Source organism: Uloborus diversus, chromosome 4, assembly GCF_026930045.1.
Source record: "Uloborus diversus isolate 005 chromosome 4, Udiv.v.3.1, whole genome shotgun sequence".
Taxonomy (NCBI): Eukaryota; Metazoa; Arthropoda; class Arachnida; order Araneae; family Uloboridae; genus Uloborus; species Uloborus diversus.
Window position 1 is genome coordinate 98,363,132 of NC_072734.1, and position 144,179 is coordinate 98,507,310.

Here is a 144,179-nt window from a genome sequence, read left to right on the forward strand (position 1 = left end):
AAGGAAACGGAATAATGAAACCATTGTTTGCTAAAATATACTTTTCAAAAGTCTTTCATATTTTGTACAAAGTCCCGTAAATTACCTGAAATATTTGATTGAAAATAGTTGTACTGGAGAAAAATCCCGTCATCCTAACAATCAAATGCGCTTTTCTCAATTTAGCTTTTTTGGCTGATGAGGTTTCCCCTTGTTCTCTTTTGTACTTGTAAGAACGTTTTCGAAACCCTCTCTCCCACCACGTCCTAGGAGAAAATTCTGGTTATACCACTGTAAAAACTTTAATGGTTGAAAGTAAGCCCGGTTTTCCATCAGTTAAACACAGCAACTCATTTCATTTAAAGGACTTGAAAATATCATGTTTTAAAAAAGATCACTATAGATTTCATTGGAGTTTACAGCCTACCATGGACGGATAGTTGTTCATTTATGAATGGAAAAATAAATAAATAAAATAATGTCTTAAATAAATACTAGATGCTTCTACGTTCCTAGAAAACTATTGTTATCTTTGTCGTCATTATTCATTCATTGTTTTTTTTTTCCTTCTAAATTTTAACTTCGGGAAAAATAGACTTACAAGGAGTTAACTCCAGAAACCTTTTTCTTCGGCTTCTAGATAGAAAAAAAAAACAATTCTTTCTTATTAACGTTTCCACAACCGCTACTGACGCTGTAGGTAGTTTTTCGGTTGGAAAAAATACTTGGGGGAACTCGCCTTTGGGTTTGAAGGAACTTACCAACAGAAAAAAGGGTTGGAAACTGATTCACGTTATATTTACATTTTTCTACAAAATAAATAAAGAAAGAAAGAAAATATTTTCGGGGACGTCGTTTCTGGCGTCCCCCCCCCCTCCTCCCCAATACAGCTCTGCTGTAGGTAAAAAACTAACAGAACCTCAACTTTGTGCGGAAAATGATTAGGGCCCTTCTCAACTTTACTACAAGCGAGAAATTGAATCAATTTTCATCATTCTTTTACCTATTTTCTTTCATTTAAGTGATTTCTTAAAGCCCTTATTTATCTTTATATGTATTAGTAGCTATAGTTATATTCAGTATTAGTATCCTTCATTTTTATAACAATGAAAATAATTTCAAAAAAAAAAAAAAAAAAAAATTAATTCCTACTTCATTGTTCAATTGCAACAAAATATGATGAAGATGATACCATGTTAAACCACAGCATCTGTAGAAATGAAGTTCTGAGATATTGGAAGAATTGTGTTTTGGATTCTATACTAGCTCATGAAAAAGAAAAAAATCTAGTTATTTAAGTTATGCATTATTTTGGCACTTTTCAGCCCGATGTTTTACTTCTTTTTTTTAACATTAATTTTATTTTATTGTATTTATTTTTTTATTTATTTTGCTTCAAGTACAGTTTAGGGTAGTGTTGCAGAATTCATTAAAAACCATACTGCATTTTCACCCCGAATCTGAAATCATATTTGGGAAAACATGTCTTATACCGAAGCTTTGTCAAAAAAAAAAAAAAAAAACCTAAATATTATGTAGCAGACCACTGTGTCATATCCAAAATTCGTAATCTTAGATTTACAATAATTGTCACTTGATTGAGAAGCTCTCGTTGAAATAAATTATCTTGATTCAGAACATCTCTTGAGACTACTCAGCAGAATTCTATCTAGCACCAACTAACAGTCAAACAAAAGCTTCTGAAGTTCAAAACTATAGTTGAACAGTAATTTCAAAAAATATTAACTTTCCTTTAACAAACAACCCAATAAATGCATTTGATCACAGGTGTAGTACAAATTAGTTTGAACAAGTTTGCTGTGTGAGAAGGGTTAATTTGCAAGGGAGCTCACGGCTGCTCAAATTTACATTTATTTGCTCTTTGCAATAATTCTGACAAATCAGATGCATTCAGAAAACTTACGCATAAATTAAAATTCTGATAGGGCTCCTTTTATTTATTATTATTATTATTATTATTATTATTATTATTATTATTATTATTATTATATTTTTTTTGTCAAAAATTAAGCCCTACCACCTGGAGAAGTTTAGGAATATATGTTCGTGTTAGAGTTGATTAATGGCGAATCCAGGGGAGGGGGATGAGGATTTATTCCTCTTAGAAACTCAGATGTGTTCCTTGAGTGAGCGTGGAAAAGAACTAAAACTAACTAATATCGTCATCTGAAATTTTATCTTATTCCCCTTCGATTTTTTTCCTGGCTACTCCGCTGTAAGTTAGTAATAGTTGTTGTAGAAAACACTATTATGCTTTAGCTATTCATTCTTTTAAAAAATTAAAGAATGTTAAGGAATTCTCTTTTAAATACTTTGAGCAATACCATAATTTATTTAGACAACAGCATTGATGCAACTTATTTTGGAGCCTTTTTTTCTCTAATGTTTAATTTTAAAGTTTTATCTTTAGTAGGAAAATAGTTGCAATTAGATTGGCTAAACTTAAATTTTTCATCAATGTATTGTATGCTTTAGTTTGAATCGTTTTCTAGTAAATACAAAAATGATGTTAACAAAGCAATATATTAGTTCGATCTAACAGATAACGCACGCGTGTTGAATTGAAAACGTTTATTAAATGAACAATAATATTTTTTTTTTAATGTCTCAAACTTAATTTTTTTAATGTGAAAATCAGGCCTCAATTTTTGAAAATATAATTTATTTATTAGTCAATCTTTCTAATTCTAAATTATTGTTAAACAAAAGAAGAGATTTTTATTAATATAGTACACAAATTCTCTTATTTTTTGAGAGTGATATTCGATTGTACATAAGTATAATTTTAAATTGCTTGAAAAAAAAAATACTACGAGCGCCATTTGCAACATTAATATTGCTGAAACAGTGCCCTAAACTTTTAAGAGTGTGTAAGAATATCATATTCATTTCGTTTTATTGATTTTTCTTTTTAGATAAGTGCATTTAATAGGTTAAAAACAATAATCCTAATTGTGAAAAGTTGATAATGCACAAATAAAATGATCTATGCTTTAAGAATATTACGAAATATTTTAACTAGTACGAAGTAGCTAAAAAAAACTGTAGCAATGCAAAAAATTCATAAGAGTATAACATTTCACTATCATACTAACATGGTTTTACTTTTGTCGCAAAGTAAAATATCTATTTGACTACAATTATTGCTCTAAATAGAGAAAATGAATTAACACATGCTGGAAACGAATAAATATATTTAAAGTGTCTGGAGAAAGTTCTGGCTGCGGTAGTGGGCGTATGCATTATAGTTATGCAAAATTAGAGTCTAAGAATAGTGGGGGAAAATTAAAAGATTATAAATATTTTTAACTAATTAGAAATGCAAAATATGCCTTTGAGAAGTTTCAAAACGTTTAAAAATGTGGTTATAAATTATTCAAAGTTTTAAAAATAAATTTAAAGATAAATGTGATTCTAAAACATAAGTTAAATGCAGTACATTAAATGTTTCAGTGTGAAATTGTTGTACTAATATATTAAAGCAAAAATAAATAAATAAATAAATATTAAAATGAAAAATAAATAAGATTTAAAAAATAAAAAAAAAAAGATTTCTTTTTTTCAGTTTCTTTAAATTTTGTTCCAGTATGAAGCCCAGTATGTTGTTATAAAAGTCAAATATACACATTTTGAACTTTATAACCACATTGCTGTATGCTTATGAAACTCGATCCAAGTTCATATTTTTTTAATTAAAAACTGAATAACTATTCAATTTTTCGATTTTTTTGGTTAATTATTCAGTATGTTTGTATTACGTATCGCGTTTTTCCTAAATAATTAAAACCTCTTGAAAAAAAAATATTTTGGTTGAATCTAGATAAAGGATACCTATCTCCAATTGGTAATATATTTTTTTCTTTCAGATTTGAAAACTTTGCAGTCTGATGGACTACAAGACGACATTGAGTGTCGCATTTGTGATGCTGGCATTCATTTTGTAATCCAACAATTTCAGACCAGATAGTCCAAAAGAGAGAAAGAGAGAGAGAGGAGAATAGAGAGAGAAGAGAAGAGGGGGTGAGAATCATCCTCCCAGCATCCTTGGTGTGGAAGCGAGGCGCCTGCCGCTTCCAAAGCGTCCAGTTCCCCCGCGCTGAAGATCGCGCCGGAATGAACTGTGATTGGCCCGCCTCGCCCAAATAGCCAATCAAGAGCGGCACTGTCCTCGGAGTGCCAAAGTCCACAGCGGCGCTGCGCCACTTTCACACGCCGCTCGTGCCAAAGCCGTCGCGGGTGTGCGCCGCTAGTTCTGGTTCCCTCACACGCCGTTCTTCCGTCGGACGCGATCGCCACGGTGTTCGACCGGCACTTTCGAATCTTTGTTGGTAGAGGAATGGTGTTCTCGAAGGAGAGAATTGTGCAATTCGCATGAAGATGGCTGTTGATTGTGTTAATCCCATATGCTGTTAGCCGATGGCTGCAATAGTTTGAGACTCGTCAAGGACAAGAAAAAACACTTTACCTATAATTGACAGCAACAAAACCTAATTATTATTACATAGATTAGACTCCTAATATCTAAAATCATTCCGGTGGACACTTCAGCTAGAAAAAAGAGTATTTAAATTGCGCAGGTGGCAATTTAAGATGTGAAAAATCTATGTTGAAAAACAATGGTCACAACTCAGAATATGAAAACCACGTGCTTGCTCTGCTTTCCTTAAACAACGTATGTCACCAAGAATTAAAATCAGACTCTGTTAATTTATTTATTTTTTTTTTTAATTGAAAGCGTGGGGAAAATATTAAACACATGCAACTTGTACAAATATGTCACTGTTACTGCAAAAGTCAGCAAGCGATGTTAACTTTATGACATCCTCTCTGAAAGAAACCAGATGAATTGCAAGAACCATAATCCAAATCTCCGGCTTAACTGCTGACACTTATTCAGAACTTCTCCAAATTGTTGGTAATCAAGACTGAAGCTGAAGATAAGTTCTTTACGGGACTTCAACAGCCAAAAAGCATAAAGTGAAAAGCGCTTGAAGCAAATCGACCCTTGCCGCCGATTCTTTTCGAAGCTGTCTACCCCCCGACGTTGACCGACTCTAGAATCCCCCCCATGCGCTTCGAATCGGCGGACTTCGGACCGGGGATGGCCTACCACCCGTTTCTGCTGCCCCCGGCCGCCGCGGCCCGCCATCCGCATCAGACCGACTTCAGTATGAACTCCATTCTCACTCAACCCCACTACCTGACGGCGCTTCAGGGGTTCAACCCGGCACTGGCGGCTGCGGCCGCCGCAGCCGCCTGCTACCCTGCACCGCCGGGTTCCCTCTTTGCCAAGCCGCCGCCACCGCCGGGCCCCCATCACCCCATCACGGCGGAAGATGTGCTGGCGGCTCACGGGGCCCCACATCTAAGGCCGCTCAGGACGCTCGAACCCGAAGATGATGGGGTGCAGGACGATCCCAAAGTGACCCTCGAAGCGAAGGACCTCTGGGATAAGTTCCACGCGTTGGGGACAGAGATGGTGATCACTAAGTCAGGAAGGTAAGTGTTTATGGTTATTTATCCTCTTTTTCTTACCCTTAACTGGTGAGGTGGGGTGTGTTACACCTCACAAGAATTAGAATTTGCATTCACACGTTTTGTAATGTTTACACAGTTTTATGTGCTGTACTCTTTTACTTACGGCACTGTTTCAGTTGTATTTATATAAGTAAATACACAAAAATCATTGGAAATATTCCTACGAAAGTTTGCTAAATTTTGTAAAGTGCATAAGAAGTATAATGTTGGGGTTGTAAACACCCTACCTCACCATTTACGTTGCAGATCTGAAAGGGTTAACCCTTCCAGAACTGCGAACTATTTTATTCATATAACATGTTGATGTGTGTCTCTGTATTGATCGTTTCGCAAGTCAATTTGGTTGCCGCTTTTAGCATTATGGTGCTGTCTGCTATTGAACGCTCCCTGACTTAAATTGCCCGATAGTTCAGCTCCCTTGCTTTTTTTCTTCCAATTTCGTGAGAACTGTTAACACAATAGATGCCGTTAAAGCTATTTACGTATAAATATGAGTTCTGATGATTATTTTGCTCCCGCACTTCCTATGCTGGAAATTATAGTCGAGTCCACATAGAATGCTCAAAGAAGGTCTATCTAAAGTTGGATACTCTATGCTAAGCGATGTTCAAGGTACAATGCCCGTTTCGATATTTTGAAAAAAAGAAAAGAAAACCTATAAAGTGTTATAAAAATATTTTATGAAATGTATATCATTCCGTGCTGACGTAAATCAAAACGCAACGTTTTCTGTTATTCAGACCGTTTTTCCTCTCTTATGTGTTAATAGTTTTCACTCATACTAGAAGAGAAAACTGTAACCCCTTACACTGTTGCAATCGGTGCTACCACGTAATATTATAGCAATTTTGTGTTCTCATATAAAATAACTTTGAATTTACTTGTTATCCACTATACTGACCTAACCAAGGATGCAAAAGTCCAAGAATGTAGAGACTAAGGATTGTGATACAGCAAAAGACCGGAATTTCGGGAAATAATGGAAACTTTGACGGAATATCGGAAATAACTTTACAATGTTTACATTTTTTTCACCGCAATGCTTGTCTAAAAACGCATAAACACTAAAAGTCCCATCATGTTTGAGTTTTAGAAATGCTGCATTATATAATTTACTAAAAAACGCTACGTGTAAGAAGAAATAATTAGAAACTTAGTTGGAATACAGATAATTTTTTTCAAATATATTTCTTATCGTAGTAGCTAGAGAGGGAGAGGGGGTAGTTTTAAAAGTCAACCAGCGAGAAAAAATTCGACATTGGTTATAGTTTTCAAATTTTGCATGTTTTTTACTTAACTAATAAAGTAGCTAATGAAGTGTACTTAACTAATCAAGTGTGTTATTGCTTGCGCTATTGAATTTTAAAATATGATGTTCTTCAAACTATTCATTTCCAACTTCTGTTGAAGAGTGTTGCAACATGCTTTAAGAATTCCCCAATTAATAAACATATATTTCAACTTTTCCCATACCGTTATTGTAGATAGCTTTTATGAGCAGGATGAGGACGTGATCACTTCCCTATGTGCATATTGCCATTCCCAAATTAATGTAAGTGCAAAGTACGCGTTTACACTAGTTTGGCCTAATACACTCAGTCTACCTTCTCAATGAATTCACATAAGCATTTGCAGATTACTCCTTACAGGGTCGGATTTGGAAGTGTGGAGGCCCTGGGGCAACGAAGGAGTGGAGGCCCCTAATTAGGGTTCGAAAAGATCATCATATTTTCGAAAATATCCAATATTTTGATATATATCCGAATATTATGATATACATATGTATATATCCGATATTTTTGAACCGTGAAAGTTAGGATAGTTTGTAAAAATTTTATTGTGGGGGCCCCTTTAATGTGGAGACCCCGGGGCAGTTAGCCTCGCCTGTCCTCCCCTAAATCCGGCCCTGACTCTTCACCTCACTCATGATTGCAACCAAATTTGTTGTGGGTCTATAACTGTCAGCAGCTCTTACTTATGGATGTCGTTCAAAAAAATAAAAAATAATAAATAAATAAATAAATGCAAAATTGTTGTGTGCCGATAGCGAAAAATTCCTTAGAATTTCTAATTGCAATTTACAATTGATTAAAAGTTGGTTATAAATTGGAATATTTTAAAAGTTGCCATGCTTTGGAAATTTTCAAAAGTTCCTTCATTGAATGACTTGTTCAAAATTGGGATTTCCCCTCTTTATAGCTCTACTTAAAACTCATATTAAATCCAATATCGTGTGATGTATGTGCAGAAATGGAAAGTAGTGAATTGCTAAAACAGTTTAAATTACAGTGATTAGCTGTTAAAAACTTAAAATGTATTAACAAAATTTTTAAAATATTTCGAAACCACTTCTGGAGAAAGGCTTCATACTTCTCAATGCTTCTGAAACGGAGGATTAAATAATGCAAATTGCATATCATACTGCGAAACATTCTATTTTTTTAGACTTCGTTCAATTCTTCTCCAACATTTGAAGAACAAATGCCCCAGTTTTAAAATTTTTACCGAAATCTCTAAGTATTATATTCCAGATTTCGGATGCATTTATTGGCTTCATTGCGGATTACATTACTTTTTTTTTAATCAGTCAATATAATTTTTTTTATGTATATGTGTCTTCTACAAATAAAAAGCAAAAATTTTTGAAATTATTTGAGGAATTTATAGTCAATTGATCGAAATCCGAAATGGTTTTTGTTAGGTTCTCACGTAGTGCTGGAATGAGGTTTTATACGCTTTCAAAGAGTTGGTGAAAGATTGGAAAAATGGAAACAGTTAAAACTGTTGGAGCTCCAAATTACTCTCAATCTCCGACTTGTAAACGTTTTTCAATGACTTTTAATTTTACACTATAAGTTCTGTCAGAAAGAATACAAATTTTTAATGAACGAAGAAGATAGCATCTGTATCCATGGATTTATCAACTAAAGTAAAATTGTTAAAACTTGGACAAAATTTTAGACTAAATCTGTTTTAATTATTGATTTGATTGTTTTTATAACAAATCAACGTAACAATAAAGCATTTTAAAATCATAAAAGATCGTCAGTAAACTGGTAGGAATAAATCTCTGAAGTTTCTGTTACAGAATCCTACTTAATTTACTGTTAAAAGAGCAATTAGCATACGAGAACTGTCTTTTAAGTAGTAACCATTAAGATAAGTTTGAGGCATACGGTTACAGCGAAAAATACATACACGCACAGGAAGATTTCAACCCCATAATGCGTTAATTCAAAAAGTCCAAAACACTGATTTCAAAATCGTAGTTCAATTTCATTTCATTTGCTGATAAGCAACCTAGGTAATGGAACAAATGTTTTAATATTTAGTTATTCGTTACTTCATAAATAATTATCTTTTAATGCTGCTTAGAAAAGTATTTAAGACTATAAGTTCACCAAAACTCTAATCATTCAATAGAGAAGTAAAATGGAATAATGTTCAAAAATGTTAGCTGTTAATCATTCTCGCTGGTTATTGAATGTTCTCACACTCTAACTTACATATTTTGCATTTTAATCTTTCAGAAATACATAAGCACTCAACAGATACTCTCAATCTATAGTGTGCCCTGGTAAAGTTTAAGTTTCAATTTAAATGACATATTTTAATTTTACCTTAAAGAGTTTTCATTATGTGCACAACATCAAGTCAATTGAAATAGCTAGTTTTTGTTGGAGAATCTGATTTCGATTTCTCACAAATCGCACACTACGTAAAAATCTTGAATCAGGCCAAGTATTTTTATTATCTGATGTGATCTAACTATCATTTGAGTTAGTGAGAAGCAAAGGGATGTAAGTGACAAAATTAAAAATTTGGAAATGGATCGAAGATCCTCTCCTCTGCTTGGGGGCAAAAAATAGTACTAGTATCCCCAGTAGGTGCTGCTGTACAGTATGATATAGATTTTTTTTTCATTGAAACTCTACCTAGGATTTGATTTACAGGCCACGTATTTTTATTATCTGATGTGATCCAACTATCATATGAGTCAGTGAGAAGCAAAGGGTTGTAAGTGACAAAATTAAAAATTTGGAAATGGATCGGAGCTCCTCTCCTCTGCTTTGGGGGCAAGAAATAGTACTAGTAGCCTTAGTAGGTGCTGCTGTACAGTATGATATAGATTTTTTTTTTCACTGAAACTCTACCTAAAGTCTGATTTACAGGCCAAGTATTTTTATTATCTGATGTGATCCAATTATCATTTGAGTCAGTGAGAAGCAAAGGGATGTAAGTGACAAAATTAAAAATTTGGAAATGGATCGGAGATTCTCTCCTCTGCTTTGAGGGCAAGAAGTAGTACTAGTAGCCATACGTGCTGCTGTACAGTATGATATAGATTTCTTTTTCATTAAAACTCAACCTAGGATGTGATTTACTCGAAATTTCAAGCAGCCCACTTACATCCCTTTGCTTCTCACTGCCTCATTTTTGCGAAAATCAGCTTTAATGACGAGCAAACATTGGAGTTTGAGAAAAGGATATTTGATATCACTTATAAGATATAGTGTTGGAAACATCAGATGCAGATTTCAGACGGAAAATTGTCAGAACAAGTGGTGTGACTCCAACCGTTTTTTAATCTCTGAACTTTATTATTATTATACGTTAAATCGGAAGACCCTATGAATAAGAGTCACCCCAATCTACTGAAAATACGTACGAACATTCATTTTTTATTCAGAAGTTATCCTCGTAGAAATAAAACTTTGTGAAGTTTCTGTTACAGAATCCTACTCAATTTACTGTCAAAAGAGCAGTTAACATACAAGAACTGTCTTTTAATTAGAAATCATTAAGATGAGTTTGAGGCATACGGTTACAGCGAAAAACTTATCTTTTCTCTGCATTACAATTGCGATCAATTTTGTAATCAATCAACAAAGTTGCAATTTACAATGCAAACGGTTCAGCACTGCATAAAACGCAGATTTAAATAGTTAAATGAGGTATTTTAAAGTAATGAAGTAATCCAATATTTTAATTTGTGGTAGCATTCCATAAGAGCATGTCATATATTAGAATTAAAGAACCCTGCTCCCCTCTCCCAACTAGACCCGTTTTTTGCATAATTAAGTAAAAATTTACAAAGCATAGTATTACGTTCATTTTAAGAACATTGCTGACGCAATTGATGTGCACTGATTTCTGTGAGAAACAAATATAACATGTCCTAATGACATTCAAGTCCCAGCGTTTTGTCCCTAATTACTTCTGTTGCGAAGGACGAAATAAATCTGTATTTATCAGTAATATCAAGTCCTAAACATATTTGATTTCTGTGTGAAGACTGACTTCAAAGATAATCCCTTTCAATTCAACAGCTGAAAGCGAACAGTATAGTTGCTTTAACTATTTTTATTGGTTGGTTTAACAAAGAACCTTATTTATTAATGGTTTTGTTTTAAAAGACAACCATCGAATGCCACTCAATTCGAGTTGATTTTTTAACTGAAGCATCTTAACTTCTTTGGAGTCGTTCGTTTCATTTTGAAATGTTTTTTCTCTAGCAGTACTAAACTCGAACCATTTACAATTATGAAGAAAAAAAAATCAATGACTTATGCAGTAAAATACTAGACGTTAAAACAAAGAACTATTTCGTATTTTTAAACTGGATTCTATCTGAATGGAGAATGCACAAAAATTTGATGATGATTTGGAGTGACTGGAGATTTCAATTTAAATGAAGAGATATTTAAAATAATAATGAACGAAAATGATAATTTTGAGTCATTCTTTTGCATTGAAATCTTATGTGCACAGTTACTGTAACAACTGTGTTACTGTTTTTCATTTTCTTAATTTTTTTTTATTAATTTTCCATCTTTTTGCTTATGTGAGATGTTTTTTTGAAAAGTAACTTAGGTAACTGAAATCGGGTTTTTCTTGGCACAAGTATTCGTATATTCTCATTAACCAAGAAATATATCTTTTCTTAAAAATTGAAGAAAAATAATCTAAGAATACATATTTCTTTATAGCGTTCTTATTCTTTAGTAATGACTGCGTTGCATTAATAAGGTGCAGATGGAATAATTGCAAGTGTTTGAAGTTCATGTTTCATCCAAGTTTTTGTCATTATTGTCTGTTTCAAAATTTATTTCAAAACGAAAACACCACATTAGTAACACCATATAACTTATCTCGGAAACCATAAAGAAACACCATAGTAGTAAAACACCATATACTTATCTCGGAAACATTATTAAAAATGCATTTAATGTTCCAAAAATGCTTAGTATGTAGATATAGATTAGTTTGCTGTAGTTTATGTATCCACACTTTATAAATTATAATTTGTGATTTAAAACTACAACAAATTTACTTTGAAAGTTTGACACTGAAAACTTAGGTTCATAAAAGTATTCAATAATCCATTGGAGCCAGAAAGAAATAGAAGATAAAAGCAAACGTATTTAACTCGTTTAATTTATGAAACTTACTTGCTTTTTAAGTTATAAAAGTAGTTTAAAAAAAATGGAATATCTATAATTTTCTGCGCAATTAAAAGAGTGAGTTTTAATTTTTAAATTAAGCCGAATACATTAATAAACTGCCGTAAGAGGTTGAAAACTCAGATAAAGCATCGCATTTAAAAGAGTATACAAAAATCAAAAGTTTAGTCGATAACATCATTTTTTAAAGTAGACATATTTCTTTCACTAAACTCAAAGAGTTTTACTGAATGAGCTCGAATTTGAAACTAAGAAAAATGCGATAAACTTTGTTTATAATGTTTACTAAAACTATCGTAAAATGTATGTACCACAAAAGGTGTTTGATGATTCGGATAGATTGATAAAATTGCAATCGTCTTTTGGAAACAGTTGCATGCAAATTGTTTATCTGCATATCTGCTGTAAACTTTGTTAAGAATAGATATGCTAATGATTAGAATACTCTCTGAGAGTTGTTGCTTATTTCCTTTCAAAACGCAAATGGAAATTATAAAATCAAGTCTAGCTTTTCACTTCTATTAGAGACAGTTAATGGTGGTTGAAATGTTATAGTAAATGAGAAGCTACCATTAAAATCGCAACATTTTTTTTTTCTTCTTTCAGTGAATACCTAAAAGCAAGTTGACTCAAAAAGAAAAAAAATCACTCAATTTACGAAATAAAAAGTCATGGAAAATGCTTTATTTGATGAAAATATAAGCTAAAACTTTGATGTTTTTTTGCATTTATAGTTTGAAATCGAAAATAATTATTCACTCAATAGTAATTTGTCACAATACACATAATTATTTAGTAATGAAAAATATTGTTAAGTGTTATACTGCTTAAAGTGTTATTATGCACATCTTGATGTGGCATAGCACACATGAAATATTTTTAATGTTTCATTATCTTAACGTACTCGTTGAACTGTACATACAGAATCGAAATTAATTTTTATGTGTCAAATTAACTATTTCCATTAATCAATTAAGAGCAGTTGTACATCTTATGGTACGAAAAGAGTTAAAATTGATCTTTGAGCTTCTTAATATATTTAAATATTCAACATTTATAAATGTCTAATTCGTTCCATACACATTTTTAATATTTGTAAATGTGTGTGCGTTTATTACGACAGGTTATGTTTTATAAAAAACGCAATTTTAACTTGTAATTAGAGAGAAATATCAGATTTCTAGGAATTTGCATCAAATGTAATAAAATCCTTGCTTTTTCAACTCCCACTATTAGTTCTTTATAAGTATTTATACAATAATTGTTCAATTTTCTAATCGTTAATAAAATACTTTTTATTCATCCACTAAAGTTCAAATACATTTTTAAAAAGGTTTAGTAGATGAAATCTGATGTTAATACAGTTTTTTAAATAATAAGTCATAAATTAAATTTATTAATTAATTTTTTATGAAAATAAAAAGTAACTAAATAAAATTTTCCTTTGTTGACCTAAGCATAAATTGACTTTAATTTTTTTATATTTTTATATCACTTGTTCATTCATTCAATCATTAATCAGATAGTAACAATATATACGATTCACAAATTTTTCCTTTTTTTTTCCCCTCCACTTAAATTTCTTTCGCTTATTTCCACGTTTTTTGGTAAAATGTGGCAAAATATATTTAAAAAAGAATCTAGAGTAATCACTACTATTAAACTGATTTTGATATGTAAACAAAAAACAAGTACAAAACATTGTTATTATTGGAGAATTGATATTCCTACAATGGAAACAGCTGTGAAGGTGGTGTAAAGGGGAAGAAAAAGTACTATTGAACATTTGAATGACTCACACTTTTGGAGTTTAACTTAAGGTTTTTTTTTTTTTTTTTTTTGTAGTAAATAGTTTTGAGGTTTTTGGAGACACAGAATGAATTGGAAAAAAATCTATAACCATAGTATTTTCATAGTTAGAATTTTCATAGCAAATCGATTCGTATTCTGGAAGCTATCTATAGAGACATTCAATATACGATGTGGTGAAGATTAACACTAAAAAAATATTTTTATTTCTTCCGTTCTTTCTTTCTTTCTTTCTTTCTTTTTTTTTTTTTTTTTGCTGCAGTGTGTTTCAAGAAATACTTATAAATTCTATATTCAATCTAACAATCCAGATTATCCTCATGTTTCAGAAACAATGACCATTTTCCTTAGAATAACCCACTCTTAAATATTTAATGATGTGCAATGTCCTTATAAATCTATCGTTTTTGCAATGGTATATAGGCTAAAGCTTTTTTTCTGTATACCGGAAAAACGCTAACCTCGAAACATGAAATATAGCTTAAAGGCGTAAATTTATGAAATGATATTTTGTGATTTACCTATTTTAAATTTGATGGGAAAACTTTTTTTTTAAATGAAGCAATTTTAAGATATTTTATGAATTCAGAAGGAAAAAAAAGTTAAAACATGATTTTATGATATTCTAAAACTATTTTCTGCCAAATTTGGCGAAATATCTCCCAATTATTCTGCAGTGTCATTAAAAGCCTACTAAATGCCAAGTGGCCGTCAAAGGCACGTCTAGCATGCCCATCTGAACCTGTGTACATGTATCTAATGAAAATAATCAAAATTCTAAATGAAATATTTTTCTTGAAACTATCAAAACTGAAGCACACATTCATTATGAAATAAATTTTTAGCTAAGAGATTACATTAAAGTGTGCACAATTGATGTCGATTCCTTTTGGTGAATAATGTTTAATCGATGAATAATGTTTAATCGATAACAGTTATATGAAAACGTGATGTGAATAGATTGGTTTCTGATCCGATGTGAAAGATTGGACAACAGAGTTCTGCATCACGGCCTTGTGATATTAATCTTGGAGGAAAAAATATCCATGCCCAAACCACCTGACAAAAAATAATGACTTTTTTTGCGGGAAAGCCGATAAAACATCTCACTTTCGCATGATATATTTTCAATAAGATAGAGTCTTTGGGGCAAGCTGCACAAAAGATTCTCATTATGTCATATTTTAGCATACAATGGATTTATCATAGTACTCATAATTTTATGACTTTCCTACAATTTTCTTGCCTTATTATCCCATTAAAGCGTTACATAATAATAGTCTGTAAGTGTTATTGGTGTTTATATTATGTTACATATTGGTGAAATGCGTTCGATTTTTTCAAAAGTTATAAGGATTTGGTCAAAAGGATTAAAGCTCATTGCTTTCAACTTTTTCAATATTTTCGACCCCCTATTCCCCCACAAAGTGTCCCACCTCACCAACCCTTTGTCACATGTCACGCTACTTTTTCTAAACATATTCTTGTAAAAAAATGGGCGATGTCACACTTCTTACTTCCCTCACCCCCCTTGTCACAAACTGTCACAATTTCACGAGCCCCCCCCCCTCCCCTCAAAGCGTGACGACATTTATGGACAGCCCCTTACGATGTATGGTAAATGTACTAAACACAATAGTTTCAACCATTTTTGTTAACAAATGAGAGTGAAATACTATTTGTTGTATATTTTCCTTCTAAAGTACAAGTTTATTCAAAAATGAAAAATTCATGTGCATCTATAAATTACTTGCAGTCTTTAAGAATATCATGTACTTTAAAAACATTTAATTTATAAAAACAGATATTTTCTCCTCTGGGAAGTGAAATTGCTAAATTTATTTCTTAAAAATATCTCATTAATACCTTTAAGCACATATTTAATGCAACTATCTGTGCTTAAGTTAGCAAGATTAAACACTAGGAATAATAGAAAATGCAATATTTCCTATTTTCCAACTATTCAAAAGGCTAGGTTCTATGAACATTTTAAAATGTAGCTCTTGAAAATTTTGTTAAAAACTAGTTTTCTTTGATCAATTTATTTGTTCAAACTTTTTTATCAATGTACATTATTACACTTTTTCAAAACACAATGAACGTCGAAGTTACATGTTCTTCAATAGCACTGGTCTACACTTACAGTGCGCTACACTTGCAGCACCATCTGATAAAATTTTTTTTATTATTTTTTAAAAACTTTTTTCGTTATTTTTTTTATTTTCTTGAGGGTTTGACTCCTATAAAATGCTTACATTAGAAATTGTGGATTGTATTAGAATATTTTAATAGGTAAAATGATAATGTTTGAAATAACGATTTTTTGGTTCCACGAAGCGCTTTTTTTTTTTTTGTTTTTTTCAAATACGTTTACCATCATGTAGCATTTGAGGGAAATCATAAAACGTATAAGTAACCTTAAGGAGAATTTGGAGAAGAGATTTCTATCTCCCAGCATCTTTGGTCTCGATATATGATTGTTGATTGAAGTTTTTTCACTGTCACATAATAATTGCAACGACTCCATCCCAGAAAAAAATTTGGTTACTTATTTGCAATAAATACTTACCATTAACGAGCATTTTCACTTTCATTTGATCTCGTACATTGCCATCAGGAAAGACTTTTCTTCATTAAATTGAATTATAAACTGAGAAAAAAAAAAGAAAGAAAAGAAAAGGAACGATTTTACTCTTCCAATTACATATTCCTGATTTATCCAGAGAAAAATCGTAAACAACCATCATTTTAATATATCAAAACGCCACAGTTAAAATAATAAATTTTGCTCTCTTTAAATGACTCTGTTTGCGTAAAGCGCAACACCAACTTAAGCAGCTTAGACTATTCATTTACGAAATCTGGTTAATTTGTAATAATGTTTTGTTTTTTTAAATTTTTCTGGTAGAAGCTATTTAAAAAATAATAAATTTAAATAACTATTTGTCATCCTTACATGATTTGATTGATTTGTAATGAGCTAAGTGACTAAATTTGAACTAAGTTACTTTTAGTTTATGGATGTTTGGGGAATTTAGTCAATCCTAGTGGGTAACTTATTATTGAGCAATCACGATTGCTTATTGTTCTCATTTGATCGTTTTTGATGTTCCGTGCCTTGGACCAGGAGCCTCTGCAGCACCACCGCCCACCGTCCTCTGCAGGCGGCTCGGCGCGGCTGCTCCGGTCCTGAGCTATCCGCTTCACCTGGTCGGAGGCGTCCATGTCCTACACATACGCACGCTCACACACTCCCACACATACACACACGCGCGCCTACGTGCATACACACAGGTCTACGCACACACACTAGCATACACACTTACACACACAACTATGCACACGTAACCGCCCAGGAGGAGAGGCAGGCTTGGGGGGGGGGGCAGGAGCTGTTTCTAGGAACAATAACTCCAATGAGTAGGATCCTGTCTCAGTTCGTGATTGCGAAAAACATAATTTGAATTCAAAATTTCAGAATTCAATTTTTTTTTTTTTTTTTCGTTTTTTCACTTGTTCTAATAAACCACGTTACTCATAATGTATTACTAATGGACTATTTTTTTTCTTCTAACCAATTTGATAGTTCAAAATTCTGAACTTGAATTAATGCGTAGTTTTTGTTTCCTTTACGCGATATGATTGCTACCTAATAAATACATTTTTCCCCAGATTCCTTGCTTATCCGAAACAGATTTACATCAACTATTTACTTGTACTCATGATTCACCTTTAAAAACTTGCTATTTGTAAAGTTCGACAATCACTCAAACGAAAGCATCATCAAGATCATTTATCAGTCTATTTGCTGATAGATTATCCAGCTAATTCTCTAAACCTTTTTATCACACAACATTTTCACACACATACACAATCTGTATTCCACCCAAGAGAGAAAATGGGAGATAAAATTCAAAAACTTTTTTGTTAATCTTGTCGAAACTGGGCCAGGAATCGCTCACGACAACCAGTAGTCTTCTCAACACCAATCTTCCGTACCCCATTACACCAAACTTCGTTAAGCAACCAATCATTAGTAACTGTCGTTGCTTTGAAGAAACCCTTAGGGATGAATCCAAATGACAATAAATAAACAAGAATGAAAAATAGAAAAGCAGCAACAGATCAAGCCTATGTAAACTGCCGGCAATTTCTTGCGCACAGTAATTATTTCAGCTAACTCTGCCCGTGGACTCAACCATGCGTTCCTTTTATGTTGCTCTGGTTGATAAGAATCAAAATGATGTTCGTTTTAATAAGTGCCGGGTTAAAGAGTATCATTCGGTTAACTGGTTTGAGGCTTGAAGCTAAATCGTTCGAGTTCGATGTGTTGCATGGCAGGTTATTGCTGGCTAGTACCATTGAAGTTTTGACCGAGATAGAGCAATTTGATGATGGTGTGATTGTTTGTGCTAGCTAGCTTTAATTAAAATAGTAATTTTTCAAAATGATTATACAAAAATGATATCTTTTAAACGAGTTATTACATTTTAAAAATATAAGAAGTTAATTCAAATATTTAACGTAAGTGTTGACAAGATTTCTGTACATTATGGGCTGTCTTTTGTCTTGAAATTTTCAATTGTTATCCCAATTTGGGCACATTGTTTTGCGTCAGAAATGTTTCTGAAGAAATTTGAGGTTTCGATCTCATACAGCAATTTGATGATGGTATGGTTGTGATTGTTTGTGCTAGCCAAATTTAATTAAAATAGTAATTTTTCAAAATGATAATACAAAATTGATATATTTTAAACAAGTTACAATCAATAACAACTTAAAAAGTGTACTAAGTTAACTTAAATATTAAATATAGTTGTTATCAAGTTTTCTAAAAATTATGGCAGGCCTTTTGTTCTGAAATTTTCAACTTTAATTCCAATTTGGACGCGACATATTGTTTTACCATAAAAGGGTGCAATTATCGAAGAAAATAAACATCGTATTTAAAACTTAAAATTAAAATCCCAGGCAAAGGAAAAAAAACATTAAATTACATTTACTATAAAATTACGTTTACTGCTATTACTCAAAGAATTTAAAAATAGTTTATCTTCAGATTTTTCTGTGCCATGCCTGAAAACAAGGTTTTCAGGCATGTGTTATATGTATTAAACCGGTAGCACATGGTTTTATACTTCTAAGTCTTTCCTATTCTTCAAAAGTATTGCTCAACAATATGATATTCAGTACAAATATCTTCTTGTATAGCATTTAAAATTAAATATTTTGAAATAAAAATCTCCATGATGCTTCAAATTATTTCTAATTTGGAGCGCTTTAAAAAAATAAATAAATAAAAATAAAGTTAAATTTCAAAAAAGAAGATTGTTTGACAATTTCCTGCAAACAAGTCTTAATGAAATGAAAATGGATGCCAGTTCAGTTATCCGTTAATGCAACATAATAGATAATGTAAATTTAAACACACGCTGCATTTTCGTTGAAATTAATAGAGCTCATATCTCAAGAAACATTTAACTTGGAAGCTTGATTTTTGTTGCAAACGTGTCCATTTAGTGCAACAAAACCTCTCATAGCCGTATTAAGCATTTCGCCGTTCAGATTTTTTTTTTTTTTTTTATATCAAACCGCAATTAAAATCCTCATTTTGCCTTTTGCTGCATTTTTGTTGAATACAACTGAGCTCATATGTCGAGAACCATTTAACTTGGACGCTTGATTTTTGTTGCAAACGTGTCCGTTTAGCGCAACGAAACCTCTCATAGCCGCATTAAGCATTTCGCCGTTCGGATATTTTTTGAATCGCACCGCACTTAAAATCCTCATTTTGCCTTTTGCTGCATTTTCGTTGAAATTAATAGAGCTCATATCTCGAGAACCATTTAACTTGGAAGCTTGATTTTTGTTGCAAACGTGTCCATTTAGTGCAACAAAACCTCTCATAGCCGCATTAAGCAATTCTTTTTCCATGGAGTGCCATATTTTAACTAAAAAAATTATTTATTGGATATTTATTTATATTTAAAGTTATTTATATGTACATTATTTAATAAAAGAATCTGCGTTTGCGAATAATTGAAAGCTAGCAGAATAAATAATTGGAACCGAACTGATCTCCTCAACATAAGAATCAGAGGACAAAATGCTCTGCTGCAATGCACAGCTATGGTTCTTAATGCCGTAATGTGACCATGATAGAGTTAAATTTTTTTTTCTTTATAAATATAAGTAGGAGCCAGAAAAACATTTTCTATTGTTCTGAAAAAGCTATGGCTCTCTCTTATCGTAATGCGACCATGATAAACAGTTCAACTTTCTCTGCTGTATGAAAATCGGTAGTCTTTTGAAAATCTGGAAAAAGGAAAATCCCCGAGCGACCCGGATAAAACGCTACGAAATCTGTCAAGCGTTCACCTCTAGACACTTTTTCAAAGCGTCTATCAGTGTTAGTGATCAAATCGAGGCCATTAGATGAACAGCTTCAATGTTTCTTAGAGTCACCAAAAAGGTCATTCTATGGGGAGAATCCACGCGGAATTTCAGATGGAATCATGCACCTGGCTTAATTAGTACAAGATATTTTATCTCTGTCTTCCAAATACCTGAATTGTCCTATATCTAAACAAAGACTTGAAACGAATCGCGAGATTCGAGTGGAAATGCCATTATCCATATGAACACTTCGGGCTTTAATGAAGTAAGAAGAAAAAAAGCTATTCCTTTAATTGTGGAGCTGAAAATTTGCCGTTCATTTGAACATGCGTGTATTTGGCTGGTTGAGATTAGAATCAACCTCTAGGTTAAGGACTGAATTTTAAAAAATAATTAAGGAAATTAGGAGATTTGCTTGTATTTCCTTATCTGTTATCTTTAATTAAGGGTAGCTAAGTTCATTTCATGTTAATACCTTAGTCAATTTGCATTTAATTCATGGACTGAAAATATTTTACATATTTACACTGAAAATGATTATTTGTGTATCTTTCTGGTTGAGCTTATAATCAACCCTTGACTAAAGAAGAGATTTATAAAATTTAAAAAAAAACTTTTCTGTGCATTAAGGAAATTTAAAATTATGAGTTTGATTACTCTACTTGGTGCAAACTGAACTCAAGTTCCTTTTTAGAGTAAATTTGCATGCAGCCGTAAATACTTCTCTATATATCATAACTTCTCTCATTATCATATACTTTGAAGCAATTTTTAGAAATTTCGAGGTAAAGCTTTGGCAACGGGGAGGTGCTGCGTTGCCTCAATTTCAGAACATCAAAGCAAAATTTCATATTTGGCAAACGAATTTTCAGTACAATTCGTTTAAAAAGAGCGGTTCAACTCAAGCATGTATCACATCATCAAATTTATATAACTTTTCGTAATTTAGGTTAGATAAACTTCACGGTCAATAAAGGTTTGCAGGATTTCGTTGCAATTAACAACAATCAAAATCTTTCTATATGGATTTATTATTTTCAAAAGTCATCATTGATTCAAATCAGGGTCTAAAACTGCGGATTCCTACAGAAAATTTTGATTTTGTTTTCGTCAGAGAAAACCGCAAATGTTATCATTAAAATTCTAAAATTAAATCTTGTACTCATCAATGTTGCAAAATATCTTTTGGTCAGTTCGTACTCCATTTCTTCCTTGTAGGTGAAAACTTTGCATGTCACCAGAACACCAGAATTTAATGGTAGTTGTGCCTGCAAATATTAAAATTCGCGTAGCATTACGATGGTCTAAGTTACACAATGTTTACGCTTTTGTTGAACAAAATTAGTTTTGACATGTAGGAAATTAGCTCTACTCTCAAAATCAATAATAAATTTCCTCCTTTTAATCAATATCTGCAATTATTGCTTCTTATAGACAATTCCAATGGTTTTCCCACATTCTTTAAATGTTTAGAGATTCCATTTTAGTTCTAACAAAAGCTCCATTGACGCCTACTTTGCAATTTATTTTTTACAAATATATTAAATAAAATTTTAATTTTGTACTACTAATTTATTTCTTCAGGAAACTGACATTGTTCTAGACTTTCTAAACAATTTTTTGTTCTAACACACATTTTTACATTAAAAAATCCACGTTACATGCTCACTAGGTTTATGTTAAATTAATTATAGATTTTTCAAGTCAATAATTAATTTCTTCTTTTCAATCAATATCTGAAAATATTGTTTCGTATAGAAAACTTCTATTACACATCCGGCATAGACTGGAAATCTTGGCCGAAACCATTTCAGTTCTAAGAATACATTCTATTACACATCAATTCCGCAAAAAATCCATTTATCAACCTTCATTCCATTTTTATTTTTTACTTTTTTCGAAAAAATGTACCTGATACCGGAATTTCTGAACAATTATATCCCCGAAGTTAGAAATTTACTCATTACAAGAGTCAACGTTATAATACCTGAGCGCTCATTTTTTTGTGCAAGGGAACAACTTGGACAACGGGTGTAGTCCACTAATATTATCAGGCTAATAAATCGAGCTACGAGATAGGCTCATAAAAACAATCAGACCATCGTGTTTTCACGCAGTCGCCATGGCAACGCCGAACATTCCAACCAGAGAATGTCATGAATTTATTATCCAACAGGTATGTAGCTTCTTCGCGGCCTAAACATTGGTCGGGTTATCTCATGAGAATTGAATACCTCGTATATTAATCACTCTTCATAATTTGCGTAACATCGTTTGCGAGCTTTTTCCAATTAATAGTGTAATTTCTGTGCAATATTTATTGCGAAGCCGTTCTAATTACGATAATAAACATATTCTATTTTTAATTTGCAATCGTATTGTTTGGTTCGAATTAGTGCATTTAGATGAAAAGGGGAATATTTGCTAATAAATACATATTATATGAAAAAAGCAGCTAATGCTTCGTTCCAACAGGGTTTCTTGACTGGCATACAAATTTTTTTTAAGATAGGCGTGATTGCTTAAACAAATAAAATTAAAATTAATGCTGTAATTTTCTAATTTTTTTTTGTCCAATTGTAAATATTTCCGACATCGTCGATTTTCTTTCCTCTTCTACTTCTTTCTTTCTTTCTTACTTTTTTTTTGTTGATATTTTTGAGGTTCCACATATCTCACGGTCTCATATCATATCATCCACATATAAAATAATATTTTTGATCTTGAAATTTTTCTTGATGCACCGAACTTTATAATCAAACAAAAACTATTGAATGTGTTCACAAAACTACGAAAAGAAATCAATATTTTGATGATCTGTAGCAAAAAATTTGAAGTCTGATTTTTTATTTATTTATTTACTTTATTCATTTATTTATATTTTTGAAAGAAAGGAAGAAAAAGAGGGGGGGGGGGCGGGTTGAGGTATTGAGAAGAAGAACGAACAGAGAAATATAGACGGGGGGGGGGGAGAGGCAACTGTTGAGATCCGCAAAATATTTAGTGTCTATATTCTTTTTCCCACAAAGAACATCCTTGTTGATTTATTTCAAAAATGCTGGACTCGTAGTAGCAAAATTTCACGTTAGAATTTTCAAAACACGTTTTCTTGCTCCTTCGCATTAAATTCTCCGTTTCCCCGGCTTTGCACAAACAAAAATAACCAATCACCGTTCAAGGTACTTATACCGCCTTTTCATGCTGAAAACGAAGAAAATATTCTCTTACAGAGACCGCAAAATTCACTTATGTCCCAGATATAACTCAATAAATAAGTAAACAAATCCAACCCAAAAAGCATTTGACAATAAAAACAAATTCTTCCTAGACCTTTTGACTGGCATATGACCGTCTACAGACACGCCCCCCTGGAGTAATAAAACGCTCCGTCCAAAGCAGACGATAGAAACTGGAATAACAATAAGAGCAATGATAAAAACGCGGGAAAAATTCTTTTTATAGTGGAATGACGATTTACATTTCAAGTTATATGCAGAAGAACTTTGCAGCGGTAGCTCAAGTTAATATAATCATTCGAAAAGATGACTTTTATATGTATAAAAAAAGTTTTGGTTTGTGATTTTCGAGGAATGCCGGAATTACAGGTCTCTGAGGAATTAAATTTCAGTATGTAGGAAGTCTTTAAATTTTAAATAAATACTTTCTGTTTAAATGTTTCTTTTCCGCAAGGAAAAAAGCTTAAATTTCATTGAGTTTAGAATTTTATGATTACCAGAGAAACACCAAAACGATTGTCTACAAACAAAAACTCTTGTTCCAACAAATGATTTCTTGAAATTTATTTACACATAAGAAATAATTTTAATAAGTGGGTAAAAGATGAGCTTTAAAACAATTTATGGAAAATTTAGGTTTTTAACCTAAATAATTTTAGTAATTTTAAATCAGCTAGCTCTGTTAAAAGGAAATGTGGAAATACTAATAAAAACATTATTTTTATTATTATTTGTAACAGCAGGAATTTTGAAAACGTTATTGATTTAATAATAAGTTTGGTATTAAAACTCGTATAGTTACTCGTTTGATCTATGAAACGAATTTTTTCTTCTTGTGTTCTTTTAAAAATATTTTTCCAAGAAACTAAAGTTTTGATTTTTAAAATATTCCATCGGAACTATGCTACTTAAGTTCAAAATCAAGAAGAAAGTGCAGATATGTACATATATGTATGGGCTCCTATAAATGTTTTTGGTTCATTAAAAGCTGTCGATTAAGATAGACTACATAAATATTGCAGAAAAAATGTTTAACTAAATCCAATATTGTAGAACACACATGTTAAATTTTCAAATAATACTCCTTCCTAAATTAACAGTCCCTGCTGATTCCCCATAGTAAAATTTCGAAATAAACGGTATATTTCATTATGTAAATTCATGGATGAACACAAAGCAGTGAAATAGCAATACAAAGACAGTTAGTTGACCAGTGTGAAGCATTTCGCGTTCGACAAAAATAATTCAAAAATCCGGTTTTTTCAAGGGTTTTTCTTTTTTTGAATAATAGCAAAAGTGTGACTTGTGTGCTTGTTTATTTTTCGCTGACAGGAGTGAAAAAATTTTGAAATTGTGGGCTTACTTTTGAATTTTGATGAAGTACGAAAGAAGTTATGGCGTACCAACGAAAAATACTTTTGAGGAATAATATGCATATGATACTGCAATTTTTCATATTAAAATAAAGATTTTGTTTAATTTCATTGAAACAATTAAAACCCTGCCCTCAATAAACCAAGGCTATTATATTCATGGAAATTTGAAGCAGGATTCAGCTGAGGAAAATTAGTCATTCAAAAACTACATTTATTGAACACGGGAGGATGAATCCCTTAACCTTCACGTTATTTATCTTACCAACTGAGCTACTGAGTCTCCATATCAGAGACTAAGAAAAATAAATTGAAATTCACACCTCTATTTTGCTAAAGTATATTTAAAAAGTTATACTGTGATTTAGCCTGTTAAAATAAATGCGTTGTTTCCTGATTTTAACAAAATCAGAACTGTAGCTCAGAATCCTGTAATGAGTTGAGATTAGATATTAATGCAAATTTGGATCAGAATTCTTCTGAAGAAAAGAAGTCATTAAAACGGAGTATTCGATCTCAGGATTTTCTTATTACTACCACGTTGCATTAATCAACTAACCCGATGTGGTTCTAGTGCGGGATACTATGCATTAAAACAGACTAATTATAATAAAAAAAAATAAGCTCCCTTTTTTTGACAAAACAATTAAAATATCTTTAGATAAATCTTCAAAACTATGCCTTACATATGAAATTTGAACCTATAAATATATGCATTAGTAGGTTCAGCCTTGAAATTAATTTCTTAAATTTATTGACAACTAACGTTTTAATTACTATAATTTTTCAATGTTTTTGGCAACAATAAAAAAACAACTGTATCATTTCCGTCACAGAAAGAGCTTGTGCATCTGAATGTCAAAGCCTTGCATAAAAAATTTCATTTTATTATTTTCAATCTCATATACAGTCAAAGGTGTGGATAACTGCATCGCCAGAACGCAAGTTATGCAATTATCAATTTTCTTTGAATTTTGCATATTGCTCTAAGTAACATTCGCGTATAATGCATAAAAAAGGTACTTTAGAGCCGAATTGCTGGCTGATCAACACGTGTCGCAGGTGTGAGGGATGGTGTGAGACATGTACCCTGTTGTGAGAAAACGACAGCCATTTGGATAGACCATAAAATGCATTTCCGTGACTCTTTGAAAAAGAAAGAGCTCACGTGTCAGAATATGTGGTAGTACTTCAAATGCAAAGTGTTGCATCGATGGTAGGTAAAGCTGAGAAAAGATGTTGATCTAAGCCTCGTGTGTTGGCTATTACATTTATTCAGTGGGAAGAAATGCAATAGCCTGAGAAAAACATGCTTGATGTTGTTTGGTGACGCAGAACAGGAGCATTTTATTAAGGAAATGGAACCATCAAATTATCGCACGTAGTCTTTCTGCACTTATCTGATAACTACTTTTAATGCTATTCGCTTATGCAATGTGCGTATTTATATTGTTTTCAGTATTAGCTGAAAAAGGAAAATTCGGTACAAGTACAAGCACCGTTTAAAGTAAATGTTCAAGAAAATTTAAAAAAAAATGGGGTCTTAGTTTTTGGCTTCAAGAAAATACTTTAAAAATGGAAACCGCAATCTTGTATTGAGACAGTTAACATTATGTGATTTTATTAACATTAATGCGAAACTTGGCTGAAAGAAATTACACGAAGTTTTGAAATAATTTTTGGAAAATTAGGAAAGAGGAGAAAAATCGTCTCTCAGAAATATTCTGTTAACTATTTCTAAAGTCGAAAAGGAAAGGAAAGAAAAAAAATTTGACGGTTTTATTCTGAAGAAAATGCGTGAGAAACACTTTAATCGTTTCCATATAAGGCGGTGAGAAGCAAAGGAATGTTAGTGTCAAAACTGAAAATTTGGAGACAGTGCAAATTTTAAGAGAACCTCTTCTCCGTTTGGGAAAAGAGATTCTACTGGCAGCTCTGGTAGGTTCTGATATATAGCATGACTTCGAGAAACGTTTCAATGAAAGCATACCTTAGGACCTTTAAACGCGTTTTACTCCAAACTTGAAAACGCCCCCCTTACGTCCACTTGCTTCGCACTGTCTCAGATTGGCCATCCATAACAAGGTATCTTGTTGAAGTATAACGCTAAAAATCTTGCTGTCTGTCGCAACCGGTGTAATTTAAAAATTGTCTGAATAGCTCTGATCTCAATGTTAATAAATCTTAACAAATAGAAAAACAATTGCAAAGTAGTCTTTCTTTGAGTCATCTCTCCATCACAATCTGTTTCAGTAGCAATTGAAAATGTCCAAAACTTGGTTCTTTGCTTTTGATTGCGCATTAGGAACATAAAATCAAAACTTTCCAATCTTTTGGAGGACGAGTTAGAAGGAGGAGGTGTAATACTTTTAGTACTAAACAATGTATCCATGACCAAGACATATTCGGTAGCAGGGGAATCATGTTGAAGATCTAACTTTTATCGCATCCGGTGTGGGGGTAAAAATTGTCTGAAATGCTTTAAGCTTGCTGGTGAAAAGCTTTACAAATGGAAACACAACTGCAAAATACTCCATCTTCCTATCTTCTCTGTCTACCATCTTATTGTTCTTACGCATTTTGCTATCGGTGCGAAACTAAGCAGTAGTGACAACGAGTCGTAAAGCGTTAGTCTGGCGACTTCTGGGTCACATTTTTTTTTTTTCTCATTCTGATCCGTTTAGAGACCCTTGTAGGGATAAGATCACTATTGTTTTACTGGGAAGAAGAATTGTTTCTTGGTATACTCTCACACATTTTTTTGCTCTTGACTGCTTTGCTATTTGTTTACTTTTTTTCAAAAGGTAGCCCCTCTTCGAAGCATAAGGTCAAGTTTGTTGTCTTGTGCTAATACTTGGTTTAGTTAAGTTCAATTAAAATGAAAGACATATGGAGCACTGGATCAAACTTGAAACTTCTATATAGTTTTTCTTTTTTGTTCACACAGAAAATAACCGGTTTGAATCACATTTAGGTACTGCTTTTAAGCGGCTAACAGTTTTTTTTTTTTAAACCAAAAGGGGGATTCTTATTTTCCCTCTAATTTTCGATTTTCTCAGTCAGTTTAAGGGTTTTAAAGTTTTGCTGCAGTAGTTGTTCGTAATTATTTTTTTTTATCATAAAGTGCTGCAATGAATTAAATTTTTTTTAGAGGAATTCACGATCAAAATTTTTACGAGAAAAACAATAGGACTTAATTTTGAGGCCTTTTTTTTCTTTAATGAATAACCCTTATCTTGCTTTTATATTTTTTGAAGAATTTCTACATTTGAAGAATTTCTATCAAAATAATAGAGAAAAATAGTTTTTGTTTAAAAACGAAGTCACAAAATTTAATTATGATAGATGAAGTCAGTCAAGATGATCTGCGCGCAATATCAGAAACTTAAATAGTAAATGAAAAAAAGTATGTCTTCGAAGGAGAGGATTGCCAGTAAAAGTTTCAGAAGTCATGTAGATAATGTTATTTTCAAATATTTTAGCACACAGTGAAAAGTTTCCAATTTTTACTAATGAATCTCATATAAGGAGTTTTTTTGCTGCCCATCAAAGCATAAACGCAGTTGTATAGGAACATCAGATCTAATAGAACTTAATTTTGAGCATTTATTTTTCTTTGATGAATAACATTATTTAACTTTTAAAGCATTTCTTTTAAAATAAAGTCATGCAGAAAATGTTATTTCAAATCCTTTAAAACAGCATTAATTTTTTCAAGTTTCTATTAATGAAGCTAATAATGGGATGTTTTTGCTGTTCGTCAAAGCAACAACCTAATTGCTGGAATATCTATCTGACAATGTAATTTTTTCTCTTTAAGCTTGTTTAGCTTTTATTACATAAAATTTAAAAAAAAAAAAAAAAACGAGCTGATGTGTGCTCCACATGACTTCCTTTTACTCCAATTAAATTTCATTTCCCCGTTACTGGCAATTTTAATGTGATTCAATAGTTTACTCTTGAAATATCACCAACAATGGCGAAATTGAAACAGATTTTTAAAAAAAATCGCCAAATTTGTCGCCAAGTTGGCGACCAAAAGACTGGCGATATATCGCCGTGTCCGCCAAATTATAACACCACTTGAGTTTACATCGAAATTAACAATGATTCCCCCCCAAAAAGGGGCAAAAGGCTCCTTCTGAAACACCCGAATGCAACCAAAAGGGGAGGTGCACAACTAGAACCCAGTAGGAGCCTAGTACCGAATTTCAACTTTCTAGGACTTACCGTTCTTGAGTTATGCGACATACATACGCACATCCGCACATACGCACATACATACATACAGCCTGAGTAAAAACTTTAAGGTCAGTATAATTTTCTTTGAAAAAAGGTAATAGAAATTAAAGGGATTTTAATATTATTGTATTATTAATTATTAATGTTCATTGGTAAGAAATAACGTAACAGACAGGATTTGTAAAGATTGCAATAACCAGAAAAGCAGTGGTTTATTCAAAGTTAGCATTTCAACTTGAGTAAAAACTTTAAGGCTGCTTAGTATTTTTAAAAAACTGCAAGTACTTATACTATAATAAATGTCACCTCAGTTAACAAGATTGCGGAAACCCTTCAACTTGCAGTTTTGTGATTAATTTCTTCGAAGTTTTTGTCCTACTTGTGACGATATCGTAAGGTAAAAAGGTAACTGTTCAAGAAAGAGGGCAGATTGAAGCTTTTTCTTCAACAAGGATAAGTAGGCGTACTATTGCGAAAAAATAGGAAGATCGAAGACTGAAGTCAACATTTTTGTTTCATTTAAACACAACTAGAGTAAAAAGAAACCCGGGAGAACTTAAAGCTTTGTCCTCGCGTCATGGAAGAAGATTTTTTAATTATTACATTACCTGAAAAGTACTCAACCCGGAAACTTATTCAGACGATAGGTTTAAATGTTTGTCAAAAACGATATATAACACAATTAGAAGGTGTGAAAATTTTATTAATGCTGCAAAATTGCTTAAACCTCATTTATTGAAAATGCACAATATAGAGCGCTTCAACCTTAGGCTAGGAAATCATGACCTGGAATAACCAATGAATACAAATAATTCTTTCTAATGAAAAGAAGTGGCGTTTGGATGGACCAAATGGACGGAAATACTATTGGCATGATTTACGAAAAGAAAAAGAAATATTCTACAAGCGCCAATTAGATATAGGCTCTGTCAGAACTTGAGAGTGCTTTGCTTACAATGTTGTGTGCTCAGTTGCGTTTGTTTCAGGCAAAATGAACTCACAAGCATATTAAAATGTCCTCCCAAGTCACCTTTTACCAAATGCTGAATTTATTGTTGGAGAAAATTGAAAATATCAGCAAAACAATGCATCTATCCATCCGAGTAACAGTGCAAAAAATAGGCTCCAAGTAAACAATGTTGAAACTTTGAAATGACCAAGTCTACAGATCTTAACCCAATAGAGAACTTTTTGGGTGACTTAGCAAGAAGAGTTTATGCAAAGAAGAGACATTTTACTTCATCAATGGAGCTGAAATCTACCATCGAAGATGAATGGTAAAAAATACATCCCGAATTTTTGTCAAAAACTTGTTTCATTCATGAAAACAAGAATATTTGAAGTAATTTGAAGGAATGGCTCCCACACAAGCTTATAAATATTTGAATTTTTGTCCTCATATGCTTTTTTCTATGTTGGCCTTAAAGATTTTACTCAGGTTCAAATATTGATCTGTAGTATTTTCTGATAATGAAACGCTTACAATTAAATTTTTTTGTATTTTTTACTTGTATTTAAGGTTAATAATTATCACTCATATGACTTTTTGATCCTAAGATTAAGATGTGTTCAATTTCTCAAAAAAGTGCACTGGACTTTTAAAGTTTTTACTCAGACTGTACTTACATACAGACGTCACTAGAAAATTCGTTGTAATTAACTCGGGAATCATCATTATGGATATTTCGCGTGTCTAGATGTTCTTAGGCACTTATCCACGTGTGATCGAGTCGAAAAAAAAGAAAAACTCAATATTCATTCGGGGGTGAATAAAATGGAAATTAAGGTCGAATTTTGAGTGAATTTTTTTTCGCGAATACAATACTTCCTTTTTTTTTAAAAGGAAGTAAAAAAGATGGGGGGGGGGGGGGAGGGTAAATTTATTGAGGATTAAAACTGTCAACAAAAGAACGGCAGAAATAAGTAAACTCAAGGATTACGTAGTAAAAATAATGATCATAAGCGTGATCAAATGAATTCAACTACAGTTACGTAAAATCGCTTTTACTCTAAGGTTGCTCATGTGATATTACTTTCAATTTTATTCCTCCCTCCCTAAACCGGTTCTGTCCGCGCTTTTTTTCCACCGTTTCTTATGTTGATTCAGCCGTTCTTTCTCGCTTTTTTTCAATCGTTGTGAGATGTTATTGACTTAGTGAAAGTCGGAAGCCAGCTTTGTAAGGAGGTTTAATTAATTTTCAGCGGTTTGGGCGTAGTAGTTCCATTTTTGGAGGGAAATTATACGAAAAATGCATTGAACTCTGGAAAACTTGTTAACATGTTTCGTTTTTTAAGTAACAGTGAATATCTTTAAAATAAATCTAATTTTCTGTGCAGTTTTTTGACTTGTTTCGACAGTCAAAAATATGATTGTGGGGATGAGCGATGAGTTTATCCATGTTTGTTTATTTATTCCTTGTAATGTAAAGTATTTTGGATCAATTTTTTTTCGTCCTACCAGTGCTGTAGTGGGGAGGGAGGGAGCAGGCCCGACAAGAGGCCATGTCAGCCTAGTCGGAAAGTAGGGGCCCGGACCTTGGGGGACCCGGCGACACTAACGAAAAAAAAAAAAAAAAAAGAAGGAACGAAAAAAAGGAGGTAAAAAAAAAAGGAAGAAAGAAAGGGGGGGGGGGGGAATTCCGAATGAGAGAAAACGTAAAGATAAAGTAAAATTTACCTGTGGCACTTAAAATAGGGTTAATTGTTTTCTAGTCAGTAGTTTGGATTTTTTTCTTTCCCCTTCTCTTCTTTCCATCCTTTTTTTCGGAAGCGCTAAGGACCCGGCGACATGACTGACAAGGGGCCCACCTTGGCTCTCTGCGGACCCTGGGAGGGAGGACGCCGGTTTCAAAAGTACTTGTTTTTTTTTGTTAAAATAATGAAAATTTAAAGTAATGGTTTCAAATCATTGCAAAATTGAAAAGACTTTGGTTCCGCTTTTTAAATTCAAAGTTTTTTTTAAAGTAAAACAAATTGACATTTTTTACCCTAAAATACATTTGTTAGCCATAACACCTACACTATAAAAAAAACTGCTTTCCCTCAAACGTTTTTTACCCAACTATAACACTGCGTACTTCAGATTAATTTCTGGCGATTTTTGCATGCTGCTCACTCCTTTCAACAACGTCATTTCTCAAAAAAAAAAAAAAAACGTGATTTTTCAGGAGAGTGATTTTAAAAATTAAAAGTAAGATATGTAGTAAAACAATAGTTCATTTCACTGATTGGACTTTTTTTTACACTTAAGGTCTTTTTCAAGAAAATCTGGTGTTTAATCTCTGTTTCACGAAGAAGTGTAAAAAGTGTAAATTTTATGAAGTTGCGTTTTATTTATGACGTTCTTGCACTGTTTCAAAGGTGCTATTTTAAGTATCTCAAAAATATGTCATTGTTGTTACTATTTTTTCTCCTTTCAATACCGGCATAAATACCAAATGCACATAAACATAGTGCGTTCTTTATTAAAAAAACAATAATATTAAAAAGCTCTTTTTCTGTATGCAATACTATTATTGGAGTAAATAATACCATCTCTCACTAAACGACACAGATGCTTCATGCCTTGCGGATCAAGCACAAATCAAAATATGACATTCTTAAAAAGAACATTCCGAAAATACTTGAAAATGCAAATGCGACACTTTTGCTCTCTAACGGCGAAATATTAAGTTATAGAACTGCAGGTCATTCATGGCAGTTCAAAAAAAGGTAAAACTCAAAATCGCTATTTTTTGAAATATAACGTTTTTGAAAGGAGTGAGCGATGAGAGGAGTCTCCCATTCATGATACATCAGCATACCCATACTGTTTAATAATCTATTTGATTTTACAGAATTATATCAGCCAGTCGGGTACACATTTTTTTTTCTGTTACTTTCATAGTATCATAATAGTTTGCAGCTTTCGGGAAAACCGTCAGCGTAATAAAAGCTACATAAAACCGGAGATCTTTAGTTTTCTACCTCTCTCTCTGTTATGGGTATTCCAGACGTTGGTCCCAAAAAAGGGAAAGTAGTCTTTGGCTGCAATAACGAAATGTTTGATATTTGCTTGTATATATAAAAACTGCTTCGCAATTGTATGTGAGTGACACTCAAAACTTTTCATGATATTTTAAGCCGTGAAAATGAAGTATTTTTTACTAGTAAAGTATTTTAATGTTTCATTCAGTGTCGCTGTCACTTCAGTCGTTTATTTGTTGTTTAAATATACATCCAGCTGAATTCGAACATTTCCCACTCAGTATAAAAGACAAATCATTAAAAGTACAGCGGAACTTCGTTTTTCCGACTAACTTTTATCCATACCTCTGGATAATTCGGATCAAACTTAATAGCCTTTTTAAAAAAAATATGTTAATGTAGATAATTTGACATTATGATTGCAAGAAGGTAACTTACTAAAAAGAACACTTAGCATTTGTTCCTTATTTCGATATTTTAATGATAAAGCTTATGACTGATCATGTTTCATCCAAGCGCCCTTTAAAACAAGACACAGGACCAATTCTGTGTTTAAAACGTGAAACATAATTTGCATATTTTTTCATGTCTGCTATACAAGTCTATTTAATTTTGTTACAAAACATGGTCTTTTGTCGCAGCGAACAGTAAGTCTACGAATTTAAGGATTTGCTTTGGTTATTACCCATATTACTCGGATTATCCTAAATTTTCGATATAACCCCTCCACTATGTATTTCTTGTCTAAAAAACCCCCTCTAGAAGGTGTTTTTCCTCAAAAAAAAAAAAAAAAAAAAAAAATCAGAAGGTATTTCTGACTGCGCTAGTGTGTATATGCATAGACTTCTACTCTAATACTTCGATTATGTTCTCCTGAACTTTCTTTTAAGCGTTAAAATGTTGCTTCAATCGCTCCCGATGTATTTTCTGAACAAAATTTTTCTTTGTGTTTCTACCAAACAAAAAGTTAACGCAAAGAGAAAATAAAACCTACTTGAAATTCTTTTTAGGTATCTGGTTTAAAAGTTTCTATCACAAAACTCTCCTGAGATGAGCAGTCAGTCAGCATATTTTGTAACATGAATTCTGCTATACAAGTTTCCCCAGAGCCATACCTAGCCCTCATTCCCCACGGAGAACAAAAAATGCCGCTTGATATGCTTGTAGAATTGTTACCGCAGGGGAAGAGGGCAGACCGACATCGAAACTAGGATCCGAGCCCCAGGGTGAATAATTTGTGGAAAGCACTAAGCAAGCTTAAAAGAATTATCACAGCTTTTGTCCCTGAAAATTGAATTAACACCTGTGGGAGGCAAGTCTGTTGGATTTTCTTTTTCTTTTTTTTTTCTTTTTTTGATCATGTTTGGAGGAAAGGAAACTTGAAGACAATAGATTTCTAAAAGGTCTTTCTCCACCTGAAAAACAAGAAAATTAAAATTAGTATTTTTCACGGTAAAAACTGAAAAGTGATTACCCAGATGTATCCAAAAGTGGACTTGTTTAGTTATGAACGACATTTTTGTTTCATCAAAAGGAAAAAAAAAAAAGCCAATATCAGAAAATAATATTCAAGCACTAAATTTAAAAAAAAAAAAAAAAAACTTCAGTTCGTGACTGAGAAATTCAAATTAAAATTTTCCCAATCAAGATTGAGATGGGAGCAAATCGGAGAAACAAGAAGAAAAGTAAAAAAGAAACTTTCAAACTTTTTTGAATAAAAAGTACGCACAAACAGTTTTACCTCTATTTCAATTGAAAATGGTTACTTTAATAAATATTTGCAGAAAGAAGAAAATAATGCTTTCGAAGTTTTTTTTTTAAACAATAATAATATCATAGGAACAGGATTACGTGTCTCGCTATCTACCAATCACAAAGACAACGGAATGAGAAACGTCAAGAGGCAGGGATAGGTGAAATCAAGAAGTAAACTTGAAAAATTTGCTGCAGCAAAAAAAAATCGCGATTTTTGCTTTTATATTCATTTTTTTAACGAAGGATTAATATAAAAAAGTCATATTTGCGTTTCATAACATGAATTGGAAAAAAACTATGCACCACAAAAAAAAAAAAATGTTCAAACCTTTGTTACACTCTGAAATTTGAAATTAAAATTATAACTTCCTGTATTTTCTATTGAAAATTTAAGTTTTAAAAGTCTTATAATGTTTTTTAGTACATCATCTTTCTATTCAATAAAATTATGTAAGTTGGAATCAACTCTCATTCGTCATTTATTTAATATTCAGAGTTTCAGATTTTGTCTGATACATTACACATCCCTATATTTTCTATTTTTACATCCAATAACACTCTTTCCTTTTGCATATATTTACTGAAATCCTTTATTGAACAAAGTATAAAATATTTTGTGGCAGTAACGCGTGAATTTCGTATTTATTTTAGCAAAGTTTTTTCGACACACAGCTATTGTAATGACAACGTATCCTCCCCTCTCCCGCTGCAACAGCTTCATTCTGTAATGCATATCATCGAAAATATTGTTTTGTAATGAGTGATGACAGTTTTTCCAATTCTCTATTCTATCACCCATCATACTGGATGCGTGCTTGTGAAAGGTGCGTGTGATATGAAAAAGAGATTGTGTATTATCAACTGTTGCAAGATTCCTTTGTTAGCAACACTTAATAGTTATACAAAGTGTCATTTTTTTCACTTTTCATAGAACCCAAAATTTTTTTTTCCTCTGAAGGTTTGTTAAAGTTTTAGCAGCTGGATCACGAATGGAGACTCGTTTCTTTCTGTATGAACTCGCATGTGATTTTTGCAATGAATATCATCAGAATGCAGTGCTGAGAATCGTTTCGAGTAGTGTGGTCTTCAATTATTTTGAGGCAAACGAGAAGTCGTAATTTTTTTTATGGATTCTCTTAGGTTAATTTAAGAGTTATGATTTACAAAAATCTGTAAACTAACTAGTTCATGCATGGCTAGAATCGCAAAAGTCAAAATTTTGGTTTTTTTTTAGTGTTTTTTTTTTCATAACTTATGACATGAGTTTTTAAATAACTTTTTAACTAATTTTTACAATTACTTTTTCCCCATGCATGTATTTGTTCATGTAAATCAGAATGGGTTTTAAGTACAATTAATTGTTTAATTCAATGGAGACGATAATTTTCTTAAAACAGGTGATGCTTATTTTTTAACAACTTTTAATTCACAATTCTATAGAGCTTAAATACGCTACCTATATGTATATATGTATATATATATATATATATATATATATATATATATATATATATATATATATATATATATATATATATATATATATATATATATATATATATATATATATATATATATATATATATATATATATATATATATATATATATATATATATATATATATATATATATATATATATATATATATATATATATATATATATATATATATATATATATATATATATATATATATATATATATAATTCATTTATTGTCCGTCAGGAGAAAAAATTTCTACTATCTCATTTCATTCTTTCTTCTTCATGTGTCGTTCGTGCTGTAAGAATTTCTAGTAAGAGTAAATTCCGATGCTTTTGCTCTGGCAAACTGCTTCCGTCTCTGGAGCTTTAGCCAAAGCCTTACAAGTTAAAGGTAATGAAATCGTGGACAGAAATAAAACCACTTGTTTTTTGAAAGGAGAAACTTATCTGAGACGTTTCTCTTGACATGAATTGCAAAAGAAGATTTCCTAATCCCTGATTTGATCTTAAGTTTTTCTGGTAGGAATACGAAAGGATCTGCGTTCCGAGTTGCTTCTTTCGCGGAACTATTTGTTTTTGCGTACGGTTAAGCCGCTAGTTTCGAAGGGATTTTGGTGGCGGATTAGTCAGAAGTTGCTATGTTTAGTTTTAAATCGGATTTTTTTTTTAAAAGTTAGGTACTGATAGAAACTGTATATACCAATGTATTTTTTGTAACGCAAAAAATTGCACTTTTTTTTCGACTTTTACACTTTCTTAAGTTTAAACAATTGATTCGCCAATGACTGGAAATTTCACAACACGAAACCATTTTAGTTGTCTCAAAGTGATTCATCTAACTCATCGGTTCTCAACCTTTTTCTTTAAGTATCGTTAAAGATTTTAAAAAGACGAATAATTGGAATGGAGCTTCCTTTTTCTCTTCTCTCTTTTATCTAAAAAAGTGTAAAACTTCTAGGATTTTTTAAGAACTTATGGAAGTAAACGAAGCCTTATATTTTGAATGTATTAGAAGTTTTTCGGGAAATAGGCTGGAAAATTATTTTAAAGAGCATAATACAATGCATGCAGATGAGATTCATATCTTTTATGTGCTGAAGTCGTTTTGGGCACTTTCTTCATTTTTTCTTTCCCCAAAAAGTTTTAAATTTCCAGTGATAGCAAGATGAAATCACTGTCCAATCTAAAAAGTAATCAATTTATTATTACCTTATTTATTGTTATGCCTACAAAGAAATTAGTTTTAACGTTTATTCACTCTTTTTTTTTTCCTCTCTATGTAATGGTGCACCAAATTAAAAATTTATTCTACCTCTGTAATTCCTTGAACTTTTTTTGGAGCTGAAATTCTATTTTTGATGACTTTGATTTCTTTGATCGTGAAAAAAATAAATAGTGGTAATTAATTAATTTCGCCCATTAAAGTAGCTTTAAATACTTTTGCACTTTTTCAATAAAAATAAATAATACAATTAGAAGAAACATTAAAATAACTACTCATGTATTAATTGTTTTTAACAATTAAAATTTAAACCTCATATAGATTTGAAAAACAGGGTAGATGATCCGAAAATACAACTTGCGCAACAAATTGAAATCATTCGACGATTAGAATCTTATTATTATTAATTTTTTAAAAATAATTTTAATGTTAAATAAAATATCGCCTGTGATTTTTTTTTTTTTTGGCTTTCCTTTTTTCTCTTGTTTTTTCCCTTTTTATTACGTTTTCTTCTTCTTTGTCTTTTCTTTTTTTTTTTTTTTTTTTTTGAATTTCTGTCTCAGCTTTAATGAATATGTTTCTATAAATATTGAAAGATGTCAAAACTAATTAACATAATTGAAATATTTTTCTCAAAAAAATATATATGTTTGAAATTATTTCTAGCTGAAGAAATATTCTAAAACAGAATATCAAAAGCAATTATTTGCATTTTTAAAACTTTAGTGATTGTTCTACTGTTATTAGGATACAATAGAACAGTTGTATATTCAAATATTTTTTAAAAAATCACATTGCACAAGGAAACTTTATTTTCAATTGTAGAGTACCCTTATTGACTGAGCTTCGCCATGTGTTTTAAGCAACATCAGAGAAAACCAGAACTTTCCGATGTTACTTTTAAATATGGTAAAATGAAAAAGATTACATAAAACCGAAATTTATTTTTGTGCAAATATTTGAGGAGCAGTTGTGTTTATCTGTTTGATTCTAATCAAAATATTTATTCTCTAAAAAAAAATGTATTCCTACGCTCTAAATATTTGGATGAGTAATTTTTCAAATTTTGTAGTGGAAGAGGAACTTTGAAAAGTGTTACGATATTCCTTTGGTAAAATTTTCGTGTTTACCATTCACTTTCAGAAGTTCAGTTTATTTCTCTTTCTTTTTCTTTTCTTTTTTCTTCTTCTTTATTTACGTTTTTGACAGAAAATACTATTACGTCAAGACAGGACACTCTGTTAATTATTATCATTGTCATTATTATTATAATTATTATTATTTATTATTTTTATTATTATTATTATTTTCATTTTTAAGTTGAAGCATTTAAGTATACCAAATTAGTGTCGTAAAAATTTTCGACTACACGTAGCGTTTTGGTGAATATGGCAAACAATTTGTGATTTCTTTTGATTTTTAGGCTGAGTTTAAACAATTTAGTCAAATATAAAATGCCTTAACGTTTATCTATGCGTAAAGTAACAATTTAATTTTAGTTAGGGGAATTTGGATGAAGTGTGGCGATTAAATATTTTTCAGTTTTTATTTTGAAAATAACTATTATGCAGTAATAATTATATCTATGTTATTTCTGCAATAGCAATACGTTTCTGTTTCCACACACTTTCGAACAACCCATTTTTATTTTAATGGTACCAGGTAATAAAACCAGGGCTGCGGAGTCGGAGGAAATACATCTCCGGGAATTTTCGAAACCTACGACTCCGACTCCGACTCCTTGATCTCAAAATCTGTCGAATTCCGACTCCAACACTGACTCCGAAAGCACTGGCAGAGTTGCAGACTTTGAAGGAAAACGACCGACTCCGACTTTTGAACTTTTAAACCTCCGACTCGGACTCCTTTACCCCAAAATCAGTCCGACTCTGACTCCGCAGTCCTGCATAAAACAAGCATCAAACAAGAAGTAACAGGGAAGTTTTCGATTTTTCAATTTTATTTTTGTATGATAGAGTAACATGTATGAACATCATAGGTGAAAAAAATTTTGCGATACGATAAGTAGTTTTTTTTAATTAATTTTTAAAGTTCAAGCGCTTGTGACGTCAAATGGCATAGGAAGTGACGTCATGCGCTCTTCCGATACGGGAGAAGCCGAAGGACGTACAGTTGACTTCGAAGACGAAACGTAAAAGGATTATCTCCTCGCATTTAACTCCTCGCGTTTCTGGAACATTAAATCTCTCATCCTCTCGGAAATATTCGAAGATCATCATTGATGTTACTTGAGGAAGATTATTTAGGTTGTGCTTTAACGAATCCGGCCTCCATAGTGTGTTCAAAAGAATTATTGAATTTCTAAAAAATTAAAATACTAGCGCGCTCAAAATATCCCTAGCGAAAACAAGGGATCTTCGACGGAAGGCTGCCCATTAGTGCCCTGTGACGTAAGCTCGTGACGTTTCAGAAGAGCGCACTTTTGCGCGTGGGTTTTTAAAAATTCATTACAAATCAATCACGGTGTTTTAAAATTCGGCGATGGTGAATTTTTTAGTTTTGAGGGTCAATTAACATTATCCAATAGTCAAAATATGAACATTTAATAGGTTGCAGCTTCCCTATTGTAACATTATTTTGAGAAACTGAAACTAAAACTATAGATGTTAGGCGTTTGTTATTATCACTCCCCCAATGTTTCCTTTGACCGTAATTTCCCCAACTCCTCAAATGCAAAATCACTTACTAAACACTTTTTGCTGATAATAATAAATCCCAAAGAAAGAGAACACTTTCGTTTCATTGGCACGTTGAAAGCTCTGAGCCACCCCTCTAAAAACGTGATGATGGACGAAAAAATCCGTCAGCGCAGAGCGCCTTTGCCATCATTAATCTAAACATGTCAGCCTCGCCTGGAAGAAGCTTGCGCAAAACAAACTGTCACACAATGAACAACAAGCCCCTGTCGCTTTGACCGCCTCGTCTTTTATAACAGGGAGAAAACGACTTCTTGAGATAGTGATGGGAAGTCTCCCCCCAAAGTGCCGGGTCGTTCCACCCGTACGATTAACCTGGAATACCGAAGTAGAGAAGAGAGGCTTTGTTGTTCTTTGAGATATACCTTGAGGACAGGGGGAATCGTGGGTCATTAAGAAGGGGAACTTGGGATATATGTTCTGCGATTCCAAATTTAGTTTCGGCTTCTGGTAGAGATGTCTGTTCAGTGCGTTGAGTTTTCTCACTCATTTTAAATGGCGTTTAATGCTTCAGTGTAAAATGCAAAGCGCAGTATCGCAGTGAAATTCGGTTCCGGTAAAAAAAAGAGCTCTTTGATATAATTTGGTAGTAGGGTTGGAAATTCACAGGAGAGTCCCAATAATTCGATTTTCCGTTTCAACTGAGTTTTGAAATATTTCGATTTGCAAAAAATGATTAGGGATTTTTTTTTTTTTTAATGTAAAAATTCTTCACTTCGCTTAAAGTATGCTCTTTAAGTAATTTTAAGTAGTCTTTTAAATAATACTACGAATTGTGCGTGGTGTACTCGTATAAAGTTTGTATTAGTTTAATATATTATATTTATACGTATATTCATTTTCTGTCCCTTTCAGTATCATTCGCTTTAACCGAGTTTTTAGATTATCCGAGTTAAACGTGATCCACATTAGCTCGGATAATCGGGACTCTACTGAATTATAATTTTTATTTAGTAGAAAATTTTATGGATAACTTTCCGAAAAATGAAAGCAATCACACAATTAGCACACCGCAACAAAAAACGATACGCGCGTTTAAAACTGTTTAGTTGAATCCATTTGCACTGTCTATTTATTTAGCAGGGTCGAATTTTTTCAGTCATTTGAAATGACGTTTAATGCTGTAGATTTTTTTTCTTTTGTAAGGAATATAAATTTACATAAACTTGATTCAATTGAAAATTTTAAACATAACTCCCAGCAATCAAACACATAGTGCAACAATAGTGTGACATAGGTAGACATCTACATTGGAAGGAAGTAATTTTTAGTTTCTGGTAGAATTGTCTAGTTTATGTGTGTGGCTCCGTTTTCTCATTTATTTTCAATGGCGCTTAACGCTTTGCTAAGTTCAGAATCGCGATTAAATTCTTCAGAATCGGTTAAAAAAGAGCTAATTGGTGAAAAAAATTTGCAGAGGTGGGACATTTTTATTTATTTATTTATTTATTTTTATTAATTTATTTTTATTTATTTATTTATATTTATTTATTTATTTTTATTTATTTATTTATTATTATTTTTTTTGTGATTTAATTGAAAACTTTATGCATAACTTGTTTCTGATTTCTTTCTTCATAATGTTCAAATAATAATTACTGTCTTTACGGGTGAACTAAATTTATGTTAAAAAAATAACGTTGCAAAAGAAAACATTGATAGAATGATATTAAGTACACAGTAACACCCAAGTCAGCTTTATGTTACCTTTTGTTATTTTCTGAAAGAGAGTAGTGCAAAAAACTTAGTTCAGGTCTCTCAATAAAACAATAAAGAAAAATAAAGTTAAGAAACAATAAATACATATATTTTCTGTTTCTGTTAACGATGTATGTTTTGTGTTTGAATGTTGAATGCTCAAAAACAGAACTAAGATAAAATGCTTGATATGATAGCATCTGTTTAGCAGTTGATTTCTTCTTTTGAACCTTAAAAAAATTATTTGCTTGAAATCATGATACTAAGAAGTGGAATCGTTTTTGAGGGATAAATATTCAAGATTAAAAAATGTTGAAGAAAGAATGAAATATTGTCTCAATTTAAAAAAAAATGTTTTGGGTTTATCAAGAACTTTTTGTATTAACCAGGTCTGTCCGAGGTATCTCAGTTAATCAAAATGTCTTGTAATGGAAGCACTTGTCTGAAAGGAAGCTTTCATATTTTCACAAAAAAGTACAAGAACGGGAAACTGAAAAGCTGTGGTTTAAGCGGGAGAACGTTAATTAATGTACGAAGTTTCATTTTTTCAGCTCATTTATTACTTTACTAGGAGTATAGTTTAAAAAAAAATTTAAAAGAAAATAAAGCAAAAAAAATATTGATTTGCATAGTTAGAAATTTTAAAAAGAAGAAAACAAAATTTAAGAAATAAACCTTTATACACTTTCGATCAACGGAATAATACTCCTCGGCAGAATTGTACAGTAATTTGAATGCCTTTTCCATGTATCATGAAAACAATACTCAAACGACAGTTCTGCTTCTCCAGTATGTATAATTTTTTTAATTGTAGACACAGAGGATGGTTAGTTACATTTTACTGTTTTTCTTTTTCAAACTTTCCCCCTGCAATAATCAAAAGTTACTTTTTTTCCTTTAAAATGAGAGAGATAAACATTTTGTGAAAACTAGAATCTATCAAGAGTAGCGCAATGTAAAGTAAAAAAATAATACATTATTAGCTTATTTCCTAGAATTTGTTACTGCAATTAATAACCTTTCATTTTTATAAAATTTTCATAACTTTTCGTTTCCTCCTTTTGATTAAAAAAAGTTTTTTTTTTTTTTTGAATATACAGTAAAACCTGTAAAGTTGACCACCCTTGTAAGTTGACCACCTGTCTATGTTGACCGCTTTTGTCAGGAACGGAATTAGTCCTATCTCATATAATGAAGGAAAACCTCTGTAACTTGACCACCTCTCTATCTTGACCACCTGTCTATCTTGACCACTAATGTTCGTCAAATTTGGTTCGGAGTATTGTAAAAAACCCTTTTTAAGTTGACCACTTGGTTTATTTTTTTTAACTTTCTTCAGCAAATTGTTTCATTTTATTATTTATTTATTTATTTTTATTATTATTATCATTGTTATTATTATTTCATAGCTTTCCAAGAATGGTTTTAATGCTTTGATGACAGAACAGCATTTTACTAACTAAACAGCAGCATAAAGCTTAATGCTGCTCTTTATTCTCCAAACTTGTTTTTCATTTGTTGTTCTATTTAAGATAGCTTTTTGTACTCTGTTCAATGAAAATAGGTGTCAGTATAAAAGTTCAAAGTCTTTCATTTCAGTTGCAATATGTTGTGACAGCATAGGAATTGTGCAAAAACGAGCAGGTCCGGATCTATACATTCTGATTCCCCTGCAACAAAATATGTAGGGCCCCTCCCTAGTGGCCAGCAGTGTCTATTAGTAAAGTGAATAAGTCTTAGTGCTAGTTTTTTTTCTATTTTTTCTTCAATTTATAGGGCCGTTAGCCCCTTTAAGGACGCAGGCCTCTCGCACTGCGGGTACGCAGATCTGGGCTTGCTAATGAGTAGAGTTACATGTTTCTGGTGCAAGAGATTAAGAGATAGGACATTTTGATTTTGCCATTATGAACTGGGAGAGTCGAGCTTGTTGCTCTTTGTGCTATAAGTTTTGCATAAAAGGGCTCCAAAAAGAAAGTTAGCTGAACTTGAGATTAAAAAAAGTATGATAGATTAAAATTAACTGGAAAAAAACAGAGCATATTAGCTGGCATATATGGAATTTCTAAAACTAAAGTGTCTAATATAGTTAAAAACAAGGAAAATCTAACAAAATTATTTGAATAGTATTTTTAATTATTGTTTCACTTTCAATAATGTTAAGCAATGAAAGTGAGTTGAACAGAAAGAGTAAGGGTGAATTCCTCAAAAAATGAATACATGTTGCAAGAAATGACAAAAAAATTAAAAAAAATTATTACCGCCCTTTATAAGTTGACCACCTGTCTAAGTTGACCGCCAAAGTACTGCACCGCGAGTGGTCAACTTACACAGGTTTCACTGTACAACCATAATTACACATTTAGTTTTCTTGGCATTAACTTTATTTTTTAGGTTTTTTAAAAAAAGTTTGTTAGGAATTGTTTGTTAACGGTATTTGTAAGCGAGACAGAGACAGTGATAGAAAATGTTTTGGAAAACCTGGTTAATCCATGCTGGTTAATCCAACTTGATTAATCCATGCTGTAATGTTCGACATTATACTATTAGAGGGTCAAAGCCCAAATTTACCTTTTGCGGTGAAGGAGTCATAACTCCTTGCAATTAGGATTACAATATGTGTTAAAAACCAAGTGCTGGGGGGGGGGGGGGGTCGATCCTTGACTTTCCCTGTGATGCCCCTGCTACAGGGTAAATAACCTCTAGTACAAATAAACTATTTTAAAGAGTGGAAAACCTGCTTTTACACTACATTTAATGCTGATACCTACAAGTCAGCTTCTTAAAGAATGCTGGCGCTCACGTTTGACGCTAGAAGTTGGTGCAAGCTTAATTACCTACCAGGTGTTTCTTCACCAAAAACTTCTAGCTTCTTCTCCTCGTATACTAAAATTAGCTCAAGATTTATACTCAAGACTGCTGAAAGTTGCTTTTAGATAAGCTTTTCTCGAGTGCAAACAGACAGCGACGTTCATACCACGCTTAATTTAGCCCGATATCTGTGTGGCACTACTGTTCCTCCACAAAACTACATCACGGGCTAAATACCTCCCCACTCCCTAAAATCTATGCTCCAGAAAATTTCGTCTGGGGGTGCTGAGACGGCAATGTTGAAGTGTGAGCGTGATTCAGTCTCCACCTACGCCTAAGTGACTATCTGTTCATTGGCGGAGACACAAGTCGGGATGTTTGCTTTTTTTTTTTGCGTGATAATTTCTGCTTCCCCCCCCTCCCATACTCTATTTCGTGAAAAAAGCGTCGAGTGAAAGAGAAAGTTGTTGAGATATGTTCTTGTGGGTGTGTTTTTGAGCCGACGCGCCCACGTTAAACTGTGAATCTTTCGGCTGGGGTGTTTTATTTCCGTTAATGTATCAGCTCAATCTTTGTTGCTTGTAATCACTGTCTTAGAAATCACTGTAACGGTGCCTGTAAACCATAATTCACTCATTGTTTTGTGTTCGTTTTTTATGGTAATCGTTTATATTAAAAATAACTAAGTGTTTTAATGTCTAAATCCAATCGTGTGTGGGAAGCCATTTTTTCTCCTCGATTGATGTAATAGCATTTCTAAAAATTTATTGTAATCTGAATTGTCAAATAGGTCTTATATTTCCACTAGATCCGCTGTTATTAATGGGCACAATGGAAACACACTTAAAGCTAAAAAATTAATTGTGCAATGTAATTGCTTTGGTGAAAATCTTGATGATTGGAAAAGTTTAAGTAATTCTGAAAAAAAAAATTGTTTATGACTGAAATAAATATTTGAGTGTTTAAGGGAATAGTTCCAATTGCTGAAAGAAATATTGCATGAATTACGGAAATGAGTCACAATGACTGAAATAAATATTCTATTGCTGAGGAAGAAACTCTAAATGACTGAAAAAATATTTCAGTGAATTATGAAGCAAATCTCAATGTCTGAAAAAAAAAAAAAACATTATTCCAACAACTAGAGATATTTCTAAAGACTAAATTCAAATGTTAATAATAAGATGAAACTTCTCATAACTTTAAGGAAAGCCAAAATAATAACAGGGAGGAAAAATCTCTCTTTTTTTCTCTCTCTCTGAACCGGTTAGAAGCTAAACGGCAGGAAAGGGGTGCTGAGGGCAAGAGGACGTTTTTATGAAATGCGGAACTGATTTTCGTAATTACAGTACTTACATCTATGCTAATTATTAACAGACGCAGCACATGCTGAAGCAACAAGTGGGTTTGAAGCAGTTATGTTGGTCCTGAGATTATTATTAAGGCCCTTTTGTGTTATTTAGTCCAATGTTCTTTCGCGAAATTCGAATTAAGTATTTGCACTTCTCTTTCAGTTATTTAAATTTATGCCAAATTTTATCAATTGTACATACCCCTTACAGTGGTTCAAAAAAAATTTTTCTTTTTCAGCTAGAGTCCAGGACACTCCCCCCCCCCTTTTTCTTAAAAAAACTTACTAATAATATTATGCTGTAAAAGTTTTAGCTTCTTACACTCAAATTTTAAGAGGATGCTCAATGACCTCTTAATTTAACACTAGCCGTAGCATAGAAAATGTCACAAATGTAGAAACATTTAATTTACCAACCCGGCTGTGTTTTTTTTTTTTTTTTTTTTGTAAATATAGTCGGACCTCCACATATCGAAGTAGCAAATTGTCGGAAAAAAATTCGATATATAGAAATTTCGATACATAGAAATGATTTTATTTTATCTTAAAAATCTCCTAAAACATTAAAATTAAAGCTAATTTTCATGTATAAAACATAACTTCTAATTTATACGAGGATCGGATTAAATAAAAGTTAATAATTAAAAAATTAACAGAAATTACATTTTTGCGCCTTCATACATCATTATTCTTCAGCAATTCAACTTGATCCGCAACATTAAGGAATTTTTGTTTTGGCAAATCGAGAGAAAAGTAAAAAATTAATCTACTTAACTTGAATGATTTTTACTGCAGCTAAAACGACTAGGAACGATAATCAACATACAAAAGGGATGATTTGAAGCTGATTTTACAATGTTACTGGTTACAACTAAGATAAATAAAAACTTGAGGGAATTTAAGAATTCTAGAACGAAACAACGACCTATCTACACACCCCTCAACCCCAGATCCCTTATGAGTTTCGTAGCAACCTTTAGTGAACAAAAATTTCTCCCTTAACGTTTATTTTTCATGAGACAGTTTAAAGAGGGAAACAAATCTACAAATGTTTCGAAAAAAAAAATTTTATATATAAAGATTTTTTCGATATATAAACAAATTTTCTATGTAATGAACATAGAAACTTGCTGGGATTTCGATACATAGAAAATTCCGATATATGGAAGTTCGATATATGGAGGATCGACTGTAATTATTCTACTGCAATGTAGTACATGCGTATTACTCGTGTATATTATAAAATACATAGCATTGTTTTTTCAGTTCAATGTATATTTAACTCCCCCTCCCTATACTAATGAAGTTTGGGGGAGGGGGTTGAGCACCGTCTTTCAGTTGAAATAGGAAGCTAAAATTTTTCCAGTGTATTACTATCCAGATCCACAGGTGTAAAAACATTGAGGGGTGTCCTGTTATCTAGGAGAAACCCTTTTTACATGTATTTTTGAAACATGCTAATGTCCATCTGTCTCTATCCATTTCATCTTATTTATTTCATTAAAGCAGTAGAAATATACAAATATTTATTTGTTAATATTTCATCGGTCTTCAAATTGTATGACAGAATCATACGATACTGAGTATTCAGCACAAAGTTACTGCCCTTAAGCCAGGGCTTAAGGCAGGAGGCAATATACCAGACAGCCTGGTTATCACGTCCTGAGACTGCAGTTTCGTTCTTATTAGAACTCCTCAGTCAGGAATAGCGAATAATCGAGATGGCACAGGACAATAATTGCTAAGCGAAGATGTTCCACTTCTACTTATTCTTAAATGTATGCGTAGGTCAAAATGATAGAAAGTTTAATAAATGCATATCTTTCTCTTCATTTTGACTGCTCTTATATAAGTCAATAAAATACTTTTTACTCCGAAAGATGTGTTTTACTGATAAAGGAGAAACAAGTCTCCAGGCAACAATCACTTTAGAGAATAGTACTTTCTCTGCTCTCCAACACACTTTTAAACCATAGAGAAAACACCACGAAACCCCCCAATTTAACGCTCTGCTGACTAGATCCTAGCATATCATCGATCTGTAGATAGCACCTTTATTTCCGAAGAAGGAATGCAACACTTTTCTTTTTTTTTTTTCTTTTCTTCCTGAGAGGAGCAGGAAACTGAAGTGGTACAGAGCACGCTATCGTAAATAAATAGAGGATTTATATGTAATGAGCTGTATGTCAAAAGCATATTGAAAAATTTATGAGTTTTTATCTATAGCTGATTTGTTCGAATAATTCATCTAGTTTTGTCCGAAAACTTATATTTGTTCAATAAGATATTTGGGAAAGAAAGAATTGCAATCCTGCCGTGGGGGCAGGTAAAATGCAATAACTGCAATTTTTTCTTTGTCATCTATTGCAAGTTAGCTGCATTTTACACGTTTGATTATTTTGTTTCCTCTGAGAAAGCATGCAAAAAAACCCGTCAATTCCAACATTTCGCTATTGGTATTATTGAATCAAAACGTGTTTCTTCAAATATCTCAAACTCATTTCTGCAGATACTGTCGTTTACCTGTCCACGGCAGAATTGTAATTAATATCTCTACATAGTATAAAATGAAGTCGACAAAAAGCGTCTGTGTGTTTGAACTCGCAAAACTCGAGAACTACCCGGCCGATTTTGTTGAAATTTTCACAGTTTGTTCCTCTAAGTTCTGAGAAGGTTTGCAGACCAGTTCGACAAAAAATTCGATGAATAGTTTTTTTTAATTCCAATTTAAGCCCAATTTTCACTTAAATTCCTGAATATGGGGGTGAAAAATTACTTGCACATATTAATATTATATATCCTTGGAAAGAGTACAATTTTCCGCGTTCTACGCAATTTGTTCCAATGCTCTAACTTAATTGTGGCGGGAGGTTTTTATGTTTTTAGCTCGAATTTTTTTAGGCTTAGCGGAAATTTAGGCACTACATTCTTCATTAAATCCTTCAATAAAAAGTGAAGGAATTGTACCACAGTTTTCTTTTTGACAGCATTGGAAGGAGCTGCTTTTTTTACTCCAGATCTAACTCGACCCCAGGTCGAAAGTTTAACCCTCTATATTCATTAGAAAAAAAGTTACAAGCGAATTAAATGAAGTTCAAAAATCTGTTCTCTATTCAAGTTTTTAACCATTTTATTTTGCGTTTCCACGGTAACGCTTTTTGAATCCATATTTTATTTCCATCTTTCTCATTTTCAATTTTTAAACTTATTTTATTTTGTGTTTCCATGGTTACACCTTTAAAATCCATCTTTCTCATTTTATTTTAATTTCTTAAATGTATTTTAGTATCTGTCGTCATTGTTTGGCGAGAAAATTTTGCATGATGGTTATTTTTTTCTTTCATTTAATCCTGGTTACTGAGGATACTTCACTTGACGCAATGGTTATTTTCAAGGTAGACCGGGCGAAGCCGGGCAACGCAGTTAGTAAATTATAAACTCATGTGCTTAGTCTTGTGGATACTTTAAAAGGAAATGAACAACATTTATTGCACAAAATGTTGCAGATTTGTGCATATATATATATACATTTGTTTCAGGTTTTCAAGTGATGTTTTTAGTTCCAAAAGCATACTATTTTGCATTGAAAATGGGTTTCCTTGCAACATCGAAACACGTGTATGCAGTTATCTGCAGTTTTTGTGCAATAAACTTTGTTTATTTCATTCTATTTTCCTGCGCAAAGGTATTTATTTATTTCTTGTGCGTGCTGCGCCTGACATTATGTTTAAAATCTTATAATATTGCATGGACGCGCATTGCTAGAGTCTTTTCAGAGCAGAAGATAAGATTTTTTTTTTTTTTTTTTTTGTAAAAAAGATAGAAAATGAATTTTTGCGAATTTGTTATTTTATGAAGTTGATTTAGCAACTGTTGAACAAGCATTTGATATTAAGCAGTTGTTGAATAAAGTGTAATTTGTCGTACAGTTGTTGACGTTCCAATCTTCAACGAACTTATCTTGTTTATCATTTACCATTTAAAGTTAAAACTCGTTAAACTTGAAATTATTGTAATAATTTCCATCTCACGTGCCTGAATAGGAATTCTACCTAGATAGTGGGTCATTCTCACCACAAAAAGTTGCACTAACTTCTAGTTACTGAGCATTTACATTTGTTAATGGTTGAAAATGAAACTTTTGAAACGTTTTCTTCAAATCATCAAAGCATTCAATTTGTCGTACAGTTGTTGACGATTCAATCTTCAACGAATTTATCTAGTTCATCCTTTTTCAACAAAAGTTAAAGCTGGTGAAACTTGAAAGTATCGCAATATTTTTCGTCTAGTGAGCCTGAATAGGAAATATATCTAGGTCGTTATCATTACTATATTACACCAAACCTCCAGTTACTGAGCATTTACATTTGTTAATGGTTGAAAATGGAACTTGCGATACTTTTTTGAAATTATCCAAGCATTCAATTTATCGGACAGTTGTTGACGAACCAATCATCAAGGAACTTATCTTATTCAACCTTTTCCAACGAAAATACCAGAAAAACTTTAAATTTTTGTTATATTTTCCATCACACAAGTCTGAAAAAGGAACTCTACCTAGATCATTATTACCATAAGAAGTTACTTAACTTCCAGTCACTGAGCGTTTAAATTTATTAATGGTTGAAAATGACAAAAATTGGGACACATTTGTTTCAAATTATTCAAGCGTTCCATTTGTTAAACGATTGTTGACGATCCAATCTTCAACAAACTTACCTAGTTCATACTTCTCCAGCGGAAGTGAAAGCTAGTGAAGCTTGAAATTATCCTAATATTTTTCATCGCACGACTCTGAGATAGCAACTCTACCTAGATCATTACCACCATCAGTGCACCAAGTCTCCAGTTACTAAGCATTGTTACTACATGTTAATAGTTGAAAATGAAACTTGGGGTACACACACACACATTTTCTTCAAATAATCCAAGCTTTCCATTTCTCGTACAGTTGTTAACAATACAATCTTTAACGAATTTATCATGTTCATCATTTTCCAACAGAAGTTAAAACTTGTGAAATTTTAAATAATCGTAATACTTTCCATCTCACGACTCACGAGTCTGAGAAAGGAACTCTACCTAGATCATTATCACCATAAGAAGTTGTATCAAACTTCCAGTCACTGAGCATTTACATTTGTTAATGGTTGAAAATGACAAAATTGTGTCACATTTGTTTCAAATTATCCAAGCGTTGCATTTGTTAAACGATTTTTGACGATCCAATCTTCAACAAACTTACATATTTTTCCAACGGAAGGCAAAACTAGTGAAACTTGAAATTATCCTAATATTTTCCATCTCACGAGTCTGAGATAGCAACTCTACCTGGATCATTACCACCATCAGAAGTTGCACCAAGTCTCCAGTTACTAAGCATTTACATTTGCTAATGGCTGAAAATGACAAACTTGTGTCACAGTTGCGCCACCCCGAAATAGTCAATAAGAGGCAGAGGTGTTTTTATGTCTGAAGATCCTTATCTTTCGCGCTCTGGCGTTGTGGATCGACTGATAAGGATCTTTGGAACATTTCTCTCTCCTTGCGCATGATGCATCACCGAAGTTTTTAAATCGCACTCAACCATTGCCATACGTGCTATCTGAATCCTGTTCTTTCGTTGTGACGAGATTTTTCTGATCCCAGCTCTTTATCTCGACCATCGCCAAGTAAACCACAACTCGTCTATCTTATTTTCCAGCATATTTGTTTTTCATTCAAGCATATCATTGTTTGAATCAGAGCATCAATCTTGTTTTTGTTCTGGGAGAGAAGATCTCTTAATTTTCTCAGTTGTGTTCTCATTGATTAATTAGCTCTTTTAGCCCCTCACGAGATGAACTAGGGGCTATCTTTAGCTGAAGAAACTCATAAACACCTATACTGACGTTGGTGTTAAATTTAAAAAAAATAAAATATGATGATGATGAAGAAGCTATACGTTTCAATATAGTTGAACGGTCAGGTTTAAACTTTGTTAGCATTTTTTAAAGTTCCTTTTCCAAAAATTCAATTTTATTATTGCAATAAAAATTAACTATTTCAGATTAAATCGTTAGTTTAATCATGTACAAGTTCATAAAGCGATCATTTAACATATAGCCTCAATCTTCAGACTAAGTCTCATTTTATGTTTCTAACACATTATTAGCATTTATTTCATTTTGGAGAACATATAATGTTTTGCAAAATGAAGCAAGAGATCATATATTTATAAAATATCGGCAGGAGTTTCGTGATGCTATAGCTTTGACGTTGTATGAAACAATAAATAATATCGGTAGTATTAAGATAGCTTGAGTTTAAAAGGACAGGAAAATTAATCAGGATTTTACAAAGCTCCACCTATACCTTTATTGCCTTGATTTCAAATTGAAACTGTTTTGAAGAATATTTTACATTGTACTTCGGATTCGAACCCTTTGTTCTTTTAAATACTATATGCCTCAACTTATTACATTACAATAACAGGGTGCACTTTTGGGAAATTTGATTTCAAATGGACGTCAGTGCAAAACTGAACAAGCCCATCTTCAAACTTGTTTAACGACGTTTTTAAATGTCTCTGAATTTATCTTTTGCTTATTTGCGAAGTAGTAAAAGGCAATAGCTGGTAGTGATGCTGGATACTGGTGATGCTTTCCGGAACAACAAATCATCAGTTGCGTTTTCTCTGGTTGATTAGCTATTCTAGAATAAACTAAGCTATTTTTAACTTAAAAAACGTGTGTAAGCCTGTTTTGGGTTTAGGGTGGGGGGGGGGGAGAAAGACAGCAACACTAAGAATTGAATGTATACGTAATGCTAAACGGACTCTGGGGCTTCAATTGAAGGTCATTCAAAAATGAAGGCATGATTATTTCTTTAAAATTAAACATGTCGGCTTTTGGTTTTGGACTTTTCCATCCGCAAAACACTCGAAGTATACATGCACATAAAAATTGTGTCGTCTACCTCTTCATGCACAAGTTTATCTACACGTCAGTGCCTAACAATATAATCAATGCATAGCAGGCGGCATCTCTTTCTTTTGTTTTCCTTCCTTAGTTATGTAGGCTTCTCACTGAACTGGCAACAGCTCTGGTTATTTAAAAAAAATCTTCAGATACCAGGTTTGTGCACACTTCTCTCTCCCAGAGATTCATCTGTCATTCATAACGCGTCATCAGTCGTAAAAACAAAAGATGAATCAAGCGGTGCGCATCCGACGAATCCTTCGATTTCTAATCTTCGCGATTCCGAATTCTTCGGCCGATAGAGCCGAGGTTAGCCGAAAATAAGAGATGATTTATGGACCCGGAGTGTCATATCTTAACGCTACTGTTTCTTTCTAAATTGTCTTCCTCTCCTGCTTAATCGGTTATTTCTTTTCCCGGTTGTTATCTATGTTATCTAGAAGCTGCGGAAATGTAATCGGTCCCAATGCGTAACTAATGGAATCCTCTGTCAGACATGTATGAACGTACAGAATAGATTCTCTCTCCTGGTATCTTCCAAGTTTGAACGGCTTCATGAACAGTGGTAGAGCTCCAGGGCAGAAATGTCACGCATTGTTGATTGTTATTAATGGTGTCCACTGCGAGTTTTACGTGTATGATTGTTTTGATGGACATTGGTGAAACCCTGTGAACTTCTAGATTTTCATTCAGTGGGTGACAACTAGAATTCTCAAGATTTTGCAAGCAATTTACCACCATTTTATCACAAAATATCAGTATAAACCAGGGTTGGCAAAAACCCGGGTTTTTTTAAAAAAGCCCATGGACCCAGGGTTTTTTGGGTTTTTTTAAATAAAACCCAAAAAAAACCAACTAAAGCTGGGTTTTTTAAAAGAAATGTGGGGTTTTTTGCCTTTTTTTAGGGAAAATGTAGGGTACTTGTAGCATATTGTAGCGTAAGTATATGAACAAATCACAAAAATTGTCTTGGGGTAAAAAAAGCTGGAAAACTAGTTAAAATTCAGCGTTTTCTGAAGAGTATGAAAGACGACGAAACCCAAGAATGGTGAAGTTTCAGATTTTTTAGTTTCCATGATTACCAACAGTTAAGGCAAAATTACTTCTTGAGTGATAAAATCTATTGTTCGTTTTAACTACTACTATTTTTTTTTTGCATTTTACTTTATTGTATTTCATTTTTTTATGCAAAACTTCTGTAGAACCTCAAGTAGTTTAAATCCCTATTTACTGAATTCCAGCTTAATCAAGACATTTCTTTGAATTTTATGTTGCCTGTTTTTCTATTTCTGTGTACAGATTAAGAAATATTTTTTGTAAGATAATGAAAATACTGTACATCCTATTCTGTTTTCTGTCCGACCATTTGTAAAACCTGTTAATTTCTAAAAAAAATATAACTTGTTAATTCGAAATTTGTGACGTGTCGGGTTGCAGAAAATAATTCACACGAAAGACTTTTAGCTAGAGTAGTTTCCTCTGTACAATCTACAAATATTGAGAAAACCAGACGTGACAGGACTTAGTCAAGATAAATTGAGTTATTTATTGACCAGTTAAAGATAAAAGTTAAATATATATTTTTTAAATCTTTGAAGTATTTTTAATGCCGTTAAGAGTTAAGAAATACTATTAAAGTTCAAAATTCATTTTTTGTGTCCATTGTCTGTGGTGAAGAACAAATAAAATAGAAGTTTAAATTGTAAAAGTATTTAAATTAATTACTTTTTTAAAAAACTTCTCAAAATTTTTTAAAAAACCCAAAAGTGGGCTAAATAATGGGTTTTTTTAAATGGGTTTTTTCAAAAAAACCCATTGGGTCCAATCCGGCCAACCCTGGTATAAACGTCTTCATGACAGTATGATTGCACAGAATAAAGTCTCTCCTAGTATATTCCAAGTATGAATGACTTCGTGAACATTGATGAACTTCTAGATTTTATGATGACAACTAGATTCTATAGATTCTGTGGCCCTTTCCTATCAAAACTATTGAAATTATTTACCACCATTTATTACAAAATACCAGTATGAGCGTATAGTTATCAATATGATTTTGGAGAATAGATTATCTCCTAGTATATTCTAAATTTGAAGAGTGGTAGAGCTCCAGGGCAGAAATGTAATGCATTGTTGATTATTATTAGTGGTGTCCACTGCAAGTTTTACGTGTGTAATTGTACTGATGGACATCGGTGAAACTCTGTGAACTTCTAGATTTCAACTCGGTGGATAAAACTAGAATTCTCAAGATTCTGTAACCCTTTTCCCATCAAAGCTTGAAATTATGTACCAACATTTTATTACACAATACCAGTATTACACAGTGCGTATACTTATCAGTATGGTTGTACGGAATAGATTCTCTCCTTGCATGCTCCAAGTTTGAATGGCTACTTGAACAGTGGTAGAGCTCCAGGACAGAAGTTTCACTTATTGTGATTGTTAATAATGGTATTCACTGCGAATTTACGTGTATATGAATGTTTTGATGGACAAAAGTGAAACTGTATGAGTGAATATCTAAATTTGAACTTGGTAGATAAAACAAGAATTCTTAAGCTTTTTTAATCCCATTCCCTATCAAAGAAAAATTGAATTTATTTATCACTATCTTTATTACGAACATAATAACAACGTTAATATTGCAAAGAACGATGCGAATTGCAGACACATACTTTGGGGGTATACAAGAAACTCCTTCTTCAGTGTGAAACATAAATTTGTGTACAGAAAGACATTTGATAAAAATTGTGTCTGTTTTGGATGTTTTTCCATCCACCAGTTCGGCTTTTTCCTGTATTAAAAACAGGGTTCTTTTGACTCCGAAACACATGTATGCAATTCTGTTGGCTGTTAATACAATTTTTACCAGCTCATTTTTCTATATTGAAGCAAAGTGTTCCGTATATTCACAGAACACGCGGTTTATATGAAGTTGTTATGTTTACCGTTATTAAGCGAAGTTGTTATATTTGTAACTAATCGCAGAGCGGGAATCCTTTCATTCACACCTATTTTATGTTTTATACTTCGTTCTATTCTTCTTTTCAATGTTGATAGTTTGATATCATTCCTATGTGTTAAACTTTCTTAACATTGGATTTTTCTGTAGACACTAACAGTCAATTTATCATTTCCCTTTATTAATGAATTAAATCTTTCTTTTGCGATCTAACTATCGTATTATCGTTTTCGCTTGCTTAAATAAATAAATAAATTAATTAATTAATTAAGTAAAATAAAATTAAAAAAAAAACTGAATAAATCACCCTCCTTAAAAAAACTTTAAATATGAAGTGCAACCATCAGTAATTAAATGTTGTCACAACTATATTTAAATGTTTTATAATTGAAACTTTTCAAAATGTGATGCTTAGCTCCACTATCGCAGCCAGAATTTTCTACCAGCGTATATGCGAAATGATCTGTTGGCAGTGTGAATAAGAGGAAGAAATGATGCGTCGTCAAATATACCAATTGATAGAATCAATCACTGAAAAAAAAATAGTGAAGAAATTGCTGTTTGCTACCTCTGACAAAACAGAAATGATGCACTGCATCAAACAGGTTGATACAGTGTTGCAAGTCATAAGCTAGGACTCGATAAAATTACCAATTGAGATTGATTCTCGTTTCTATGGCTGTCCGTTAAAGGATCATTAAAGTAGCAAAATTATTTACTCAGAAGTGATTTTCAATCACAATTATCTACCACTCTAAAAGAACATATGTGATTGAGAACGATTTTTTGTGTTCCATCACAAATTGAGAACCCCTTTTTTCTGATCCATAAAACTACACTCTTAATTCAAAAGAGCGAAAAAATAACTCTTAAAAAGAGTGAAATCTATTGCGGGTGCATTCATTCTTTCTGAGTGCTAGCTTTATCGAAAAAAGACGCTTTATGAAAAAACCAAGACTAAAACTTTTCTTTATTCGCGTGAAATTCGGAAACACTCCGTTTGGTGAACGAAATATAAAAACATTCTTTAAAAGAAGGACTCAAAAACATTTTCATTGGTTCAATTCTGTCACGTGATTTTGTTTAGGGAGAATCTTCTATACCTCCACGTTAAGCTTACCCAACGTTGGTCGCGAGTACCAAGTGGATGTCGCTATCTAAATGTCTTCATTTAATGAATTTAAACAATATTTGTTGCCGAATGAGGTTTCTGAAGGAAGTGCACAAAAACTGCATGGTAAGTGCGAAGAATTTTCCTTTTTATTAAAACTTGTAACTGTTAATATTTCTTGAACTGCTCGTATATCATTACAAATCATCCACGTGCAATGTTACGGCGAACTTTTTGTAACTTTTTCTTCCAAACGAATGAAACTTTCATCAACAATTTTGTTTCGGTCATCGAATCAAAAATAGGACATTTGAAACAGTCGTTACCATCTTTGGTGTGTGTGTGTGTACTGTATATATATTTTAGGTAGGTGTTACAGACCCGACCATGCGCAAATCTATTGGTCGGATACCGAATCCGCTCCCGATGGTCGAGCTCCAACCACTGCTTATATTTTAAATTAATCAAATATTGTTTGTGTGTATAATAAACTTTAAAGAGTATCATAAACTTTGTACAATACACTCATTCATATGTGTAACATCCAATTCATTAAGTAAGTGTCCTGACGGGGAGGGGGTGGAAAATTCTCTACATACCCTTGCTTGGAGAGGGGGAGGGGGGAGATCCATTCTTACGTAATATTTTCCAAGCCGATATTTTATATTCGAAATCCGCGGTCAAGTGGTTTGGGAAATATTGTATTTCATTTGCTTCAGGAAGGTAAAAGTATGTATTATAGGATGAGCTGTTTTTTACTTGTGTTTCAAAGAATGAAACGTGTAAAATATAATAAAAGAATCGCACTGTGTTTTGCATGTCTTATTTTTAATTATCACATCATATACAAAAATTATTTGTCGAAAAAACATTCGGTCTAGATTCCTTACAGTAAACATTTCTTTACTCGAAAATGTTAAAAAAAAAAAAAGATAGTTAATTTAAGAACGTCCCAGTGATGTAATATTTGTTATTTTATTATTGTGAAGAAAAAAAAGAATCTTACGTAAGATGGGGGGGAGTCTTACATACCCTTACATAGGGGGAAGGGAAGGTCAAAAATTGCCGAAATTGTCTTTACGTAATTAATGAATGGCCCCGAAGAAACAAAATTGAATTCAAACGTATCTTGTCACAATTTATGAGTGACTTTTTAAATTAATTTGGACTGATGTAACTTTTAAAACATTATTAATGTAAAAAGGCACACCGAGAATATCAATATAGTTTCAAAATTTTAAATCTATTTATTTGGAACTGTGTGGGTTTTTTAATTTTATTTCAATCTTTAGAATAGGAAATGTACGTAATATTGCACGTGGGTGATTTGTAACGATATACGAGTAGTTCAAGAAATATTACCAGTAAAAGTTTTAATAAAAAAGAAAATTCTTCGTACTTACCATACAGTTTTTCTGCATCCTCTTCGGAAACACTAAAAACAGTTTTTTTTTTTTTTTTTCATTTTTTTAACTTAAAAACTAATTTTTTTTTTCAAATGAAATAACAGTTTAAAAAACATTTTTAAATTCAAATACACAGAATTCGCACATAAAAACACGTTTTAAAAAATTTCACCAAATGAGAGTGAAATGATTTTACCTATTTTATTCTAAAAAAGAGTGAAATAGCGGCTTTCCAAAACGGAAAGCAGCCACTCATTCAGGATATTAATTTAGTCTTTAAAAAGAGTGAAAAACACTTATCAAAAGGGAGTGAAATTAGCTTATCCAAAAGGAGTGAAAATAACCGCTCCGCAAAAGGAATGAAATTCACTCCTATAAGGAAAGTGCGTTTTCGACACTGGAAAGGAGTGAAAATTTACTCAGTCTGAGTTAAAATCGCTGGAATTTTTTAAGAGAGTAACATTGATAATATTGGTACTTATCACTGTCTGTATGATACATTATGGAATCTTCTAAGTAGCAAAATGTTTGTTGCATAAGTGATAGTCAATCTTGATCAAAGCTGCAAAATGTTTGTTGCAGAAGTGATTGTCGATCTTTATCAAAGCTGCAAAATTTATATGTTGCAGAAGTGACTGTTTATCTCGATCAAAACTGCCTGCCACTTAACATAAACATGTGTTGTCGAGACCAAAAATTTATTTTTTCTTGTACGTTCCACCACCCATTCTCAAGATCCATCATTTCTAAATGTGTAGTTCCATAGATTAGTGTCAAGCATGATTTGTGGTCATCGTGTCAGACACCTTTCGTCACTGCTTTTAAAAATCATCAAACCATTAAAAATTCCATTCATTATTCGGTTAATAATCCCAATTGATATTACTATCTAGGGTGATACGTTTTTTCTCGACACGTGGGTGGCCTTGAATTTGTTTGTAGAGCGAAAGTGTCTCACGCTGCAAGCATGTTCTTGTCTTCTTCAAACCAAACATATTAGCAAAACCAAGTGCCGAAAACTGCTTTGGGCAAATTAGCATGAGAAACGATGCGAGGAGACTATTTTTTTTAACCTCAAGTGACATTTTGGATGCAAACAAAATAGAAATGAACAGCTATTTATTCAAGCAGGTATTTGTTTATTTTCGTCCGAGCAAGAAAAAAAACTCTTTGGGCGTTCTTAAACGGATATGTAAGAAGCTTATGAGGAGAACTTTCCATATTTCTTGGCGCGGAACTGGCTTCGTTGACTTTCAAGCAATTTTTAAGCGTGATTCATTCCTTTTACGAACATTACAGAAAGTGAATAATTAGACACATTCTTTTGCGCATTGTATTTGATTTTATTTTTGGATGAAAATTCGTTAGAATTCTGCAATTAATTAAAATGATATTTAAAAAAAAAAAAAACTTTACAAAACCGGCACAGGTACAAATTAAAGAATCTAGAATTAGCTAGGTATTTCAACTCGAAAAAGAAAAGGAAGAGAAAAAGAAATGGATAAAATAATCTTGTGTAATTAAAAACTGAGCGTATGTACCTGTGTATCAATGTCTGGGTTTCTTCTCCCGAACTGACCATCAAACGTAGTATCGATGGATTCGTATTTTTCCTGTCTTTATGTTTTGCTATTTAACATAATCCTCCGATAATAATTAGCAGAGATATCAATTAAAAACTATATATTAATTATGGCACTTAGATTTCGACATAAAATCTCTATTTTTCGAAGGATTTCCTCCCTTCAAATTATTATTCAGTACTTCATCTCAACTTTCCGCAACAATGCTTTTATTAAAATTTATTGCGTGAAGAAAATCATTAAATGAAAGATATGTTGCCATTTTTTTTCTCGAATATGAACAAGTGAAACTGCATTTGGTTTTAAAGGCATTTACTGTAATCGGGGGACTTAAAATGTTTACTTTGCCGCAATCTGCCGCAAAATTTTACTGATTTTTTAATTTTTAGAATTATTATTATTAGTATTTATTTATTAATTATTATTATTATTTTTTTTTTCAAATCTGGAATTGTTGAATACGCATCGCTTGACATATCTTTTATTTTCGAGGTAGACCGTGCAAAACTGGGCAACGCTACTAGTGATTATAATAATTATTATTAAACAGGGAAATGATATCAATAATTGTTATACTTCTATTGGATTTTCTCACCCCTTTAGCAATAAATAATTTATGAAACAATACACATAATTGATCTTGCACAATGTTCGCCATTTTGTGAACTACTATTTTCAAAAAAAAAAAAAAAACTATTTTATTGACTCTTATTATTATTATGATTTATCATGCTTGACAGGATTTACATGTTCACGATTGTTTAAATAAGTTTTTATTGGTCAATTTTAAGTTTTAATTGGTCAATTACAGATTCGAAGTTTTTTAATCAATTTCATCCCACTATTTTAAAATTACATTTCACGCATTATCGATTTTTTTAAAGAAAAAAGTTACGGATTTTCAGTGGGAAGACTTAATTCCTTTTTACATCCACCCTTGTGGGTTTGGGACGCTTATGACTATGCACTCGACTATTGTAGAGTTGACTCAAATAAAAAGAAAAAAAAACCTAAGTGAACGAATTTTTCTAGCTTCTAAGCTTTGATTACGAAAAATTCAATTGGTTGAAAGCAGATTCCAAACTTTTTAATCATATTCATCCCATTGTTTTAAAATTACATTTCATATATATGAGATTTTTTTTTCTTCCTAATTTACGGATTTTCAGCGGGAGGACTTTGTTCCTTTTTATTTCATATGATTATACACTCTACTATTGTAGAGTTAATTTAAATAAAAAGAAAAAGAAAAAAAAAACACAGCAAACGATTTTTTTTTCTACCCGCGAAGCTTTGATCACGAAACATATAATTGGTCAAAAGCAGTGTTAAAGTTTTATAATCATATTCGTCCTATCATTTTAAAATTACATTTCACACATTACCGATTTTTTAATTTTTTTTAAGTTACGGATTTTCAGCGAGAGGGGGGGGGGGAGGGTCTTAGTTTCTTTTTACTTTCTCCTTTTTGGGTGCATAAGACTAGGTACAGTTAACTCAAATAAAAGAAAAAAAATCATCCCCATATTCATAGTTTATATTTTAATTCATTTTAACAATACAACTTTATTTCACTCCGTTGAATATCTTGGCACAGAAGTAAACCTAGTACATTTCTTTAATTTCACGTCATTGAATTGAGTGTTTCAGGCTCTTTAATAACTCATTTTGTATTCATAGCTTATCGTAAATTTTAAATGATCTTAACTTCCCTCTTGATACAAAGAACGTTACTGTATTATCTAAATAGTGAAAGAAAGGGAAAAGGATTGCGTCTTTTTTGAAACAACGATTCTAGTTTTAAAAGTTACGGTTTAATTTCTTTGTGCATTATTTTCAGAAAGATTATTTTCTAAGTGCAAGTATTATAATCTACTATTTGTAGTCTAATGGATTGACAGTTTTCTTCAGTTTAAATTGAAGGAGATAATTTCATTTAAAAAGGATAAGCCTGCATTGTTTTATAAAGGTTTCTTGTTTATTTTTATTTTAGAACGGTTGTATTTTACATTAACTGATTTAGTTTCTCCACTGCTGATGCAACCATGCACTTGGATTGGAATCAAAAGACCCTGGATTCGAATCACTCCATTGCAGTCGGCGATGTGAGAAACAATGAAGACGCAAAATACTTGTTTTCTAAGCTGATAGGAATCTCTCCTTTTTTTTTTATTACGTCTATTCAATACACATATTTGTGACAGCTAGCTTTATAAGAATCCAATATCGAGTTCATTTAAAGTACTATATTCTAAAATATATTACACGAAAATCAACAGCAGTGCACGGGACGCCTTTCATCTATAGCACCTACTCTAAAAGTACTCTCTACCTGAGTTACAGTAAAATTAAAGAAAATTTTAATTAAATTGTTTTTTAAAGCATATCCTTTTAATAATAATGCATATAGCTGCAGTTTCGTCAACCGCTTACATACAGGCCTTTCTACGAAACCATTTTGTATGATTTCTAGAAAACCGGTAATTTACCTTGAAAAAAAAAGAAATATTTAAAACTTAAGAAAGCAAAACAACACATTCACCCTCGATATTTCTTCAGACTCAGGGCCTTATTTACAATAGACGCATGATGCCCGGTATTATTACCCCCTTCTCCTCCAAAAAAATAATATACTACGTAGAAAATTGCATTAAAGATCAGTTTCATGGTGTCAATTATTGTGGGAAATTAGCAGAGACCATGTTGTTGTTGTTACTTATCCCACTTGCCAGACAGGTTTGAAGTTGTTTATGATGTTTAGCATTAAACTGATAAATGACGTGTGTAACAATATGGGTTTCATAATCAAAGCAGTTATTTTTATCATCTAGTACATTCCCCTTAGGAAGTTTACACCCCCTACCCCAACGTGTAACATATGTTGAAACAAAAGAGATTTATAGTTGCAACGTAGCTTCATTTTCTTTGATTGTACTGTTCAAAAAGGTCGCTGTCGCAACAGGTGTGTCTAGATTACTGTCTTAAAATTTGTAAGTAGAGAACTTTTCTAAATCGAGAATTGTTCAAGTTGGGTTGCCAGTTTCATGGTGTCAGCTATTGTGAGAGAATGGTAGAAAACATGTTTTTGTTGTTGTTGCTTGTCCCACTTGCCAGACAGAAATATCTAGACTCCATGAACTCGTGCGTTTTCAGTTCCTCCAAATCAGCAGAAGGGTTGGAGTACAGCTGGCTCTTATCATAGCCGATGCAGGAAAAAATATGGGCAGGAACGACTGGCTTGATTCATATTGCATTTTGGACACAGAGGATAAACTTCAAGACCAGCTACAAGTTGTTGTGCTCGTATGTGTCAAGTAATGCAGCGTGTAAGTAATGTGTGTAAGTGAAGCAGCACCAGGACTGACTCTTTTGTACCACACATGTGTAGGGTCCTGTTTCTACGAGGAACTGGAGAATAATGATACTTTTGCAGAAAACGTGAAGGTTGTATCTGCGAACTATTATCAGCAGAATCAAGCACTCTGTTATCCGTAAACGTATGATATGTGAGTGCTTCCAGTTTTCTCGCATTTTTTAAGATATGAGGATTTAGTTTTTGTATTTAATTTGTGGTAAATTATCAGCTTACAGTTTTTGCAACTTTATACTTTCCTTGGTTTTGAATGCAACTCATTACAAAACTGTCTAAATCACTCTAGTACATTTATAATTTCCTCCATTATTTTTGTTTTTAACTTTAAAACTTTATCCTCTTTTACATGCACGTAAGTACACGCCATTTGAATGCCTTCTGTCGAAATCCATCTTCTCTGGCGAAAGAGTTAAAAAAAAAGTAAAAGAAAAGAAAGAAAATGCAGAAGAAAGGTAAATATTTTCTTTTGCCTTTCCTTAAAGAAACGCCAAGGAAATCATCACAAACCTAACTTTTACGCCTGTCGTATCGAGCGGCTTTATTTTAGCTACACGTATCTTAGAAAAATAGGTGTCTGTAAAATTAGATGCGCAATCTGTTACCTGTCCTCCTCTCACTTTCCTCTTGGAAATGGAAAGTAAATAATGAAACTGAAATGGGGGGAAGAGAAGTTAGTGGAGCATAGTTCACGTTTTCGCTGCTACCTTTGGCACCAGCGAATAAATTGCACTCTATTTTTAATTGCCTTGCAGAGTGAGGACGGTTTAAGCAGCTAGTCATTAAGAGACGATCTTTATGCTAAGCTCTAATCTATAGTAGCCATCTTTAGTTCAGAATATTCGCTTCAATCAGCGAATATATCAGAGGCTTTCAAAAATGAGAAATTCTCCTTTCAGGAGTTTTCAGATACTTCCCAGGAGTTCCCCGATGGGAGGCCACGAGAGGTCGCTGTGACTTCCCAAAAATTTCCTTATTTAGCAAATTTTGTCTGAGAATTCGACAAAATTATCATCATTCGGTGAAATTTGGAGTCTCATTCGGCGAAATTTGGACTACATTCGGCAAAATTTTCATCATTTGGCATAATTTGGAATGCCATTCCGCAAAATGACAACTTCCAACCTCTCAAACATATTAGTTCGGGACGGCCCTGGTACTGCCATTGTAGGGAGATGAATAAATCAATGAACACATATGAGGCAGTAAGAAGCCAAAAGATGTAGGTGAACCGTTTAAAGTTTTGAGTAAGTGCGTGCTAAATTCAAGATCTAGGTTGATTTTCATTGAATTTTTTTTTCTAAATCACGCCGTATAGCAGCTCCTATCAAGGCTACTAGTACCATCTCTTGTTACCATCTCTTGTCCCAACAGAGATAAGAGTTCCTTTTACCATTTTTACTAGTTGGCTTCAAATTTTAAGTTTTGGTACTCACACCCCTTTGGTTCTAAGGGCTCCATACGTTCTTTACAGACAAATATTTTGGGGTTTGAAATGGATAGAAAGCTAAACTTGCCTCGAAGAACATTAATCGATATTAGTTATAACGCTCTCTTATGCTTTCTCCGCGGAATTTTTAATCCATTTATTAGTCTTCTTAATGGCAGAGCCACGCCCACTCAATGTTAATTTCCATAGACTCGCCCGAATATATTTGGTCTTGTTGCTAAAAGGGTCAATGACAAACACTGGGATGAAAAAAATGCTTGATGTGGTTGCTTTTTAACATTTATTTTTCAAAAAAATTAATGATTTTCTTTTTATCGAAGCATATTTAATAATAATGTTTAGTTCTGTTTGTGTTGAAGACTTCAATCAATTGTCTTACTTATAGATTCAACTACAAGAAATTATCAATGATCTCTTCCGGAATGCTATTGCCGTAAAGGCAAACATTTACGAATTTTATTCTATAGTCTTAATTCTATAAATAGCCTTAATATCATTTCGCGACGTTGAAAGTTTATTATTATCTTAGTTATTTTCACTCATTAAAATTTTTGGTGTGACAAAAAAAAAAAAAAAAAAAAAAAAAAATCAGTTGTACAAAGTTTGCTGTATAGATATCAAACTTACTAACGATATTTTGACAAATAATATGTACAGAGTGAAATTTAAAACTGTATGACCTTTCTCCCACCCTGAAAACTGATATGTGGATCATGCACATGAAGAAACCAGAACAATTCCTGAATGAGCGTCAGGTTATCTAACAAACTATACATGACAATCATAATTCACATCTTCAGATTCATCATACTTATTTTAATGTTTCTGTGTTTGGTAACTGGTCGGATTTATAAAACCCCTATTTTTGTCTCCTATAAATGAGAGCTGGAAGTGTGGAACGAGTGAATTCAGGATATAATGTACTACAAAGTGCCTAATCTCAGGTATCAGAATGTATATGTACTGCTATGTACATAATTATTCTGATAAATTAGAGGTACTTAAACGATCATAAATATTGTTATAGCCAAACATTCCATGATGAAAATGTTGCTATTTTCAAACACGGAAACTAAAAGAAAGTTTTTTTTTTGCATACAACTAATCGTGACAATTGTGATAGTCAAACACTCCATGATGAAAATCAGGGCCCGATTAAGGTGTCAGGGGGCCCTAGGAGGCCAAAAGCTTTTGCAGGATCCATGTGTAGTCAAACTTTACGATTTAGTCATTGGCTAAAGCAGTTTTAGCCATTTGGGGACCCCTAAAAAGTGAGGACGCTAGCCCACGGCCACTTTCACCTATTCAGTAATTAGGACCTGAGAAAATGCTATGATGCTCAATCGTTGAAGTTTAAAAAGCGTACCTTTGCATAGAAAAAAATCATCAAAACTGTTACACTAGTCAAACATTCTATGATGAAAATCATATGCTCCTGAATCATAGACACTTTAAAAAGCACGTGTGCATAAAACTGATGATGAAAATGTTATGATGCTGATTTATAGACACTTTAAAAAGTGTACCTTAGCTTAATCATGATAGAAATAGTCATGAAATTTTAACAAGTTATTGTTTCATGGTCACAATGCTGTGACGCTCAATCATGAACACTTACTTATTGTAATTTTGGTTTTGACCTGTTGTATATCTATGCTTTCTAGAGACACTTCATCATTTAAAAATAATTGTGTCGGTCAAATATGGAAGCTTGGAAGCTTCTGCCTTTGGATTCTGATGCTCTCTGCTATTTGAGTCCATGGTGCATTATCCAGATACATCTTTGATGCACAAATAGGCAGGGTATTTTTTGGCACCAGGGCAACACCGTTGCAATCTTTGGGGGAGATAATGTTTTCCACTTAATACCTTCCCAACTTTAAGAATCTTCAAGTCAAGTCGTCGGAACAACGTGTTCTGTGTCGCTAAATGACTGGCTCGTGGCAGAATTGGCAACATCCTTGTATCCATGGATGATTACCGACTTGCCTGAGCTGATGGCAACGAACCGTGTTATGGGGTCTCTTTTTCATTTTCGTTTAATTTAGAGACAATCATATGACATCTGAAAAGGTTTTTGAGCATGTTGTCATAAAAAACATTACACCTTGAGTTTTATAACTTCCGTTTTTACATGTGAAATTATTATTTCCTTTAAATAAACTGCTGATGATTCAGTCAATTTACATTGGTAATTGCGCGAGGTTGTAAAGTTTTTTTGCTGTTTTCCGTTTGGAAACATAATAATTTTCTTTGCTCTACGCTTACAAATACCGAGATTGAAATCTTAAAATCATTACAAGATAAATAAGAAAATTGCTTACTTTAAGCACGTGAGGTAATACTATGAGTGGTTTAATTCACAGTAATGTTGTTTTCAGGTTCCATTTCTTATGGGTTTCCAGATTTTTAATCCATAAACGTAATAATTCTTCAGATGCTAAGTGAATAAACAAAATAGTTGCGTATTAGTAGTTACAGCGTTTTGTACTACTTGGTATTTATGAATTATGAAGAAAATATGAACTTGTGATTTCACAAATATATGCTTTTTTTTTTTTTGTTAAAATACTTTTGAATTATATCTCCCTAAAAAGCAAATTTCATTACTCCTACTAACAGCTTCCATAGTTTTTTAACTTTTTTTTCATATTGTTGAAACCATAATGTTTACAAACTATCTTTTTAAAAATTTGCTCTGTACAATTTTAAATTCTTTTTCTTCCAAAAAATATTTCTGAACTCCAGAACTGAAAAGTATGTTAAATGGTAAAATGCAATGCTTTACAGTAAATTTTTTATGTTTAGAAAGGGATGAAAAATTTTAAAGTAATTATTAAATTGAATTTCATTATTGAGAATGATCTTCGATAGAGTTTTATCAAAAAAAAAAAGAAACAAATCATGGATATTTTAAATATTTTTTTTTCTTCTTGAAGAACTGTAAACTGCTAACCACAATGATTTGATTAAATGCTTTGATGTAATGCAGTTTGAATTTCGCTGATTAAAATTTAAGTCATTCATTTTTCTGATGCTTCGATTTCTCTTTTTTGAGGCATCTACAGGATCAAAAACAACTGCCCTTATCCCCCTTAGTCAAGATCAGTACGCATAATGTATGACCGACATGGGACCAAAATAAATAAAGCTCAAATTGCACAAAAAGAGTTTTTCTTCTTGACTTTCTTTCAATGTCACTTTATCACAAAGACTTTCGAACATTCTTCTGTGTATGTGTTGCATTCTTTTTGAGAATCGTCTTTTGATGTCTCGTGTTTTTCAATTCCAGACGTATGTTCCCGGCCTTCAAAGTCCGTGTCAGTGGCTTGGACAAGAAGGCGAAGTACATTCTGTTGATGGACATAGTGGCTGCTGACGATTGTCGCTACAAGTTTCACAACAGTCGCTGGGTTGTGGCAGGCAAAGCCGACCCAGAAATGCCCAAGAGGATGTACATCCACCCCGACAGTCCTTCCACGGGAGAACAGTGGATGCAGAAGGTCGTGTCCTTTCACAAACTGAAGCTGACAAATAACATTTCCGACAAACATGGCTTTGTAAGTATCCACTTCTAACTTTCGTTTTTAGCTCTCTGCTGCTGTCAGATAAAAAAGAGCATGTTTCTGACATGTGTCGTCGTTAGAATAAAAGTGGCGTAGATCGTCTTGAAATAGTTTCAAGTATTTGAAGGCTTTGTAAAAAATATGAAAAGAAGGGGAGAAAAAAAAGAGAGGAAAAAAAACAAGGAAAAAAAAGAAAGTTATAAAAATAGGACTGCGCAAATTTCAATCTCAAGAGTAGGATTAATACCTGAACATTTAAAAGAAAAATATGCTTCTACTATTATGAAACGTTTCTTGCAACTTGTTTAAAATTAGTTTTAAACAATGTAAACCGCTATAATTCTATAACTTACAATGGGTTTATTGAGAAAGAGTCGAATCAAACACACGTAACGACTGTTATGGGCGAGAGATGCTCCCCCTAGCAGAAAATTCTGGCTGCTTGTGCAGTAAGCGGTATGGAAACCAACTTCAACCCTTGTCATTCTCAAATGAACAGCAGTTTTGGTTAGTGCACAATTTTTGTGAGCTTCTATTAAACGATATATTTTAGTTTTTTTTTCCTTTATTTTTCTTCCTCTTTCTTCATTTTTTTCTGTATTTTTCTTCTTTTTCTTTTTTTTCGTTTCATCTTTTCTTTTCTTTTGTTCTTCTTCTTTCTCTTCTTCTTCTTCTTTTTCTTTCTTTCTTCTTCTTCCTATTTTTTTTTCTCAACTGTTACACTTAATGGAGAAACTAAAGAAGAACCCAAATCCAGTTAACTCAATTTATAAAAATTCTTACTTCTAGTCCCCTTCATAATTTTGTCCCCTTCTTATAATGATGAGCGAAAATAAAAGCTTACTGAATGTACCACCATGTCTCTTTACCCATATCTTTAAACATAAAACACAATTATTTTGCCAATGCCAAATGAAAAACTTGAGGAGATCTGCTCTAAAATATGTAGTTGTTTTACTGTGGTGTAAGGTGAAATAATTTGAGGGAAAAGATACTTTCAAACAAAATTCAGTTTAGAAACGGTTAAATAATGTTTGCTTTAAATTATTTCATGCATTTAAAAATTTTGTGATTCTAAACGTGTGTTGTTTTGTTACATTAACTCTTCGGCTTTCAGCAGGAAAGAAAATAGAAATGCATGGTCTGGGGTTTCAGATACAAAAATTAGTGAAATGTGGGAGCTATGGAATTTTGTTTTTCTTACACGAGAATATTCTGAAATTGTCAAGGGTAATAAAATTTTTTCATGAATCGATGGTGTTGTAGAAAAAAAAAATGTACTTTTATAGTAACTGCTTTATTAGTTATTCCTACTCTGTATGAATGCCTTTTATGCAAGAACCATTATTAATTTTAAGTTTCAAGAACTTTTAGTTTAAGGTAAAAATGTAAAGCAAAAATTACGATTGCCAAAATAGCTTTGTAGTAGATTTAATATAAAAATATGTTTTACCAAAAATAATTAAACATTATCAATTATAAAAAAAAAAAAAAAACCACGTGGGTAATTATTTTAAGAATTTACATGGAATAGAAATTCTGAATGCGAGAGAACCTATGTTTACGGTCGTTGTAAATTTAGCCCCTTGAGCAAAATTTTAAAATTTGATTAATTATAAGCATCATTGATTTTTTGAAGGAGGGTTTAAAAATTCATTTGAAGTTATGTATTGATTCAAGTTCAAACGGATAAACCCTCCTAATCACTAAAAACTAAAAGCGCACTTTCAGCAATCATGCTTAAATTAACTTTTCACACTTGAGTTCATCCGAAATAGTTAACAGTAGTTTGCTTCCGTTTTCAAAGTTCTGCAAGCCAAGGTGACATATCTCTCCTTTAACACTTCACAAAACTTCTCTTTTCACGCTTCTTAATCACTTCCCTTGAAGTGACACTCTACAATCAAAAGCCCTTAAGCACATTAAATCTATTTATAATTCCATCCATGCAAAAATAACGGTATTTTGTTCCCTTTTTAGTAGCCAAATTACTAGAGTGTATCGTTGCTTATCATACGGATCTTTTGACTGTATAAAAAATAGCAATAAAATGGGGCATAATCTGAAATTAACTTCTGCATGTTTATTAATGATCAGCAATACTCTCGATCAGTGTCTTATGTTCTGTTTCCGTCTTTAAAATGCGTCAATATTTTCCGATAAGTTAAAGGACTTTTGCAGCCAGGATGATTTTCTGGAGTTTTTCTTTTCAAAACAGTCCATAAATATGCTTAAAATACTGTGTTAGGTCTGTAAATAATACTTAAATGCTAAAATCAAGACCTCTGGGATGCTCTTTACTGTGAATATAATAGTTCCTTCCATCGGCATAGAAAATACCGAAAAAAAAAAACATTGTGAAGATAATAATTAATTATTGTAGTAGAGAAAACAAATTATTTTCAGAAATATTTTAAAAACAAATATAATCGTAAGAGTTCGACACACTTCTTAGCAAAATAAAAATATCTTTCACGTTACTGACGTTGCCATTGCTTTTACAAGGTTCGCAATTCGATTTTATTTATTTATTTATTTATTTATTTTTACATTTCGACCGTTGTATTGACTTTTCTATTTAGTTTTTTTTTTTTTTGTGCAAATATGCCTTCATTCAACATAATGCAAAACATGTCTTCATTCCACATAGTCAATATAGTACAAAAATTATTTTTAAAATTAAACCCTCTTATAAAATGAAGACGTCAACACACATTCCAAGTTGTAAATTTGCTGCTTGTGAAAGATAAAAAACTTCTTTTAAAAATTAAATGAGGCAGTGAGAAGCAAGGGGATGTAAGTGCCGAAGGTTTAAATTTGGAGATAACCAGTACAAATGGTAGGTAAACCTTTTCCTCTGTCTTAGGGTAAGATATAGAACTAGTATCTCTTTTAGGTGCTGCTTTACAGAATGATTAAGAAAAAAAATTCAGTGAAAGCCTACCTAAGGTCTGAACTTTAAACGCGTTTTACTCGAAACTTGAAAAAGTCCACTTACGACCCTTTGCTTTTCACTGCCTCAAATGATATAAAATTTAATTTTGTGCAATGGGGTGGTTTCCAAAATATTAAAACTATTTTTTTCTGAAAAAACATGCTTAAAAACATAATATCTCACCATTTTTTAATAATTTGTTTAAGTTTAATATTTTTAAAAAATTACTTAAATCGGCGCGCTTAAAATGTTTATGCTTCTGTCCCATGATATCACAAATGATGAAATGCCATTCTGTGTTGCCATTCACAGAGCAAAATATTTAATTCGCATCTTTACTCACGTGTATTGCCAACGATAGGGTTGATAGCAAGCGTAGAGCGCAATTTTAATTCGCTTCTTGATTACCATAACGTGGAATCGCGGTAGAAAGATACGGCAAAGTGCATCATTTGTGACGTCATCAAGACCACGCCTTGCTTCAAAAATCGGTTAAATTAAAAAATAACTGTTGGGAAAATGAAAGTATTTTCTGGGTCCATGTTTTTTTTTTTTTTTTTTTTTTTGCTTATTCTATCAATTTTCGTGACAAAAAGTACTACTTTTGACTGAAGGAAACGACCTCATTGTTTTATTATTTTGTTTTGGTTTATCAGAAATTTTGAATAATGACACTAAAACATCCTCCCCCCACCTCCAATGCATTCAAAGTGGAACTCCAAATCTCTTCCAAAAACTTTTCAAATCAAACAGACAACATTCCACTCCATGTCTCGTTTAATAGTATTTTGGCGCATAAACAACATGGAAAGCATCCTTTATACGATGAACCAAAGAAAAAGGCAAAAATTATGTCCCGCGTCTTGTTCACAGCAGGTGATCGGCACTCGAAACCGCTGAAACAGAAAACCCATAAGTGAACGATAAAAGGATCCTGTAGCTCGTTTTACCTTTGACTAGCGGTCAATCTTTCGGCATCAGGTCTGGGGACATTGGCGCCAGCAATTCCACCTAGGCATACATCCTTGGACCCCTACTGCCCCACTTGGGTACCTCTGGTAAATAAACTGGCTGTTCGTGGATTGTAGTGAAATTCGAGTGCTACTCAATTAGGCTGAATGCGATGGTTATTGTACAGTTGTGTACATGTGTACCAAGCATTAACAACTTCTTTTGCAGGAGAAGAGTATAAAAGACAGTCATATCAGGTGCGGAGGATTCTTATGTATTCCAAAGAAAAGCTTTCAGCGAAATTTAAATCTTGCGAAATCATTTTTCGGGTTATCTGTATAATAAAAACTAGCACGTTTGATTTTCCAGTGATGATGATACTTTTAAAATCAGGGGTACTCATCCCCCCCCCCCAAGTTCAATGGTGCAAATTCCCCCCTCTCCCCTCCAAATTTTCCTCAACCCTGTTTTCCATTTTTTATTTTTAGTTCCCTTTATTTCATTTATTTATTTTTTTTCAAATATTTTTTATTTATTTTCTAATATTTTTATTTATTTATTTATTTTTAAATATTATTTTTTTATTTTGGTCATTAATTTTTAGTTATTATTATTACTTAAATATAAAAGTTGTTTGCTACGCCAATGACATACACACTCACACAAACATTTCCAAATAAATAAATGAAAATGAATATAAACAGACTGAAATGAAATAACGTAAAATAAATAATGAAAATTAAAAATAAATCAATAAATAAATTTAAATAAACAAATTTTAAAAACTTAAAAATCCCCCCCCCCCAAAAAAAACATCATGGCGCAACTTGCGCCATAATCCCCCTCCTGTTGGCACCCCTGTTTAAAATTACATTTATTTGCAGTTACAGTTAACCAAATAAAAAAGGGTAAGAAATTTTCTCCCTGACAATATTGAAGGGAATGAACCTAAACAGAAATTTGGAAGTTCTATGTTTTTCTGAAATAAAAATACTGGGAATATTTTGATTGTAAAAAGGGTTGGTATTGTGAAAAATATCATTAGCTCTATGAATGCAAATATATTTTTCTAATCGTTAAAATTTGAATACAAGTTATTAAAATTCGTTTTTTAGTGCTGCGACGGTACTTAAAAACTTAAGTTACTCTTTCTTACCATGCTGCCGATCAGCCATTTATTGCATCCTTTTTTTTATTTTTATTAATTAATACTAATGAAGCTAGAAAACGTTTATAGCAAAACTTTTCAAACCTATCTCTTTACCTCCGTATGTGATTAAAATAAATAAATAATGGTGATATATGTGCATTATTAGCGCAACTTTAAGCATTAAACAGTAAAAAGATTGTTACGGAATATAAAAATTAAAACTGAGTAGCTATTTTAATTTAAAACGTAGGATACACTTTTGTTTCTAGAATGTCTTTAAACAAATCAACTTTTTAAAAAGGAACTCTAAACCATCTTTAATGTTTTCTTTTTTTTAAATTAAACTGCTGTAGCTGATATTTTTTTTAATAAGGAAAAATCAATTTTCTCTTTTATACATTCAATCTTTGATGAACTCAAAGTTTTAAATTATCATCCAACATTCATTTGTTCGTTTATTTTAGTCAATTGCTACTTTCTTTTACTGAATTTTTTGGGGGAATAATCAACCAGTACAATTGATAAAAAAAAAAAAGCAAATTTAATTTGGTTTAACTATAAATATTCAAAATAATTCAATTCGTTTCATTCGTAACTGAAACAGCTGTTTTTTCTCCTTACTTTTCGAAACATTTTACATATATTATTTAAACTGAATAAATACATATGCAGAAAAAAAAACCTTGAATCTTTGAATCTAAATGATCCTAATTCAACTGCATATTCTTCGATTTAAAATAATGTTTAAACTAAAAGTCATAAATTAAATTTATAGACAGCAAACAAAACTACATGCAAAACTCAGACTCCTCCCATATCTTTCCTCGGCAAAAGATAAAATAAGAAGAAAAAACACCTCACGCAGTATGTTTGTTTTTACAAGGGTGAGAACATTGCTTCCTATTGTTGATAGCTTCCCTGTTTGGGAACATACTCCCTAGTCTTTTACTTTCAAAGTACTTGACCCTAATCCACACGTGCCCTTCTCCGTACCTGAAGAAGCCTATCAAATGGGACGGTGAGCCTTCGGGGCTTGATGTATTCTAGTTCATCTTATAGTCGATGCTTTTTTCTGCTTCACACCAGCTTTATTGCCCATGTAGACCGGTACAGATTAGTACCACTTTCGAATTTGAGACGAAAAAGAAATAGAAGAACAAACTTGGAAAACGATTTCTAATTGTCACAACAGCTTTCACTTTTGGTTGAAAGCATTGCAAAGAATGGAATCAATGTCCCTTTCATGTTGAGGGTTTTTATGGACAATTTATAGCTTATGGAGCTCTTGGCTTCTCAATAGGGTTCAGTGTCATGATATGGAACTTTCTCTTTTCAGCTAATCGTCGCACCGTTTACTATCCGTACAACTGAAGAAAAGCATAAATGCCTCAATCTACTTAAAATTAATTGAATTCTAGTCTGACAATCTTTTTTTTTTTAAATTAAATCTTTACCCGCATTGCAACGTTATTCTTTTCTTTCTCCTTGTTGTAAAGCTGTTCAAACTGAGTAATGTCGAAGTTTTTAAGGTTGCCAAATTTTCGTTTAGGTTCGTTTCCTTCAATACTGTTAGTGAGACACGCTTGCAGAAACAGGAATAAAATTTAATCCTAAAAATAGAATGTACAAAATTTTGAAATATGGACCCTGGGAATGATTCTGTTTAAAACATTGTTCATTTTTTTTTTTTTTTGGAATTTGTCTCTTTCAAACGAATGGCATAGTTTAATCAAAATACATAAACGTTGCACATTTTTGCAATTTTACATTTCATCTGTTGCTGTGCATGGATTTTTTTTTAAAGTAGCGGGACTATTTTAAAGAATTTTAAGAAGTTTAACCATTCGCATTTTTGAGCTGTAAATTCAAAGAGTAAAAAGAGTTATAGGGGAACATGGGGGCAAAGTGAAATAGCGGGGAAAAGCGAAATGGTGAAATATTTCCTCCACTTTATCTCCACCTATCTGGTATCATTTTAACTACGTAGTACCATATGTACTCTATTCTATTCAGGAAAAAAATACCAACGAAGGTTAAAGCTTTTAGTAATGGAGGCAATTTTTAAAAAATGATACTCATATTGTAATATTTTGTTGAAAGTCAAAAATTATTTTTGTTACTGTAAAATAATAAAGTTCTTGTTAACTATCATTTGAAATATTAATTAAGACCTTTTAATATTCAATATAGCAAAAATTTATTTAGTATTGTTCTTATTGGTATTTTAAATCAATTGTGCAATTAGTCAAGTACATGCGGGGCAAAGTGGATGTGGCAAAGTTAAATAGTTTGTTTCATTTACTCACTCAATCATTTAATCTAAATCACTTACATTTTCATTTATTAGTTTATTTTCATTGCTTCATTTAGTAATTCACTTATATATTTATTCATCCATTCACTTATTTTCTTATTCATTCATTCTTTTACTTGCTCATTTTTTTCCCTTCATATATCTTGATTTATTCATTTAGTTATTCGTATTTTGTTTCATTATCTTTAATTTATTCATTCAATATTTTATTTACTGATTATTTTGATAAAAATATGTTTTATAATCAAATAGAAAATATTTCATTCGATTTTTTTTTCTCACTTTGCCCCATGGGAAAAAAAGTGAAAATTTTCCACTTCTTTTTGAAGAATCAAATTTGCTGCCAAAAATTCAAATACTGTTTCAACGCTAGTTTTAATATAAAATACAATGTTCTTTCTTTCTGTATTGTAATTTTCAAAACAAATTTCCGATTTGTTCATTTTGAAAAAAATCACTCAACTTAACTATTTCACTTTGCCCCACATTCCCCTACTACCGAAATTGTTTATTATTTCTTTTTTGGAAGATACCTTATTCAAATAGTTATTAAAAAAATAAAACACTCTAATGTTTCTCAAATGACAATGATATAGGTGAAAAAAGTCAGTGTTCATCAAAGGAGAAATTTAAATATTAAACCTTGTCGTGGTATATTTTTATCTCCATTTATATATAGTCGCATTTTTATTAAGGCACTTTTTTCAGTTCAATCGCCTCTAATTTATATGATGGAAGAATCGTTTTTCTTATAATTTTAAAATTATCATTTATTCCTTTCCAGATTTGTATTTTTTTCACAAAATGTACCTAGGTGTATTTAAAAAAAAAAACTTCGTTACATTTAACTTTGTACATGTACCAAGTATGAGAAAGGAATAACTTTACAGCCAAAAATTTTATTTTCTACTTTAACTGTGGCAGTTTTTTAATCCCGATTTGCATACAATAATTGCTTTAACTCAGGTATTATATGAAGTAAAATTGTCTGTAATTGATATCATGAGAGTAGAGAAATTTATTTAGTTGTTTCAATACGAACTAATCCTCTTCCTGCCTTATTTATTAGGCTTATTTTTAATAGTAATATTATCAGCGCATTTTTTTTTTCTAAAACTATAAAACTTTGCCACTTGGGTTACCTCCAGGACTAGGCATTTAAATTTGGAACGTATCTGTAGGAGGATTAATGTTGATAAATTGGATAAGCAAAGTATCTTTAACGTTTCAGCTCTGTTTTTAGCACAATAAAGTGAGCAGTAGGGTAGTCTTCTTCTTTTTGATAGATACATCCAATTAATTTCGGTTTGCAGTTTGCGTTTTTCACAGACGTATCAAGTAGCTTTGAGTAAATTTATTTCATTAGTTAAAGGGAAAGCTTTCATTAATTCTTCATGCATTTCTGCTTTAATTTTAATGTTTCCTTTCTAGTTGACGGTGCAGAAATTTGTTTGTTTATTTTTATTTTTTAGTGTTGAGTTTTATTTCACCGACTTTAATTTTATTGTTTTGACGAGCGGTTTTTGTTTTGGTCTACAAATAATAGAAAATGAACAAAACGGGAAATTGGAGTTTTATTTTTCAATTTAGAAGTATATGCATAGTCTACCTGACCGAAATTGATGCCCCCTAGGAAGCTTTCAAGGGCACAATGCCTCCGATGTGTCTGTTTTACAGTTATCTATTCAAATAATTACCAACACTTCCTTATATCGTTGAGATTATGAGCGATGAACTCTTTCTCTCTCTCTTTTTTTTTCTCTTTCTCTCTCTCACACAAGCACACATTCTTACCGTTTTTTCAATTACCATTTTCATGTAAGTTTCTTCGCTTAGGATTTCAAAAGTCGACACCTTTGGATGTACATGAATTACACACATATACACAATACATACTCTATAAAATTCAGTATTAACATTATTCTGAATCATAAGTGAGTACGCATATTTCATCAAACGAAATGTTTGTCATTTTAGTGTGACTACTCTTCCTACTCTTACACTTACAATAGCTCAATACTAATGTTAAAAATTTAAAAAAGTTTAAATTAATGGGATAACATGTCTATTTTGGTGGAATTATTTGTTATATGTGGCCATTTACTCCTGAATATATGTTTTCTTCTTCTGGTACCAAGGTGCACTACACTGTAATAGAATCATGGTAGCAAATTCGCACCACAAGCTGGTGCGAATTTACTGTCTCCAAAGGATGCCGCATTTATTAGACCACAATTTGATGTGCAACATAAGCAAATTTTAGTGCCTACTTGCGTACATTGCACCAAAATACATTAAAATTATGCACTATCATTTGTAGCCTGTAAATTTGCACTAACTTTTGGTGCCGCTGCATGCTACAATTCTTTTTACACTGCAAAAACAAATAAATAAATTGTGCACCAAAATATGGTGCAAATTTGTTGGCTCCAGAGGATGCAGTCATAAATTTATAATATTGTGGAGCATCATATGGTTTTGGTGTTTACTTTAGTAAGTAGCACCAAAAATATAGTAAAATTATACACCATCGTTTGTATAGCTAGCAATTAAGCATCATCTTACAGTGCAAATTACAACAAAAAATTTTATTGTACCTTAACAAATCATTGATTTTAAGAGTAATGGATGGGAATTAATTTTATTAAATACACTTAGAAATAATTTAATTTTCTTCACCTGGAAAAATTTACTCATCTTCTACCATGCCATACTACACAGTTTTAGGTCAATGGGTACCTTAACAAATCATTGGTTTTAAGAGTAAGGGCAGTTAATTTTATGAAATACACTAAGAAACAATTTAATTTTCTGCTCCGTGAAATATTTACTCATCTTTTTCCATGCCACACCGCAGTTTTAGATTAATGTACCCTAACAAATCCTTGGGTTTGAGAGCAAAGGCAATTAATTTTATAAATTCACTAAGAAACAATTTAATTTTCTGCAACGTGAACTATTTACTCATTTTTTCCTTTGCCAAACGCCACACATTTTTAGATTAGTGTACTTTGACAAATCATTGGTTTTAATACTGGATAACTAATTTTATTATATTATCCAATAAACAATTTAATTTTCTGCACTGTGAAATACTTGCTCATCTTCTCCCATGCACCCATACTGCAAAGTTTAAGATTCATAAGAGTGCAAAATTGGAATTTTTTCAGAAGAACGTATTGTTCTTCCGTCAGAACGGCGGGAATTGTGTAAAAAAAAGTTGAAAAAAAAAAAAAAAAAACGTTACTGTCATTTGATTCGAAACGCTCTTAGAACATTACTGTCATGCCTGGTTATGCTAAACTTCTCCGCCCTGTACGGGAAATGAGTTCGTCGTAATGACCAGAACACCGCGTCTCATTTGCTACGTCCAGCCCTCCAATTGGTGAATCAGCCAAGCGTACGACGCGGCACGATTGCCCTTTGTAATTTATCTATTTGTGAATTACAGAAGGGATGAAAGCGAGCCTCGCTCCTTTGTGGTGTCCGCGTAATGTCATTGTTTCGGCGACGCGAATTCGTTTTCATTCCTTTTATTTCCTTTTCTCTGTTCTCAATGGCTCTTTTAGCAACTTCCTCATGAGACCGTACAAAGATGGCCACTCAGGTGGCGGTTTTTTCGTACTTAGAGCGTCGCAGTTGAGCGCTGATGTGTCCTGGTCTTTTTTTTTTCAATTGGATTGTTCAATTAAACCTTTTCTCCCATTGCTGTGGTTTTAATCGCATGCATTTGGTTGATGAGCGAACGAGGTTGATGAGGTTGATTCGTTAACTCATCCGTGTTAACGGACAGTTAAGGTATTTTGACCTGAGGTTTGTCGTCAGCATAATTAGGATTATAAAACCTGATTAAAAGTTAAATTTTATTCAGAATTGCTCAAGAGTTTTTTTGAGCAATCAATTGCTTATTGTTCTCACTTGACCGTCCTTGGCGTTGTGGTTCCTTTTTCAGCTTGGACCAGAGGCCTCTGCAGCACCACCGCCCATCGGATGAATACGCACCGCCCATTAAGTGAATACACACAGATTTACGCACACACACAAGCCTACACATGCACGCACGTGCCCCTGCACACACATACCAAACTATACACTCGTAACCCCCAGGAGGAACGGCAGGCTTGGGGAGACAGGAGTCGTTTCTAGAAACAATAAGTCCAATGAATAGGGTCCTGTCGTGATTGCGAAAAACATAATTTGAATTAAAAATTTCAGAATTCAAATTAATTTTATTATTATTATTTTTTTTTTCTGTAAAACTCTTCGGTTTTCCATCAGATACGAAACACCAATTTTATTATACACTACGGGGCAGTCCATGGTGGCCTGATGGGTAAAAGGCGTCGGTCTTGAAATTGATGAACCTTGAGTTCGATACCACGGTCGAAGATCCTCCGTGTTCATTAATAGTGACTGTGGCACATTAAATATGTCGTGAACACTAAGTCCTCCAGGGGAATCAATACCTCTGGGGATGCTGGACCAGGGATCGCCTGGTCTGGATCAAGTATTTGAGTTGTCTTGGATGGGCCTCATCCAACCGGCTAAACCACAAATATTGGTAGGTACTGTAGACCCTGGATTGTGAAGTATATGCACAACTAATGGTAGGTAGGGGGAATCTGGGATACACACTGTGGGACTTCATTCCGCTCTCCAACTCCCGTTTGCCGCCTGCTTCTTGGTGATATTTCATCAAATTTAACGACAGAACAGGGAATTTTGCGCCGAATTTGCTGGATGCCGCTTGATGATATTATTAGTATAGTTTACAATTTATATCTGAGGAATGTAAAGGTTTAAATAGGTCTGGTAAATAATTTTAAGTACCAAACTAACGTAAGCATGATTTGTTGCAACATAGTTTTCAAACAGTAAATGTTGACACATTGTAAAAAAATCTCAACAAAAATGTTGTGGACTGGTATTTGGATAACTTATGGAAAACCATAAAAGGTACGGTAATCATTCAAAAGCAAAACGATTCTGGCGCTACAAATAACAATAATAATAATAAATACAATAAATAAAAAATAATAGTGTTAATAGTCGTAATAGTTATGGAATTTTAATTAATTTTAAACAAGTCTGCACAATTAGTCCAATTCTCAGTTTAAAAATGGATGTTTTTGGTGATTTTTGTTTGTACTACAACAGTTTAATACGGAAAGTTTAGTGTAACATAAAACTTTAGCCAACTTATAGACCCTTATACATTTTTTAAATTAATTTAACAAATTATTTATTTATTCTAACTTTCATTGTTAATTAAATTTAGGTCAAAAATTTAGATGCAATATATTGCAAAAGTCGAGTTTTGACACAAAGCTCTGACGGTTTCCCGAGTAAATTTCACACACAGGAAAGCTGACGATATCACTTTCCTGCAAATTCAATACTTCTCTCCCATCCCATCGATTTAGAGTGATATTTCTCATCTTCTCTCGAACTTTTAGGCCTTTTATTCACGCCTCATTATGTTTCCAAGGCTAAGCATTTTCGAAGAGATTTCCCCGTCTACTGCAAAATTATATTTTTGAGTACCTTTAAAAAGTTTTCTTCTTTCTTTTTTTTCTTTTTTTTTTGCGTTTAAATATTAATCAAGTAAATTCTTACTGAAAAAAATAATTACTCTAACGAAAACGGGCCACATTGCTTTATATACATAACTTGTTAAAAAAAATCCTTACGAATAAAATTTCTTCTTTCTTTAAAGTGGCTCCGTTATTTGTTATTTTTCTCATTACATATTTTTTTGTTTCGCATATTATATGATTTATTGCAATCAACTAAATTAATATAAACATTAAAAATTTGAAAAATATAACTAAATAAAATAATAATAAAAAAGAAAATTAAGAATTAGTTACTGAAAATTAGGACTCTGACTTAAAAAGAAAAAAACAAATATATAGTTAAATGTATAGCTAAAATTCAAAGTTAGATTTAAACGACTTTATACAGGTAGTATGGTTGTAGGGGACAATAAAAGTTGAACCAGTGAAATTGAAAACACAATTCATTGTTATTCCAAGAAAATAAATAAATAAGTAATTATATAAATAAACAAAATAGTATTTCTGATAAAAATTATTGAAACCGAGAACAGTGGTGTATATTATGATAGTCTTTTATTTATTTGTTCAAAAAGAAAATAACTATTTCAGGTAAAAAATAAAATGGTTATCAAAGATAAAGAAGGTATAATTTATTATTAAGGAAGTCGAAAACTAGAGCAGCATCCCTAACTGTGATCAATTCCTATTTTGTTAGTAAAATCCGAAACTAATTACATGAGGAAAAATGCAGAATTGTTGTCTTTACATTTATTAATTTGAACCAAGAAGTTTTTGCTGCTACTGTTAAAAATTCCTTTGCTAAGAAAGTTTAAAAATTTTGTAAAGGATATGTTAATGGTTAGTATGAGGTCTTTTTGTGATTCTATTTTTTCATGATCATTAATTATTTCACCTATTTGAATTAAAAAATTGAAATGCAAGAATTTCCCTTAAAATAACTTTCCCCCAAATATTATAATCCCATTGAACATAAACCAATATGTCCTTACCACACCATGAAATGTGAAAAATATCTCATCTGTTGCAACAAATTCCGGGCCCGAAATCCCGAAAAGAGACTGGCAGGGGTTGACGAGAGTTGCCTTTCCAGCAGCCTTCCCCCGACAGTCAATTTGGGGAGGGTGTCCGCTCCGTTACCTTCCGCCGTGCTTTCCAAAACGAGAATCCAATAAAGATAAATAAATTAGCAAATTTCAGTATCGCGTGATTGTGGGGGGAGCAATGAATACGCCATGGGAAATACATCCATGGTGAAATAAGAGGGGGTGTCACTGAATCACGCGGGGGTGGAAAGTTTTTTTTTTTTTTTTGAAGCGATTTTTTTTCCCTCCCCTGTATTGTCCCATGATCGCTAGAAATGTTTTTACGAAGATACATGTGACGACAATTCGTAACAATAGGAAGTAAAACTTCATTCAAAAGTTTGTAACACCGCTAATTATTATTTACATTTCCTAAAACTATTTTGAGTGAAAAAATTTGAAAATGATTGAAATATAAATTACTCTGATTGAAAAATTGGAAACGCATTTCTTTCTGAGAAATGTGTGTGTGTGTGTGTGTTTTTTTTATGATGTTATATTTGCTTAAAGGTTTTAGATTTAAAAAATCTATCTAATTATTTAAAAAATCTATTATCAATTCTATTAATCTGTAAATATTGCTTTTCTCCACATTTTCCCCTCTTTCTTTCTTTTTATTCTTTTTTCATTCTTTCTTTCTTCTATTCTTTTTCATCTTTTCTTTTTCCTTTGTGTTTTTCTTTTTTCCTCTTACCTTTGTTTTTATTTTCTTCTCCCTTTCATCCTTTCCTGTTTCTTCTTCTCTTCATCATTTCCCTCTCTTTTCTTTTTGAGCTTCTTAGTACACTAAAAATAAAACCTAGGTGAAATTAAAAAAAAAAGAAAATAAATAAAATACGATAATCACAAGTGCTATAATATTCTTGATCCCTTCTTTTTCTGCTCCGTCCCGTCCCCCCTCTTTTTTATGTAAAACGAATTGAATCACTGAATGACTGTCAAATCACACCCCCTCCCCCCCCCCCAAAAAAAAAAAGCTTCAGAAAAATGAATAACATGATTTTTATATCAATGAATCCAACTGGAAAGGTACTAAGAAATTATTGCAAAATAAATAAATTAATTAAAATCTGGTCAAATAAACTAAATAATGAATAAAAATGAGTCAGTGAATGAATAAATAAACGAATAAATAAATACAAACTACTAGAAAGCACTGTTTATACATTTCTCTTTTATACGTATTTATCAATTAAACTTTTTGAAATTAGTCTCTGCGGTGTCTAATACACATTAACCTGTACCTGTTATACGTTTTTTTCATTTGTACGTCTTTTTCATACAGTCCCTTCGAAACCGTATAAACGGTTGCTACTCCACTTATTTTTTAATTTATCAAAAAAGAAAAAAAGAAGAAAAGGGGAAAAGAAAATAAAAAAAGAAAAGAAAGAGAGAGAAAAGGAAAAAAAGAAAAGAAAAAACTCGGTCAATATTTGTAGTGTAAAAGCCAAATGAGAAACAAAGGAAAACCTTTTGTATGCAGTATTTTTTTCAAATCTTTTTATTTTCCAATACCTTTTTCTTATCTCCTACAAAGAAATCAGGATTGTGCTCCTCTAATAGGCGAGGGGCAAACTACTCTGATAGAGAAAAAGAAAACGATACCCATAAAATACCAGAGATTATAGCAACACAGTTAGAAGTGATCACCATCTTTTTAGAACTCCCCACCAATCAACGAAAACGATCAAGGAAATAGGCACCCGGCGGTCATCATTAAATGATATTATAGCCGGTGGCCATCAGTGATCTGCACGTCTTCAAGGACAGGAAGAAAGAAGGCGTCACTGGTATGATTTTAGTCGGACAGTCATTTATTTACCTGCAGGCTCATCGTGCTCAATGCCAATCACATTTATTAATTAAACGCTGTGAAATCCGCACTTGATCTCTTCCTTTTATTATGGTGTATATATTGCTTTCTTCTGAAGCTTTGTTTTGATTGTTTGGCACCCGATATTCCATCAAGTTGGTAACGCGCAATGCACATGTTCCAATTTTTAACTTCACATGGTTAATCTAGTGTTTAAAATTTTAAAAAAATAAATAAATTTTAATATTGTTTCGTCGTATTTTGTAGTGAGCAACTGAACTAGGCTGGAATTTTTTTCCTAGAGGGAGATTTTGGTCATAATAACCAGGGGCGCCCCGATAGGAGGTCAAGAATAGTCTCTGTGACTTTCCAAAAATTTCCTTATTCGGCGAATCTTATCTGACGATTCGGCCAAATTATCATCATTCGGCAGAAGTTGGAGTTATATTCGGCAAAATTATAATGATTTGGAGAACTTTGAAGATCCATTCGGCAAATTGAGAATTTCTACCCTACCAAAAATTTAGTTTGGGACCCTGATATAATAAGATACACATTTTTTTCCCCTACGGAGTGTGTTTTGGTGAAACAGCTCTTACGTATATGAATATTACCATACTAGGATTCACCATAAGGTTTAAAACTAAGAGTTCTCGATACAGAAGTAATCTCCTCCGCCCTTCCCTTCGCTTCCCCCTGTAAATGGCTGTGTAACTTTTAACCGTTTAATGGAAACAAGATTGGCTCTCTAGCTATCTGAATACTCAACGTCTAATTCACTGGTTAAAAAATATTCGTAACACTTTAAAATCATTCATTTGATGCCCTAAATACAATGCAAGAACTATGAAAAAGTCCGCCATTTTTCCTATCATAATTATAAAAGTAGATGTTGTCTTCATTTAGTTAAAAATGAATTAACAAGCGCAATCAATGTCCCTTCTTATCACCAAACCAATTTTATTTCTTTTAATTATGAAAATACTCAAAGTACCATCTCAGCTTACAAAAGATCTTATGTCTAATGTCACACTGATTATTAAAATATAGACATATAATACAATCATCTGATAAAAGTTCTCATTATTGTCTTGAAAACGGTCGATATCGAACTGATGTTTTAACAGTTATTTTGAATTTAATTCTTCAGTTATGTAGTAACAGTTCGAATTATTTCCAAATGATTGACAAAATTCTAAAATATTCCATATTCACTGCTTAAAAAAATAAAACTTTGGCTTCTTTAAAATCTATCAAACTGTCACTAGGAGAAATATAGTGGGGGTAAATAGTTGCAGAGACCATTAAAAGTCGTACCAGTAAATCTCAAAAATCAATACAAAGATAAGTAAAGTAACTAAGTAATAATAAATAAATAAAGTAATAATAAGTCTATTAATTAAATAATAGTATTTAAATAATAATAATAATAATAATAATAATAATAATAATAATAATAATAATAATAATAATAATAATAATAATAATAATAATAATAATAATAATAATAATAATAATAATAATAATAATAATAATAATAATAATAATAATAATAATAATAATAATGTAATAAATGTAATAATAATAGTAATTTATTCTAATAAATATAATAATATTGGAAAAAATAATACAAATAAATATAATATTAATAATAAAAATAACAAAATTTAAAAAATAATAATAATACCAACAACAACAAATAATAATAATAATAATAATAATAATAAACGTAGTAATATCAAGAAAAATAGTTGTTAATATTTTTAAAAAATAACAAGCAAATAAAAATATATCTATGCATAAAGTTTATTGGAACAAGGCAAAATTTTCATTTTGCGTCTCTAAAAATCTATATGATATCCTTTCTGAGAGGAAACTAAATCAATGTTTAGTAAAATGTCTTCTAATGTTTTCACAAATACATAAATGCTTTAAAATAATTGCGAATTAAACTGATATATATTAATAACTCAAACGCAGCCTCATCTCCCGAAGCAATCAGGCGCTGGGTGCATCTGTCAGAAAAAGACAAACAGACTAAGTCAGCTCTTGTAGTCAGGGAATATATTTCTACCAGGACGACTTCTGAATTCATTACTCACACCGGATAATTGGCCGAGGGACGGCGGAACGCGTTTGTGCGACATTTTATCGTAACCCGTCATCAAGGAACTGAAGATGTGTTATAACACAAGAATCATTATTATTAACCTTTGGGAGATGATAATCGCCGACTTTCCAAGGCCGATAAGGAGCTTTTGTCGATGTCACATATTTAATCGCCTTCTCTTTCAACAATGGGGAGGAAGAGAAAGAAGAAAGAAAAAAAAACTTAAGTTCCAAATGTCACTTTCGGCGGGGTTTAATATCCACTGGTTCTTAGGTTACAGCAGCATGGTCTATTTATACTTCTTGACGCCATTGTAAAAGTTTTCGCTCTGAGAGTTATTTACCACAGAAGTACAAAATTTTAGAAATTCCAGAATGCGTATTTTGAATGGGTGGTTTGGAAAGAATGTACTTCCTCCAAGCCTTCCCTTCCACAAAGGTTATTTGACGAAATATTTAAATAAACACCTTTTTTCACCCCCCCCCAATACATTTTAGATTTAAAAAAATGTTTAGTCTTTTTTTTTCCTGTTTTTAATATTTACCTTAGTTTTTAACTAGAAAAGGAGAATCTTTTCAAAAAGAGATAAGAAAAAAAAAGGGGGGGGGAGGAGGGTGATGCTAACTTCTTTTTCTTTTCCTTCTTTCTTTCTTTGTTTAAATTAATAAGTTTTCAGAAAAAATATTCATTCATATGAAACTATCACCACGTTTTTAAATTTAATTTTTTCCCATAATAAATTAGAGAAAAATAATGCAAAGGTTAATAAGAAAATATTAAGTAACTATTAGTGTAATATTGTTCTTTATTTTGTAATTCCTATTTATTTATGTTCATTTCTTTTTTTTTCTATTCCACCCTTTAATCAATAAATGCGATAAAAATGGAAAACAAGATTTTAAGCTATATTTAAATTTTCAATGACTTTCTTTTAACGTTTGATATTTTGAAGCGTATATTTATTTATTTGCACCTTTCGTTAAATTTCTCCATCTATTTAAAGAATCTGATAAAAAGAGTACGAAGATTTTGAACACTTTACAATATTAAATTACTCATATGTTTCTTGTTGTTTTCAACTGTTGGTGTATTTATTTATATCACTCGTTCATTCCTTTCTCATAAATGTAAGAAAAAAGTGATTAAATACTTTCATTTTTTCAAATGGTGAACTTTATACTAATGATTTTTTTTTAAACTTTTTATTCACTTTTTACCCTTTATTTGTTTAACTTTGCCACTCAAATAGTGAATTAGAAAACACCTGAGTATCTTAAACAATAAACACTCCATTTTAACCACTTTTTTTAAAAAATCCTTTCTTTGAATTAGTTCCTTAATTTTTTTTTAATGATTTGTGTTATTTTCATTCAATTCTCTCATTCACTAAAAAATGTTATGTCGATTTTTTTTAAGTATAAATACTTGAAAAAAATCTTTCACTTTTTATCCAATTTTTTTAATCGATATTTTTAATTTTTGACAATTTTCGCTATTTTTATTTTGTGCACGATGAACATACTTTTTGCATGAATTTTTTATTGCTTTTATTTTGAGTCCATTGTGATTATCACAGGAAGTGAAAGCACGTTTTGCATATCATTTCGAATTAATGCCACAATATTTTTTCTACGTCTCGCCATTTGGCGGCAATACATCCGACAACTACGACAGTCACGCCACAAACAAACGCCAGCATCTCACCTTGGCGTGTGAACACCAATCTACTGGCGCACTCACTTTTTTTATTACCTCTAGCACAACCCATGCTCGCCTAAAACCGAATCATTGTGGGGAAGGGGAAAAAAACTTACCAGACAGTAAAAAAAAGATTTTTTTATACGCAGAATTTCAAGACAGGCTATGGCCAGACAATTTACGACTGGGTTAGAATATCCTAGTTTTGCGCCTTTTGGAATCGTAATTTGAGTTTTATTTACGGTTACGCTAGACTGAGCCGACGTCTGTTTATCATCATGGATTTTTGCGTCTTGTTAAGTACGAACACATCATATATCACCACTGAGGTCGTATGAGGTGTGTGTCGTGATTTGTAGAAGAACATTACACATCAAATGGCAAAATGCAAATTTCATAGTCCCAGATGATAATTTTTAATGGATCCAGCATTTACAATTAGTCTTCTGTTGTGATTTATGCATAAATCAAATTTTACGAGTGATTTTATGCATGTGACTGCTGAAGAGCAATCGTCTCAGTTCGCTGCCAAAAATTCTGTTCAATTTCCTCAAAAAGTGTTTTTAAAACACCATAAAAGAAAGACCTAGAGGGTTGGGGGGGGGTCATGGCGCAGATTGCACTATTTATCTTTTAGGGGTGTTTTGAGGCGTATATTTTTTTCATCACGCTTTTATTTATTTTTATTTAGATATAAACGCGTAGTAACTTAATAATCATTGCGTTTATTTTACTTAAAATGAAAAAAAAAAAAATCTCTGTTGAAAAACGTACTAGAACACTTTAGATATCTTAAGTTGCTAAAATATTTTTCTATTAATGATAAACCAAATTATTGCTTCGTTAATATTTACTGTATTTCTTAAATAGAAAATTTATTTTCTTTTGATGAATTTTTCATCAACTAATTCCTATTTTCATACTGTTTTCTTGTTGTGTCTTTTGCTGGTGACGCAGACGATCCTGAATTCTATGCACAAGTACCAACCCCGGTTCCATCTAGTGAGGGCGAACGACATCCTCAAGTTGCCCTATTCCACCTTCCGTACCTACGTCTTCAAAGAAACAGAATTCATCGCAGTCACCGCCTACCAGAACGAAAAGGTAAGCCGAAACTACAATTTAAAATATGTATTGCATTGAAAAGTAACCCCTTGATATCAGAATAATTTTTTTTCAACGAGCTTTTACTGCTTTTCTGTGATTAGAAATGTACTGACTTCCATATGATGTAGAAATATTGTCCATAGTCTTCGTAGGCTTTGTTGATGAGCCCCATATATTCCTCCAGCAGTCTCCATAAACTCTGTCAACATTATCTATAAACGTTAAGTCTACTGTGATTAGGCGATAAGCAGGTGGGAGGGAGGGGAGGTAGCTTTCTTTCCTTTTAATTCACAAATAGTTCAAAAATGTATTGTGGCAACTTTTATACGAAATTGAAGCATCTACTTTCATTTGATTTCTCTTTCTGATCAGTTTCGTAAAGGAAGAATGATGACCCGAAATTTATAAAATTCGTAGAGGACAGCCTCCACTCTCGTCCTCTCTTAGTTTTCTGCAACGCACTGCATTTGCACGTGCATATATGTATCTTTCTCCCTGAAATACGTATTGGGATTCATACCTCCTTGAAAACTTTTAAGTGACGTGCCTGGAGAGGTAGTATTGCTTAACATATGCAATTCATGTCATACGATTAAACGGTTGTTTTTGCTACGGCAAAAGCACTGAAAGAAGATGTATGTTTAGCTTAGCCACTTTAACATGAAACAAGCTTCACAATTCAACTAAACGGCTCCGATTAGCGACAACTGTTCCCCCCAGCAGTCGCAGTGACGCCCGCTGGAAGTTCCTTCCAGGCGGCTGAACTCGGCAAAGGCTTCCGAGACCCAGCGGAAGATCAAAAGCGGGGCACTTGCGAGTCCGTTTCTCGAAGGGATGCCCATCAACGCTTGACTTCCCTTCCCAACCCCAGCAAGCAATTAGTGGATCATCATTTGCCGAGTGTGTGTGTGTGTGTGTGTGTGTACAAGTCCTACACACAAAAGCTGGTGGGAGGGGGCACAGGACCACCAAATGAGTTTTCTGGGCCGGTCCCTGTCTTCCCTTGGAGAACACTACTCGAGAGGAGAGCTCATTTGATGGAACATTTAGAAGGGATGCTGGAACTTCTGCGTGCAAATTCGAACCTGGATGGCGTGAAATCAACCTCGACGAGTTATAAGTAAGATAATCGAGCGTGATATATGACCGCCGGCGAAGAGCAGTGCTTGAAGGGGAGCACTAATTTGAAATTGAAATGAGCATAAAAGTTAGTTTTTTATAGTTAGGATTGGTGGTCTTAAAGTCAGGTCTTCTTACTGAACCTTTATAATCAGAGGAGTGGGGGGGGGGGGGGCGTCTTGGAGTTAAAAAGAACCGGAGCCCTCTAATAATTCGAACCTAAAATGGGACCACAGAATCTTTGGAATCAGTGAAATAGCTAGGGGGCCTCAAGGTGGAAAGGACCAAAGCCCTGTAATCAATAATCATAAGAATCATTTTTTTATAGTTCTGATCGGTGGTCTTCAAACTTGGGTCTTGGTAAACTATCTTTGAAACGAAAGAGCGGCAAAGGGAGGGATGTGGGGGTCTGCCCCTTAGAACCATCAGTTTTGGTATGTATTACCAATCCTAATGTGATTTTTTGAATACATATTCGAACTGTTATTGCGCCCTCTACCCCTCCTAAGAAAGTCAGTTCTGACTGCATTAGTGCTTGGAACTATCGCATGTTTTCAGTGAGTTCCAATCAATTTAGTATTTAAAGTTGATCAGTGGGCCATAAGCACTACAAGTTACCGATAAGTGAGGAGTTCACATTAAAAATGAATTAAGTGACAAAAACAAAATGTTACGGGAGATGAAAAAACTGGTTAGCGGGTCATTAAAAAGACCTCTGGAAACCATACTAATGACTCGTTTTACTTTCAAGCAAAATATTTGCTGGCTGCAAATCATTCATTAATATGGTTTCAACAGCTATTTTAATGACTCCTAATCGTTTTCTCCCACTCCTGTAAAATTTTATTTTTGTCACTAAACTCTTTTACAATGTAACTCCTCAGTTGTAGAAAAGTGTTACATTTTTCATAAAAAAGAATAAAGAAAGGAAGAAGTGTATATATATATATATATATATATATATATATATATATATATATATATATATATATATATATATATATATATATATATATATATAAAGAGAGAGAGAGAGGGGGGGTGTTGTTGAAAACCGAACAACCATTATTGCTCTATGTGTCAACTATTCTCTTTAATGACTGGGAGGTGTGGGGGGGGGAGAGATTTTTTTTTTTTTTTTTTGTCTCAATCTCGGTAGACTTTAAAAGACTACTCAACCAAGCTGACTGCTTAATTTCTTTCTCGAATTTTTAGTTTGACCAGCGGGATGCCAGGGTTTCAGAGAAAATATCTTTAAGAGTCATTATTTATACGTATTAAAAAGAATAATGCAAGATATTGGTGAGAGAGAGAGTATTTTACTCTCGCTCTCTCTGTAGTATACTATACGGAAAACTTCATCTTTCCAGAAAAAAGGTTATATCATAAAAGGTTATATATATATATATATATATACATATATATATATATATATATATATGTGTGTGTGTGTGTATGTATTACAGAATGAAAGTGAGAGAATGATTGGTCTGGAAGTAGCAACATTTATTGAGGTTCAAAATTACTTTAAATATGAAACATAGGAACATTTTTATATAAAATTGAGAAAATCCGCAATTTTTTCTTCGAAATTTAAAAAAGGGGGCCCTAAGGGCTCGGGTTAATATTCATGGATTGACTTAAAATTTTGCATGGATCATTTATTTGTATAATGGAACAAATTGAGGGGGCGTCGTTTAAAATATCTACAACTTCAAAAATAAGGACCACCCTAATATATATATATATATATATATATATATATATATATATATATATATATATATATATATATATATATATATATATATATATGCAAGGGCTTTTGAAAATGTCTCCTACGTAGTTTCCTTATTATGAATGACTCGGTTATGCCTTTGAGAAACTAGAAAATGATACAAAGAATCTTTCTTCTGGTGTGAAATTAGAGAAATGAATTAATTAGGCTTGACGTTTCCCTTTCTTGCTAAAGATGAATTAAAAATCATTTCTTCCTCGTAATGCGTTTATCTCACACACTAATGGCATCGCTTACTTAACAAAAAGCATGCCGATGAGCTTACGACACGTGAAGAAAAAATCTCACGATTTTCTTGCTCCGGCAATACATGAATAATGAAGTGAAATAAAAAGAGTTTTACGGGCAATTTTTTATCTATGGCTCGTCTGTTTGTCTTTGAATTTTTTAAGGCCCAGAAGCAGGTGTTGGTGCGGCGCCATTCACTGTTTTGAGGTGTTTTGACCCCAATCTCTTTGGCTACTCTTTTGTGAATTTCTATTCTCAAAAACCATGAACTTAACGAGGCACGGAAATTGTTTTTTTTTTTTTTTTTGCCTGAGAAATCAATGTTTTTTAAATGCTCTCGCGTTTATTAAATTAAAAATAAAAGTTATTGTTTGAATTCGCGGAAGGCTGCAGGGTAAAAGCTTTATTACACACACATCTGGTTTTGCAGGTTCATTACTGCAGATTTGAGGCAGATGTCAAGTTCTTTAGATACCTCGCGCCGTCATAAGTTAGACACTGATCAGACTTCCGGAAGATTTATAAAGAATATCATATTTAAGGATTTGAGTTTTAATTCCCCTGGATTTGTTGAGTTAAGTTTTATGTTATTGCCTACACATGATCATTAGGAGTAGTTGGATGCAATAAAAATTCACATTATTTCTGCTCGTCAAACTAAAAAACAAAATAACATAAAAAACGTATGGACGAAATATTTTTATCATTCCAGTTTATGTAACAAAACGTAACATCTCGTGACAGTTGCACACCTTTGAATGTGCAAACATGAATGTTTTAAATTATATACATTGAGTTCTTTGTGTCATTACTTGAGGGTCTAACGTGATTGTTTTAATTTATTAAAAGTACCTTTAACGCGCCCCCAGGTATTTTTAATGAATTTTTTTCCCCTTTTCGTGGCTAGTTTAGTATTACCAAAACAAAATACCTTCTATCATTGATAAGATGAAAAAGAAAACTTATCTCGATGAAAGCAGACGACTTAATGATCTATGGGAAGTAGATGCTGCCATAAGAAGTGTTAACTTCTTCTTCACAAGTTTTAATTATTTATGAATTAAACTTATTTCAAAAGGGTTTATTCCTGGAAATTCCAGTTATTTTGTTCTGGTTATAAATACTATGTTCAAAATCCGATTCGAAGATTAAAGAAGGATATTATCATATCAAATAAGCTAAGAGCATCCTACCTTTCTGCTGGGCGAGTTGATTTGTTTCTTCTTTACTGGCTGCTTGCTAAATTTGAATCCTGCAAAACTTGTATTTCGCTGGAGTCTAGAACACATCTTTTCCTTACTTGACATCCAGAGGTTGTTCCAACAGATCACTGAGTATCCCCACGTTGACATGTAAGGACAACTGCCTTAAAATCAGTGAGGTTGTTTTCAGGGCAGGGCCAACGAGAGAACGTGTCTGCTTAGTCGGAACCTAGGGTCCTGGCCCTTGAGGCAACCCGGCTTGGAGTCAAAGTAATATAATTATTTTTTAAAGTTTTGTGGGGAAAGGCAGCTTGGCAACCACACTGTCAAAGGACTCGTTTTGGCTCTAAGCGGCCCTAGTTTTCTGAACCGCCTTCTGTTGAATATAGACTAGACACACTTGCGTTAGACAACAACAGCAACTAAAAGAGCTCCATCGGGTGGCTCGATGGATCATATCAGGTAAGTTCGAACTCTATCATATAGTTGTTGGATATGCATCCTATCAGGCCATTCTTTCTCCAAGTGTTATCTGAAACACAGAGTGGCTATTCCTGTTTACCAAACGTACAAAACGTTGCTGCTCAACTTGCTTTAAAACAAGTTTAATCTTGCTACAAATCAAACCATCAATCATGCTATATTTATCCTGTCGTTCTTCAAAATCTATTTTAGACGACTCTGATTGTGATGCATTTGTAAAATTGTTTGAATTTGATCGTTGAATTAGATTAGATCGTTAAATTAGATAGTAATGTCGTTTGAATTACGTTATCTAAAAATGTGCGGGCTCCGTTATGACGTAATAGGTACGTTCACTGTTTTTCAAGACATGACACCCAATTGATGGATTCTTAGAGGGTTATAGATAGTTCAAAATACAATACAGCGTGTCATTTAAATAGCTATCTATCATTCACTAACAGCTATAACCACTTTAAAAAGAAAATAAAGGAAACTTCAATGCTAACAGATACAAAGAAAATCGTCAGAACAACAACTAATATGAATAACGTGTATCAGTGGTGTAAAAAAATAATCAGTGGCGTAAGGTTCCCGGGTAAAGACCTCTCCTGTAAAATTCAAAATAAAAATCTTATGGTGGCAGTTCAAGTTCTTGTACTTCGTTCAAAATATGATGACGAAACGGTTTTTTTTTTTAATGTAATCTTTCCTAACATTTATCTCCTGTAAAATATTCTTTCACGTTTAGTTCTTTCTCCAGGGGGAAAAAACTAAAAATAAAAATGCGTTATCCTCGCCACAATTGAAAATTAACATACATAAATTTATGTATTACTAAATACATGTTTGATATTTGTTTTGTTTGGTATTTTTCGTCCCAGTTTATTTCTATCTCTATAAAACAAAAGCCAGTTTTAAGTAAAAATGGCAAACTTCTGCTGCAATTAAAAATTATCATAAATAAGTAAATAAATGTAACACTAAGAACAATTTTAGTATTTTCTGTTTTTCTTTTCTTTTTTTTTAGTTTAATTCCTGCTCTAGAGAAAAGCCAATTTTAAGTAAAAATGTCTCATTTTGCCACAATTATAAAATATCACAAATTAATAAATGCAATATTAAAATTTTTTAAGTTTTATGTTGAAAGGGGGCTTGGCAACCAAACTGACAAAGGACCCGTCTTGGCTCTCAGCGGCCCTGTTTTTCTGGACCGCCTTCTCTTGAATATGTATGAATAATGAATTGAATATATATACATGAATCTGTATGAATAACAGTTTTGACTATAAATTTTCAGTGATTGTAATTGATATCAATACGAAATTGATTAAAATATATACTTATTTCGGTCACATGATGAGGTAAGGGTTAGGGTATGATGAGGTAAGTGGTTAACGAAAAAGTATCAAGTCTACTTGAAACTAAAAGATTATGATCTTATTGAAAAGGAGATTTCTATCAAGTTACGTTTTACAAAAAGATTATTGCGTAAAGAAGCAGTTCACTTTATGACAAGTTTTTTGATGCGCTGAGTTTTAATCCGTGTCATTTCCACAATAGCCGTTTCTCAATACGCGATGAAACTTGTAGGGAAGTCATTGTTCTTTAACTCTTATCCGAAGCAGTCATCAGACTCATATGAAATCCGTATAAACTGCTACTAAATCTTATATCAACATTTTTTTCATCGTCAAGAACAATTCAATATTTTCCACTTTGTAGACGGGTCATGAAGATTTGTCAAAGAGTCGGGGCACAGTAATGCAAATGTTTTGATACACTTTTCTTTTTTGATATACAAATATGACCTTTTCTTTTACATACGCTCTCCCACCGCTCCAAAAAAATTCTAAATTCCAGAACCCTACAAATTTTTTAGAATGAAATTGAGCATTTTTTAAACTATTATGATCAGTACTAATCGGAATTTACTTTGCATTACAGTCGTCCAGGTTGTTTTAACCACGTCAGTTAATTGTGCACCACTTCGTAGATATTAGTAAATTTGAATTCAAAATGAAAAATAAAAAGTAGATGGCTCAAAGCTGCGGAGTGTAGAAATAAAAATTCTACCCTTAAAAATAATATTTAATATATAATTTTTTATAATTTGGTGAAGCGAAAATGACTTTTTGTTTCTTTTATCTTTTTCATTTTTACCCGCGTAAAATTTTTTTCTCAGTTGAGAAAAAATTAGCTGGCACCTGAAAACGAATGATTTTTCATTACATTTACTCGAACATTGTCAAAGAAAGAAGGAAATTTTTATTCTTAGTATCAGTTATTATCATCACAGGAAATTTTCGGCGAAAACAATTATTTCACTTTTATACGCGTCTCCCCATTCTTCTCCACTAAATCATTTGCATATTTTTTTACGATGATGAACTCAAGTCAACCAGTTGGCAGGCTGCCAAACGTTGATATCATAATTACAGTCGATCTGGCTAAGTAGACTCTGGATATGTTTTAAAATATGCGTCCAAACGAAAACTAAAACCTTAACAAGGTACATTATGGTGATTTGCATCTAAACAAGTGCTGATGGTGACTGAATAGAGAGGCTAGTTTATCTTGTTTAGTGTCATCCCGAAGCCAAGCAAGGACCTCATTAATTGAGCCCTTCTTCGGAATCTCCGGAATATGATGAATTGCTAATTGAGATATTTGGTTGTCCGGTGAATTCGAGAAACCTTAGGAATCCATTGCAAATAGCCCTTCTCCGATAATGACGATGAAGATTTACAAAACTGTAGTTAGAAGAAGAATTGAAAAACACAACGGCTTCTAATGCCTAATTACTTCAAGGGAAGTTGAAAGTTGAGGTTTAAAATCATTCGGGATTTTTTGTTGACGCGATGTTGATTTCAGTAATGAATTATTTGGGAAATTATGGTGGTCTGGAAGAAGATTCAGTATGGATTAGTTGGGTTTAACAAAAAGAAAAGACAAAAATCTTAAGAATAATTAATAATAATAATTTTCGTGATGCTTTAATTTTCGTGATCTTCACAAACGCGTTGGAATCTCGAAAACTTCAGCCTCGAAAAAATTGCTTCTCTGCAGACTTTTCAACTTTTGCTTTTGTTCGCATAAAATTCGAGAAATTTTCTGCTTGCGAAATCACTGATATCTTCATTTTCGCGAAATTAATGCTTTTACAGTAGATTAAAAATGGAAAGTGGAATTGAATTATTTAGATACTGTAAAAATAAAATCCGATATAAACAACGTTATTAACCATGTTAATTTGTCAACTTCCTTCTATTGCTTATTGAGCGAGGATGACAAGTTAACATGGTTAATAATGCTCTCTCTCTCTCTTATGCTTATTGAGCGTATTTAAAAAAAATATTAGTAAAGTAGTACACGCAATCTGATTCGTACCTTCTTGTAGTTAGCGCAAACAAAGTACTAACCCTAAAGTTTACTACATGTCTCTACTGAAAAAACATCATCTTTGTTCAAATTTTTCATTTCAAAAAAGACATCAGCAACTGAGCAATGTTAAAGAGCTTTTAAAATATTTTGTGTAGCATTGGGAGGGAAAGTAAAAGTGAAATACGTTTTTGAAGAATACATTGTAAGCATTATTTCAATTTGCGAAGTAAAACACATCATCAAACGTTATATTTGTACAATACTTTTAATAATTTCAAAACTTCACGGTGTCATCTCCTTTGTATCTATGTTTGTATTATCCAATCCAATCACGCACCTTTTCAATAATAAATGAGCTTTCCTGATAGTAATGTGAATTTTATGCAGTTTCATACTTTTTATCGCTTAGTGGCGCTTAAATGTTATGCGATTTTGGACAATTCTTGTTTTTTTTAAATAGGAAATGTTATGGAAATGAGGTAACTAGGTGAAAAGGATTTAAAGAAAGAAATGCACTGTACAGACGAACGTTTTTTTTCCCCTAATGATATTACAAATACTTAAATTCACACAACTGTACAGAAACGAAAGAATGAAAAGGGAAGGAGGAGGGAACGAAAAAAGGGAAAAATACAGGGAGGGAATACTTTTTCAAATCAGGTAAACACATACATTTTTTAGTAGCGTTTGTAACTGGAGCATTTGGAAAAAAAAAACCTTTTTTTTCCCTTATTGTGCCTATTTTCTTCGGTTATATCTGTTAGATGTACATGGCCCAGTTTCAAACTGTTTGCACATGAACCTATGTTATATATGTATATGTGTTCACAACACGTAATCAATAAATCGTTACACTCAAAATAAAAAGAATAAATCAATAATTTTGTTGCGAATACACACTACTTTTTGTAAAACCCGCATTTCATCAACTGGTTTCCTCTCTCGATCCATGGGAAAGAGAAACTGATAATATACCTGATTTATGAGTTCCCGACTCAAAGAAAAAAAAATTGTTTCAACTTTTCTGATAACAGTTGTCAGCAGTCACCTTTTCCAATTTTTTAATTATAATAAATTCACCTTCGTTATTTCGCCATTAATATTGTGGTACAGGTGTGGGAGCTGGAGTTATTATCAGTTAAAATAAATAGATACATTTGAAGTTTTCGCTATCAACGAAATACCTCACTCTTATTTTCACTGTTTAGTGACATTTGCTTAATGACGGTGATTTTATCCAACGTTTTTCTCTTTTCACCCCCACTCCTTTACCCCCTTTCCTCTTTTCCCTTAATTTTACTACTTTGCTGTACATTATTGTAATTGAAATAGTTTAAAAATTTTTGTACTCACATTTTATTTTTACCACGTGGTTAAAAAATTAACTGTATTTGAGAATCTTATATACCTGCGTGCATCATTACATTATGGATTATGCGTTGATTACTGTTAATTTCATTATAAATTAGGATGCTATACTATACTAGTGATTTACATGTGATTTGAGCTGTAACTATTGTTGCCTATTACTTTATTTTTTTATATGTATGCATCGTTCATTTTAATATTTTAAAGTATTTTCTGCACATAGTTGGTCATACACAGGAAAGCAGTAGACACAATACCAAAAAGTAGCCCGGAGTGGCAACGTTTGTACTATATTAAATGCAAATTATATGAAACAACACTAGATTTCTTTTTTCTTTTCAGTTTCTTCCATATGATAAACGCATAGGAGTCACATTACTTTTAGACTATCAATATTGTTTGTTATTTTTTTAATAAAAAAAAACTTTTTATGCACATTTTTTCTTATAGAACACATAATAACACTCCTTTCAAATAAAAAGCTGCCACTTGCAGCGAGTTTACATCAGTAAATATAATGACTCTAAGAAGTAAATTTGTACGATAATGTACAATATTTAAGGTTATAAACGTTACCAGACACAAAATTATGAGAGCTATAAATAAAATATCAAATCCAAAATATATAATGTAATCAAAAGAAAGTTTCCTTTTTACATGCAGAAAAAAACAAAATAAATTGTTAAAAATAATAAACTTATTCACGAAAAAAAGTTCGAAAGAACGTAACTAATTGGGTATTCTAAATCACTATTCATTGCACAATTGAAATGCTATATTCGAATAATCTAATTTGTACTGAAAACCTCCGTGTAAATTGAATTTCCAAAATTTTCCAAATCATTATCCATTGCATTCGAAATCATTGGCAATAGCATTAATTGGATCAACCATCCTCCTTCAAATAACTTACACTTTTTCTCTAATAAGGCATGGACTCTTAAAAAAAGTAGAAAAGCAAAACCATATCGAACTTTTCATTGACAAGTGCACGGCCATGTTGAAACGAGAAATATCGAGCTGTGTTGAGTGGTTGACGGGCTGATGACATTGTTTCCTGCTTTTTCTGTGGTGAGGGGAATGAAAAAGTATCTTCAGGTGAAAGTTGAAGTGGTTGTGCTCCGACACTGTTTAGAATATGCCTAACAAGCTGCAACGTGCAGTTTGAATCTTTTTAGGTTACATTGCTTCTATCTCGTTTGCGCTAGTGGCCTGGGTAATAAGATAGGCATGCGGCACGAAAGTTTTGTGGATCTAGAAAAGTTGTTGAGTAATTTTGAAGAATCTTAGGTGAAGTAAGAAATTCTTGTTTACGAAAAAATCTTTTGTTTGAGATTTAACTTTAAAAATTTAAACGCAAAAAATTTTACTATATTTCTTTGCTTCACAATATTTTATTTATGTAACTCCCACACCTTTTTAATGATTTTTGTAAAGTGTAAGGTATAGTTTAAGTGTTGTAAGCAATTAATTAGCCCTGGAAATTAAAAGTTTTCAAACTGGTTAGAGAAAATTTGTATGGCCCACTGAGAAAAAAAATCTTTAGTTTTATATAGTTATTTACTTTTTTTTTGTAATACCTTGAATCTGAACATGTTAATAAAATTTTTGCAATATATGGCATTTTTAACTAACGTAAATATATAATTTGCTAACAAAATTATTAATGTTGTACACAATGTAAAAATAACAAAAGCTTTGGGTTAACTTCAATTAGATCTTGTAATATAGTGAATTTGGGTACCCACCAAGTAACCAGAGTCATGGGAATCAGGAGTGATCAATGTTTTCTTTTTGTGTTTTAAGTCATATACATACTGTTCTTTATTCCAATATTTGTAACAATTTATTTTAAAAATCTGTTTCCTTACGGCGGTATTATTTGCAGCAATCACATCATATCTAAAGTAAGATTCAGCACTCTTTTATTTTTTAAATTAAAAAAAAATAGATCTGATGGTTTACGTAACTATAGCTTCCCTTCGCAGCGTTTTAAGTGAATGAATGACTCAAAAAATCATTTACTTTGTCTGATTTTAAAAAAACAAAAAAGTTTTAAATTTGCAGCTAATACTCCAAGCAATCTGATAGCCAAGGACTCAGTTAGAAATCATTCATAAAAGCTGAAACAAGAAAATAAGTCTAAATTATCTAACTTAGTAAACAACATTTAACGGAAAATAATGCAATATTTTGACTGAGAAGTTTTACATTATGACAACGGTACATCAATACAGTAACACTAATCATGTCCAAACTCTTTTTCAATCAATTTGCAATGTGTATTCAAATAAATAAAAATTTTCTCTTTTGATGAGGTTTAAATTCCTACTTTGCACAGAGGCATCGATCGATCACGGAAGGTTACTGTAACCTTCCAAAAATTTCCTTATTCGGTAAATTTTTTCTGACTATTCAGCAAAATTTGGAGTTCTATCCGGCGTAATTTGGAGTTCCATTCGGGAAATTCACCTTCCTAAAAATTTAAGTCCGGTGACTATGCGGGCTCATTCAATACTCTAGCAGCCTAGCAGTCTAAAACAAGGCGTGATATCCGGTTGCCCACATACGGGCACGAAGACAACTTTCGCTTGAAAATTGAAATATGTTGAATTTTCGTTGACAACTTCAACAAAGGAAGATGTAACGGAAAAGAGGGGCTAAAGCACTGATAATTGAAAAATGTTCTTCTCTCCCATTGGCTGATGGCTACTGGAGGTTAAAGGTTATACACAGCATGACATGGCACTCTGTATGCATCTGAAACGCGGGAACTGAAGCATTTATTCTATTTCATACTGGAGACCATCCTTCTTCCTTTGTGTAATTCCCCCTCTAGTTATTATCATATTCTGTCAAAAGCTCTCATCTACTCTCAGGATTGTCAATAATCAGCCTTGCCATTGGTTGATTTCGTTTAGTGGTGACACTATTCTTGCTTCTGTTAACCGGCTATTTTGTGAGCATTTCCTTATTCATTCTTCAACTGTTTGTGATATAAGATTCACACCTCCAGTAAACCTTGGCGCTTGTATGAAAGCATCAGATCGATTTTTTTAATGCTGAAAACTTAATACTGAAATTAACAGGCTATTTTGAGCCTTTGCTTATTCATTCTTTAACTGCCTGTAATATAAGATTCACACCTCCAGTAAACCTTAGCGCTTGAATGAAAGCAACAGATCGATTTTTCTTCTGCTTAAGACTTAATATTGAAGTTAGGTGTAGTATTTTTTCACCTTACCTCCTCAAGACTTGGATTAAGGCGTCACAACATCCTCATTGATGAACTTTTTCGATGAAGACAAAGCGATAAAAATTCCTGCCGAATATTACGTATGAAAGTGTGCTTTTATTTTTGTCACAAAGATTAACTGATTTAACACTGCAGGAATATTCTCCACAAGTACATTTTCTTGCAAAACTAAAATTGTAATAATTAGTCATTGTTACATTTTGAAAATTTACCAAGTTATTTATTAGTAAGTTGGGCATTTTTGAAACTGTAATGCTTACGTTGTTTGGTCGTCATCACAAGGAATTAAAAGCTCAAAAATAAGTTGGTCTTGTGACTAAACCCAACGAATGTCGAACACATCGCGATATTGCCTTCAAAGCGTCGCAGCCCCTTGTTATAGGTTACTGGGAAAAATCAGAATAAGAGCATGCCAACATTCATTGGTAAATGCATAAATACAGTGAACGCCGGTTAATTGAATCAATCGCTTTAGTGAATCAAATTGTCAAAAAACAGAATAAAATCCATATTTATTGAATTAGTCACTTTATGGAATCAAAACTGTTTAGAACAAACATGATTCATAAAGCGGCGACCACTGGTTTCGCTTTTAATTGTCTAACCCTATATTCTATTGTAAAAGCTACATATTGTCTAACACCAATGTATTTGCTACGTGAATGTTGAAATTCTCCAACGAATGTCGACATTACAAAATTTCGGTCGGTCATTGTAACGCATTTATACAAACACTTCACGTATCCATGAAATAACGCTTTAACGTCCTTCTTGTTAAAGATTGAGATTTTTTCTTCTTAATTTTTCAAAGCATCTTTGGACAAAAAAAGGGGGGGGGGCATGTAAAATTTAAATTTATCTTCGCCTCTTAAAAAAAGGTTTGCAATACAGATCTATAATAAGTATCTTTGGAGAAGAATCTATGGCAAAAATGTAGAAATGCCCCTATTAAAGAAGAAGCTAAAAAGACTTGCATGGTTCAGTCCTATTTCTGATTTAAATTAAAACGTAAAACACATGTATCCAAATCAAAAAGTAATAAGCGTTGCCAATTTCGCCTTAACAGCAGTTCGTGATCCACACTTTAAACTAAGCTTTTTCCTCAATGCGAAGCCGACAGAAATAAATTTTATGCTTTTGGTAATGAATGCAACGAGAATGAAAAGCATGCGTAAGTCTGAACTTCAGAGCGGCAAAATAATGTGATCATAAATTTAACTCGTTGGCTTCCTTCATACGTCTCAGTCATCTTACACCTTTTGGTGTCTCCTGTTGTCGGAGAGAGCTGTCATAAGCCACAAGTGTGTCCTTGCTCAATGCTGTGACTGAAGAAGCGTTTTGAGCAGTTTTAGTTTGAGCAATTTGATAAACACTCACGCTCCGTTGGCGTCCTTATCAGTGAAATGAGTTGTTCAGGCGCTGGCAATAATGACGGAAGGTGACTTCCGCCCTTTATGGCTCCCCCCCCCCCTTTTCTTTTTTTGCACTGTTACAGACTTATCTGATTCTGTAGTTTGTTATGTGGGCATAAAATCTTTTCTTGGGGTTGTGTGTATGTGTATCTCTATTGTTTTGCAATGAAGCGGACTTCGGCTCGGTTGAATCTTTCCAACAAGTGTAATTTAGAAAGATGTTTTTAGAACATATTATGAACATTTTAACTTTTGTTTGCTCGTTTTCATTGGAGATTTTGATTTGTTTGCTTGTTTTTTAAACATATGCCCCACTCAAGACTTGATTTTGTGGTAATTTTTCTCCTCTGTGTTAATTTCAACTTACTCTGATGGACTTTTCAACTAGCGCATTAAAAACATATTTAAATACGTTATGATTCCCGCTCTTTATAAACTCAGTTACAGACTTATCTGACTTTGCAGTTTGTTACTTGAATGTGATACTTTTTTTTTCTTTTTTGTGGTTGTGCTTCCATTGTTTAAACCTTCGATTTGTAATGAAGCGGACTTTGACTCGATTGAGTCCATTCAACATGTGCGATTTATAAAAATGTTTTTAGAATATATTATGAACATTTTAACTTTTGTTGCTCTTTTTTTCTTTGGACCTATTGATTTGTCTTCTCGTTTCTTTTTTTTTTTTTAAATTTGTGCTCAAATCAAGACTTGATATTCTGGAGGACTTTTCACCTGGTTCACTAAAAAACAACTATTTAAATGCATTGTGACTCCCTCTCTTTTAAACTCAGTAACAGACTTATCTTACTTTACAATTTGTTAGGTGGACGTAAGACCATTTGTGTGGTTGTGTTTTCGTTGTTTCAATTATAGATCTACAATGAAGCGGACTTCTGCTCGACTTCATCTCTCCAACAAGAGTAACTTAAACCAGCGGATTAACCGGAAAATTTTGACCGGTCCTTTAAGATTTTTAACTTGCCTACCCTAAAAAAATTCTCCTCGTTCAAAATAAATGTATAAAAATAATAATAATAAATTAATAAATAAACGAATATAAAACATTTCACGCGATATATTTTGCGTTAATGATGAGATTACGTTTCATAACTTTCTGTGATTTTCCACAAATGTTCATTAATTTATTTATAATATACACTTACAATAATTATTTATATTAACACTTCATTTTTAATGACAGTAAATCGGAATTAAAATCTTATAATTATCTTGTGCAGCAGTTCCTTCAAACCTTTTTTTTTTTAACTCACCGGTCCGCAAAATTTTTTGACAAATTTTTACCGATCCATGGTTAAAAAAAAGGTTGAGAAACGCCGACTTAGACAGAAATTTTGATAACATAATAATTTGCATTTTAACTTTTGGTTTTTTCCCTATTTGTCATGCAGCTGGTAGAAGTCACAGTGGCATTCAGAGGTGCTAGTTTTTTTTTTTTCCACTGCGTGAAAATGCTCTCGAATTTTTTTTTAGAGTACTGAAATTTTTTTCGGAGGGGTAAAATATAAGAAAACAGTGAAAATCATAGTATTGATCAATTCTGGGCAGAAACCTAACTTTGTCCGAAGGAAATGAAGATGGTAGGGGAAAAAGAGAAGCGTACGATTTTGATTTTTAACATTAAGAATAGTTGACAATTTCTATTTAAAAATTGTAACAAAACATTAAAATGTAATGTTTAATAAAATAAAAAAAAAAAAACTAACTACTTTCCTTTCTATATTTCACGATGCTAAATTTTTGTAGAAAGTACTAAATTTTTGATTCGTATCTCCAATTTTTGATGCGCGAAATATCCTTGCAAAGGCGTGTCTCTGCAGGAATTAAAGAAAATTCAAAACTGTGAAAAAGATTCATGTTTCTTAAACAAATAGTAGATTGAATTGAAAACGATTTTGAGGTGATCTTTCGGATAGTGTAAAATAGTGCTGTTGTATACCAAAGTGGCATTTCTGATTGTGGCATAAAATTGCTCAAAAAGTTATGCGAACAATAAATTTATAACTGTAATATATGTGAAGAAAGAAAATTGCATGAAATTCATTGAAGTATTTTTTTTCTTTACGTTTAATTCATTATGTTATTTCTATTTTTAGTCTACATCACTAAAATGCCGCTTTTATTTTGCTTCCGCTTTCAGCTATTTTAGAAAAGTTTATCCATTTTCCAGCTCTTTCTTTCGAAATTTATCATTTTTGAAACCGTTTCAAAGTAATATTCTATTTAAAACTTGTAAAAGATTTTTCAGATAGTAATTTTCACATTATCATTAACCGTAAAATATGCGTTTCGCAATCAATAGCTCTCAAAAACTGCCGCACGATATTCCTTTCAATATAACTTGAGAATTCCAAACGAACAACTGTAACGAACGTCTAGCAAAGGACCTTTTGGGAAAAGGGGGGGGGGCGGAAATGATCATCACCAAGCGTTTACGATAACCTTCATTAGTGGTTGCCAACTGCTCGAGCGAAACTGGTGACAAAAACAAAGGAAAAATAAAGTGACACACGCACTCGAAGAACCAATTAATGCAGAGGATTTTTAGCGAAACACTCCTTCAAATTGTCGCCGCTGCAATTAAAACGGAAAGGCGCCAAACGCCGCTTCGTCATTCGCGCCTGCCTCTAATGATCCCCACTTGCTCTCGGTGTTCCTCCTCTCCATCAAGTCGGCAAGAGGACCTCCAATTATACCGATAGGCAAAAGCGGGTGTTTAGGTTGATAGGCATTTCGCGCTGGCAGCTTTTCAGGGCAACAGATACCCCGTGCTAATTAGAGTTTCTTCTTTTTATTTTATTTATTTTATTTTTTATGAACACGTGGAGTCGTTCGATAGAGGGTGTTGTGGGGGCCACGGATCGAAGGGGAGAGCAGTTTTTCACTCCTTTTCCGTGTCATTTCGATCGTTATGTTTTTGGATCGAGTGGTTTGAAGCGTAAAGAGGATTCAGGTGCCGGGAAGGGGGAGAATAAGTCTCAGAATTTTGGCGAACATTTGACGTTACCATTAAAATTTCCGTCGAAGGAGCAACTGGATATGTTCAATTCGTATCTCTTTTCTGAATATAATATTAATAATTATTATTATTTCAAATTGTGGATCTCATAATAAAATACCCTTTTTATTACACACATCTTAATGTGTTAGTTTACATAGTAAAGATGCTGCTGTGATTGGAATTCGGGTATTTTTCAGCATTGTTGTTAGTGCAAAGATCGAACATAAATTTGAAAAAAAAAAAATCGCTATCTAAACAGCAATGCTAATATTTGAACTTTGACGAAAAAGAATGTTGTAAAACTGAGGCTAAAGCAGCAGTAGAAATTTCCGTTTTGATTTCTTTGAGCTTTTTTTTCTGATTTTAATGTTAACTTCCTTTATTTAGCTTAAGCAAATTACTGCATTTGCTTCAATATATCTTTTCTGTTAATTTAATCTCTCTTACTTTCACTTTAGTAAGCAATTCTACAAAATATCTATGCCCTCCTAAGAAAATTTCAAACTTGTGTCTAAATCTACGTCGATATATTTTTTCTTTCGTATGTTGCTCGATATGTTTGAGTATATTATGTGTGTGTAAGAATTGGTACGTTTTACAGTAATGAACTAAATCCATAATCATTGTCATACATGCCATAGTCGACAGAATTAGCTAATAATGGATTTTGTTTTCTTTTGTTTCAGATCACTCAGTTAAAAATTGACAATAATCCGTTTGCCAAAGGATTCAGGGACACAGGAGCAGGGAAAAGGGAGAAAAAGTAAGTATTTTTTTGTTTCAGTACTTTTTAGTGAAAAAAAAAAAAAAAAAAAAATACGTTATCACTGTTATTATTGTAGAATTGTTTATGAACGATATTTAGCTTCACTTTCGTAAACATTTGTTAAACAAACTGAGGGTGCATATCACATTGAATTTTATAGTTCGGTTTCGTTTTCTCTGTAAGATTCAACTTAAAAACGAAAAGATGTTTTGCGCCATCTATTGCTAGAAATATTAACTACACTCCGTGAGCTTTTTCAACCTTCAGGCTTTTCCCCTTTAAATTTGAATGTTTGCTTCGCTCCAAGTTATAGATAATGTGTAAAACATTTGTTATAATGAATAAAATAAGAAACGATAGAAAATATATTTAAACTAAGTTTAAAGCAGAAATGAAGAGTAGGAGCTAAGCTTAACATTTTGAAATCTTGTCCTAAAACGCCATTAACTTCGTTCATTTTGTAATTTGTTTTGTTTGGTAAGTTATTTTCATTTTATTTTCCAAATTAATCTTATCCAAGAAATTTTGTTTAGTACATAAAAGCCAGATGCATCATTTGGGGGGGGGGAGGCGGGGAGGGAGAGTCAATTGACCCTTGACTTTGGAAAGTTAATGTATTTACATGTAAGTGGGCGTGTTTTTGCGGTGTTCACATGTAATTTGCATTGAGTGCTTACCGTTGACCTCCCCCCTCCCTGAAAAATTCGAATGTCGGAACTGATAAAATTACTGTTTGCAGCATTTTTGCCCACGAGCTAATTAAGTGTACATCCCGTATTATTGTACCGAAGCACTTTAACTATAATGCCAACTGCATGAAGTTATAACACTAGCTATTGAGACGAAGGGAGAAAAAAAAGCACTGACATAAATTAAGATTAATAGCAGCGTTCTTCATTTTAATAGCCAATACATTTTGTGTTCAAAACGGAGACGTCTACGAAACACCCAATCCACATCATTCTATGATTCCCGTAAAGTTTCTTCTGACCGCGTGGTTAAAAGCAACAGGGTTTTGTTTCAACGATTAGTGGTTTGATACCTGCTTCTTGTTTCGAACTATCGCCAGAATGGATGGGGTTCGTGAAAGTGTGACAGTTTGGTACAAGGAAGAAGCAGGAGCGCCCCGAACTTAAATTTTTGGAAGGATGGAACTTCTCAATTTGCAGTATGCAACTCCAAATTTTGTCGAAGGATGATAATTTTGCGAAAGGGAACTCCAAATTTCACCGAATGATGATAACTTTCCCAAATAGAGATCGAAATTTTTTCGAATGATGATAATTTTGCCAAATCGTCAGTCAAAATGTGCCAAATAGGGAAATTTTTGGAAGGTCACAGTGACCTCCCGTAATCTCCCATCGAGGTGCCCTATGGCGGAAAAGGGGGGTAACAAGAAATGTGACATTAGACATTTTAAAAACAACATGCTGATGTAATAAGCGTGACTTGTGACAAGGGGAGGGGAGAGGATAAGGTGAAATGTGACACTTCGTGACAAAGGGTGAGGGGGGGGGGTTAAATATGAGAAAAAAGGTGACATCATTTATAGAGAGTCCCTTTAAGGGAAAGTCAAAAGAACAAGCATCGGCACATTACAATCAAAGACCTCCTCAACTTTAATGGTTTTCCCATTTAGCCCCTCCCCAAAAGTCTTTTGAAGTGGTGAAACGGTTGATCAACTAGCAGGCGATTTCCGTATTGACAGAGCACTCGCGAGCAGGAACTCCTGCGGAAGCTCAAAGAAATGCTCGTAAACACTTCAGGGCGAACAAGCAACGGCGGGACTTTTCCTCACCAAACACCCTTTAATTATCAGGCAGGACAGTCCTCATACGAAAGGATTGTTGTATAAAGAAGATCAGCGTTTTTCAAACTCTACAGCAAATTTTTTGCAGATTCACGAAACACCTTAGTTGCTCGTTAGTAGGATAGAATCTTGCATTGCTGATTTTCTGACTAAACACCGTGAACTGTTCTATGCAAGTTATAACGTGTGTCGTGAATCACGTGGAAAAACATTTTTTTTTTTTTTTTTTTTTTTTTTTTTTTTTTTTTTTTTTACGGAACAGAATGAACTGCTTTGTGTTTTGTCGTCATTTTGCGTGAAAGGATTGTTGTATGAAGAAAATCTGAATTTTTCAAAGTTTTCGATTGATCTTTTTTGTTATATGCTAGCCGTAATGTAAGCCTTTTGATATATCGTGTGAATATGATAGCTTCAAGTTTTTGCGAAACAGAAACAACTAATTAATGCTTCCATGTTTTTACTTTAACTTGTAATTATTTTTGTATGAAAAAGGTTAGTGTTTTACAAACTCATTAGCAATTTTCGTAGATTCAGAGAGCACTTTAGATATTTTGTTACATAGCTAGTCGTATAGGATTTTATATCGTTTAGTTCCACATTTGTTTATAAAATGTGTGGTTATAGCATACAAAGTAGTATATCTATAGATGGATTTACATATCTATCCTACTTATGCTTAGAATCTTCCATTATAAAAATGGAGTTAAGAGCATATTTTACATAATGGTAACCTGGCCAGTTTTACTAGTTTCTAATGTGACGCCTAAAGTGTTACCATCAATACGTATGCTAGAGTCTTTCTCTCTTGAAATGTGATGAAACCCATTTTCCATAATAGTAGCGTTGTCAGTATGACTGGTGTCTAACGTGATTAATACAAGTATTTCATCAACACATGTACTAGACATAACCCCTCTTGAAATGGAATGAAGCCCATTTTACGTAATAGTAACTTGTCCAGTTTTATTTCTTCCTAACGTTGTGTCTAAAGTGTTGCCATTAATACATATGCTAGAATCTTCCTCTCTTGAATTGTAGTGAAACCCATTTCATAGAACAGTAACGTCCACAATACAACTTGTGGCTAATGCGTGGCTATAGGTGACCCATCAATATGTGTACTAGATTTGCCCCTTGAAATATGATGAAACACATTTGACATAAAAGTAACATCATCATTTTTACTGATGCCAATAACGTGGTGGCTATAAGTGTCACCATTGATACGTATACCAGAGTCTTCCCTTCTTAAAACAAAATGAAACTCATTTTACATCACAGTAACATCGACAGTACTACTAGTAACTATCGTTGTGGCTACAAGTACCCCCGTAATATGTATCCTAGTGCAATCCCTTCATGAAATGTGATTAAACCCCTTTTACGTTATAGTAACCCTGGCAATAATACTGGCAACTTACGTGGTGGCAAAAGTGTCCCATCAATACGTATACTAGATTCTTCCCCTCTTGAAATGTGATGAAACCCATTTTACATTATAGTAACGTGCCTGTCCCGTTCTCCAGGCGCCAGGCCATGCTCCTCAACCAGCAACAGGGACAATCCCCACACACCCCTCAGCACTCGCATCTTCCATCTTCGGCGTCATCGGCGGGGGTGCACCACGGGGATCCGGCAGACGATACGAGTGACGAAGACGAGAAAGTGGATGTTGGTGGAACGGCTGATTTACAAGCATCCGTAGCGTCACTGTCCTGTGGGAAAGACGGTATGTGCCAATTTGAATCAACATTGATGTAATTGAAGCTTATGGTGATCTTATGATTCATTAAAGCATCTTTGAGTTATACACGGAGTCTTTGAACGTAGTAATAAATTTTGAATTTTATTTGATTTAATTGATTTTTTTTCAAAAGTTTTACTTATCGATTTTAAGAAAAGCAGAAATGGTTCCTCGATACGGCAAAATAACTGTGTAAACAATAGAAGCTCACATTTTCCCGTCACAACATTAGATATTAAAGAATGAGCAGGAGGAACAGTCACCAGCCATGCTGTATATAAATGTGATTTATATCGATGTAAATAAATGGGATTGTAATTTTATGATCAAACAACATACAATCACAATTGCATTCATTTATAACTCCAAAAGAAGTTTTATTTTGGCATTAACGAAGTTGCAAGTTCAGAAACTAACTTCAAAAAGTTTGATCTACATCTTAAGTAAATCAAATGTAAGCAAAATCAAAATATTTAACAATTAGGAAAGGTTCAAACAATAACCCATCTAAAAGACAGTTCAGAATTTAATAACGCGCACAGTTTTGTAAACTATGTTCTTTAGAAGACAGAGCGTTTCTTTTAAAGTAGTCAAGACCATCTCCTCTCTCTCTCAATACTAAACTCTAGAAGTCCTCTTCTTTTTTTATTGTTCCTGGAAACGGTTGTTATTTCATCTGAATGTCGTTTTCCAATTGCTTAAATGTTTTTATGAAAGACGAACCGCTTTTAAAGTTTTTAATTGAGTTTCTTCTGAGAACCGTGTGTATAATAGAGGCCACCGTGGACGATAATGAATGATAGCGTAAGATTGCAATTACATTTGCTGGCAACTCAAAAACAAACTTTGCTATGGCATTAACAAAACTGCAAGTTCAGAAGCAAACTTTTTAAAATTAGAACGTAATTTCTTAGCTACATCCCAAAGCAAATTTAAGGTAAGCGGAATCAAAACAATCAGCAACCATGAAAGATTCATACAATAACCCATTGAGAAGGGAGCTCAGAATTTAATACTGTGCTCACAGTTTCACCCATTCTGTTCCTTAAAAGATCTACAAAAAGCACTTCGTTTCAAGGGAGTCGAGACCAGTCGCTCTATCTCAATACTCTACTCCAAAAACCCTCTTCTTCTTGGATCGTTCCTGGAAAAGATTATTATTTCATCTGAATGTCGCTTTCCAATTGCTTAAATGGTTTTATGGAAGACGAACCGTCTTTAAGGCTTTTAATTGAGTTTCCTCTGAGGGCCGCGCGGATAATAGAGGTCGCCCTGGATGACAATGGTAATAAAGTAATGAAAAAAATTGGGAGAACTGAAAAGGAAAATTAAAATGCCCCTCAGCAATTGATGTAAGCCGCGCGGTTGTTCGTTATAATCCTTTGGCGACGAGCTTTAATTAAGGTAGGCTATTCTTAGTGGCTGTATTTTTTGCGACGCCGAGATTTTTTCGCAGTATTTTTATTCTTTTGTGGAGTACATTGTGCTCATCTAGATGAAACATAGTATGGGGCTCATTTAAATAATGCGCTAATTACGTGAATGGTGCTGCAGCTTTTAAAAAACAGGATTATCTTGGTCTTGGAGAAACAATTTGGTCGTTATCAGCGATGAAGTCGGTGAATTACCATATCGCTGGAATAAGTGGTTAATGTTATTTTTTATATGCTGGTTCACTTATAGAAGATATACGTTTAAAACTTTTTAATTGCGTAAAAAGGCATGTCTTACTGTATAATCATATTTATATATACAGTCAGCTCTCGATAACTCGAAGCCTTATAACTCGAATATTACTTTATCTAGAAGTTTTCATTCGGTCCCAAAATAATTTAGTGTTTTCATTACGAAGTTGTTTCTATGTCTCGAATGTACACCTTTTAAGTTGAAGTTTTATCAAGAATTTCGTTTCCATTTTATGCATTAAAATGTAACCGAAACAGGAAAAAATATGTTTTTTTTCCTTGGTACATTTGCTTATCAGTTTGTGTGAGGGATATAAATTATTGACAATAGTGCTCCTTAATGCACGCAGTTTTGCAAGATTACTTGAGAAGCAGACGTTTGGGCTACTTTTTGCCGTGGCTGACAAACTAAAATTTTATTGCTAGCTAATATTCGCGAGACTTAAAACATTGGCCAAAATATAGCCTTTATTTTCTGGAAGATTCAGATCTACTTTTAGGACAAAAAAGGCGTTTAAAAGCAATAATCCGATCTGAAATCAAGGGAAAATGGATTGAGCCCACAACATACAAACTTAATGACGTTTTAAGGTTCGATAAAAATCGTAAGCAGTCGAACATAACTTCCTTTTTCGAAGTATCTCAAAAAAATATATTCTCTGTAAAGGTATTTTTGCGTAGTATCCTAATAATTAATTTACCCAAACTATAAGTGTTATAGTCAATTCATTCCTGCACTAATTCCGAGAAAGAAAAAAAAAATATTCTTCAGAAGGCTGAGAAATGAACTTCCGATAACTCGAACTACTGATTATTCGAAGGTTTTATCCAGTCCCTCAGGACCTCGAGCTATCGAAAGTTGACTGCATATAATGCATCAAATTTGGAAAAACCTAGAAGGAGAAAATAGTGTGGGGGGGAAGGGGTCGTTTATGGTTAAACTTATTTAAAAAAGTGAGGGTAAGTCGTTCCCATCTCCACCTCGACTACAAAAATGGTAAAATAGTTTTAAAAAATCTCATTATCAAATAATCCATAGCGAACGGTTGAAAATTAAATCAGGAATTAAGAATCAATTCTTTAAAAAAAATTTACTTTTTACTTCGTAATATTTCTTTATTTCCTTATTTCTATCTCTGTGAAATATCTCTTTTTTTTTTCAAATTGTAGTTAAAGTCATTCCCATCAAAACTAGATGATGTTTTCAGAACGTAGTAGTAGTTTTGTAACAAAAATGAGAGAAAAAGAGCACCCTTCACGATTCTTAATTTCCAATGACATCGAACAAGTCCAGTTTGATTCACCAACGTTCCAATGAAACGACTAGGCGTGGCTGCACAACTAACCTTTTTTGCTTTTTCATTTTTTGGAGCTATCAGGTTTATGGGGGCGGCCGGTAGACATTCATTTTTCAAAAGAGCTGTCGCAGAGCTAGAGATGTATTGGATACATTGTAGCGGGTGCTTTTAGTTAGATATATGCGGGGTATGTGATGTTTTCACTGCTGTAGTGGTTGAAGAAGTAGTAGTGTTTGCGTTGTAAATCATTCATTTCGGTTTACAATTATTTCTGTGAGGAACCTTCTGAACATTTGGTTATGTTACAGTTCTTTAGTATAGTGTCTACAATCTACGATCAGAGGGCACTATCCAGCCCGAGAACAGATTTTTCCGTCCCGTTGGAAGGTTACAAGCTGGAAAAAAAAATCTTTTTTTTTGATAATACATTTCCTTTTAAGCATTTGACGTTATCTACAAATACAAAACCAGTCTCTCTTTCAAGAACCACCACTTTACGTTTGATTATAGAAAAAAAAATCGTGGCTTTATTTCGGGGGGAGGGGTGTAGAGAGGTGTTAGCGCTAATTAGACCATCTGAAATAAAATATTGTTGGATTGTTGGCCTTCCTCGCTTTCAATACCTTACAATGTGGCCCTGGAAAAAAATGGTTGTATACAAATGGTAGGTCAGAGGTTCGAGTCTCAAAACTGCGAAGCATATTTATTTTTTTGTTCTTTAGCAGATTTTCCATCGATGCTATTTTTGCGAAGTTGTTTTGTTTCTATACATTAAAATGATTCACTACGTTTTTTGGTACTAAAACGTTTTCTCTGTTTAGAGATTTAAGTTCTGTTTCATCTTATTTTTTAGTAATGCTCGGATTGGAATGCTTTCCAAAATGATAAGCTGGATTTTCAGGGGACAGACTACTAAACTAGTCGAAACTAGTCTAAAATTCAGTATAAAAATATAGCTTCATAGATGAAAAGTATTGGTACCACTTGGATATAAAAATTGAATTAACATGCAATGTACATCGTGGCTTGGCAGCCCTTGAGAATAAATCTGTACCCATCCAAACATTCCTCTATCTCTTCGCACTCAATTTGAAACACTTTAGTCTATGTCATAACCCTTGTGTTAACCACATTTCTCTTTTATGTGCTATTTGCTAAGCGAATCATGTTTAATCTTTCCCATCAGTGCTTTTTCTTTTTTTTCTTTTTGCATTTTAATTTCCCTTTTGTTTGAAACCTTCTTAGCTCTCCTATACACTCTAGACACTCACGCGTAATTGATGAACTTCTTAAATGCAAAATCGCGGTTATAGAAGCTGCGTTTATCCATGGAAGTCCTCAATCCGTCATAATCCCAAAAATCTATTAAATTATGCTTTAAAACCAGTATTAGATGTTCAGGTTGGATTCAATAGGTTAAAATACCTAATACGTAGGAAACATAATAATGCTGCCTCTTGGTAAACTAAACAACAGCACTTCATTTTATTCTATCAGTACATTATTTGCCTACAATTTTTTTTTTTCTACCTCATTGATTTAAACAACCAATTTTTAGTCTCCCTCCACATGCTAAAGTAGTCGATAAGGCCCCTTTTAAGAATATTTTGCTTTAAAAGGCTTTTCGTTCAGCTGAAGAAAAGAGCCGGTTTAGTATTTTGAGGGTCTACCTCGAAATTTGAACAATGAAAATATGATACATCAGACTTTCTCAATAGATAAAACCGTTGGGAGGGGGGGGGGGGGTTGATTGCCTTAATGAGTTACATTTTATTGATTTTCTATTAATACGATTCTCTTTCTTATTGAAGTTATTCCTGTTTACTTCCGATTGCTGCAGCTTTTTTAGTTGGATGATTCATTGAACACACGTATAATTGCTATTACTCAACAAGATATTTTGTGCAAGTCTACTTTCTTATTTGACGGCTTTGTTTAAAACATTTGTTTTAAGTTTTGAGATCAGATCATGAAAAAAATCATCGCGGCACAGATTTTTAAATAAGTCAATAGTATCAATTTTGTAACTTTTTACGTTGATATGGTACAGTTTATGTATGAAAGACGTGACACCCCGAAGTCCCCTGTACCTACCTTTACAACGGTTTATGTATCTAAAGAGCTAGATTGCTTCAGTTTTGTTAATTCTCCAGGTTTGAAAAATCATAACATTGCCACAAGAATTTAAATGCTTTTTAAACATCCATAAAATCGTATTTTGAGATGCCCTATGCTAAACTTGTGTAAATTACACATTGAAATTACGCACATTGCAGCTGATGTTAATTTGCATTTTAAAATGACACGCATTGTTATATAAGTTTGGGATGCTCCTGTCTCAAATTTTTAGAGCACGAAAATGTGCTTCAAAATGGACATGAAAATATTTCGTTAAAATTCTATTATTTTGAAATTTTGTAAACGCTATTTTGCAGCTATTAAACACATTTGAGAAAAAGTCAATGCTATGTGTGCAATGTGGTACTTTCATTTCTATTCAAATGTGCGCATTAAGAATAAACAAAAGTTGCAGAGAAATTTAGAAGATATACAAACTAATAGTACTTACGGGAACGGACTTTTCAGTTAGTTAAACTTATGTTCATGGATTTACTTTACTTTAATGGATTTAAAAAAATTTCACTAAATTAATTATAAATACAGCTGAATGTGCAATAATTAGCTATATAATCAGTGCTTTGTAAACAGTACTAAAGGTTGACTGTGCATCTGTGAAAGTTACACTGGTCAAAGATTTAAAATCATAAATTCTACAAGAAAAATATTTTTTAATTTTTATTTATCATTTGTTTGTTTCAGATCCTCACACAAGGGAAGAAAGAAGAGAAAGAGAAAATGGTTGCAGAGATGACAGTGGAGATGACAGCATTGACAAGCCGTTATCATCTCACAATACTCTGGACCACAACGGTTCGTCCAGGGACTATAAAAGTGACTGTTTAGACAGTATATCTGGACTCTCAAAGCAAGGGCAGCCCAATGTGACTGTTGGCCCAGGGATGCCACATCCCCATCTTTTACCGTACCTCTATCCACCAGCCCTGTATTCAACGAGCATGGGTCACTTACCCCTGTCTCAACTGTTTCTTCCTGGAGTAACTTGTGCTTCAGGACCCAGTCATCCTTTGCCACTATCACTCTTCACTTCAGGTGGGCACCCTTCACAAGCTGCTTTCTCGGCTTCGCACTTAGCCCAGAGTTCTCTAAATTCCTCCTCCCAAGCTGGAGGATCTCTCCCGAGTATGGGTCATAACCTGTTGCTAAATGCCCAACTAGCATTTGCAGCCGGTCATTCAATGTTCCACGGATATCCACCGAGTCATGCCTCAATGGATGGTCCCCTGTCTGCAGCAGGGAACGGAGGACTATTGACGACTACGGGTTCAAGCAAGCTGAAACCACATAGGTTCTCGCCGTATCCTTTGCCATTGACCACAATGACGAGTTCCTCAACAGCTACACCTTTAACTGTTCCAGCCGAAGTAGGAAGATCTCCGTTGTCAACCTCACCTTACGACGGTTCCAACTCCGTTAGTCATCCGCCCTCTCACCTCAACCACAATTCCCTCAGAAAACTTGGAGCTGTATCACCACCTGGTTCGGAGTGTGGCAGTTCAGATGGTTCCGTCGGTCCATCCTCTGTATCTTCTTCGAGTGAACTGAAGAATATAGAGAACATGGTCAATGGACTTGAACGGCAACAGGAACAGTTAGCTGCAGAAACACTGACGAGGCTAACTGAAAAATAAAACTGATTTTTAGTCACTAATTAAGCAATTGGACATTCAAACGTTATATGGGCCTCACTGAAATTACTTCTTTAAAGGTCAGTCAAATTGAGAGAACTTTTGTGAATCAGTTCTCTCTCAAATTAGGAGGTGGCATTATTTGAGGCAACATGTAGCCAGTGATATGTAAGTGTACAGTAATATAAAATCTTTAATTTTTGTTTTTCCTATTTGTACAGTGGTAGACTTTTGCTTCCAAACCAAAGACAAACGTAAAAAACGCAGAACTTTTTGCGCATTTTGAACTGAAAATGTACGTATTGTACAATGCTGAGAGCAACACAGATTATTATGGGCAGGATAAGACTGCTGTAAAGTAACAAAATCAAACCAGCTTGATGCAGTAAGCTTTACTGGGTGAATTTTGAGCAGCATTGTAGCTTCCTTGCTGTTCCACTTGTCCTCATCATTTGCAATTGTCAAAAAAACTCAGGTTACAATGAACCTTATGCAGTAAATTGGAAATGAAACACAAAAAATAGACATCTTGAAACAACCGAATGAATTGTAAGAATTGCTTGAAAAAAACTTTTTAAAAGTACATAGAAAGTTACTGTATGAGTGCATAATATTTAATACTTGGCAGCAATATTTAAACATTTTTGAACTTGTTAGAAATGGAAGTGTGTTTTCAATATTGCAGTTTGGTTTTAATCAATAAGACTATTTATTAAACTGAGGCAATGAAAGTTGTATTTATCTTCAAAGAGATTTTTATTTTGTAAATGTGATTTTCATCTCAAAGATCGTAAATTAGTCTCTCTGATTTTTTGAATGATTAAAATAGCTTTTGAAAAATTGGTATGTACCTAATGTAAAGAAATAAATAAGCATGGCTTTCAAAGTTATATGTTTGTTCTTTATTTACTATCATTTACATCTATGTTGTATGACGCTTTATTTATTTTTATCTATACACAAATATGGCATTGGGCAAATAATCTATTTCTGCAAGCATCTTTTGTTCCTCCACCACATTTCCGACACTTTTATGCGCAATATATACATCAATATTATAATAGTTAAGCACATAACTGTGTACACAAATGAAAGATATTTTCACATTCTTGCAACCAAGGGTAACATTCATGCCATTAACTCTTAATTTGTGAGGTGGGCTATCATGCAATTGTAGGAAAATTTCGTGTAATAGTTGCGCAGAATTCGACTTTTGCATTCAAATGTTTTGTAGTGTTTACTACATAATTTTGATTACGTATTTTTGTGTATATCACACATGTTATCATTTAGGCTGTATTTTCATAAATATGTACTGCAAAAATCATTAATCTTTTCTTAAACTTAAGTTTGATAAATTTTGTTGAGTATAAAGGATATGTAAAGATGATGTTACAGGGTGTCCTCAAACAGACAGACTGTTTTCAAAAATTTATAACAGGAAAACAGTCTGTGATAAAAGACAATTTCTTGCAGAAAATTCATATGATGAACCGTAAATTGTTTCCCAAAATTTAGTTCAAATGTTCCAAATTTTAGTTCAAATTTTTTCCAACGAATGGCGCTTCGGATAGTAAGTACGTAAACTAAAAAGGAAGAATTAAAATTCACCTTAATTTTTCTCCGATTGCGACAAATGATTGTAGCCTACGGTACAGATTTTGAAAATATTGTTACGTGATGCTCATTTCAGATTTTTTTCTCTCTTTTTTTTCTTTTCCCGCGAAAACGTAAAATGCGGAAAATTCCATTCCAAAAGAAAACAAACTAACAATTCGGGTTAAATTAAAATTATTACTGTACGAAAAAACTAGAGCCTGAGGAGAAAAACGTAAAATGCGGGAAAAACGCAGATTCAAGGGACGTAAAATCCGGTTTCACTGTAGTTAAATAACTTAAGGTATCCGACTGTCTTCGAAGACATTTGCTGAAAAAAAAAAAAAACTTGTAAATTTCATTAATAGGCCAGTGGTTGGGGAGTGAAAAAAGGTTGAATACGGAAGTAATTGATGGAGAGCTGGAAATTGTTTTAATCTATGCGGTATGGGTCTGGAATGACCATACTAAGTTTTCCCCCCTTCTACTAAGTGAGCTTTAGCCGTTACGTGCAAATTAGTGACAAAAAACACCTGTTTTTACATTTATTAAACAATATCTCAAAAACAACTTTGAAAATTATCATACATATGATTATATATCTTGTTAAGCTTAAAATGCGGAACAAAATGAGTACCCACAATGCATATCTTTGGTAAATTTGAAACGCACAGCTTAATTTCAAAGTTTGACTTAAATCACTAATTAAGCGCTTCTAGCCAGAATGTACCTCTCCCACTATCACTGGCCATTTTCAGAGTTGTTTTTGAGAAATTGTTTAATTAATGAAAAAGCAGGTGTTTTTTGTCACTAATTTGCCCCGAACGGCTAAAGCTCCACTTAGTAGAAGGGGGAAAACTTAGTATGGTCATTTCAGACCCATACCGCATAGATTAAAACAATTTCCATCTTTCCACCAATTGCTCCGTATTCAAATACCCAACCACTGGGCTATAAAAGTTATGTTTGAACTTTTTCTGTTTCAAAACTATGAAAAAAAAAAAAAAAACGTAAAAACGAGCTTTCAAAATATTATTTTTTTAAAAAAAAAGAAGAACAAATTTGAAGAAAAATAGCGAAAAAACGTGCTTTACACTAACAGCTATGAACAGAATTTGGCTCTAATAACACATAAACCTATATGGAAATACATTTTTACGACACTTATGTTTCCCGTAAAAGATTTCTTGTTTTTCAAAATGTTTCTGAATTACAGCTGATCAGAGTTCCTACATTGTAATTAAAAAAAAACAAAATGCTTTTGTTTAAAATTATGCACATAAAAATATTACTTAATTCTAAAACTTACATCAGTTTTCATAGGAAAACAGCAAGCATATTACAGAAAACTATCTCAGAAAATTTCACATCAATACTTGATTAACTTTTTGAGATATCATTGTTACAGTAGACAGCTTTGGTTTACGACTCAGTAATAATACAACTAAGACTCCAGTTGTAATTCACGCTAGAGTAAAAATTAAGACAGCTTTGGAAAGCTAATAAATCAGACTACAAAACGGAATCACAGACAATTTTACGAATATTTCATGGAAAATGTCGATTCAAACGCAGTCGGATACCTTAAGTGATAAGTGTCACAATGTCCTCCCGCTCGTCATACGCGGTCACTTACGACAACATTAGATTCAAGTGGTTACTAATGAATCGCAGGAATGTCGGCATTATTATAAGCACAAAGGTTACAAGGATCCCTGTTCATTTTTAGATCATAATTCGCTCGTAAAGCATTCTCACTTGAATAGTAAACAGTGAGTAAATTGCCTATTGTTTCCGTGACATGTTTGTCAGAGGGTAAAATGATAAAAGCAAACCATTTTTTTTTGTTAGTAATGTGTCAAATTACAGCTACGGATATAAAGAAAAACTGCATTCTTCGTAAATTTGTTAAGTGAAATAAGTAGTGTCCCTCACTTTCCGCCGATACAAATTTTCCTTCCCCATGTTTTTCAGTGCAACCTTGTCTTTTGATACATTATAAAGGGGGGAGGGAGTGTCTTAAATGTCAGCGAAACGTACGTACACCAAATAATCTTGTAAGAACGTTTACTAATCGACATCCGCAAAAGGATTAGCATAAATGTTTTATGTTATAATTTTGTACTTTATTTTTCATAAATATTCTCCTTAAATTGTTAGTTTGACTGAACAACCTTCTAATCGACATACCCCATATTTCTAGTTTAAAAGTTATACGTTCAGTGTTGTCACTTAATTTTGTAATAATATTGCGCACATATTTCCCATGGCAAAACAATTTGGCGGAACATCTCTTTCTAATGGGATCGTTTCCAAAATTTTAAAAGTATTGTTTTCTGAAAGAACATGCTTAAAAACATATGATCAAACCCATTTTTAAATAATTTGTTTAAGTTTACTATTTTAAAAAAAAATACTTAAATCGATGCGCTTTCATTGTTTACATTTCTTGCCGATGACATCACAAATGATGAAATGCCATTCTATGTTGCCATTGACAGAGCAAAATATTTAATTCGCATCTTTACTCACGTGTATTGGCAACGATATGGTTTATAGCAAGCGTAGAGCGCAATTTTAATTCGCTTCTTGATTATCATAACGTGGAAACGCGGTACAAATGTGCACCAAATATCATCATTTGTGACGTCATCAAGACCACGCCTTGTTTGAAAACTCGGACATTTAAAAAAATTAATTAAAAAAAACTGTTTGGAAACTAAAAGTATTTTCTGGGTCAATGTTTTTTTTTTTGCTCATTCTATCCACTTCAATGACTAAAAGTAGTACTTTTGAGTGAAGAAAACCACTCCATTAACGTTCAATAAAGGATCAACGCAAATATTTTTTGTTCACAGTTTCATTTTGTACTATTGTTACATATATGTTTTCCCTGGGGCGCAAACATGCTAGAGTTTTAGAGTTTAAAGGGTGGTCATGCTGAAAAATATGAAGTTTTGGTACTAACAATTTCTGATGCTTGTTGGGAGACGCATAAAAGGTTCCAAATCGGCGCGGAACAAGGCGCCTATTATTGTCCAAACTGTTTTGTTTAATATCGGAAGTAGGGATTGCAATACCGGACCAAAATGCAATACCAGTCTTCGGTATTTTTTTAGCGTGATACCGGATTACCGGTGTTAATGCCAGTACTAGAAATTTCTCAAAAAAATATTCAAATACATAATACTTCGTTGCCATATTTTATTATTTCGTGCAAAAATGGCATTATTTACTTATTATGAATAAATATAAAAGAAGGAGCGAATATCAAAACAAAAAATCAATAATAGCAAGAAAAATAATGCATCTATTTAATTTTCACTAAGCCTGGAACTCATTTTAGTAAAAAAAAAATCCTGCAGTTGAAAATAATCTATCTGAATTCACGCGGGCCGGTGTACAGTTAATTATGCGCAATACACCTCCTGTAGTTGCTTGGAAGTCCTTCATCTTCAAATATTTCGGTTTTTAACTTATTGGTTTTGAAAAAATCATTTTTGTGAGTGTGGATGTTTCTTTTGTATTGAGGGTAGTTTTTGTTATCATCATTATTTATAGCTAATTGTAACTGCTCTTCAAGCGACAGTTCTTTTCCTGCACTAACATCATGTTCAGCGATTACCTCTTGGGCAGAATAGGTGTGTGTTTGTTTTTTATTAACACTTTGGTTTGAAATTACAATAAATTTGATCTTGTTAGTTTTTTTTTTTTCGAAATTCTTTTCAATTATGTAAATATCTGAAAATATGTTTTAACTAATTATGCCTTGCCTGTTTGTAAATTTTCAAGGTATTATAAATGTAATCTCGTTTGTTATAAAGCTAAATAGCGAGACAGAACAGTACGCTAATGCTAATGACAACAAATTACAGTTTGTTATTCTAACGAGAAAACATTTCCTCAAAATTCAGTACAGTTGAGACAAAGATTTAAAAAAATAACATAAAGAATAGCTGCAATTGATGGTTGAAATAAATTGCTCGTAGCACAAACACATTCGTAATTACGCTTAAAATTAGTTTTCACTAGAGGGCAAGTCAAGGAAATGAAGGAACTAAAAATTTGGTTCACATAAACTCACGACAGTACGATTCATCACTCCATCCGATGATGAAAATATCATTTTGTAATGTACTTTTATTCAATGATATTCTATAAATTCGTGATTTTGAAGCCAATTTTTTTTATCAATAGATTATGATTTTGGCTGTCTCACTGAAAAAGAAATTTATATTTAAAATAACAGTAGATATTTAATTAGTTTAATTGAAAATTCTTTAATTAAAAATTATTTATTATTTTTAGCTAATACCGAAAATACCGGTATTACGAAATTGAAAAGCAGTTCCAAATACCAGTATTTGGTATACCGGTATTACAACCACTAATCAGAAGCAATGAAAGGGAGAATTATTTAAAATATTTTTTTAATTAAATAATCGATAAATCAAACAGATTACGGAAAACACTTACATTAATTCATAAAGTACTTTAAACAATATAAAATAATATATTTACATTATATTCTACATTCATCCATCTAGTGTGCATTATAATGTGACCATATACAATAAGGATGGATGAATAATATTGTTGACGGTTTATGGTGGTCATGATCAACATGATTCTCCTCCCGTATACGCCCCTGTATTTTTTTCGCTGCATTAAGTTGAGAAACGGCATTTGGATGCAAAGACTAAATAATTTTTGTAGGCGAAGGTTGCCACCAATGAACCGGTTCCATGACTAGACCGCGAAGATATTTCCCGTACTACAGTTTGTGCAGACGTGTAATCAGTTTTGGTACCTTCCATTGTCTGAAAACAGTCTACTGCAGAGTCGTCAAGCAGCTATAATTATTTCATCATGTTGTTAATCGGTCAGAAAAAGATTTCTACCATTATCTTACTAATTATTGATATTTTCATTTAGTTATAAAATGCTTTGGATATCACTGATCAATTAAACGTGAGCATTGACTTAAAAAAGAGAGACCCACTTTACTTTTATGGTACAATTCCCCATACTTCATGTTTCATCTAGATTCGTCACAATAGTAACACCTATAAGAGTATTCAAAATGACGCAGTTGCTATCATTGGACCGCTTCATGTTTTCACGAATGGGACCACCTGACAAAGTGGTTCATTCATGGAAAATCTCTAATATTGTTGTATCTTCAGCTCAATTTGCTTTGAAAATTGCTCAATTGTTTTTAGAATAAATATAATGATAAAAAAAAAATAATTTCAGTAATTCATGAAAACTCTTATACTTTATTATAATTTCAAGTCAAATTTTGTTATAAAATTTGTTAAAAATTTAAAACATAATAATTTAAAACTTAATAATGCAGTTTCAAATATTTTTACTGTTCCAGAAAATGCAAAAATTAGTAAAATATGGCCAGTGGACAAGTGAGTGTACGTAACGTCTCAACAGTAGCTTACAGAAATGGCCGGTGGCACGGACCTTAACGAAGTCTGCCGACAGTATAGAGTCCTGAAAGCAACTTTAAACAGTCGCATGGAAGACAAAAACCGGTTTGTTGTTACTATAGTTACTTATTAGAAATTAGAGAGATAAACCCTCCGAAAGAGGAATATGATTAGTGAATCATATTTTGAAACTAGAGAAGACGTTTTTGGAATTACTTCCGAAAAATTGGGGGAAGTGAACTGTGGCTGAGAGAAAAAAAAAACACGTCCCACAGATTTAATTAAGACTGTTAGTACTATATTCTCTGGTAGTTTGGGATTTAAGCTTCTGGTTTCAGTCATAAAATGGTCGATAAGCTCTTTGACATTTTGGGGAGCAAGTACAATTTTTCATGGAACGAAAAGTTTCAAAATATATTTAACAAAACTCCCAACAGTTCAAAAGAGGTTGAAAATGTATTATCTAAGAACGGTGTTGCACAGGTTGGGAAAATATCAAGTGGTGAATGAGGTGAGATGACAACAGTTGTGTGAGTGCTGGTTTTTTTTTTAAGTTCCTCTTATACGAAAATAAAGCATTTTAGAAAATAAATCTATTTTTCTATAAGTTATTGTTATTTGTAGTGTTTATTGATCGCCAGTTATAAATATTTGTAAGTTAAGCATTGATTTTTTAATTTGAGAATGTTGTAGATCGATGGAATCTCGATGGTCCATCCATAGCGACCGGTACCCATGAATGGACCATATTCTAAAATATTTATTCTAAATTTTCATTCTTTATTATGTGTATTTATCATGGAAGCGAATATTATTACTAAAAGAGATATGTACTGAGAAATTGTTCCTATAATTAATGTGAAATTTGAGTTGGATTTCTTTTCTAAAAAAATCGACAACTGTTACGTGGTTTATTGATGGTAACCTTCCCCGACATTTAGAGTAGGAATATTTTATAGCTGTTTTTCAAATATCAAGCTATCACATTTTTTTGCAATTTTCAAATAGAAAAAGCTTGATATTTTAGAAATTATTTCTATATATCTATTGTTTAAGCTGGGCGGATCTAGAGGGGGGCCATGGGGGCCATGGCCCCTCCCAAAGCCTTGTGATTGTAGGAATTTTTGTAAGGAAAAAAAAAGAAAAAATATTATGAGAAGATAACAAAATTTAACACATGTATTTTACTGAAAAAGAAGTATAGACCTAAATAAGGAGATAACTTATATCCCTATCCTCAAAACAAAACTTATATTTCCAAAATTTTTCTCCATCTTTTACATCATTTCTTGATTCCAACTACAGACACTTGAATGATCTGTAAATGCTGCCGTTCTCAGAGTACACCTATTGTTCACAAGACCAAAGAGCGCCTAAATTTTCGTTTTTACGACTTTAATTTCGAAATAGGAGGAGAACCCCCTTTTCCCATGCCCTTTCACAAATGCCTTGATATGTAGCAAAAAATTGCATTTTAAGTCTTATTTGGAAGAAAATGTCAACGGAAATTAGCTTATCCAGCCCTTATCACCTAACTTGTTTAAAAGCAACTTAAATGATTTTTTTGGGGACTTCAATTACAAACGGGCTTTGATATGACACCCTAGTTTGTATCGTGATGATAGCTTTAAAAGGAGGTTTTTTTGGCGGAGCTCACGAATCTTCCATCCCTTTCTAAAATATGTATAAATATAGTTAAAAATCAAATTTTTAGAGCCTGAAAGGCAAAATATTTCCAAGAAGGAAGGATTCTAAGCACCTTCACACCTTTTTTAATGTAAGCAAACATTACCTAAAGATGCATTTTTAGGCTGGACAGCTGGAAAGTTAGAAGAGCACCCTTCCTCTTCTAACTTCTCAATGTATAATGATAGAATATTTTGGTTTCTAAGCTTTATTTTAAAAAAGTATTTTGGGGCCAGCGCCCGAAACCTGTCCTTTCTCCGTACATCATCAGAAATAGACAAAATGCGTTTTTAGTTTCCTAATTTTCAAAAATTACTCGAAAATTTAAATTTTGAAACATTTTCGAGGGAGATTCCTAAATCCATCCCCTCACCGAATGTCTCGATACCCCGAAAATTGAGTTTTTAAATCTTCATTTTAATAATATTTCCGGGGAGTTATCAGAGCCCACTCTCCCAATAGGCAGAGTAGGCAGCAGCCTGGGGCGGCAAACTTTTTAGCGGCGGCAAATTTGCTATTATAATGCACATTTTTTGAATTAAATTGTTATTCTTGAAAGTAAAATATTAGCATTCTTTCATTTTCCACAGAAGAGACAAGTTTTTCTTGTAATTTAATAATGATTACTTTCACACATCTTCTGAAAGTCAAATGTTTTTCAATCATGGTATTTGCCGAATCGTCAGCAAAATTTGCCGAATAAAACATTTTTTGGGAGATCACTGTGATCATTTCATCGGGGCGCCTCAGAATGTGAAACGCCATCATTTCTTCATAACTGTGACAGTTTGAACCTGGGGAACACTTTTTTACGTTTTTTTTTTTTTTTTTTTTTTTTGAGTCAAGGATATTTTGCTTCTTTTAGGGGAAGGGAGAGGGGACGACAGATTTCAAATTTGCCTAGGGGCGGCATGGAGCTTAATTCGGTCCTGGGGAGTTTGTTCAAAAATTTCGGATGGCCCCTCCCAAAACAATCGGCTGGATCCGCCACTGAGCTGAAGCATAAGAATTCTCATTCACACTTTGTACTTACAGTTGCTAGGGAATTTTCAATAATATTTCTTCTCTTTCAACCTCTATTTTTCTAATATGCAACACTGAAGATGTTTTTTTTTTTTATTCACACACACAAATGTGAAATATCTTAATAACATTTGCTGAGCTTAATTCTTCTAGTAGTACAAGGCTTTGGTAAATTTTGGAAAGTTTAAGATGTGGGTATTATTTAAGACTTATTACATTTATAGTTAATAAATTTAACTTAAATGCTGGTGTAAAATGGCAGAAAAAACGTTACTTTATTTATAAATTCGTTAAACAATTTAGGTTAAAATATGATTTAGAATGCACAAGAAAGCAGAAAATAAGCACCAATTTCAATGAATGTTCAATTGTGTTTCCTTACTTAACTGAGAGTGGTATAATTCGGATGTATTAAAATGCAACGTTAATCATTTAAAGAAATATTTGTGTTTAAGGACAACAGACATTCTACCTTTTTTACTTACAAGCGTTGTTGTAGTGCTAAATTTTTTTCTTACGGAAAGCAAGAAGAGCGAGAGGAGGAAGGGGGGTTGAACATTCGCTGTGATCGTGCTTTGTTCACGGATCGGTATAGGGGGAGGTGGATTGCAGAGAGAAAGGATGGAATCCTTCAAAATATGAGTAAAATTTCTATTATTAGCAACACTATTAAATTATAAAATTATGCATTATTCATAGGTTTCTGAAGGATATAAAACTAAAACATAATTCTGAATTCCAAAGAAATTTGAAAAATAGCTAAATATGATATCCCTTCTTTCTCTGAGCTCAAATTTTGGCTTACACATTCTAAACTTACGTTATTTATTATATGGTGTGCAAAGACTTTTTAAAATGTCTATTTTAGCAAGACTTCGGATTTGAATAATGGAAAATCAGTCTCCTTTGGAGGGAAATTCGGATTTTCGAAGAAAATAAAAATCAGTATTACATTATAATGAACTGGAACGGCGTTCCGACTCCAATACAAGCGATGAAGAAATCAACGAAACTTTTCAGCCTTTTTTAAAGAAAGTGGTATTAGAGTAGTAAAAATCAACAAATGTTTCAAATGCGCTACTCTATTTATAGGAAATAAATAAATACCTTTGTACAGAGAAGTAAAAAGAAATCCAACGCTTTGCAGCACAAAATTAAAGATTGCTGCAGACACGTGTTTCGGGGCATTAAAGAACCACTTTTTCACTGCAAAATAGTGAGCTTTTGGATGTTAAGGCATCTGGTAAAGCCAAAACATCTGAAATTTTTATTCCTGAAGCAATTTTTGTGCAATTATATTTTACAGTAAAATATCATTGCAGCGAATACCAGCGCAACGATTTATCCCTTTGAACCATATAAATGTCTAGTTCCATTTTAATAGCCATTACATTGCATAAAGTCAATTACAATGAAACTTCCGTTACAACGAACAAAATTTGCGGTCCCTTGCAGTTTGTTGTAACGGAATTTAACTATTATAATTTCCAATAAAATCAATCAAAAATGCCTCTAATATCGATTAAGGCAATTTTTCAAATAAACGCAATAGGGTGGAAACAAATTAAATTAACTTCTCAAATTCATCCTGGGAGCATCCAATTTAAAAGTCGAAACTAAATTACCTTTCCGACAGCCTCATTTAAAAATTTAAACGTTCGCCCCTCCCAGTCGCCGAGCACCAATTTTTATGCAAAAATAAAAATAAAATGATTGAAAAAGCCTTCTGATAAGGAAAAAGAAAAGTTCAAAAAATGCCGACTTAACGATCGGGCTTCGACTTCCCTGCAATATTTCACCCTTCTCTAATGATTTAAAGACACTTCGCAAGACACAGACCTTTCAGCTCGAAGTGTGCATTTAATCATATGCAGCCACTCAATTTAACAAGTTATTTTCCGGTAAAAATGCAGAATAAAGAAAAAGAATTAAGATAACTTTTCCTTTCGTTTTGCTCTTTTTTGTTTCTGCTTTCGCCCTCCCTTCACTTCTCTTCCTTTATTGCTTCTCCTCTTCTAGTTACCCCACCTCTCTCTACCCCCGACCCACCCACAAGGATTTTAATCAGTTTTAAAGGCAAAGAGGCGTTCCAGAATCATTTGGTAAGTTCTTCGAATTTTTCATTTCGAACTTTTTTTTTCTTCAAGGCAAAGTGAATGATTTCACTTTCCAAGAGTTTTCCCTCTTTTTATATGCACTTCTTTTATTTCTTCATCGTTATTTTCATTATCTGAGTCTTTGGGTCTACTGTTCTTTTTTCTTTATCGTTTTCTTTGTATTTTTCTTAAATCGTGAATCAGAAAACAATCAAAGTCCTGAACAGCCGACGAAAAAGCTCTCTCTTTTTTTAGTGCTTAAAAGCTTCAATCACAAAAAGACTAAGAGCACTATGATTTAGTTCAGGTTTCGCTCATTATTTCTGCCTTGATCGGTGATCGAAGAATTTATGGCACACTTCGTTTCTTGTTTTTTGTTTTGTTTTTTTCGAAAATTTTTAAGCATTCTGATTCGATAGATTATTAAGAATATGAATATATATCAACACTGTTAGATGTGTTAATTCAAAAGTTTTAGGTTGTCATTCGAAGTTTTTGGATGAAAGATAAGATTCCTTTTCAACATCAGTAATAATTGTTGCGTTAGTAGTTGATTGAAGCAGGGGAGCTAGCGAGGACGAAGCTTATCCCTCGTAATTCATTGGTTTCAATTCGGTTAATGCCAGTAGGGTAATAGAGCTGTTGTCAAAATCTTGTTTGCGGATAATTTTTGCATATTGTAGAAGCATCAAAATTCAATTTTAAAAAAGTTTTTGAGCAAACAAACTAAATTAATAGTATGCTTCTGCCACAAATAAATCAAAAATTAAAAAAGAAATCTTTAAAAAAAAAGAAGAAGAAGAATGTGTGCAAAAATCATTTTTATTTCTGAACTGAGTTGAAGTATTTTACAAGTTTTTGTTTTAAGAAGTTTTAAAAAACTGTCATAAAACCTACAGGGAAAAATTTCATCTTTTTATCAAAAAACGCAACAACACTAAAATTTATTTCTTATACAGAAATATCCTGAAAAATGCAGAAGTACTGAATATGATCTAGTTCTCCTTATTAAGGTATAGAGGAAAATTTATATGAAATTAAAATGCTGATGTATTTTGACTAACTCTCTTAGACGATGAGAAATATTCAGAATTTTAGAAAGAGAAAAGAATATGATATCTCTAATGAAAATTGTTCTCTCGTAATTTTATTTTATAATTATTATAATTAAAAGGAAATAGGCACAAGTGATTTTTTTTTCATTTCTTCATTTCTCAAAAAATATTATTAATTTCATAGAGCAAAAGTGTCCCCATAATTCTACCGTCTTTCCTTTTTGCCCTGGAATTTTTTTCAGCTTATTTAGAAGTATATTTCTTTACTTTATGGAATTTTTAAAATATGTGAATATGGAATTTTAAAAATATTTTCAATTTTCACATGTGCCCCTTAGGGGGGCACATGTAAACAAGCCTAGGGCACATATGAACGCGATTGAAAAACGCAAGACAACTCTGCTCACTGCCAAATTTTAAGGTTTTGTAGCTTCTAATCACTGGATCGACAAGAAAAAAACTTATAAGACTAAACAATACCTAAAATATCTTATCATGTAAAGTTTATTCTTGTTATATAATGCGTTTAATTTTCATACAGAATATGATGAAGAATTTAAAATCTATTTAAAATTTCAGTTTTTAGTTATAAGGAAAATGTTGTTAAATACTTTCTATTAATCCAAATAATGTAATGGCATGAAATAGAATTTCTGTTGAAAGTCATGAAAAGTCATTGGTGTTAAAATTCAAGAAATAACAGTTCTGTTTTTCTAAATATATATTTTTTTTAATATTTTACCAGAAAAAAGAAGATAAAACAAGAAAAAATGTTCAGAAACTGCAATTTTCTTGACTTTTCTGCACTATAAAATAATAATTCACATTATTTTTAGTTATTTTATCTAAAGAATTTGGAATTTCATCCTTAGGCGCTCACACTGAAATTTTTTGAAGTGTGTAAAAATGTACCATTTATTGAAAATTCCTTCCATTTACATGTTCTACGTCAAAAATTCTTTCAAATAAAGTGAACCTGAAGCAAATTCCCTTTTTAATTCGAAGATAAATTAAAAAGGAATTTACTTTGAAAAAATTCGTTTTTGCACATTTCACTTCATGCGCAAAAACGAATTGCATATGAATGCAATTGACATGTATCAGAATGAATGTCAATGATGTATAATTTCATAATGTATTGCACCCAATTTTTTATAAAAACTGCCTCTTAATTACTATTCCAAGCTTCACACTTCGCTTCACAAGCGTTTTAAAATGGTTGTCAACGTTGGGACAACTATTTTAAAATGTTTATGAAACGTTTAAACGTTCCGTCTGCTTTCTCGGTATCCTGATGAGTTTTTTTTTGCATTTGGCAATATTTTTACGATAGTTACTATCTCTTCTTTCATGAGTGTCCTCTCATTTTTCTTATTTCCTTTCTATTATTTTTTCTAATTTCCTTTCTTATTTCCTTTCTATTATTTTATTTCTTTTTTCCGTTCTTTTTCTTATTTCCTTTCTAATATTTTCTTTCCTTCTTCCTTTTTTTCTTTTTTCGTACTTCCCTCTCTTCTCCTCTCTTTTTCTTTCTTTTCTTACTTCTTCTCTTTTCTTTTCTTTATTCTTTTTAGTTTCATTTATTTTCTTTCTCTTACTTCCTTTCTAATATTTTCTTTTCTTCTTCTTTTTTCTTTTTTGGTACTTCCTTTGTAATCTCTTCTCTTCTTTTTTCTTTTCTTACTTCCTCTCTTTTATTTTCCTTTTATTTTTTCAATTAACTTTGCGAGGAAGTAGACAAGAAAAAAAATCAAATAAAATGTAATTGCCTCGTACATAAAATTATGTCTTAAAGCATCTATCACATCAGAAATGGTTAACCAATTACTAAACAAAAATTTTCTCTTAAGTCAAAAAAAAGTGGCTTTAACTATTAGAAAAGATGAGATGCTTGTCTGGCAAAAAAAATAGTATTGTTGCATGGCTCATCATGATAGCTGGCACCAAGCCTTACAGTGCTGATGGAAGATGGAAGACCTGCGCTAATCTATTATTATTCAGAATCTTGTAAAACACTGACAACAGTTGATGCACCTACATTTTTTAAAAGCATTTATTACACCTGCTCTGTCCTGTCAATTTGGTTGGGTTTAGTTGCGAAGAGTTTTGCAATCGTTACCCAAAACAAATTAAATAAAATAAGTTGCTAATAAAGATTACAAATTAATTACAAGGCTGAACTTAAACAATGAAAATATAGATTTTGGGTATTTGAAGCTTTTTGAATTATACACAGATATTGGAGACTTTCTTCGTCTCTGTTATCGATTTAAAAGCTTTTTTTAAAGCAATTTTTCTCCGTACATTTCTTCTGCAGTTCTCTTCACATTCCTCCAGTCTTTTGGTACTATTGTACTTCCAAATCATTCGTTAAGTACATCGAACAACATTCACCCGATTTCTATATCTAGCTCTTTGTCAGAATATTTTTTCCCACATTATTTAATCATTTTTCTTTACTTATTCAAATTAAAAGTTCTTTTTTTTTTTTTTTTTGAGGGTTTTCGATGGAAACAATTATTTCTCTGCGAAATGAATAAATACCTGTGTAGAACAAAATAACAGCAGTAAACAACGTAGATAAAGCAAAAATTATCAAGAAACTCTATTGAAAAATTTCTTCCTCGAAACTTCGAAACACGTGTCAGCAATTCATTGTTTCTTTGTGCTTTATCTGCGGTGTTTCCTGGTTTCACTAAATTATTACTCCATTTCATAATTTTTAATTTCAAATTGGAGATTTTGTTTCCGATTTTTTTTTTTTTTTTTTTTTTTTTTGTCTGTTTTTGTAATTTGTTTTCATGAATTACTTAGCGCATTTCTGTCCACCTTCGCATTGGGAATAAAAAAATCTCGAATTCATAATATTTCTGTTTGAAAAAAAATTGTTCGAATTTTGTACATTTGATGCTTAACGCGTCTTTGGAATGAATTTCATGACGTTTTTAAAGTTATTTTAACGCTCTCTCTCTCTCTCTCTCTCCTAAAAAAAATATTTAAAAAAAGAGGAGGAAAAAAGCATGAAAGAAGGTTTAATGCATCGTAAAAATATCGCTAAATATTGCTCTTCATTTTCAAGGTTTGTTTTTAAACATGTTCTTCGTTAAGGGTTTTCCGAAATAAAGTTTGTTCCAAACAAATCTGCCTTTTAGCGATATTTTTGTGACGAATTAAGCAGTCTTTCACTTTTTCCCCACTTACTTTTACGGAATAGTAGGCAAAAAAGGAAAAGTCGTTTTCGAAATTTGATACACATGAGAGATGTCATAACTCATATTTTTTTTTTTTTTTTTGTTCTTATAAAATGATGAAATTTTCGCAATTAATAATTGAAGTATTAAATGAGATCTGCTGATGTCCAGAGCAGTGCTCATTTAATTAATATCATGCTTGCTTTGATTTTAAATGTTTATTGTACAGGGACGACGTGAAATAGTTCCTTTCCTTCATTCATTATTCATTCATTTATTTTATTACTTATGTATTTATTGATCTATTAATTTATTTACGATCCTTCAATTAACATTTCACTTATTTGTTCATGCACTGACTTAAATTCTCACTTATTCTCTCTCCCTTTCACTCCTTTATTTTTTCCTCATCCATTAACTAATTAATTCATTCATTCGTTAATTGATTCATTATTTATTCATTTATTCACTCATTATTTTCTTTGTTCATTCATTTTATCACTCTCTTTTATTTATTTATTTTTTTTAATCTTTTCACTCTTCTATTAAACCCTTAATTTTTTCCTTATATATTAGTTACTTTATATATTTATTCGTTTATTGATTCATTATTTATTCATTTACTCATTCATTTGGTTAAAAAAATAACAATCAAATAGACAATATTTCATCAGAAAAATACAAATTTTATTTTTTACTTTTCCTCGTGAAAAAAAGTTAACTTTTCCCACTTTTCCTTGATGATACAACTTTACTGCCAAGAATGAAAAATGATATTTCAATACCAGTTTATTACAAAATTTACACCATTCTTTCTTTATGTGTTGCAATTTTCAAAACAAGTTTCCGATTTCATTATTTCAATAAAAGTTTTCTTAACTATTAACGCCCGACGTTGCCCTACTTTCTCTCGCAGTAACACAAAAACTTTTCCTCCAGTAATTAAAACGAATCGGTATGTATTTCTTTATTCTTATACATATTTCAAAAAGCTAAACTTTTCAGTAAGCATAGTGTAATATTGCTAACTGCAAATATGACAATATCTCATTTCCTGTAAAAAAATAAATAAATAAATAAATAAAAGCTGTAGCTTGCAAAAGACCTCAACATACTGGTTTTCTTTAATTTTCAAATTATTCAATTAATGAACATTTCGAGAATAATGTTGCTACTTAAATAAAATATTTACTGAAATGAATTCTGTTCGTTCTCGTTCGCCTTTTTTGTTAAATATACAATTAAAAAATAATTAACAATTTTCAAACAACATTTCTACTTAAACAAAATGCTCAAAACATTAACTTCTGTACGTTCATATTATCCTTTAATTTCTTTTTTAATGTTCAATTAAGTAATTATAAACATTTTACAATAGATTTTATAAACAAGATAAAATATTCATAGCATTAAATTCTGTTCACTAACATTTTCTTTCGCCCTTTGCTTTAATATTTAACTTCATGCCCATTTTACTTTAATTTTTAATTGCAAACTAAAAAATACTGATCCAAAGGAAAAGTTTAAAAATGAATTTTACGTACTTTTCGTTTTTAGTAATGTATAAATTATTCCATCAGTATCAAAACGAGTTGGTACGTATAGATTTATAGTTTATAGATTACACATTTAAAAACCTTAATTTTTCAGCAATCATAGTGCAATATGCTAACTGCAAATAAGACCATATTTTACTTCCTCGGAAAAATAAAAGAAGAACTGAGACATGGACAAATGCTATCGCCTATGTTTTCCATTTTCCTTTGAAAGTACAATTTATTGCCAAGAATTAAAAACAATATTTCAATGCAAGTTTATTACAAATTACATTGTTCTGTCTTCGTATATTGTAATTTTCAAAACAAATTTCAAATTTTTTTCATGTTAATAAAAGAAAGTTGTCTCAACTATTTCACTTTTCCCCATATTCCCCTACTTTCTTTTACAGTAACACAAAGACATTTTGATTCCTTCAGTAATCAAAATGAGTTTCTATGTATTGTTTTACAGGGCACGCATTTAAAAAGCTAAACTTTTCAGCAAGCATAGTTCAGTTGCTAACTGTAAATAAGACAATCTTTCATCTCCTAGGAAAAATAAAAGCTATCGCCTGCAAGTGGTCAAACTGCAGCATTTTCGTCACTAACAACGGCTCAACGCCCTAAAAATTCTTCTGATAATTGTAGCATCGTTATCCCGATGTAACAAACAGAGCCAAAAAGAAAAGAATTCCGCCACTACTTTTTCAGCTCCAGAGCAAAAGAGGACGAAGAACTTTCCACGAAAAGTAGCTCGACGAAGCATTTATAGGGCCTATCTCCTCCCCCTGAATCGGATACCACTTTCTTTATAGTAGTTCCCTGTTTTTTTCTGGTAGCGTTATTATTATTTTCATTATTTTTTTTCGCTCTTTTCCCTCCCTTCTCAATCCCACTATAACGAGAGCATGGCTGAAGGGCACACACATAACAGCGTGACAGAAAAAGAGAGAACGAACGAGGCACAGAGAATCACACGCACAAAAGCCGGCTTCACACTTTTAAAAAACGTTGCCATACCAACCTGGCCTTTACGCACTCTCATTACGCTACTTAGACGCGGCTAGGCGCCCGCTAACGCTCAGGCGCACAGGTCGCAGCGATAGATAGGACGTGAGAAATGAACGTGTTCTTCAATTTTCGATGCCCGATTTTTTTTTCGGGGGCATTATTTATTTTGTTCTTTTTTTTATTGCTCATTCTGTCCTCCCAGTGTCGCTTCGCTTTCTCTTTTCTGCAAAGGGGTTGTTTTTGTTCTTTTTCTAGCGCGTTCGGCGTCGGAATTAGCGCCATCAGTGATCTGAGGGTGCTTTTCGATACTCATGCCCCGTAATAAGGGGTCGTATAGGAAATAATGGCGCGAACGGCTGTCGATCTTTTTAGAGTGACAAATAAGAAGATTATACTGGAAGTAGAAGTGGTGACATGCAGAAATAACAGTTACTTGTTGCGTTTAGTATGTAAACTAGGGCAATGCTTTTTTTTTTTTTTAACTTTAGTGTAGTGACCAAGAACATTTCAGGTTCTGCTCATTTAAATTTTTCCGAAAAAAAAATCGTTTATATCACCTTTGGGGTACGACTTTTTTTTGCTTCATTTTCTAAAAAAAAACAATTATTAAAATTATTATATTAATCTAATTATTTTAAATTAAAAAGCGCTATCCCTTATTTTCAAATTTTACTGGGATGACAGAAAACATTTCAGGCTTAGCTCTCGTAATTTTTCCAAAGGAAATAATTTTCCTTTTCGTTTAGTTTTTAAAATAGCAGTTTTGTCTGTCTAACAAAAATTAAAAGGCGCTAACCACTATTTTCAAATTTTACTGGGAGGACAAAAAAATGTCATACTCCTCTCACTTAAGTTTTTCAACGGAATTAACTTTCGTTTGTATCACATTTTGGGACACGACTTCATTTTTGCTTTGTTTTCTAAAACAGTAGCACTGTTTGTCCAAGTATTTAAAATTAAAAAATGCAATACATTATTTTAAAATTGCACAGGGTAGCAAAAAATATTTCAACATCTGCTCACTTAATTTTTCCTAAGGAATTAATTCTCGTTTGAATAAACTTTGGAGTACGACATTAATTTTGCTTGATTTTCAAAAATAACAGTATTGTCTGTCTGATTATTAAAAATTAAAAGGCACATTCCTCTGTTTTAAATTTTACTAGAGAGACAAAAAACATTATAGGCTCAGCTCATTTAGTTGTTCTAATTGAACTAATTATCATTTGTATGACCATTGGGGTTCCAACTTCATTTTTGCTTAATTTTCCAAAAAATATCAGTACTGTCTTTCTAATTATTTACAGATACTAGACACATTCCGCTTAGAACCAGCGAAAGCTGAGAAATTATTTTATTATTCTAAAATATCTATATTATGAATTTTTCCCGATCCATACATTCTTTTAGTACTTTTTAAAACATTTCTTATTATTTTTCCCAACCGAAGTACTTACATGAAATTAATGTCTAAATGAATTTAGAAATTATATCAAATTAAAAGTATACTTTCATTCATTTTTACCTTGCAAAGACTTTTAAAAAGGAAATTATTTTCTCACAAATATATAAATAAATAAATAAATAAATAAAGCTATCAAGAGTAGGTATATTTTCTGCAAAAAACATCATTAATAAATGCGAAAGATTTAAATGAATTAATAAATAATAATTAAAAGCGAAAAAAATGAAAGGTTGAAAATAGGTTTATGACATGGTTATGTGTGTTTGATTTTCCATTTACAAACTTTTATGTTAAAAGTTTTTTATTTTTTAACCTAATTTATTTTTTATTAATTCATTAATTAATTTAATTATTTATTTATACAAATTGAATTTATTTTTTGCTCGAAAGATTTTGATCAGGACATCCATTTTGTTTTTTCGTTTGAACAATGATTTGTTCAACATTGAACTGTTCAAAAAAATTTAACATTAGCTCTATATTGAATATGAAACTCATTTAAATTTTGAATTAAAGTATGTATTTACTTCGAACAAACTTTAGGAGAAAATTTTTTGCTGCAAAAAATGCAGATATTTTTATTTGACTGTTTTAGAAATTTTTAAAGCAATTTAAAGAAGTGAAACAATAGCAAGAACGGGGAAACTCAAACACATTTTTTTCAACACAAAAGAAAAAAGAAAGCGGTAGGGTTTTATAATCATATCTGTAGGTTTATTAGAAATAAGCTTGGACAATAGCTTTGCATTCAACTTTTAATATTTTTTATTTTCTTTCCCTTTTTCTTTCTTTTTTTTTTTTTTTTTTTTTGTGGCAAAAATATAAAATAAATATGAAAATAAGTATGAAAAGAAATGAAAATAAATAAACAAATTTTTCGTAGATTTAAAACTGAATGAACAAATTAAACATAGATTTGAATGATCAGATTTAAGGGGGTTCTATTCCCCTTTATTTTTAGGAAGAATTCCAGAAGATAAAATGTTTTATCGATCCAGCGCGAAAAACAAGTAAATGATTTTCATTTTGATACGAATGACTTGAAGCTGAAATATTTCTTTCTTATGATATTTTACACTATTATTATTTTGTTTATTTATTCATTTTATATTATTTTATTTTATTTAACTTTGATTTACAGTCGAATCCCGACTTACGCGAGGGATGTGTTCCAAGATTCTCGCGTAAGTCGAAATTTCGCGTTGTAGAAAAGGGTATACAATTTCTTTTTTGAAGCATACCAAATTCTTTTAGATACTTATTATTACACCCCTGAAACTGCTTTAAAGCATTCCTTAACGACACATGAAAGTTTCTTATACTTAAGAACTGTACTTTTACTGTACTTAAAAATTAAAAAAGCTGTTAAGATACACAAAATAAATGAACAATGGCAGGGAAAGACGTAAAACTACGTGGTACATTCATCACTTATACTTACTGTCGTGCTACCGTCGACGTACTTTTTAGTTGTTCAAGTATATCGAATATCTTTTATCTTTTATAACTTTTTTTTCCTTCTTTTTTGCCAGAAACTTTCTTTCTCTTCCCATTTGGATGATTTTTTAGATGAAACAGTGCACTAAGGTGTCATTTTATTTCATCAACTTTAATATTTAGAAAGAAAAAAGAAAGAAAGACGCCGATTGGTTACCTGTGCACTAACAAAGCAATGCGTGGACCAGTATGGTGAAGGGAACTTCCGCTATCAGCAGGGCCTGATCACCCAAAAGGCTCAGAAAGCTTGAGCTTCCCCTCAAAATTAATAGGGGGCCCAAAAATAACTTAAAAATTTCAGTTTCTGCTTTTGAATGTATTTTTTAAAAGTATTCAAACATTAGAGCTTGCTAAATAAAAATTTTGGAAGAATTTTAAAAAGCGAGGAACACAGTTCATAAAACATGGTAGCAAGCTATTTTTATCTGTGGAATTTGCAACAACGTGCTACAATATACTTTTACCACGCTTGATACATTTTATAAAGAGATAAATCTAAAACAACTAACCACCCTTATCTGTTGCGAATGGGAGTACAAAAATATGTAATGTACAAAAGTTTAATATGCTGGAGGGGGGGGGATAAAGTTTAATTGGAAGTCTGCTTGGCCGTTTTTTGAAATAATATCTATAGCATTAGTGAGTTTAGTTTCAATGTGCGTAGAATTTTTAGAAAATATACTGAAAACAAAAGGTGGGGGGCCCTGAAATGAGACTTAGCTTCCCCTAACTTCAGAGGTTAATCGGGTCCTGGCTATCAGTGACGCTATAGGGATACAATATATTTACGAAATCAATATTTAGGACCCAATAACGAAACTCAGCATACCTCCTTCCAAAAAAATCGTATTGAGGACGAGGAATTCGCGTTAGCCCTAAAATTCGTTATTCGGAAAAAAACTCGCGTTATAGCCATTTCGCGTAAGTCGAATCGCGTTGTAGCGGAAGTCGACTGTATTTTTATTCATCTATTTTTCATTTCTTATTATTTATTTATTTATTTATTTGTGTGTGTGTTTGTGTTTGGATACGGTTGAAATGCTAATTTTTTTTGGTGAATAAAAAAAAATACATTTTCTTTAACAAAATTTTGACTAAAATCAAATATCTCTGGAAATTGCATTACAAATATTGCTTCTACTTTATTTTCTTTTGTCATTTCAATTTTGAAATTCACAGTGAGGCCTTTTTGCTGTTATTTAATTTCGCCTTTTATTTTTCTAGATCCGTGCTTGACACACCAAAAAAAAAAAACATTTAAAAAAATGATAGATGTGATCTAGAAAAACATAAGCCATTAAAATTTAAGAAAGTAAAGCAGGCGGACTTTTCAGAATAATTAAGTTTTCTTTTTAGCATAAAAAATATGCTTTTTTAAAAACACAGTTCGAGCCTTCGAAATGAACCAAGTCTTGTGCATACGTCGACTGCACTATAAGTAAACCCCTAAACTTTTAAGCGGTAGTTTAGAGAAAGACAATTTTTCGAAACGTATTTTTTTTTTTTTTTATTTCTGCAAAATCGTCTCTGGTGCGCTTGAAATTCAAAGAAATATACATTGGACACTTTTAAAAAAGCTGGTTTCTATTACGTAGTATTCAATTATTAATAGTAATGTACATTTTGATGCATTTCTGCGATTAATTTTAATTTAGAAATGAAAATAACCCAATTTTGAGAACTTCTAGACAAAAACAATTATTATTGTCTTTAAATGTCTTGAACGCAATTTCGCAAGTGCATATATATGTGTGTGTGTGTGTATATATATATATATATATATATATATATATATATATATATATATATATATATATATATATATATGCCCCCCTATTTAGGCATAAACCGAGTGCTCAGCTCCCGCTCTTTCGCCCCCTTCCCCCCCCAGAATTCTTGAATTTTGTTTGAAAAATCATGGCCATTATCCTCATGGTAACGTGTCAAAAAAACAAAAAATAGTTGACATACAAGAAAACTCTCTCATGAAGTTATGAATGAACTCTTCTAATCCTTTGGAATAAAAAAATAAAAATATTTCACTTTATATTTTGTATTACAATGCACGCAGAAATAGCATAGCTTTAAATGTTGATTTCATTTTATATCACCCCTTAAGTCATAGAAAAACACGTAGCGGAGCAACAGAAAACAAATGCTATGTAACGTTTTCTTTCTAAAGCTCTTCTTTTGTGATTTTCTACTTTGAGAAGATATACTGAAGAAGACTGCATTATATCTATACAAGTAGAAAAAAAATCGTTATTATTTTCTGTACTGTTTATCATTTCATTATGCACTTGTTTCTAAAATTCGCACTTTTTTTGCAATCGCAAAACTTTAAACCTCAACAAATATTTTTTCGCTTTAGATTTTTTAACTTTCGGTCCTGTTGATACAAAAATAGCTAAGTTTTGAGAGCACGAAATCACTGATAGCTTCATTTTTCTGAAAACTACCTCTCGCAAAAATAAGTGCATTCACAATACTCAAAAAATAGTAAGAGCTAAAAAATGATATTCGATTAGAAAACATACGTGATTTTATAGGTAAATGTATTAACTGGGCGTAAGATTTCATGTTATTAATATATTTTGTTTCTCCAACTCCTCTTTTGTTATTTCCTAACATTGAAAAGGCTACAGAGGGTGGCCAAAATATTATCATCAAACAAACTTTTCTGTATTTTTATTGTTTTTTATTGCTGTTACATAGTTTTATTATTTGAACACAATTTAGAGTTTTTGTAAAATATGAATTAAACATATTAAACGTTAAGTACCTTCTGATCGGTAATATAAATGGGTAAAAAGTAATTATTAAATGTTTAGTAACTCCGCCTTTTGTTGCTATCAAAGCTTGGATGCGGCGTGGCATGCTTAATGCTTTCAAGGTATGATGTGACTACTTGTGAGTAGCCTAGTATTATATATAATATTGTTATTTTTTTCCAAAAATCACACTCGCAAGAATCCCATTTAACATTATATATATATATATATATATATATATATATATATATATATATATATATATATATATATATATATATATATATATATATATATATATATATATATATATATATATATATATATATATATATATATATATATATATATATATATGTTACGGCCAAAGCCCGAAGTTCGGCCAGTTCGCGAATTGGCCAGCCATTTCGCGTATTGGCCAAGAGGTTTGGCCAAAGCCCGAAATACTTGCAATTACTATTGTATTTTCTACTTTGGCTGGCCATTTCGCGAACTGGCCGGGAATCCTTGGCCAAAGCTCGAAATGATAATGGCAGATCGTAGATTGACTGGTAAACGGCACATGTGTCACTTCCGGTATGACAGCGTTGCAAGTGAGAGAGACAGAGACTCCTCTACTTCTCCCCCGAATGGTTGCAAGACCTTCTGGGTTTAGGTGGGAGATGTGGAGTGACTAATATTTATTTTAAAGCATGAAAACTCCCAACACCAACGAAGATTATGTAATTTTGCTGTTTTTGGAACTTAAATATTGAAAATATATACCTGAAGAAGGTCCTGTATCTCGCTCAAAGAACGGCGATCACCCCTCCCTTGTATCCGCCCTTGAGTATTGATAAATGTTTATGCAATTCGAAGTGTCATGCACTGGAAAAAAAAAATTGTGTAAGATTACCATTATAAGTGGGTGTAACGTTACACGAATTCTGGAGTGTGTAGTATCTCTGTTTAAAAAACTCAAATTGTTGGAGGAACCTTGCACTATGTTTCGTGTAAGTTTCACCTGCAGTCAGTAGAATTCAAAGTGTACGCGTTAAGATCAATATCTGCACAGAGCTGGTAAAATCTTATGAGCGAAATGAAAACGGATCTTTGTGGCCGAGCAGTTCTCTTGCTTTGCGACATGTCTGTAAGACTCCCGTTGTGAGTTCAGACCCCACCCGGTGTCCTGGGTATTCCTGTAACAGTGCAATAAAAACGTCTTGTTTGTAATTGGTGTATATTGATTGTGGAAAAAAATGAACTTGATAAATATTTAATAAACGAATGATTGAAAGCAAAAGTTGTAAAGAAGACAAAAAACAAGGGGTTTCTAGCATGATTTTTTAAAAATACTGTTATAACGAAATTTCAAGTATTTTCACCTACTAATTTACTTTTGTACTTTCAATTTAAAACGTGTAGAAAAAAATATTAATTGATCATTTAATGTATCTACCTGGTTAATTTAAACCATCAAATAGTTAACTTGAAGTATAAGTCCACTTACAATTGAAAATGAGAACCAGTTCAAGAAAGTCAAATGAAAGCTTAAATTTTGCTATTGTGTAAACTTTCAAATAATTTATCTGTAAGCACATAGAACATTATGGTCTAACCTTACGTAGAAATGAGTGAGACGCTACGCTATAGTTATATTACCATGGCGTAACCTTCCACAAGCGATGTGGAACTTTGCACCAGTTATATCAGTTAAGTTACTCCAGAGCAGTAGATGCAGCTATGCTTCCACCAAATTTAAGGAATAAGGTTGGTTACGCAATTGTTTTTTATAATGTGGAAGTTCACAACTTGTAGTAATAAGTGATAGGCTTTAATAAGTGATAGGCTTTACACTACGTAATTGTTTTCCTCATTTGAAATTAGTAAAATGAGCTATTAAAGCAGAATACTTAAAAATCAGTAAAATCTACTCATTTTTGAGTACTTCATGTTTTGATAATAGAAATGTTAATCTAATCCTCACGGTATAATAATAGCCTGAGGATTATATTAACGCCCTTTATTATAATCACATTGTGTATCACATAATTATAATAATCACGTTGTATATCACATATCATACGTTCACTGAATAATATATATTATGGCTTAAATATGAGAATAGAATAAGACGAGATCATATTTTAATGCATTACAAGCTTATTTTTCACACAAAGGTATCACTTATATTTGAGCTTGTTTCTGGACCAAGTGTACTTAAGAAAAAATTGTGCACCGAAGAACTCATTTCAAAATACTTCATTTTTAAAAGTTTACGAAAACAATCTGCTCTTCATTTCTT

General features: G+C 32.4%; 1 protein-coding gene across 2 annotated transcripts; it reads left to right on the forward strand.

The window, feature by feature from the left end:
• The first annotated feature begins 4,973 nt into the window (after positions 1–4,973).
• Positions 4,974–118,398, forward strand: LOC129221517 (optomotor-blind protein-like). Of its 2 annotated transcripts, none has more exons than XM_054856007.1 (6): positions 4,974–5,499; positions 68,195–68,462; positions 89,058–89,204; positions 107,142–107,218; positions 110,534–110,760; positions 116,579–118,398. In XM_054856007.1, exons 1-6 carry the CDS (start codon positions 5,069–5,071, stop codon positions 117,526–117,528), a joined length of 2,100 nt encoding a protein of 699 aa, XP_054711982.1. In that variant the 5' UTR covers positions 4,974–5,068; the 3' UTR covers positions 117,529–118,398. The 2 variants fall into 2 exon arrangements, with proteins under 2 accessions (XP_054711982.1, XP_054711983.1); XM_054856008.1 differs by having other exon boundaries at positions 110,558–110,760.
• Positions 118,399–144,179: the final 25,781 nt, after the last annotated feature.

Excerpts from the sequence above, each read along its gene's own strand:
- LOC129221517 (XM_054856007.1), top strand. The coding sequence starts at position 5,069 with ATGCGCTTCGAATCGGCGGACTTCGGACCGGGGATGGCCTACCACCCG. Across the intron at positions 68,463-89,057 it reads TTTCCGACAAACATGGCTTT|ACGATCCTGAATTCTATGCA; the intron begins GTAAGTATCCAC and ends CTGGTGACGCAG. Across the intron at positions 107,219-110,533 it reads GCAGGGAAAAGGGAGAAAAA|TAACGTGCCTGTCCCGTTCT; the intron begins GTAAGTATTTTT and ends TTTACATTATAG.